Source organism: Eleutherodactylus coqui, chromosome 3 (assembly GCF_035609145.1).
Source record: "Eleutherodactylus coqui strain aEleCoq1 chromosome 3, aEleCoq1.hap1, whole genome shotgun sequence".
NCBI classification, from domain to species: Eukaryota; Metazoa; Chordata; class Amphibia; order Anura; family Eleutherodactylidae; genus Eleutherodactylus; species Eleutherodactylus coqui.
Window position 1 is genome coordinate 283,605,114 of NC_089839.1, and position 102,559 is coordinate 283,707,672.

General features: G+C 44.4%; 1 protein-coding gene across 1 annotated transcript; it reads left to right on the forward strand.

The window, feature by feature from the left end:
* Positions 1-4,926: 4,926 nt before the first annotated feature.
* RAB3B (RAB3B, member RAS oncogene family) lies at positions 4,927-94,338 on the forward strand. Its single transcript, XM_066594763.1, has 5 exons — positions 4,927-5,116; positions 28,331-28,558; positions 72,349-72,467; positions 80,520-80,644; positions 93,727-94,338. The coding sequence occupies exons 2-5, from the start codon at positions 28,331-28,333 to the stop codon at positions 93,912-93,914; spliced, it is 660 nt and encodes a 219-aa protein (XP_066450860.1). The 5' UTR covers positions 4,927-5,116; the 3' UTR covers positions 93,915-94,338.
* Positions 94,339-102,559: the final 8,221 nt, after the last annotated feature.

Sequence of the window (102,559 nt, forward strand, 5' to 3'; positions counted from 1 at the left end):
CCTTCCCCAAAAATGTCACTTTTTGTAATTGCTAATTTTGAATTTATGCCTCATTTAAATATATTTGATGCAGAACTCAGTTGCCTTAAATATGTTTTTAACCCCTTAATGACATAACTAATTTTAGCCTTAAGAACCAGTAAATTATTTCCACTTTTGTAGAGACGAGCGAACCTACTCGGCCACGCCCCTTCGCCCCTTGTTCGCCTGAGCACCGCGATTTTCGAGTACTTCCGTACTCGGGCGAAAAGATTCGGGGGGCACCGTGGGTGAGTGGGGGGTTGCAGTGAGGAGTGGGGGGAGAGGGAGAGAGAGAGGGCTCCCCCCTGTTCCCCGCTGCTACCCCCGCTCCACCACGCCTCCCCCGCCCCACCAGCGCCCCCCGAATCTTTTCACCCATGTACGGAAGTACTCAAAAATCGCGGTGCTCCTCACAAAACCAATAAACATGGATTTATAAAAAAAAAAATCGCGGTGCTCGATCGAGTAATTACTCGAAACGAGTAGGTTCGCTCATCTCTACACTTTTGTATTCCAGCGGTCATAACTCTTTTATTTTTCATCAGTGTGGCCGTATGAAATCTTGTACTTTGCACGATGAGTTCTAGTTTTTCAACTAATTGGGGCTCATATAATGTATTAAAAAGCTTTTACTAATTTTTTAATGCAGGGCAATGTAAAAAAAACTACTTCCCCATTGTTTTTTGAGATTTATTCTTATGACGTTCATCATGTGGTATAAATATTGGCCTTGTTTTGTGTGGCACTGCATTCCAGGAACCGAGCATTTTTAATTTTCCATGAGCTTAATATGGGCTTGAATTTTGTGGGACAACTTTAGTTTTTATTGGTACCATTTTGAGGTTTATATGACTTTTTTATTACTTTTTATTCCTGTTTTGCTGAAGCGAGATGAACAGAAAAAGATTATTTTGGCCCTTTTTTCTAATATTTTAAGCCTTGTGTAAGGCAGTAAAAATATTGCGATCAGCAATATCTGCAGGTTTAAATGGTGTAGAGGAGTGATTAGATGGGCAAGGCCGCCTGCAGACAGCTGGGTCGGATCCTGCACAGCGGGATGCGGTCCCGTGCTCCTACAGAGACCTGCGGCTCACCCACTCCCGGCGTCTCTTCTCTGCGCTGTGTGCCGGTTGCCGGCCCGGCACTACTGACATTTCTGTGCGGGCCTCTGCGAGACCTGCACAGAAATAGAACATGCCGCGATTTGTTTTCCACGTGTGTTTTCACGCAGACAAATCGCAGCCGTCTGCATAGGATTGCGTTTTGCAATGCAATCCTATGCAGGCAGGCACGGGTGGAAATTCTGCGGGAAATCCCGCTGCAGAATTTCCGCTCGTGTGCAGGGGGCTTAGTCCTCATCTTTTTAGACTCATTTTATTGAGAATATCAGAACATATCAAATTCTATTACTCAGTGACAAACCTGAGTGTAACATGGTTCAAGCCTACAAATCAGTTACAATTACTTAAAACAATATACACTGTATAACATAGCGTATGTGAAAAGATAGTTCACGGAGTTCATTATTATCTTAATACCTGTGAAGGGATAAATGGCATCTGGATGGGTCAAAAATCTCATTTGGTCCACATTTTCTGAAATGCGTTTTGCGTGTGGGTTGTGGTTGATGAGCCACACCAAATTCTCCAGATTTTACAGAATTTATCTTGGCACTTTCTATTTTTGTATACTATTTTTTCATATGGTAGTCTAGAATTGACTAGATTACACCATTAGGGGAGCGTCAGGGGTTTCCTATCCATCCAGCACAATGCTATAGCCTTACGGGCCAGAAACAACACCTCACCAACAAAAATGCGGATATGAAATTGCCACTGTTCTTTATCCAGTATACCTAGCAGAAATTCAGTGGGGTTTGGTGGAAGTGGCACCACCAATTGTTGTCCCAGGAAGCAAGTCTTCATTTTGCACTCCTTTTCTGTAAAAAACCCCCACATGTGACAATCAGAGATAAAATATGCTCTCTGATTGATTAGGGGTGGTGATAATATGGACAAAAATTCATGTCACCCCTCCCCTGAGACAGGGATAGGGACTGATACAGGAGCATCACAGAGTGACTTCTGCTATCCCCCCCCTATCCCCCCTGCACTGCACTGCACTGCACACTACAAAATGATAGCCATTTCAAATGGTTGTAGCTCCGGTTCTAGAAGAGCGACCAACATGTTTCTAGCATTAAAGGGGTTGTCCCGCGGCAGCAAGTGGGTCTATACACTTCTGTATGGCCATATTAATGCACTTTGTAATGTACATTGTGCATTAATTATGAGCCATACAGAAGTTATCAGAAGTTATTCACTTACCTGTTCCGTTGCTAGCGTCCTCGTCTCCATGGTGCCGTCTAATTTTCAGCGTCTAATCGCCGGATTAGACGCGCTTGCGCAGTCCTGTCTTCTTCTTTTCTGAATGGGGCCGCTCGTACCGGAGAGCGGCTCCTTGTAGCTCCGCCCCGTCACGTGCCGATTCCAGCCAATCAGGAGGCTGGAATCGGCAATGGACCGCACAGAAGCCCTGCGGTCCACCGAGGGAGAAGATCCCGGCGGCCATCTTCACCAGGTAAGTAAGAAGTCACCGGAGCGCGGGGATTCAGGTAAGCACTATCCCGTTTTCTTTTTTAACCCCTGCATCGGGTTTGTCTCGCGCCGAACGGGGGGGCTATTGAAAAAAAAACAAAACCCGTTTCGGCGCGGGACAACCCCTTTAAGCATCTGGTGCCAATAATATTAGCTTTTAAAATGACACCAAAAGCAGATTTGCAGGTCTGACAGAACCGGAGCTACAGCCGTTTGAAGTAGAGCAAGCTTAGTTTATCCAAAACTGTAATGTACTTTTCCTGCAGAACCAACTGAGCTCGTCCTAAAGTGTCGGGGGGTTAGAGGGGAGACAGCTTGTAGACTTTACATAAAATAAAAACACACAAATAACTTCAGTTCTCCGTAGTGAAGAGAAGAGAGATCATCAATAGAAAAATTCCAAAAAGTCATATTTAGGGGCTCCTCTAAGGCTAATTTCACGCAGGCGAGTGCGATATCGGGCCATGAAACTCAGCCAGATATTGCGCTCGCTAATGTGCATTTTCCCTGTGGATGCAAGGCGTTTTTGTGTCAAAAACGCCTCACTTTACTCCAGGGAAGCAGCGATCCGCTGGATCGGCAAGTGTGTCCCATTGTTTTTAATGGGAAACCTCGCATTGCACTCGCAGGCACCTTGCATGCTGTGCAAAGCTTTTGTCAGCCTTATTGAAAACAATGGAGGATGTTTTCCGAAGGAATGCCTAAAGACAGGACATGCTGCTATTTTTTCCAGCACCACGTTGCAGGGAAAAAAAAAATAAAAAAAATCGCTTATATATATGACTCCATTCAAAAAAATGGCCTTGAGATTTTGTCGGCTGCGTGTAAATGGCCTTAAGAATTAAAAGGTTGCTATGGCAAAGGATTGTAAGATGCACTGAAATTTTTACCAAATTTCAACATAGCAGAACTGAGCATGCTTAGTGGAATACTGATTTACTGATGCATGGTAAATAAAAAGTAATTTCATGCTGCACCACAGGAGAGTGTAACAGTGTAACAGGGACTGTAAGTGAGCAGGAGGTGCTGCAGGAGCACCATCAGGAAGAGACACGACAGCCTACAGAGGGGCTTCAGACTGTGAGGCAGAGGAAAAGCAGCAGGAATAGTGTGCCATCCTGTGAGAGAGTTGCTTCGGTGCCATCCAAGAGGGACCTGGTGTGCCATCTGCCAGGAGTCCAAGAGGAGAAAATGGTTTTGCTATTACCTGAATCCAATAAGACATCTAGACTGCGATCAGAAGCAAAGCGAAAGATGTGGTGGAGTTGCACTCCTGACCTAAGGCACCCTGAGTCAGTGGAAGCGGTGATTCCTAAACAACACAACTGTAAGTGAGGATGGCCTCAATTTCAATACTAGGTGTGCACACTATAGGGACATAGAAGGAACAGGGACATAGTATGCCAAAGGAACTGCACTTTTTAACAAGCGCATTGCTCACGGTTATAGTGATACAGGAGTGCGAGCCTATATAATAAACTCTAAAGGCAAACTGTTCATTATGTTATGTTAAAGAGGTATGCCATTTATAGGATGCTCTTTCAAGTTTTCACTCATCCACTGGACTAGTGACTTCATTCCCCACTACACTACAGAAATGGGAGCCTGCATCTTCAACTGTGAAATAACGGGGACATGGATCCCCCATTCTCAGGATCAGTGAGAGTCAGACCCCCACGATCTATCAGAGTTCACCCATCCAGTGGATAAATGAAAATTTTAAAAAAAAAATCCTACCACCGGAATATCCCTTTAAGTAATTCTATTGTAAAATGTAAATTGCTTACTTGCCATTATACCATTATTCACTTGCATTACTTTGTCCTTAAACAAACATTGTATATTTTTGGCACTCCTTCTGCTGCATCACATCCTGAATCTGCATGGCGATACCAACACCTGCAACAGAAGCCCTTCAACTGGAAATCATCAGCAGACTGTAATAGTCAGGACCAGAGACCAACAAAAATCTGATTTATAATAACTGTAAACATAGACACACATTTATCTGCAGCATTAGCCATATAGATGCATCTATAGCTATTTTAAGGGAAGGAACTGATGATATTAAAAATATATGCTCATGTTATAAAAGAATTCTCTTCCCCTCCCTTTTACTTTCCTTCAGTCTCCTGCACTGCCTTCTACCAGCACTAAGCCATCACAGCAAGATTTACTGTACTTGCTAACTAAGGGGTTAATGCATACTCTCCCCCTGGGATGCAGAATTGGTGCTTGGACACACCCTTCTGACGTCATGACAGCTGGGCACTCCCACAAGTGCTTGGTCCTTTTAAACCTGAGCTGATTACTTGTAGGGGATTTAAACAGAGAGAATGGAAAGTTGTATACAAGACATGGCAAGGGCTGATAGCTGAGGCAGGGACAAGCAGGACTGGGAGCTGAAACCATAAGGAGGGCAGACCAAAGGGGCATTCAAGAGTTAACTGGAACTCCAGGGTAATCAGGATCCTGAAGGTGCCTCACGAGAGACAGAGGTAAGGAAGTTCTAAGTGGTCGTCTATTCTTCATCTTCAACTTGTAGCTGTCTAAATGTGGTGGAACCTTAAGTCTCAGCATATTATGACTTGGCTAAGACTGTTGAGACTTGAGATGACCTGCAGCCTCATTTATGCAGTAGATTTAAGTGTATTATTGATTATTCTAGTTTTAGCTCCCAGATTTCCTACATATACAGTATATATAATTAGACTTGGTGCTGTTGTTTCCTATGTTTATTCCCCCTTCCTCCTCCCTTATGTCTCAGATCAGCTTGTATGTAACCTCCTGAGGAAATTGCCTCATGTTGACTCTTGCTACTACCTGGGTCCTGAAAATGCTGCTCACTCTCTGTCTCCAGGGCTACAGAGGGTTAATAATCACCTGTTCTTTAATGAGAATTGACCTATTGTCTGATGGTAGCTATGACATTCATGGGGGTTGAAATCCTCCCTTAGACTTGTCATATACTACTTGATACAGTGTAACAGATTTATTTAGTTTTCAGTCTGGTATGAAGGATATTATGTATCCTTTTGTAGCCAATCATTTGTCATTGACCAAAAGGGGACTAAGTTCTGATCTGCGCTGTCTTAAGAGTCGGCAGCTGCTCAATTCGTTGCTATACAACAGTAATAAAGTAGTCGCTCAGGATTACGTCCTATGCAAGTACAGAAGAGCAAGGTATGCCCAAGATTGCCGATACTGAGCAGCTAATGCAAGTGAGTGCAGTATTTTATACTGCATTTGTATGCAGCAGAAACAATCTAAAATCCACAGAATATTCATTATTTCTACAGATTCTATATGCAAAAGCTGTGGATTAGCCCCATTGAATGACAATCCGGCTAATCCGTGTGCGGATCCGCTGGCACATCTATGGCGGAAATCTGAGCTCCAGACACGTCGCATGTAGTATAGGAAAATGTAACGTAAATTCAGCCTTAACACTATTGTCTGGCTGCAATAGTGTTTATATTAAAGGGATTTTGTCACAATGTTCATGAAGTTTGATGCTGATCTCCGAGTTGTGGAGGTGGGCTATGCTGCCTCCTCCCAACTTGCCTCATACAGACTGACCGCTCTCTCCCTTTTTGTGTATAGGGAGAGAGCTGTCACTGTGCATACTGTGGGTGGGGAGAAGCCAGCATGGCCCGCCTCTGTGACTCAGAGTCAAACTTACCTGGTGACAGAATCCCTTTAACAATGAGTCCAAATCAGTGACAACTTTTGGTACTTGCACATCCTCAGCAATCCAGCATTGCAGCCCTGTGGTCCACCACCTGCAACACGAGCCCTTTAAGTGGAAATTATCAGCAGACTGTAATGGTCAGGACCAGAGACCAAGAAAGATCTTTCAGAACAGAAACAACCTGACCACAGCAGTTAGGTACCATTCTGTTGGCGTCACCGCTTAGATGTTGGGAGCCATTATGTCAGGAGAACGGCACCTGACCGCTGCAGCTTCTGATGGGCTGCAGTAGTCAGATAGTGTTTGTCTGGGAACCGAAACCAGGGGCTGCAGCGCTGGATCACTAGGGATATGGATGGGTAAGTACCGCTAGTTTAACTGTTTTCTCTGATTTGGATCTGTGATTAGGAACTAAAAACTGTATCCCATCCAGACACCCCCTTTAATGAGACCCCACCCCCACCCCCTCCTTATGGTGCTGATCTGCTAGTTTCTGGGGCCCCTCTGCAGACTTCAAAGATGGCGGTGTCGATTCCTAGATTACTGCTCTCTCCTGGTTCTCTTCCTACCTCTCTGACCGCTCTTTCAGTGTTTCCTTTGCTGGTTCTATCTCTGCTCCACTTCCTCTCGCTGTCGGGGTACCCCAGGGCTCGGTCCTTGGTCCCCTTCTTTTCTCTATCTATACTGCCCCAATTGGACAAACCATCCACAGATTTGGCCTCCAATACCATCTCTACGCTGACGACACCCAACTATACACCTCCTCTCGTGAGATCTCTGGAACATTCCTCCAAAATATCACCGACTGTCTGTCCGCTGTCTCTAACACTATGTCCTCCCTTTTTCTCAAACTAAGCCTCTCTAAAACTGACCTCCTTGTCTTTCCACCTTCTAACCGACCTCCCCTCAACATCTCCATTCCAGTGTCTGGGACCATTATAACCCCCAGACGGCATGCCCGATGCCTTGGGGTCACACTGGACTCTGACCTCTCCTTTGCCCCCCATATCCAATCTCTGGCCCAAACAAGCCACATGCACCTCAGAAATATTGCTAAAATACGTCCGTTCCTAACCACGGACACGCTAAAGACGCTCGTGGTTGCACTCATCCACTCCCGGCTTGACTACTGCAACTCACTACTCATTGGCCTTCCCCGCACTAGGCTCGCTCCACTCCAATCCATACTAAATGCAGCAGCTAGGCTCATTTTTCTATCCAGTCGTTATTCAGACGCCTCTGCATTATGCCAGTCGCTGCATTGGCTGCCCATCCACTGCAGAACTAAATTTAAGCTCCTCTACCTCACTCACAAAGCTCTGCATGGCGCTGCGCCACCATACATCGCCTCCCTACTGTCAGTATACCACCCAGCGCGCTCACTCCGATCGGATAACACCCTCAGACTAAACACCCCTGTAATACGAACCTCTCATGCTCGCCTACAGGACTTCACCAGAGCAGCACCCATCCTCTGGAACGCTCTACCCTAAGGCATCTGGACAATTCCCGATGCAGGAAATTTCAGACCTGCCTTAAAAACGCACCTCTTCAGGGAAGCATACCAAATCTCCTGACCTAGTCCCTCGCCCCTCCCTATGGTGCTCCACCCTGTTTGCCTTCTGATAAATGATCTGTACATAAAATTTCCTATTGCCTGTGTTCCCCACCCCCTGCACCTCCTGTACCACCCTCAACCCATTTGTGTCTAACCCAATGTACCTCACATTGTAATTGTTGTATTGTTTTGCATTTATCCATGCCTGAAAGCGCTGCGGAATAAGTTGGCGCTATACAAATAAAGATTATTATTATTATATTATTATTACTTGATGCACACTGAGCACTGGTGGTGCATTAGTAGCCCTAAGATACTGCATACTGCTCTGATTGGCCTGCGCTGAACAATCCAAAAGTAGCATGTGCCGTCTGACTACTGAGTAGTGAGAAGCGCCATTGTCATCTTGGAAGGCCATAGAGGCCCCAGAGACAGGCGGATCGGTGGCAGAAATTCTAGAAAAGAGGGCAGCAAGTAATATACCTCTCTCTAGTTCCTGGACAAAGCTTGTTTCCAGGATCAGAGGGTCTCTGTGTATTCCCATCTTGGTAAAGGTGCCCGTACACATTAAGGAAAAGTCACCCAGAACTTGCCAACTACTGTATTTGTGTGAGGCTCTCCTGAGGACCCTCTCGCACATGCGCTTTTTACTGCTATTATCATAGAGTTTTGAACACCACGCCAATCGTGGTACAACGCTCCCATTGATTTCAATGGGGTCTCGCAGACCTGCGCTTAAACTCTGCGCATTTTGCATGCTGTCTGCTCTATCTTGGTGCGTTTACACGTTTTTAATGCACCTCACCACCCTTTAAAATAATGGGGGTGCGTTAAACACTGTTGAATGCGGATAGAAAATTGAGGTGTTTTACTGACCCTCTGTATGAGAGTGGCCTGACCCTCCCATTAGATGATATCTGGGAAGGATGAGGTGGTGGTGGTGGGGGCTTACCTTTGTTCACTGTGGAGATAAGCTGCCACCAGAGCTGTCTGATCGCAGCTTACTCCAGTCTGCCCATTGAAACCACATGAATGCTCAGCTGACCCGAGCATTCATGTGTATGGGGAAGGGGACCTGCGGATTTTGGTGCAGATTTATAATTAAAAAAAAAAAGAGAAATTATAAAAATGATATGGAAATATATTTTATCATTGTTGCTATATTTGCACCATATATCACCCACATACAATAATTGAAGATGAGCTTCATACTACCGTATTATTGAAAATGACACTCTACATGGTATACAAGATCCAAACAATACCACTAGATACTGACCAAACATTACCATACAGTAACTGAATACAAACACACTTAATGCATAGTATGTAAGGCCAAAAAAAGACATATGTCTATCCAGTTCAGCCTATTTTACCCACCCCCAGTGATGATGTAGGGGAAGGCAAAAGAACCTAATGAGGTAGAAGCCAATTTTCCCCATTTAAGGGGAAAAAATTCCTTTGTGACTCCAATCTGGCAATTTGAGTAAAACCCGGATCACCGACCCTTCTGAAGTTATTAATGATTATAACCTATAACATTGTATCGCTCAAGAAAGGCATCCAGGCCCCTCTTGAACTCCATCTTTTTTTTCAAATCGGATTTGCCATCACCACGTCCTCAGGCAGAGTTACCAAGATGGTGAGCGGTCTGCAAATCATGTACTATGAGGAACGGTTAAAGGATCTGGGAATGTTTAGCTTGCAGAAGAGAAGGCTGAGAGGAAACTTAATAGCGGTCTACAAATATCTGAAGGGCTGTCACAGTGCAGAGGGATCAGCCCTATTCTCAACTGCACTGCACTGCAAGAAAGGCTAGAAGCAATGGGATGAAACTGAAAGGGAAGAGACACACATTAGATATTAGTGAGGTTGATCAATGAGTAGAACCGGTTACCACAGGAGGTGGGGAGTTCTTCAATGGAAGTGTTCAAACAAAGGCTGGACAAATATCTGTCTGGGATGATTTAGTGATCCTGCATTGAGCAGGGGGTTGGACCCGACGACCCTGGAGGTCCCTTCCAACTCCACCATTCTACGAGAGTTCCATAGTCTCACTGCTCTTACAGTAAAGACCCCCTTCTATGTTGATGTAGAAACCTTTTTTCCTCTAGACGTAAAGAGCACCCCCTTGTTACAGTCACAGTCCTGGGTATAAATAAATGTTCGGAGAGATCCCTGTATTGTCCGCTGATATATTTATACATTGTTATTAAATCGCCTCTCAGCCGTCTTTTTTTTTTTTTTTTTTTCTAAACAAAATAATCCCAGTTTTGATAACCCCTCTGGGTTTTGTAGACCACGCATTCCATTTATTACTTTAGTTGCCCGTCTTTGTACCCACTCAAGCTCTGATATGTCCTTGAGTACCGATGCCCAAAACAGTCCACAATATTCCATGTGTGGTCTGACCAGTGACTTTTAAAGGGGAAGAACAATGTTCTCGTCATGTGCCCCTAGACCTCTTTTGATGCACCCCATGATCCTATTTGCCTTGGCTGCAGCTTCCTGACACTGGTTGCTCCAGTTAAGCTTACAGATAACTAACATCCCCAACTCCTTTTCCATGCCAGTGTTCCCAGTGGTTTTCCATTTAGTGTGTAATGGTGACATGTATTTCCTCTGCCCGTGTGCAGAACCTTACATTTATCAGTGTTAAACCTCATTTACCACTTTTCTGCTCCCAACTTATCCAGATCCTCTTGAAACTGCCTTGTGTTAATTTCTTTACATAGTTTTGTATCCTCTGCAAATATTGATATCTTACTATACAATTCTTCTACCAGGTCATAATAAATATATAAAGAAAATAGGACCCAATACTACCCTCTGTGGTTTCCCACTAGTAACGGTGACCCAATGAGAGTCTGTACCATTTATAACCACCCTCTGCTTTCTATCACTGACTAGTTATGTACCCACTTACACACATTCTCACCCAGACCAAGCATTCTCATTTTATATACCAACCTTTTATACCGCATAGTATCAAACACTTTGGAAAAGTCCAGATACACAAGATCCAATGACTCTCCCCGATCCAGTCTAGAACTTACCTCCTCATAGAGGCTGATCAGATTGATTTGACAGGAGCGATCTCTCATAAACCCATGTTAATATGGAGTTATACAGCTATTTCCTTCAAATCCTCCAGGATAGCATCTCTTAGAAGTAAGACTTACCAGCCTGTAGTTTACAGGTTCGCTTTTTGACGCTTTTTGAATATCGGCTATGCGCCAATCCAGTGGAACAGACCCCCAACACTACTGAGTCCTTAAATATAAGAAATAAGGGTCTGTTTGTAGCATTACTTAATCCTCTTAGAACCCGAGGGTATAATACACTTTACAAAGACTAATAATATTACTATACAAGGCCCATGACCACTACATAATGGCTGAATAACATTACCATACTGTTAATAAATAAAATCCACTGTAGATATCGGCTGTACACAGGCATGTTGTCCTGTGTCCCCTCTGAGACTTCCCAGAAAGTAATTATGTCTCTCTATGGCTACCATTAAATGGCCATAATGCTAGTGCGTCCCACTCTGCATCTCTGCCAGCCCCCTGAAACTTTGTGAAGCTCTAGTGATGAGATTTCTTTAAATGTAGGGAGATGGGCGGTCTCAAGTGTGCCTAGGGGTTTGGCCCTCCTGCCACAGTAACCTGTAGCGTATCTGGCACTAGGTTGGAGCCACGGGTTTAGTAGCCATGCAGGTCCAGAGAGTAGTCAGGGGAGAGCCAGCAGTCGGCAACAGGTGGTCTCCGGTTACAGTACAAAGGAGGAGGCAGGTAGCATTGTCAGCAGGAAATCCAGAGTTCTATAATGGGAGGTCTCAAGTCACAGTACAAAGGAGGAGGCAGATAACATTGTCAGGAGGAAAGCCAGACATTGATAACGAAAGGTCTCAAGTCACTTGTAGAAGAGGAGGTTGGGGGTGAAGCTTGACTAAGGCCGTGGAGCACAATAATCACATGTTGAAGAAGTGGCAGGGCCAGGCTTTTATAGTGAGCCTAATCAAGAACAGAGACGAGGTTAGGACAGGGGAACAGACCAGTAACTACATTATCATTGCTAAGAGGAGCTGTTTAAAGGCTGGATAGCTCAGCGGAAAGAGCTGCTGACTAGAGTGCAGGAGGTCCCTGACATAACCCTTATACAAGCTTCCGCAAAGTCCACATTGCTGTGGTGCACTCTGTTGGGCTACAACAGCTGTGAGTGACTGACTAGCTGTTGCTTGCTGGGCAGGTAAAAAGTTTGGGGTAATGCACTTAGAACATAAATGCCTATTGACACCCCTGCCTAGAAGTGTAGTGGCATACTTTTCATGAAAGCACTGCTGTAAGGCCCATGCTTAGAGGGTGCCCAGTAATGAACATCCTGCCACTTCCCTTCCACAATCGCTTAGTGAATGAATAAAAACTTTTTTACCTCCAGCTGACACTAGCAAGAATTCACTGCATACATATTGGGGTGCTGCCTTAGTTGCAGGGTTTGTTCATCTTTTTGGTACAACCTTTGAAGCCAAAATCGGCTGTGGATCAGAAGAAAAAAAGAACATATAAAGGACATATACTACTACTCCTGGTTTTGGTTTCAAAAACTGCATTGCAAAATGTGCACTTGTTGCACCATACCCTTAGAGTGGTTTCACATCTGTCCGTCACTCAGTATTTGTTTTCTACTGCAGTTGTTTTTTATTTAAAAAAAAAATAAATAAACTGGATCCATATAGAGAAATCCTTTTTTTTTTTTTTTTTTGCTCTGTTTGGATTCAATTTGACTCTGTTCCATTCGCTTTCGGTTTTTCTGAGTGACCTTAGAGGGAAGGGGAGGGAGAAGCCCAGCCACCACCCACCAGCCAAGAGCGTGTATTGTGTGCATTTTTTCTGGCTTGGAGGAATAGCTCTGGCAGACATCCCGGGGTGAAACTTGTGGAGTGTGCAAGGACCTGCATATCCAATAACACTGGTCAACAAATTTTTACAAAAGTCATGTTGCTGAAATAAAATTAGTCATTTTTTTTTGTGCTCAACACGAATATGACAGTGAAAATGCAAAATTAGCTCTTTTTTTTTTTTGTAGTCTGCAAGAATTGTTTACATCACGAAATGCATGCTAATAGTAATAGGCCTATGGTTAATATCCTCAAAATGAAAGCCAATAAAAACTTTTCGTTGTCGTATTTGTGTTCAGCAGTAGTTACTCTACCCCAAAAAAGGTATTTGCATGCATGAGTTCTGCTTCAGTTTGTAATTGGTCCACATTCCGTTAAAAACTGTTCAGTTTTAAAAGAACTCCATTATCTTAGGTGTGGGAACCCTCACTGAAAAAAATCTTAGGATGGGTGGAAGGTATTCTCAAACCATTGGTGAGGAACACAATCAGCTACTTGCAGGACACCACGGACCTGCTGAACAATCTATCAACCATAGGTCCCCTCCCTGATGACACCATCCTGGCCACCATGGATGTGGAGTCCCTATACTCCAACATCCCACATGAAGATGGACTGTCCACCTGCAAGGCACAACTTGAGGCCAATGGGGTTGCCTCTAAATCCGTGTTACAACTCACAAGGTTCACCCTCACACACAATCATTTCTGCTTTGGCAAAGAGAGATTCCTGCAACTAACTGGAACCGCCATGGGCAGTAAAATGGCACCATAATATGCCAACCTTTTCATGGCAAAACTGGAGAGTGATTTTCTGGCCTCCTGCCCCAGCAAACCATTGGCCAACTTCCGCTACATTGATGACATCATAATCATCTGGACCAACACTGAACAAGAACTAACAAAATTCCATGAGAGATTCAATGGGTTCCACCCACCATAAACCTGACATTAAGCTACTCGTATACTGAAATCAACTTTTTTGGACACCACCATAAAAATTTCGAACAACTCAATACAGGCATCCCTATACTGAAAACCAATTGATCGACCCACATACCTCAGAAAGGACAGTTATCATCCTAAGCACATCAAAAAGGCCATTGTCCACAGCCAGGACATCAGATTCAACCAGATCTACTCCAACCCAGCAGAGAGAGAGTAACATCTATACCAGTGGTGGCGAACCTATTAGAGACCAAGTGCCCAAACTGCAACCCAAAACCCACTTATTTACTGCAATGTGACAGCAGGTCAGGGGGTGGGGCTTATCACAATGTACGATTTTTTTTTTTTGTTGTTTTTTTATTTTTTTTTTATTTTTTTTTTGGACAGGGCCACTTCAAAAAATAGACAGCGTGCAGATTTTGACTGCTTTTTGGATGCGGAAATACTGCAGAATGTACTTGGCGGAAATTTCTGTTGAAAATTCTGCAGCATTTCCGCATCCAAAAAGCTGTCAAAATCTGCACGCTGTCTATTGTGAAATAGCCGTGCCCATTTCTGCCACATGTAAACATACCACAGCGATTAATAGTGAAACCCCCACCCAGCAGCCCACAGTGGCCCCCAGTAGTAATGGTGACACCCCACAGCAGCCCCCAGTAGTAAGTGACATCCCACAGCGGCCCCCTATTCCCCCGAGACCCACATACTTGCCCCCTCCCCCTTATAGAAGCGTCGCTTCTCCTCTGCCCGGCGCGCCCTCCAGCAGAACTGATCGCAGGTGCACACTGACGTCAGTGTGCTGTCAGACGCCTCCTCCCCCCTGCTCCCGCAGAACCAAGTAGGAGACGTTGGGGGAGGGGAATCCCGGCTGCATACTGATGTCACACTGTGTGCCGGGATCAGCACAGATAGCAGTGTTGCTGAGTTAATACCAGCAGGGAAGCCACGGCCCCTGCCAGCATCCACTATCGTGGTGAGCGGCCGATGGCGACGCGTGCCAGCAGGAAGGGCTCTGCATGCCACCTCTGGCATGCATGCCATAGGTTCGCCACCACTGATCTATACCATCTTAAAAGGACGTTTTTTTTAAAAAATCAGGGCTACCATCACACCTCAATTGATGACCAAATCACCCGAGCCAACAGGATACCCAGAAATCCACTACTCCAATACAAGGGGAAAGGGAAAAAAATGGACGTGTTTCTCTAATGGTGATCTACAACTCACAGCTGGAGGTACTAAGGAAGACTGCAAAGAAACTCTATCATACCCAACATAAGGATGACCGTCTAAGAACCATATTCCTGGACCCGCTCATCCTATGTTACAGGCAACCTCCTAATTTGAGGAACTTTATAATCGGGAGTGCATTACCCTTGGACACACAAAAAGGAACTTATCCCTGTAATGTGAAGAACTGCAAGACCTGCTCACATATACTGACCGTGGACAGGATACGGATCCCAACACACAGGACTATAAGATCCCTGGGACATTCACATGTTCTACGTCTGGTGTTGTGTACCTGATCCGGTGCAGTAAGTGTCCTGTTGGGGAGGCTTTACGTCAGCGAAACAGGACAAAAACTGAGAGCCAGGATGAGATCTCATCGCCACTCAATTGGAGAGGAAAAAACTAAATTACCTGTGGCAAAACATTTTTGCGGTCAAGGACACGGCATAGAGCAGATGAGGGTTATCATACTGAAGGTCAACTTCAAGTCACAGCGTCACATAAGAATTTGGGAGTATGAGTTTATGGCCATGTTTGACACCCCTCAAGAATGGAATGAACCTCAGCCCGGGATTCCTACATAAGTGGAGAATATGAAGAAGGTCAAGATGGGTGTCCTCTTCCCAATCCTTTTTTATTTTTCTCATAAAAAATTAAGAAATTTTAATGTAAGAATATTTCTATCCCATAGGTGGTGCTGCTGAGGTAGTATTTCTATTTTCCTATGTGTTCATTATTGATAAGAGCCATCATAAAACTGTCGCACTCCTCAGCTCAGTGGACTGATTTAGTGTTTTGTCTCTCTGCTCAGACTGTCTCGTGTTGTTTCAAGTCTCAAATTTCTGTGTGTGAACATTTATTTAGATCTAGAGGAATGTGCCCCCCCCCCCTATACATTTGTATGTTATTATTTTGTGTCATCTACACTAGTTTCTTTCATTAGCCTGACAAAGGGGGCTTGCTGTAACATCATGTATTTTTGTTAGCCATTAAAAGGTATCATATCTACAAGATTGCTTGGTTTCTCCTACAATCACAAAAAAACTCCAAAGCAGGTGTTTAACCCCCCTTTACAGCTCTCAGTCAGTTGAAGCTGTATACATTCATATGCATTCAATGCCGCGTAGTGGTAGCTACAGGCAGCCTGACTTTTTATTATTACTTATTTAAAGGACTTTGCCAATGATATTATGTTACCATTATGATCGGCTGGGGTCCAACCTCTGGGAGCACAGTTGGTTCAGAATCCGAAAAGGGACTGCGTTGTCCTCCAGCACAGCAGCTCTCCCGGCTACCTACCTTCGGGGAGCGGCAACATGGCACCGTTATTACGTATGGCACTGTATTGTAGTTGTCTGCACAGCGAGTAGCCGGAAGCATCATTGAGCAGGGTAACTGAGTGCTGCTACAACTGCTACTCCTTTATTCTAAGGACATGTTCACACATAGCGGATTTTACCTAGCAGAAACTCCACACCAGTTAGTGCAGATTTCACTCCTTTTTGAAGAAGTGGAATCTGCACTGAAAATACTGCAGATGTTAAAACTCCACTACTTGTTAATTCTGCTGTGAATTTTGTACAGAATTTTTCCATTTAAAATTTTTAAATATCTTGTTCTGTAAATGTCACTGAAATCTGCAGCATTTTCTAGCCATGTAAATGTACCCATAGGCTGGGTTCACATGGGACAGATTTGCCGCAGAAATTCTGTGCTGAATTTCTGTGCAGCAAATCCGCCCGCGGCTCTAATCCCGGGATTAGCCAGCCATGTGGAGGAGATTTTGCAAAAATCTCATCCACATGGCGCAGCAAAGCTGGGAGGAACCGGCGATGCGGCGCGGAAATGACTGCCGCAGCATGTCAATTCTTCTCTTTTTTTTTTCCCGTTGCGGCCTCCCTCCTCTCTATGGGGAGAGAAAACTGCAACGGAATGCTGTTCGCTCCAAAACCTGCAGTGAAATGCCGTGGGCTTTGAAGCTGCCGCTCTCTCCCGCGGAAATCTTGTGACTTTTCGGTGCGGCCAAGCCGTGGGATTTCCATCCCGTGGGAACCCAGCCTTAGGCTTCATTTTATACGGCACAGTCTGGGCTATAAAGAATGCTGATCAACAAGATTGTTGGGGGAAAGAACAGCAATGTTAGATTTCAACATGGCTAATGCGTTCCTCCTGTGGAAGAAAGGCTAGTGCCAGAAGAGGCCGGTAGCAGCTTATTCCCTTCTCCTCATTGCCATAAACATGCACACTTAGCCGAACATGCATGGTTTTTGTGGAGTAGGGAGACAAAGCTCTCAGCCAAGCCAAGCTTCAATGACTCAAAGCACTGGAACCGTATTGTAATCTTTCTGCAGGGGACCCAGGTGTTGGCTCTGTATACAAATTATTAATTTTATTAATCTAGTCTATAGAAAAAATTAATTAGTATATTGATAGGTGTGTAAGGCTCTTTTTATATGAAAAGCCACAAATCTGTGCTGGATCCTCATACAAGGAGTTCCAATGCCGAAAGACACTGAAGGGGTGAATGGACGGTTGTAAGAAAAGGTAACCCATTGGAATTACATGGATTTATGTATTGATTACTGATAAAAGGTGATGTGATTGTGTTTATCTATAATTGCGACTACTTTGGATAAATATCTAAGGCATCCTGCACACAGGCGGGTCGGACCCCGCATGCAGGATTCCCGCAGTGGAGTTGGACCCGGTGACCCCTGCGTACCTGTCCGGTGTTTTCTACTCAGCACTGCGGATGTGCAAGCCGGCACTCCATCACGCAGTAGGCACCAGCACTCTGCGATGACGCGGATCCCGCGATACTTCCACAGTGCTCCCTACGTAAGTGACATATGGCTTCCATTGACTTCAATGGAAACCGGCTGCGCATAACAATCGCTTTTCGCTTGTGGAGATGAAATGGCGTTTTGCCATTGCATGCTATGGGGCGGTATTTGCTGCGGAGTCCGGAGGTGGCCGGCTGCCGCGGACTTTGCAAATCCTATCCGCCCATGTGCAGGAGGCCTTACCTACAAACAGTAGGACGAGTCATGTCTTTCATTGAATAAACATTCATAGTGTAGGGGGAAAAAAGGTAAGTGAACCCTTAAATTCAATAACTTGCCCACCTTTCATAGCAATCCTCTCCACCAAAATTTCCTGCAGCTCGCAATGCTGAGGAGGAATTTTGGTCTATCGGTATTTCTGGGATGCCTTGAAGACCTCTTCTGTTTATGCCACAGCATTTCCATAGGGTTAAGATGAGGACTCTGAATTAGTGAGTGCGAAACAAAAATGGTCTTTCTCACCCATTCTTCAGTTGATCTACTTGTGTACTTTGGGTCATCTTGTTGCATCACCCTACTTTTCTTCAGCTTGAGATCATGAATAGCTGCCCTTACATTGTCTGTCTTGTGGAATGTTTTCACACACCTTTTAGGGTTCTTTTAAACAGGACGATCTGTTGGGTGGAGATGCCTGACAGGTTGTCCCATTGATGATCGTTCCTGTGCTTCTACACAGGAACAATCATCACTGACTGAATGAAGGCGGAGCGGACCGGGGGTCATTCCGGCCCATCTGCCTTGATTTACAGTAAGTGAAAGACTGCCTGCTTACATGGGCTAATCCGTCATTTATTTCTCTGCATGCTCCGACTAATCGAATGAGAAGCAAACTAATTCGGGACATGCGTCTACACTGAACGATTTATCAGCCCGTATGAGAGGATACTTAGACTTGATTGTTCTTTTCATGATAAGTGTGCGGGCCCTGAGGGAGCAAAGCAGCCCTAAACCGTGATGCTCACTCTAACATGCTCCATAATTTCGAGGGTGTTGGTGTGAAGTGTTTTTTTTCCCCACAGAGCATTGTGCATTTGTGCTAAAAAAGTTGCAACTATAAGGCCGCCTGCACATGGGCAGATGTGCATTGTGAAATCCGGAGCGGGCGTCCACCTCTAGATTCCGCAGCAAATACTGCCTGTAGCATGCTATGGCAAAACGCGATTTCCTCTACACGAGCAGAAGTTGATTGCAAATTTTTTCTTTTTTTTTTTGGAAAGGTCACGGGATCTGCGTCATCGTCTGCTGCAAATTGAACCCTGTGTGGACCTAGCCTGACCACTATTTCTTGAAAAGACCAGATAGTCAGTAACCAGGCTTTGTGTGCATTTCTGTAATGAGCAAAGCACCTGTGAAATTTGCACTTCCAATCTCATCTCTTTAAGGCTGCATCCGCACTGGCTACAAAACATTGCTTATGTGAAAGAACACATTGGAAACCATGGGCTTCCCATTGTAGCGATGATTTTGTAGCCCAGGTGGATGTAGCCTAATTAAAACCCTTTTTTGACAAGTGTCTTTTGGAGAAGTCATTAAAGGGGTTCTGTCATTAGGAAAAAAATGCATATTTGCCTATTCCTTCCCTGACAGATGTCTTACCAGATCTTCTACTCACTGATCTTCTGCTTGCTCCTCCAGTCCCCCAGATCACCTTATCTCCAGCCAGCCAGACCCTCTTCTTCCTGTGACGTTGCGTACATTCTCGGCATTCTGCTTCCTGCAGGCCAATGTACGTTATGTCACTAGCGATGTAGTGTTCACTGCCTAGCAGGGCATGCCGAATCCTATGACTGGTTATTGCCAAGACTTGCGCATGCGCACTGTCTCGCTGCGAGTGTTCATATACTATTGCCGCAAGACAGTGCGCATCGCAGTTGCAGTAATAGCCCATCATGGGATTCAGCATTCTCTGCTAGGCAGTGAACACTACGTCACTAGTGATGTAGCATACATTGACATGGAGGAAGCAGGCTGCCTCTAAATGTACGTTACATAACAGGAAGAAGAGGATCTGGCCGGCTGGAGGTGAGGTGACCAGGGGGTCTAGGGAAGATCAGTGAGGAGAAGATGCGATAAGAAGACTGATGGACGAGGAATAGGTCCTTTTTTTTCTTTTTATTTCTCTTTTTCTAATGAAAGAACCCCTTTAAAGGAAATCTGTCACCTCCCATAAGCAACATAAACTAAGTTATAGGACAGGGAATGTGGAGCCTGGGGGTGCATTTTATAGGACTCCCCGATCTCTAAAATATATAAATTTTCATGTGTGTCCAGGTAATTCCAAAGGGTTAACTTACTTTTTTTGGTCAGTGCTTTCAGAGATAACAGTATTTTAGGAATTCAAAAGAATTAAAGGGATTTTCCATGACTAAACTATTGACCCATCCCCAGGATAGATAATCAATAGTTGATCTTTAGGGATCTGCCGCTTGGGATTCCTGCTGATCAACTGATTAAAGCGAGTGCCATTGTCACTTCAGTCTATACCAGGCACAGTGCTGTACATGTATAGTGGCTGTGCTTGGTATAGCAGCTCGATCACTTTCACTTAAATGGGACAGAGCTGGTCTCACATCATGTAACCAATTAACCTGACATCACAAGCCTGAGAAGAGGCCGTAGCGCTCATGCAAGCACCAAAGCCTCTTCAATCAACTCGTTGTCTGTGATCCCGAGCAGCAGACCTCATCCTGAGAATAGGTCATCAATGGTCTAGTTCTATAAAACCTCTGTTCTTTTAGGGGTATTCCTATAAATAATGGACTCCACTGATATGGAGCAAATACGAGACCCAGATAAGTGTGTGATTATGGCTTGCATTTACATCCAAGTTCTAGTCTAGTCCTACTACACTTGCACACAATTATGTTCATTTACTTACCGCGGTGATTAGCTGGCATTTCAGCTCCCCATCTGGTGTCTGTAGAACTGGATTTACTTCTAGTCTGCTGCTAGGTAAGCGGTTAATATCTAGGTTTATCTTGCAGGCCTCGTCATTACCCGGGCCAACTGGTCATCAGGCCGTGGCATAACTCTTATTAAAGAGGGGGTAAGAAAGAAAAAGCAACGTATCTAGTGAAGGACAACGCAGTCAATGAGAAAAAACAGCCTGTGTGCTTTTAGGGATGTATTGCGCATTTGTACCGAACATGAATGGCCGCCATGTAATGCCGTCTGCGGCTTTCCTGGCAAAATCGGCTATTTGATGGGACCAGGACCTGCTGCAATGGGCTAATTACCACAGTGCTTGCATTTTGAAAGGGATTGCTTATAAGACAACCCCAACCCCCTATAAGGGGTTGAATATGTGGGATCAAAGTAATTAATTTAGCAAAAAGGGTTTAACCCTTACCAATCCACTGTCTGACGACCTTCTGATTGAAGGCTGTACAGCTCCGATGTCGGAAGACGTCTGGCAGGGTATTCTTACTGTATATTACTGGCCGCTCTGTTGTTGGGGGGCCTCTCCAGCATGTCCCTTACCTCAGTACTGGCTCTAGCCAGCAGATGGCGCCATTGTATAATGGCAGAAAGAGAAATCCCTCTAGGAAAACCGTGAATCCAAAATTGGATTGCAAAGGGTTAAAGCAGCATTCAGATTTAACAATCCTCGTAATTTTACTTGAACTTTTCTTATACAAAAACTTCACCATGGAGAGTTTTTCTATATGTAACCACTTTAAAGGTACATTCACAAAAAGCATTTGGTTCAGATTTCGCACTTTCAATTGAAGGAGTGAACTCTGCTGTGAATCCACCTCAAAATCTGAATCAATATCACCATGTGTGAACACATCCTAAGGGTGCATTTAGACGACCGTATATTGGCCGGGTATTCACGCCGGCCGATATACGGCATCACTCTCTGCAGGGGGAGGAGGCTGGAAGAGCTGGGAGCAGTGCTCTGAGCTCCCGCCCCCTCTCTGCCTCCTCTCCACCCTCTGCAATGAGGAGAGGTGGGATGGGGGCGGAGCTAATTCCTGGAACTTAGCCCCGCCTCTGTCCCACTTCCTCTAATTGCAAATAGTGCATAGGGGTGGAGAGGAGGCAGAGAGGGGGCGGGAGCTCAGAGCACTGCTCCCGGCTCTTCCAGCCTCCTCCCCCTGCATAGAGAGACGCCATATATCGTCCGGCGTGAATACCTGGCTGATATACGGTCATCTGAATGCACCCTAAGACTAGTTTGCAAATTTGTTCCTGCTTTTTTTTCCCCCTTTAACGTGAAAGTCAGTAGGAAGTTCTAATGTTAAAATCGCATTGCATCGCTTCGCTTGTCTATTGCGATGCGATAAAAAGTGGCTTCCATAGAGAAATATGGGAGATTAAAAAAAATCACACATTGCAGAAAGATGGGGTGTTTTTTTTAATTATTTTTTTAATTTTTTTTTTTTAATGTTCTCTCAACATCGCATCAGTGAAAACATCGCAGGTGGGAAGGAAACCATTGTAAATCATTGGTTTCCTAATCTGCTTTTTTTTTTACTGACTACCGCATCAGGCAAAAATCGCACCATTTTCGCACCTGCATGAAGCCACCCCAAGGCCTCTTCCACATGGGTAACAGCAATATCGCTGCTACAAAATTGCTGCTACAAAATTGCTGCAATATCGTAGGTTTGTACACGCGATTTCTGTAGTGACAGTGATGCTTTTTTCTTGTAAAAAATGTTGCATCACGTCGCTGCTACCTCGCGATTTTCTTGCGAGACAAAATTGAGCGTTTTTTTTTGTTTTTTTTTTTTAAATCACAAGAAAGTTAATAGGAGTTTCTAATTTCAAAATGTACAGTATCGCATAGCACGAAAAATCCCAAGCGCGGTTAGCCGGTAGAACTGCTATGATAATAATGGGGCTGCTTGAACCTGGCTATCTCTTGCAGTCCCATAAAATGAATGCAATGGTGGCGCATATGTGCGGTCGCCACTCCATTTAAAACAAAAACTTTTCCGGTGATCGGTAGGAATATCAGTGGTTAGACCCCTACCGATCAGATAGCAGTTATCCCATGTCCACAGGATAGAGAATAACTATTTGTGGGACCGTATTTTGGGTCTGTTTGGCTAGTTTCACACAAGCGTATTCTGGCACGACTGCGCAGTTTACTGACTGTATCATGGTATCTATTCAGGCCAGTAAACCCTTGGAATTGGATACGTGCTTGCGTGAAACTGGCGTTTAAGCGAGATGCCGTACTCTCTACTGTTCTGCAGCGTTGCAGGAGCTCTTCTGCTTTTACTAGTAAGACCCTACAGATTATTGCCCTACTTTCCTATGTGTCAGATCTAAAGCAGAGCAACGATTCCTGATTATGACTTTTTATGCCTTCCAGTCCATGAGCAAGAAAAATGCCCATGTGTAAAATGTATACATCTTGGCATTATTCAAGAGGAGGAGAGCCCGCCCAGCACAGTAGAAGGCAAGAGGCATCATAGATCACTTGTAAAGTCACTTCTGGTTTGTCAGGCTTGCACCCCAAGATGTTTCCTCTGAGCTAATACTGCCCTTTGTAGTAAACTACATCTTACTGTCATTTTAAGATGAGCGCACGTGATCATTGGGTCATGTACACTGTGCTGTTTGTTAAGGCATATAGAAAACCCATGTAGATTTCCATTGCATGGCAGCATCAGTTGCAGAATATATGATTGCTTAATAGGAATTCCCCTGAATAATGATATTGCACTTGCACCTCCTATTTAAAGGGGTAATCCCATTTTTAAGTATTGATGGGATGGGTCATCAATAGCGGATCGATGTAGGTCTGCCGCCCAGGATCCCCAATGATCAGCTGTTCATCCAGACCAGTGTCTTACCTTATAGAGCTTTTTTGTCGGAAGCAGACAGTTCTGTATGTTTTGCGGTGGCCAATATTGGTATTGTAGGATGACTCCCACTCCCTTCAGTGGTGTCATAAACACCAGGTCTAACGGCACTTGACACGGATTGACCTAATCCTACTCTCTCAATCCTGCACTCTCTGCAAGATGGAGCATAGGCTAGGTCACACCCCGATACAGTCCTGCATGTCCAATACTCGCTACCACCACTGGCTGGTTTACTGCAAGGCAAGTCAGCCACCTTTCAGGGCTCCATGTTCGACGGAAGCCATGATGCTAATGTGAATGTCTAAATGGGATTGGTCAACAAATAGATGATTTGTTGGCCAATCCTATGTAGTTTTATAAGACTTTTGCATATCTATTTGACATTTTAGATTTTTGCAGCTTTTTTTTTTTTTTGCAAAAAATTTGGAAAATTTTGAAAATCTAATAAAGTTTTGGGGAAAATTTATTTATATATAATTTTATTTTTTTCCTTTACAAAACTTGATTGGATTTTCAAAATTTTCTGCAAAAATCTAAATGTCAAATAGATACTTTGCGTAAAGGGGAATGGTAGGTCTATGGCTGGATCTTTTACTTAAAGGGGTATTCCCATCTGAGAGTTTTATCTGGCATTTCTGCAGGATATGTTGTAAAAGTCTGATAGGGTCGGGTCCCAGATAAGGGACTGTCATCTATCTCAAGATTCGACCTCTTGGCTGACCTCTATGTGGTCCCTAGGACTTACAGGAACATCATAAAACAGCGCATTTGGCTGTTTTTGAAATAATTGACCACCGGCTCGTATGGTGGAGTATTACCATTGCAACCTTGATTGGTCAAAATGGGAATATCCCTTTAGAAAACTATATTCACAAGATGTAAACTTCATACCGCAACATTTCCTATAGTAAAGAGGAACACTGCGTGCTTGTGAATACATGTACATTGTATACTTGTGCAATATACAGCAGCAGAAGCAGATATACAGTCAACACTTGCTTTTATAGCATGAAGTATGCCATAGAAACAGAAGCATGTTGTGAAATTGCATCATAAGCAGTCTATTTAGCAATTCAGTCTCCTCTTATTTCTCAAGTTACCGATCCCAAGACTTGTGCAAAATACATGGAGGTTAAAGTGGTTTATCATTTGCTAAAAGTTCACAAAATGTATTTGTCCACTCTACATATGCGAGATACATGAGTGAGGGGTCTGCTGCCACCGGTTACATTCATTATGGATCTGGAAGTGTCAGATGATAAAACCGAGGACAACAGCAGGCAAGACAACTGGAACGGATAGACTCATTTCTGTCTAGATGAGTGACCTTTAAATGGTGACGTGAAAGGAGCGAAAACACAAAAATAGAGGCAATGTACTTGTTTCCAGCTGAAATGTTCATTTTTAATGCGCATCGTTGACCTTATGTGAGATGCTGATCACAGAATTGATTTTAAAGCTTTGTTCCGTACACTTTGGTCTCATTCAGTGGATGAATTAATGGGCTCTTAGCTGCTAGAAATCACTTTTGGGTGGAAGGTTCTCCTAAAAATAAGCTGATCACTTGGGAACTCGGCACCAAGTGTTCATTTCTGGTGCAGTGCCTCCACAGGAAAAATAAAGCACTACAAGGGAAATGAGAGAGATGCTCTTTGTAGCCGTTCTTCGATCTGATTAACTGATGAAGGTTCTGTATGAGAAACTGTAGCAATTTCAGGTGCTAGGATGGAGCCTCAGGTGTAGCAGCCGCAGGTCTAGAGAGTAGTCAGGGAAGGTCCAGGAGTCTGCAGCAGGAGGTCTCGGTTTGCAGTACACATGAATGAGGCAGGAAAAGTAGTCAGAAGGGAAGCCAGAAGTCAGCAACGGGAGGTCTTGTAGTAATAGAGGAGTGGCAAAAGTGGAGCTCGACCAAAAGCTGTGAAGAATAATCACACAAGAGGGATCGGGACCAGGTTTATATAGCAAGCCCAATCAGAGACAGAGGTAAGAACTGGATAACCAGGATCATGGAACAAAGCTGAGTCATGCAGGGGAACTGTCCACAGGCTGGATAGCTCAACAGGGAGAGCCGCTGGCTGGCGCACAGGAGCTACTGGGTTCAATTCCTGACAGGAACCCTCCTCTCTGACCTCAGAATGCCTAATAGAATATGGGTTTCTGAAACCAGACCATACTTGTTCTAAATATAATTTTGCTTGTATCTTTGTTTATCCTATATGGATATTTTTAAAACTACCGTCCAGTCTCGGAACAAAAGGCTGTTACGGGACCGGAAAGGACGGGGGACATATTACCCCTTTCCAATCCACTGTCTGACCTCTGAAGACATTATGATTTAAGGCTGTACGGCTCCGATGTTGGAAGACGTCCATCAGGGTTCTCTTACTGTATATCGCCAGCCTCTCTGCTGTCGGAGTCTATCCAACGTGTCACCTCATGCAGTACTGGCTTTAGGCAGCATATAGCGCCATTGTATAACGGCAGAAAAAGAGTAAGCCCCCTAGGAAAACCAGGATACAAATTGAAGATTGGAAAGGGTTAACTGTACTTATTCTGATCTGTTTGTTCAGGTCCAGGTTTTCGGTCCTACTAGATGGTCGCCCTAACTTTCTGTCTAGCTAATGCATGTTCTGAGCAGAAATGACCAAAGCGCGATCAGAGAATAGGTATAGTGCATTTAGTTTAACACTGCAGGAATTAAGTAGTCTAACTTTTTTGGCGCCCATCTGGGATGGCCAAAAATGAAGCTTAGGCCTGGTGGATTGGACGGACAGCAGAGAAGAACTGCGGGCAGTATACCCTCTTCCCTCAGTCTTGGGAAAGAATTTTGTCCTGAAACTGGAAGGTCACGTTAAATATATACAGAGTAATGTAATTAAGGCTTGAGCTCCGTGGTAACATTTGTCCTATAGGTGAGCCACCATAAAATCAGCTTCAGTATTTGTGCGTATGTGAAAAAGTTGCACGCATGCGTTGCAGGAGGGCTCTAGTCTACGGGCACACAGTTATGAAATCCGGAAAAAAGACATGATATTGCTACAATTTATGTAGGATTGTCAGGAATAGCGTTCTTCTGTGTAAATTGTGGTAAGTTTGCTGCAGTTTTGCGAAAACCACAAATTTAAAATTTTTCCCCAAGGTCCATTAAAGGGTTTACTGACTCACCAGCGGGTAGTCAGAGTATGGCTGTGTAAATGAGCCCTTACATTGTAGGTGTCCGTCCTCCATCTGAATCATGTAGTTTTGACTGATATTTGTCTGTGTTAGTCAAGTGTAAATTATGTCTTACAGCCTCCTCTAACGAGTGAAAGTGCAAAAGATTTAAAGTGAACCTTCCCATTCCCGCAACAAAATTCTACCCTGTATTGGATGGGAGGGTGGGTATCATATTATCCGCTAGTGTTATTCTCTGTTGATGTCCCTCCGATCCCCCGGTACCAGATCCTGTTCTCTACTTGTCCAAGATGGTTGCCACAATTTTCTTGACTCTTTAATGAACACTGTGCACTGCTCTGACTGGTCAGTGATTAGTGCTGGCCAATCAGAATGTAGGTATAGTGCTTTGGTAGTCTAAGGGCGCCCACCCACTGGCGTTTGCGATTTTCGTGCGTGAAAAACGCAGCGTTTTCGTCGCGGTTTCCGCGCTTTTTTCGCGGCGTTTTCGCGGCTTTTTGCGTTAATTTACATTGAGATTCATGGGTGCATTAAGAGAAAAATAAGGACACATATGCAACTGACAGTTCCTATGTTAAAAATTGCAACGGACTGAAACAAAAAACGCCAGTGGACAGGAGTACATTCAAAACTAATTGCTCTTGAGAAAAAACGCAAAACGCAAAGGAAAAAAAATCGCCAGTGGGTGGGCGCCCTAACACTGCAAATATACTGTAGGTATTAGATGGTTTGAAGATTGCATTGGCCATCTTGCACGGTCAAAAAACGGGGTCCAGAACCAGTGGATCAGAGGGGCATTGGCACAGAAGACAAACAGCAGGTAGTAGTATTGCCCCCTCTCTTCCTAGGACAACATTTTGTCCTGTAACCAGATGGTCCCTTTAAATTGTGATTTGCTCCTATAATCATTCTGCATGTGGATCTTGGACTGCAAGAAACGGTTAACTGATGTCTTCATTATCAACTCCTGTAAATTAGATGTTGATTAGGGCCGGAAGCTTCCCGGAGCTCATGAATATTATTAGATGGATGATCATGAATTTGAGAAGATCATTAGAATGTATTTATTTGTGATGCAGCTGAATTACTTTAACACTTGATTTATCACCTGAAAGTCACATTCTGGTGATCATATTAATGTTCTCTGTTGTTGGGAAATGTAGAATTAAAGCAGATCCTATTGCGGTGAAAGCCACCTGTATAGAGGACAATAGAAAGCCATGCCTTCGGGAAAAATGGCCACTTGTTGTGTAGGACAGTAGTGTGCAATCTATGACACTCCAGCTGATGGGTAACTACAGGTGCCAGCATTCCCTGGTAGTCTTCAGGTTTTATGGTATGTTGGGCTTTGTAGACTCACCGTAGGTTAAAGAGTGTTGGCTATATTCCTCTCACTCGTGTGAAGCTGCACCCGGTTTCAGGAATGTCTTGGCATGTCCTACTAATTTTCTTAACCCACCACTCATCAAACTCCTTTGGAGTTAACTATTGCCGGGTCCCACTCTGTCCCTCATCTTTTGTCCACCTTTTTTATGTTGCAGATGGCGTCTGCCAACGATCCAAGATACGGACATCGAGATGCTTCAGACCAGAATTTTGACTATATGTTCAAACTACTGATTATTGGGAATAGCAGCGTGGGGAAAACGTCTTTTCTGTTCCGGTATGCGGATGATACTTTCACGTCTGCTTTCGTCAGCACTGTGGGAATTGACTTCAAGGTGAAGACGGTGTATCGTAATGATAAGAGAGTGAAGCTACAGATCTGGGTGAGTAAAGTATTTTTCAGCAGTTTTGTTCAATGCAATGGCATTGAAGAGGTTAAAGTGAGGCTCCACCTCTACAGTATAATAGGATATCGCCTAACGATCAATTCCATACTGTAGTGTACTTATTATCTTTGTAGATTTAGGAGGACTCCTTTTTTTATGGTGGACTGTATGGTCCGTGTAATGCTCAGATGTCCGTAACCAGCTATAGTCTTCTGATATTGCCATTATAGGCATTTCCCAGGCATTTATTATTGATGTCTTTGGGGTAAGTCATCAATAGTTGAACAGCGGGGATCTTCTGCTTGGGATCCCTGTCAATTAGCTGATCCTCTGGTCAGTACAGCAGGGCTGGATGTTACCATCTGGGTTGGAATCGGAAGTGTGATAGGAACTCATCGTTCTAGGAGTTAAATCTTTTTATTTTTTTTTAATTTTTTTTTATTACACTTCCTTCTCCAACCCTGATGATGGCGGCCAGCCCTGCTGCATTAACGGAGCAAGACAATCCGCTGATCAACGTTGATCATGAGCAGCGGATCCTTGACGATCAACTATTGGTAAACTGTCCCGAGGATGCATCCTCAATAGCAAATGCCTAGAAAAAACCCTTTTGAGACAACTGTGGGGTGAATTTCCCTCTACTACACAAATATCAAACCCCTTTTTGGTTGTAAATAGAGATGAGTGAGTATACTCGCTAAGGCACATTACTCGAGTGAGTAGTGCCTTAGCCGAGTATCTCCCCGCTCGTCTCTAAAGATTCGGGGGCCGGTGGGGAGCGGGGAGTGGCGGGGGAGAGCGGGGAAGAATGGAGGGGAGATCTCTCTCTCTCCCTCTCTCCCCCTCACTCCCCGCCACAACTCACCTGTCACCCGCGCCGGCCCCGACTCTTTAGAGACGAGCGGGGAGATACTCGGCTAAGGCACTACTCGCTCGAGTAATGTGCCTTAGCGAGTATACTCGCTCATCTCTAGTTGTAAAGTGAAAAATCTTGTTGACAACCTTATATTCATAAATTGCTAATACAGTTCTCAGGCAAGAGGAAGCATAATTGAAATTAGGGCATGCTCTTATTTGACCAATATTGCGGATTTGTCTCGGATTTCTAAAATTCTTTTTCTACTCTGTAAAGCAAAGGGTGAAATCTGCAGCAAATTCTGCATAAAAAAATTACATGCGAACATCAGCACGGATTTCACTTGAAAATCACAAAGGTCAAAAGTGAGCAGCATGTGGATCCCACTTCAGATCTTTTTCCAGTACTTTGTATCAAGATTTGTAATCCAATGCCAAGACTGGGTCCAAAATGCAGAAGAGATGCAAATCTTTTTTTTACAGTTTCTCTATGTTCCACTCTTAGTTTTGACTTCCAAATAGTGGGGGCACCAGGCCTCTGAACTAATGTCAATTTAGAGACCATAAAACTCTCGCACTCGGTCTGTGGACTAATTAAAGATTTACACTTTTTCCACGGCGCGATTATCATACGAATAATCATAGATGTAAATTTGCAGAGACTGAACTGATTGGATCTTTCATTTGGACCTAAAAATCATTGATTCAAATCTTTTCGTGTAAACGGGTGTCTGGCCTCTGCGTTTTTTCGCACGATTTGCGCATGCGATCCGCGTATATATAGACCCAATGCATCCCAATGAGAGCGAGCACATGTCTATTTTTTTTATGCGGATGTGCGATAAATTATAGGACATAACAAATCGCAGAACATGCCTATCTGCGTTCTGCGAATCGTTGTGTTCCATATATGCGCTCAATGGGGCCGGCGGCAGCAGCGCCGACCCCATTGAAAACATATACTAAGATTGTTCTCCTCTGCCACAGCTGTGCCACAACTGTGGCAGAGAAGAACAATGTTCTCCCATTGAAGTCAATGGAGCCGGCAATACAGCCGGCAATGGGCTGCCGGCAAGCGCTGGATGAATTTTCGGGGAAGGGCTTAAAATATAAGCCCTTCCCTGAAAATCATCCTAAAATGTGTAAAAAAATTTTTAAAAAAGTATACTCACCTTTTTCCTGCAGCCGGAGTTCAGCCGCGTCCGTCCGGCAGTTCTCCTGAACTGCCCTCTGTAGTATTCAGCAGGCGGGGATTTAAAATACATGAATGGGTGAGTGAGTGCTGCCTCTGATTGGTCCCTGCGCTCAGCCAATCAGAGGCAGCTCTCAGCTATGTATTTTTACACATTTGCAGGATAGTTTTCAGGGAAGGGCTTATATTTTAAGCCCTTCCCCGAAAATTCATCCAGCTCTTGCCGGCAGCCCATTGGTTTCAATGCAGCCAGCTGTATTGCCGGCTCCATTGAATTCAATGGGCGAACATCGTTCTTCTCTGCCACAGCTGTGGCAGAGGATAGCGGGCAGCGCTGGGCCGTTTTGCTGAAAACACTGCTAGGTGCAGATTTTTCAGCGAACCGTCAGCCCCGGTCACGCAATTTGCGGATGTGCATCCGTTATGCGATCCGCAAATCGCGCAAAAAAACGCCCGTGTGACTAAGGCCTCTTAACGATTTGCTGAATAGAAAGCAGTGCAGAAGGGGTGACTAGAGGCATTATGTTCGAATGAGTGATTAAAGCTACCCAGTTGTTCAGTGTAAATGCATGTGAAGCGAACGATCTACATTCACTTCATCACTGTTGGTTGCTTGCTCCTTCCAGTTTATCTTGCTGTGTAAAAGGGCCTTTACTCTTCGCCGCATCCTGTTCTGCTAGGTGTAAACTAATCAACATGTCTGTTCTTTTGAGCTTCTTCAGATCTATTTAGTTAGACGTGTCTGATGAAGAGTTCTAAGTAGCCTTGAAAGTTTGCACCTTGTAGATCCTCATTTTGTTAGTCATTAAAGGCATCCTATGTATCAATTATTTTCCTTTTCCTACTGAGTAACTTTCAGTTACTTTGTAACTTTATGACTTGATGCAAAAAGACTGACTGGAATACTGTAGTCCAAGAGACGCCTTAGAGTGGGGGTTAATGTTAGAAGTTTTCTAGTAGAACGTTTTTAAGGCTCTGTTTTATCTCTAACCATGACATGTTGTTTCAGCAGAGACCAGGATTGTACATGGATACCTTTTTATATAGCCGAAATTTCTACTTGTGATTTAAAGAACATCATCCTCTTATAAGAAAGAAATCACAACCTGAAACTTAAAGGCTATTGAGACCTTTTTTAGGGTTCCATTTAAAAAAAAAATTATTTGAATGCATTTATTTTGAGCTGACAATCATATTTGCAATAGGAATTACTAACAAAATGTAGCAATGTTTGCCTTCTGCAGCTTCTACATATCACTGTATGTAGAAACTGCAGTCTAAGGCCAGTGTCACACAGGCCTAAGAGCATTTGTGCTGTGTATTTGCACATTGGGTGTTGGGTATTCACATGTGCATCGTTTACTGTATTTTTTTTTTTTTTGTGTGCACCCATTTATTGAACTGGGCAGTTTAAGTTTATTAGTTCAGTATGTGCTATTTTCATTCGCAAATGCGCATGAATATAGAGCATGCTGCATTTGTTTTTGCACAAACAAAATTCGTGCACGTTAACGAACCCTTTGAAATCAATAGGTTCTATTCACTGCATATTGCGCGTGCAAATATGCTTGTGCGACACAGGCTTACATCTCAACAGGAGATGCGTCAGTGAAGCTGGACTGATGGGAGCTGCACCTGCAATACCAGCCCAGCCTGCTGCGCTATGGTCAGTGCTTTCCGTAGTTATGGCGTCGTCGTGAATCAGCTGATCAGCGAGGATTTCCAGAGGTCAACCCCACTGCTCATCTGTTCCTCTGTCTTGAGGATCGTGCATCAATAGAAAAAAAGTGCGAAAACCCCTTTAATGCAAGGCTCTCTGCATATGGTTTGGTCTTGATGCGTTGATAAATACCCAGTTAGACCTCATACACACGAGCAGACATGATTTGCGGAATCCGCAATCGGCACCCGCCTGGAAGATCCAATGTTCATGTAACCCATACGAAAGCATGGAGCGTCCTCCGCTCGACGCACACTTGCAGATTTGATTTGTGGATTCCGCGAGCGGGAAATAAATCGCAGCATGCTCCATTTTAGCGCAGAGTCCGTGCGGACAGCTCCATTGATTTCTTTGAATACATTCCATGCCCAATCCATCTGCAATTCTATGGCAGATTTGTAGGCAGAGTATCCTCCATATATCTGCGTGGAAAAACCATTGAATCTGCGATCTCCTGCAAGCGTTTAAAGTTAATTTATGCAATGACTTGCAGGTCATTCGCAGCAGAAATCCGCATGTGGAAGCCAGACGTGCCGTGTGAATGAGGCCTTAAAGAAATTATTGGATTTTTTTTGTGTCCTAAAATAGCTTGAATAATCTAATTTTGCCCTTTTTAGGCCCTAATTAGCATCTATTAATTCATGCACATAATAAGCATTTGAATTAATCCTGAGGTCACCTTGACACTCGCCTCTGGCCATTAGTATGTGGGGGGGGGGGGGTTGTGCTATTACACATTCATAATAACCATTTTTCTAGACCTAATTAGCTGCCGCTTGTGAGATGATCTCCAGCAATGTAGAGCTGTTGGCGGCAATTACAAGTTCATCACTCTGTACATTTAGCGATCTGCAGCCTTTTTGACTCATGAACTTTGAGTTTTGACAGAATGGCTTGCTATGTTCAGTAGCTGACCACAGGGGCCATATGCCAGATTTGTTTTTCAAGAGGATGGGGTTCCCTGCTGGCATTGTTCCACGACTTTCAGCTTAATCTACTTGGTGACTCTGTAGAGCATAAAACAAGTAGTGGGGGACTACAGGTACTTGAGGGAGGTGGGTGACTGGTTAGGCCAGAGGTTGGCAGAGGTATTAGAAAAAAAGGTATGGTCAGGTTGGCAGCTATAGATATGTGGTACTTAGATGTTATAGGGCAGAATGGCAGAAAGAAAGGAGTTGGTTGGCGTTGTCTAGTTGGTTCAGGTAATTGGCACAGTTTTTTAAAGGGGGTGTGGCATGCAGATTGACCATAGGGCAGGTACAGAGGTGTAACTTGAAGCTCCTGAGCCCCAATGCAAAACCTGTAACAGGGCCCCCAACTATAATGCTTTATTCATAGTACTGGACTCCCTATATGGAGAAGAGAGGCCTTATGGGCCCCCTAAAGGCTCCTGGGCCCAGGTGCAAGCGCATCCCCTATAGTCACGCCAGTGGGCAGGTAGTTGGCAGGGGGCATCTAAAACATTGTCTGGTGTACAAGGAAGGGTATATATGAGCAATAATAATCAGCTCTGATGATATCAAGTGTGAGCTCACATTTTTTGGGTGATCCTTTTGTGGTCTGATCTGGACCCCCTATGTCCCTGAGCTGAACCCAGGGCAGAAGTACCTTGCAACAACTCCTCTGCATCATGTCCCATGAAGGCTCTCTAGGCAGCTGAGACCTGCTGACAAGTTCTCAGCACTGACTTGGCATTAACCTCCTGGGACTGACAGTGGCACCAGAAGGACAGGAAGGGAGTAATCTGCTGTAGCCTTTACAACCGCCGCCAAAAAAAGGGCAAGGAGTGCTTTTTTTTCTGAGTAACTGTCCCATTGTGTGTGCCCCTGGCTGCCACCATTAGGGGAAACTTTCTATATAAACTTCCCAGCTCTGTAAACTTATTTGCAGTTAGCTCCCCCTACTGGAGGCTGCATACAGCCAGAATTCTATCAGTTATTAAAACGGTATCCTGAGATTTTTACTACAGATGACCTATCCTCAGGGTAGATCATCAATTGATCCGAGGGGGTCTACCGCTCGGGATCCCCGCTGATCCTCTAGTTTGCAATCAATGCATCAACTATTGCGGACGTTGCATTAACTATTGATGACCTTTCCTGAGGCTAGGTAAGCAATAATAAATGCCTGGTACACCCCTTTACCTTCATAAGATACTTGCATATGGGTGCAGTGTTTCTGAGTTAAACGGTACAGGATTTTGGACCTAAAAGTTGGATGAATATGGTCCTTATTTTTAATTAACTCTTCAATAACTTTTTATTAACATTTTTTAGACCAAATTACATTTTTAAAACAAACTATATAATTTTCTGCTAATATTGCATAGTAATGACGACGTCCCCTAATAAACATCTCATCATGGTCTTACCTTCCTATGATCTCTCAGGAGTAATACCCAATATTTTGTTTGTCTATTGAAATAACGTTGCCTATTAATTATTAACACTTGCTGGGACCTCTAACTGTAATTGAATGCTCCTTCTATTTAATCTAGCCGAGGTTCATACCATAAAGCCACTCTTGGGTGAATTTAGTTTTTAACATGTATGACCTTGCTATTAAAATTCCCTGAAGAAGGGCTCATATATTTGCAGTACGACTAGAAGTATGTTTATTCATTTGTATCCACTATGATGACCTATATCCAACAGGAAAATTAAGTGCTTCCTAATCATCCCATTTCTGCTTTCATGTCATGTTTAGAGTGCAGCTATTAGTGTTCTTTTTTTTGACGTTCATTGCTTGTTATGCTGTCTATAAAGCGACCCGATGGATGAAAGAAAAGACGTCTTAGCATGCAAGGATGTTTGGTGGCACCAGAAGCCTTTTCACATTTGTTAAGCAAATCCTATGTTTATATATCTCCAATTTAGCAAAAAGCAAAAATATTTTAAAGTTTGGACTGTAGTTTGCCTATGGACAGGCAGGTAAGCTTATGGTATTCTGCATGCAGCATGCAGAATCCGGCCCTGGGAGCAGCGGCGTATGTGTGTACCTGCTTTTTCTACTTTTTATCTGTACTTGACATCTTTCGCACGCCTCACCGTCTGACATGCGCAGTATGGATTTTTTTTTTTAATTCCTACTTTTTCCCGCGTCATTTCCTAGCGATTACATGGAATCCGCGTCCTTACCGAAATGTCAATTGTGAAAAATGCAGATCAGCCAGCTTCAATGGAAGCTGTACATGCGAAATTCGCGGAAAATGGAGTATGCTGCAATGTTTGCCATTATTACAAGCAGAGGAAAAAAAAACCTAAGATTGATCTCCTCAAGTGTGCAGAAAGAATCGATTTCCCATAGAACACTATGGGCGGTATTTGCTGCAGATCCGTAGTGCGGGTGCCCGCCGCAGATTCCGCAGCAAATACCCTGTTTCCCTGAAAATAAGACATACCCTGAAAATAAGACATAGCATGATTTTCCAGAATTTTTGAGGATGCAAAATGATTTTTCAGGCTTTTTGAGGATGCTTGAAATATAAGCCCTACTCCAAAATTAAGCCCTGCTAACAGTTAATTAAAAAGGTCAATTTAAATAGTGTCCAGGCAGCTATACATGTAAAAAAGTTAAACCTTTCTGAACAAAAATTAATATGACACTGTCTTATTTTTGGGGAAACATGGTATCTGCCCGTGAGCAGGAGGCCTTAGACCGCCTGTCCACGGGTGTTGCGGTATCCCACGGTGGATCTCCGCCGCAGGAGCCGCAGACGGTTCTCCGCAGGTCAGTCTAATCTGATAGATAGGCTGACTGCGGAGAATCGGGGACCGCAATGATTCTCCGCTCGTGGATAGGGGGCCGGCTTCAGACGTCGTGATTCGCCGGCGGTTTCACGCCCGTGGACAGGCACCCTTAGAGTTTGCTTTTTTTCAGTTTTTTTCTACCTGGGTCATTTTGAGTATTTTGGAAAGTGTAAAAAATGTTTAAAGGACATCTGTCATCATCCATGTAGCTACTAATTCAGTAGCATATCAAGGCCGCTGACATGGGGGACAGGCAACACATACCCCCTTGCTGACCCCCTTGAAATCCGCTTTTGATATCATATATGTAAATAAGACTAGAACTGATGGCCGGTTCATGACTAGTGAAGAGCCAGAGGAAGAGGTTAAATGCAGAAAGCTCAGGACCTGTCTAGTAATGCACCGCCCATTGGACCATTCAGACTCATTTACATTTGGTGTACCGCCAGATCAAAAGTGGCTTTTGGGATTCCTGATGAAGTATGAGCAGTGGGGTAGGTATTTTTAACCTGTACCCCATGTTTGTGTCCCTGCCATGCTGGTGACTTAGTAGCCACAATGATACTGAGATATCCTTTTATAGTAGATTTCCCACTTCTAGCAATTAATGTTCTGTCCTCAGGTTACTAGAGGCAGATTGCTGCAAGTGTTAAGGTGCATTTACACACACAGATGATCGCTCAAAATTCATCGGAAACTGACAGTTTTGAGCGATCATTTTGCATAGCTACTAATGGGATAATCAGCGCTTTGGTACTTCATGTGCATGTATTTATAGAACAGCAGGGGGGTAGGTTCCCTAAATACATCACTATTGTTCTCCAGCAGGACAGCAGCTGTTATCAGCGCTGCCCACGGAGAACTTAACGTGCGGTCCCTCTATCTCATCATCCTGATGGGTGAGGATTTCATGCGGACTTCAAGTCAGCGATGGACAAAAAGTGCAGGTAAGTGCATGATGGGCGCACATTTACACGCAACGATTATCACTCAAAAGATGGTTTTTGAGTGAATTGGGGCTTTAGTCATGATCCTGATATTTGTGTATAATCAGCAAGGCAGGATATTGTTTCTTAGACCGGTTTTGTCTCTTGTGTTACATTCACTCACACTACATTGAGACTCTGATCTTTTTAATTATTTGCTACTCTAATATATTACATATCAATAAAAGTTACTTGTTAAGGGGACCCAACTGAGGGGTTTCAGCTTATGGCAAAGGGTGCGGTGGGGTTGATTACAATTTAATCGTAGTGGGCCCTTGAGCCACCTAAATTTTCATTACCAATAGCAGATTGACAGGAGTCCTCTTTTCAGAACCCCCCCCACCCCACCCCTGGTGATCAGCGGTTCCCCTGGATCAGTGTTTTTGTGTACATAGATATGGCTTCATACATTCTGTAGTGGCTCAGGTTGGTACTGCAGACTGAGTCCCATTGAAGTGAATGAACTCTGCCTGCAATACCAAATCGGGCCACTGTGTAATGTACAGCACTGTCTGCTACCTGTAGCCAAAGATCTGTGAGCACAAAGACACTGACCCAGGATAACAGCTGATCGCCAGAGGGTCCCAGGTGGCAGAACCCCACTGATTTTTGTTATTGCTAACCTATCCTGAAGATACTTAGTAGTGGGACAATCCCTTTTTATTATTCATCTCTCTGAACCAAAAATACACTTCAGAGTTTGTGCCTCATATAGCTTTAGTCAATTAGGTTATTAAAAGCAGTTGTTTTAGTAATTGTTGCACCTACAATGACAAAATATAGGAATCCAAATCTCTACTACTGGCCTTGCATCGTATCTTGGAGGAGCCTATAGATGACTTGTCTCCATTCATGGCTGCCTAAAGCTGAACCTCAAACCGTACCACACCTGCTCCACTGCATTGCAGTGCCTGGAGCTGAGCTGCTATATCACTCATGGCCTGGAAGTGTGTGGTGCAGTCACACATGGGAACTAGTGAAAAGTTGCAGGCCCCTGTTACACATTGTGCATTAGGGCCCAGGAAATTAGAATACACCCTTACTTGTGGAGCGCCTATTCTGTCACAGGTCCTCTAGAAATGTAGAGCTGCCTGACTACTTTTACACTACAGTCAATACAAAGCCTTATCTGTGGCCTCCTGGGAGGAAAAAGCCAGAAGAATCAGGTAAAAATCTAGTTTGGGGGCGAGTGAAGGTAGAGGGAGCCATCCCCCTATGGAACCATAAAGAAAGAGGATTGGGTATTCCATCTGTCTTGGAACAAGACAGATAAAACTAGAAAGCTGTAGGTTGTCCGCTCTAGAGTAGGAGCTGGGTAATGCTTTTTTAATGGGGGTATCCTTTTATGTACAGGACAACATGCATTTTTCCTCGGCAGGTAACTGTTGCAGAGACTTAAAGGGCTAGTCTAGTATAGAAAGTCGTGTGTTTTTTATTTTTTATTTTTTTGGGGGGGTCTCCTTTTTTCAGAAGTGGCGCTACTACCACTCAATCTTGTGCAGCCGCATGATCTAATGCCTGACTAAGGGCCCTGACAGTTGAGCAACTAACCCATTATACTCTTAGAGAAGGTGGCAGGGTGCCGGGTGCTATATTCGTACTCGCCCACTTTCTAGCTCCCCTGGGACTATCCTCCCAAGTCAGTGCAAATGGTCAAAAAGAGTCAGATTTTTGGGCTATGTGCAGACTTCACAGATGGGAACCAGGAAGCTGGTGAATATGAAAAATACAGCGTCCGGGTCCCTGTCTCCTCGCCTAACAGCACCATAAGGCTACTTGCTAATTACAAAGTTGCACCAAAGATCATCTGTGTGCATGTACCCTCTGGTAGTTTATGGTGCTTTAGGCAGGTGATGGGTTTCCTTTTAAGTACGGCAGAGATTCTGCTACGGTCTGGGGATGTTTTACGTGGCATGGTCTCGGTCTGTTGTAGTGGCAAGAATCATAAACATGTCATTCTATACAATAATGTGCTGCCGACTATGTGGCAATACCCTGGGAATTGTCGGCCATACTTCCAACACAACCCACCTTGTCGCAAATCCAACTCTGTTTTACGTTGGATTGAGGATATGGATGTTCCATTATTGGACTGACTGCACAGAGTCCTGAACTGAGCCCTACGGGGATGAACTGCGATGTTGGCTCAGGAAATGGGAACAGTGTCCATCTTCTTTGAGAGAACTTGCTAGACATTTGCAGGATGAATTGAGGGAAATACCAGCTGAAGTGTATCAGAAGATGGCAGAAAGTGTACCACAGAGTATCTGATGTCATTAGGGCCAAAGGAGCCCCACTAAGTCTTAACATATGGAAATAAATACTACTACCGATTTTTACTCAGGTGTCCAATTACTTTTGGTATGATTAGTGTATGATAAATATCCAGCTTTTTTTCCCCCCCGTTCAATAATTTATAAGAACGCGTGTTTTTTTTTTTTATGACATTGAGTCTTGCACTCAGTCAGTGACACAGAGCCGTATTTATGACTTTGATGCAGTTTATACATCAGAGAAATGTCCCCTGAGATTTCAAAGGAAGGTTTATCTTTGTAATACACCGTATGAGTCACTTTTTAATGCCTGCTTGTTCATCCTCCATTAGTTTTCCGTATCTCGCAGGATACAACATTAAAAGACAAACAAACACCTGAAAACCTGCTCTGCGCCAGTCAAAAATGTAAATTAAAGGTATCCTACACCATAGCGGGAAATGTGGATTGTCTGCAAAGGGCAATTTTCAACGAATTCCTTATCAAAACCATGCGCCATTGATTCAGACTTTTGATGCAGATCTGCAGCAGGCTTCACCCTTTTTTTAACGTGAGCCCTTTCAATGCTAATTCACAACAAATGATGCAAAGACAGACGTGGAGTTTCTGCCAAAATTTGCAGCATCTTGATTTATGCTGTGGTTTTTCACTTTTTTTAAATGAGCGGGGTTGAACTGCAGCATCCCATAGGTAGACTCCGGACACCTGACATGCATGGGGAGCTGAGAGGGCATAGTGCTGACTTGTCACGGTGGCACTTACCAAGCTCCTTCCCAGAGGGACAAACGCAACTAAGGCCAGAGTATCGCTGCAAGCCATCTGGGACACCCTTGGGAATGTCCCACTAAACAAGGGAACGGGTTGTAGTTGTCATGTGTGACGCCACCGTTCCTATATACATTGGTATGACCCTCTGCGGAGAATAAATTCAGCCACAGACAGTTCTGAGTTCCACGGGTCTGTAGGAACAGTTAGAGCCCAGCATAAACATTACTTGAAACTTGCAGACAATACAAGGCAGTTAAATTGTAGACTTCACAGTGCAGGAAAACATGACTAAACTTCAGAACTTAGTACCTCCACACCGACTTCGAAATGCGTGGGTATGACAAAGGGTGTACCTCTACGCGGTGATCCAGATTTCAGATGGCCACGTAGGAAAATTAGAAGTGCTCTCTTTCTCTCTCTTGGGGCTTACTCCATTTACATCCAATTCACGAGCAGAACAGGAAATCTCCTTCTCTTCCATGTTTCAGTACATGAGGACTGATGGTGCCCCCATGTACCCAGACCTCCTCAATAGCAACACTCTTGAAGACATGGACTCTCCTTCCCGCTCTCGATCACTCAGTTTTATAATCTCCTCTCATACATGACTTGACAGACTCGATACATTTACATGCAGGCTTTGGATTTTATTAAACATTTAACCCTTCTAGCACTGCACCTGTGCAACACACATACTAGAAATAACAAGACCACTTTGCACAGTGCATTAACATGGGACAAACATGTATGACATTTACGGAGGGGACCAGGATGATGTACTCGGTCTTTACAGAACTACAGTGTAACACATGCATAATTTGCACCAAATGCATCACAAAGTTTTCATTGTGGAATATACATCCATGTGAATGGAACTGAAGGGTACATTCCCACGTAGACTTACTGCAGAAAACTGCACTATTCGGTGTGGATGTTGTTACAGATCAGCTACAGAATTCAGTTGAAGAGGTGACATTTGTGGTGGATCTACACCAGATGGTACAGATTTTTCCACTAGAGGGAGCTCAGCGCAGACAGATGTTGACAGCTCCCATCAAATTCACGAAATGCAGGGAGCTCCCCCTAGTGGTGACAAAGTAGGCTACCATTTAAACCAGTATTTAGAATAGTTGGAAAGGAGCGTTTCCACGTACCAAGCCTTTTATCCTACAGAGAATGTAGAAACAGCAATTTTTCGAAGGCGTTGGGGCCACAGAAAAGTTACACTGCAACATCCGTATAAATGTATTTCTGACCATTAAAAACATACAAAACTTGCCTTGTACTGTTCATGGCATTGTACAAGCTTTGAAAGGAAAAGAGAGATATATTTGTTAACCGATAATGGGGAAACTACCAATTTGTGACTACCCTTCCAGATATGAAGAGGTTAAGGCTTTTTCTGTGCATGAAAATTGCGCCCAGCACCACTTTACGTGTTACAGCACAGACTATGCTCTTATCTCGCACATGTAAACATCTTTTCCGGGAACATTCAATTATCTAGGGCCATAATTGTAGCGATGGATTGAAAGCAGAACCTGCGACACACGAATAATAATGAATGGTTCACTTCATAAATTGACACGAGCAGAAGGTGCTCATTTTCTGCTTAAATTGATGGCTTCCGCCTTAATTAAGCCAGGATATTAGTGATAGAATTATCTGGACTTTATGGGTTTCGTTTTGTTTCCCCCCCCCCCCCCCCGATGGAGAGCAGCTTTCTGCAACATATATTATTAGGACTTCCTCCCACCATGTTTAGATGGCATTAATTTGATCTGCTATGGGTAACAGGGCCAGTGATAAATGAGACCCAATTAACTCTGTGCAAATCATGAAATATATTGTACGTCTGATTTGACCTCTGTGCACTTTATTTTCAGTTATTACCACATTGTTATATTGCTACAGTTTCAATTCGCTCAATTGAGCAAAGTTAATTAGACAATGGGAAGCTGTGCTGAAACTGGGGCATGCATAGCAAAAACTAAATGGGGATGGGGCACGGTTATATGGTGTGCAGTAGTAGCACCCAGTGCCTAAGGGTGGCCCAAAAACCCCTCTGCTGTATATAGGGTACCTGTATAACAAATGGCTCATGATAGGAGGGAGAGCGAATTACAGACTTTGTATTGGGTTGCAGGAACTTCAAATTGCACCTCTGAAGAACTGTCTTGGTTGATGCCTACTGACCTGCTCCTTTCTTGGTTACTAATATAATAATTTATTGCCTGTGGAGGAAAAAGCATGCATGAACAGAAAAGAAGAGGCCAACTTAAGCTGGGAGCTCCATCTATTCCCCATCAGGAACCCCATAGTGGCTGCCAACTGCAACTACTATGGTCTGTGTTCAAGAAAAGACGGAAGAGTGAAGGTGAAAAAGGTTTACCCGGATCAAAACTATTGGTGATCTTTCCTTGGGATAGGTCTCCAGTAGTTGACTGGCGGGGGTCCACCGATCATCTAAGAAGCTGTTACAGATGGACGGAATTGTTAAAGTGTGGTCTGTGTCCCAATTTCGTATTGTAGCTCTTTCCCATTGAGGTTAATGGGAGACAGCTGCAATATCAAATGAAGTCACTGCTCTACAAATGGTATTTTGACAGTTCTAGTAGTCAGTGCCAGCTTCTTATCAGCAATTTTCAAGATGTGACAATTTCTGCTTGTAATACAGCTACTCCTACCACACAAAATAGTTAATAAGTAACTTTTACTATATGGCCAGGTTATTTTGGCCCTTTTTTTTTTTTACTCCCCCCCCCCCCCCCCCCCCCCGACATTACAAAACTTATAAATGTAGCAGCAATCTTTCAAATTTGGAAGAATATTCCCAAACTTCATATCTATTTTTTTTTTTTCATAGCCATCACATGCTTGGAGACCATGCTGATTGTTCTCCAGGCAAAGCCCTGTAATCTCAGCTGTCATCAGACATGAAGATAACAGAGCTCCTGCACAGTAGAGGGGGGGGGGGGGGGATCTATGGGGATTCTCTGCAAGGATATTTGTCCTTTTACAGAAGTAGCTAAGGACTGCCTGGATGTTTTAGTCTATATCTTTTGCCCTCTATTCTGAACCTTCAAACGAAAAAGAAGTTGGCCATCATTAAACACGATGGAACACCATGTCATACAGTTAAGTTAACCAATGCCTGGTTGGCTCAAAATTGGATCCCCCATACTTCTCTGGTTTGCAAGCAGCCCTGACTTGTCGCCCATTGAGTCCTTCTGGGGTAAGATTAAGCAGGAGCTGTGTAAAATCCATGGTGCACTAAAGACGAGTTGAAGACGAGGATTTGGAAAACTTGGGATTCAACTACCCCTGAAGAGTGCTAAGTGCTAGTAAACTCTATTCAGGAAGTCTTTACTTCGCACCTGGAAGTGAAGCAGGTATCAGTGGCCGCAGATCAGCAGGGGTTGGAGAGGTGACTATAGTATTTGTTAGGTTTCCACAGTGTTTTGGGCTGCTCAGTAAAAGAATACACTATTTCCAGATAACCCCCTTTTTAAAAAGAAACACCAAAAAGTCTTTAAAAAATGTTTAGCTTCAAAAACTTTAATGTTTGACTTATTGTATAAATAAACATTCACTTTAATATTGCTATTTCTAAGGAAGGGTACACGTGAAAAATGAACTTTACTACGGTAGATGCATTAATGGAAACTGCCATCTTGCTCCCGTCTCCTGCCAGCAGCCTATAGTTCTACATTGCTGCAAAAAAGTCTAATATAACATGTTAAATGCTACCAGGAGTGGAGAAGGAGGGGGATGCAGTTGTGGACTCTTTACCCCTTGGGGTGTTGAGGTGGAGGAACTCTGGAAAAATAGATTGGAACATGCCCAATTCTTTGTGGGGGGTAATCAGATACAGTTGGAATACCCCTTGGCACATTCGACTTTATATCATGTACTGGCTGGAATTTAAAGGGTCCAACATCGTGGATTACTTTTTTTTCAGTGTTTGCAGTCCTATTTCAACTGCAAGACCCCTAGCCTGTGACATTGGGTTCAGTACTGCTTTGGACATGGTCTGAATGTCACTTACTGCAGTGGGGTGGGGGGGTCCTCATTTTGGGGTTGACATTCAGTGGGATGATGGGAGTGATGGTAAATATCATGGCAGCAAGTCCTGCATTGCTTGCTGTTTGTGTGAACCTTTTATAATCCCTCAGTTCTCTGCGGCTGTTTATTATAGTTGTGTCCCTATGCTTAGCCCTGTCCCTTACCGAGCATTCCCAAGACGCTGGTTACTAAGTGACAAATTGCAGATTTATATCTGTGCAGCATCCATCACTACCACTTTTATGTGTAATCCTGTCTGTCCTTCCTGTTTTTTTTTGTTTTTTTTCCTTTTTAGATTTTTACTTTGTACTTTCTTTCATTTTGGAAATGCCAAGAACAAGACGTTCCATTGCTCAGAATGCTCTTTCCAGTCAATATATGTAACAGGCTCTTTCTATATAGGTTTTTTTTTTTTAATTGGTTCTTTACTGTACTTCTTGATGCACCCCAGCACCTTGGCTTCCATTCATGACTGTTAGGTTGGATCCAGTTGCAAATGCTTCCCAACAAAGTCCGACAGATCTCATTGATTTACAACGGGACCCATTGGGTTTCCATTGGAGTTCTACTAGCCTTGCTACCATAAACCTCTACAACACATAATGTAAATGTGAACAGAGCCTTTTTATATTTGTTCTACCCTTCTTTGCATCGTCTGTATATGTGCACAGATGCCTATGTATGAAGCCTATATAGGCAAATGCCCCTCGCTACCACTTGTAGTTGGGTGGATCATCATAAGCATAAATACGAAATCCTAGTTGGATCAGCTATTCTTGGCAACATTGCAGTTGCTAAATGTTGCATTAATAGGAGAAATGGTGAAAATGATGCAACGGGAAAGTGTCGCAGTTGCTAATCAACAGGAATCTGATTTATTACTATAGGCAACAGCTCCGCTTTTTAATTGGCACCAGCGTTTCTGAGGTATCCTAGGGGCTTGTTTGTCCCGGTATTATGGATTCAATGTTCCTGTTCAGTTATAGGAGCAGGAAAACTGAATCCCTGGCCCGAACGGATCCGTCCTATGACAGAACTGAACAAACCCCATTGGCTTCAATGAGGTCCATCCTGCTTCCATTAAGGAAACCATACAGCGACTATGGAGCCCTTGGAAGGACTTGGCCTGGCCCTCTTTGTAACTATCCCCTTTTATGGGTAAAGAGAACATGCATATCATTTCCCCCCCTCCCCCCATCTTGCATTGTTGGCAATCAAGGAGATAAGGAATTGGCGTCAGGGACGTGGAAAGGATATGGAGTGGGAAATTCGCAAAATCCTTCTGTCCTGGGTGCCCAAACTTCACAACATAATGGCATAATAAGGGGAAGCATGCTCTATGGTCTATGTATGAGTTTTTTGTTAAAATTGTTTTTCATTGCATTCAGTTGTATCCTCACCTAGACATTGTTTAGTCATCTTTACAAAGCTGATTGGGCATGGATTAACGAACCGGTAAGATCCTTAAAGCATAACTGCACTTTAGATGACTTTTCAGAATAAGCTGCTGTCTGTGTGTACATGAGGAATAACACTATATTTTTACCATTATATGACTTACATGCTATATAACCAGTTTTCCCCTCTGCAGGCTGTATATCTAATTTTCAGCTGTCCCTAAGCTGCTGGGTAAAGACTAGCTGATACAATGACTTTTATACCATGCACATGGGGAAAAAGGTAGATTTTTTTTTTTTTTGCTCCCTAACTTATTGTAGAACACACAGAAAAATATCAGCATCATGGAGCATGTTATACAGCAGTATTGAGCAACCGCCATATCTGTGAGTCTTTCTCCCCCTGTTGTAGTTCTTCCTCCCCTCTGCTCACTATTCTCTTCCTGCTCTCCATCTTTGTACATCCTTTTTTCTTTTTTTCTTAACTGAAGATGGGCATCACTTGACATAGAAAGCAAGTTCGAAGTAAGGGAGACCCTCTAGTGCTAATAGGTAGGTGTGTGTGTGTGTGTGTGTGTAATATATAATAATTCCCCCTCCCCTTCCCAGCGCGAAGATTGCTACCAAAACTGCAAGTCACTTTATCACATTGGACATCCTATTAATGCTTGTTGTTTAAAAGTGACCATTTGAGTGTAGAATAACCGCAGTAGTGGTGTGTCACTTGTGGTGCTTTTTACATGGGTCAATAGTCGCCCAAGTAATCACTCAAAATGGGTATTTTGGGCAGCTGTCATCCCATGTAAACACAAGACCGGAGATAACTCTGGTAGTGACTTATCTCCCAGGGTACAAAAGGATCAGGCATTTGATATTAAACGCACTGATCATCCTTTAGGGTATATGCACATGGCTTTTTCCTGTCCAATTCTCTGACTGAAAAATCAGATGGAAATGGTGCCCACTCACCTCACGGGCGGCAGCAGCAACCGACAAATGTAAAATAAAGTCTAAGTATGGCATTTTGGGCTACTGTCAGTCGGGCAGGATATATGTGTATGAATTGTTGTCAAGTTCATGATGCCAGCCTGCATACAGGCCGAAACCTGTTTCAGGCAAAATAATTAAAAATGGTAAAAATAAATAAAATGGTGGTTATAGTCCTTTTCCCTGAAGTGTAGTGTGGTACGCTTCAGTGCAGATGGTGGGTTGGTGAGAAGGGAACACTAGGAGTCAGGATCAATGTGAAAACAGTAATATAATTTATTTGCATCTATGGACCTTCAATACTTCATACATTGAAAATTGATTTCACTCTGAGGTTGATGGCTTCATGTAAGTACATGAACATATATCTGTATGCTTTAAAGAGTTTAGTACATGGACTACATCTGTACATTTTGGGCTCTGTGAGGAGTACAGGAACCACATCTGTACTCTATGCGTTGCCATTTTTTTTCTCTCTTCCACTTATACATTTAAATATAAATGTCCTTTCTTCTTCTATTGTTACTGTTCCCCAAATTGTTTCTTTTTAATGTTCTTTCTTCTTCTATTGTTATATAAACTTAGTCTTTTTTCCTTTTCTCTGTCTATCTCTGATGTAACCCACTTTTCTGTGTACTCGCACTTCTTCGTTCTCACTGCACTGACGTTTCTCTCTCCTGGTCTTGCTTCTTCTCTCTTCAAAAGCGCAACTCCAACTCTCAACTGACTTGCTGTTAGGAGGGCGTATCCTCTAGTCACATAGTAACATAGTATATTAGGCTGAATGAAGACTAATGTCCATCTCGTTCAGCCTGTTTCAACCCCCCACCCTCCTTGTTGGTCCAGAGGAAGGCAAAAAAAAATTCCTTTCTGACTCCATATTGGCAGCCACAGTAATCCCTGAGTCAACATTTGAGATCATCAACCCCACTGGTCACCTAATATCTATATCCTAACGTTCTAGAAAGATATCTAGTCCTCTCTTAAATTCCTGTATGGATTTTGCCATCAACATGTCCTCGGGCAAAGAGTTCCACAGTCTCACCACTCTTACAGTAAAGAATCCTTTTCTGTGCTGGTGATGAAACCGGCTTTCTTCTAGATGTAGCAGATGCCCTCTTGTTACCGTCGCAGTCCTGGGTATAAACCGATCCTGGAAGAGATCCTTGTATTGTCCCCTCATGTATTTATACATAGTTATTTCATCGCCCCTTAGCCGTCTTTTTTCTAGGGTGAATAATCCCAATTCGGATAACCCCTCTGGATATTCCAGTCCCTTCATTGCATGTATTAACTTAGTTGCCCTTCTTTGAACCCCCTCAAGCGCTGCAACATTTTTTTCTGAGCACCGTTGTCCAGAACTGTACACCGTATTCCATGTGGGGCCTGACAAGTGCCTTATATAGTGGTAGAATAATGTTCTCGTCCCTCGCCCCTATACCTCTTTTAATGCACCCCAAGACTTTATTTGCTTTTGCAACAGCTGACTGGCATTGATTGCTCAAGTTAAATTTACAGTGCACTAGTACCCTCGGGTCTTTTTCCATATCACTTTTCCCTAGTAGTACCCCCTTTAGTGTATATTGGTGACATCCGTTTCTCCTGCCCATGTGCATAACCTTACATTTATCAACATTGAACTTCATTTGCCCTTTTTCTGCCCAAGCCACCAGCCTATCTAGGTCCTTTTCTAGCCGCACATTGTCCTCCGTTGTATTAATTGTCTTGTATAATTTTATGTCATCTGCAAATATTGATATTTTACTGTGCAGTCCCTCTATCACAGGACAGCTAGCTCTTTGCTACTTTACTAGCCCATAGGGTGCAGAGTGAATTACCATTAGAGCTTAAGTACAAACAAGCATTTAACATTCTTAAAGTAGTGCACACATATATTTTGAAAAAAGCAACTGCATAACCTTCAGTAGTGCCCAACTCTGGGACATTACAATGGTGTGGAGTGTGGGGTTTTTTTGGTTGTTTTTGTTTTTTTCAAGAGTAAAAAAAATTGCAGCGTGTTCAATTTTTTTTTTCTCGATTATCAGACAAAAATAGTACACCCATGTGCTGTCTGATCCGAATTGAACCTGAGAAACTTGGGTGCAACATTTTAACCGTTTGTGTGCATGTACCCTTACCTGGACATCTATTGGGGGAAATCTTGAGCACATATTATACATATTTTAGTCATTTAGCCCCACTGAAATTGTCGGGTTTAGATAACTAAAGACCTTCTGCTGCCAAACAGTCCAGCAGCCAGGAGGATGTTTTGATGGCCCCCAGGTATGTAAGTGTAGGCCATGTGTAATATGACAGCTGAGCATGAAGAACAATATTTGCAGATGTTATCTGGAAAAATATTTGGCAGGAAACTGCATAATCTAAATAAAGAAGACGAAATGGCTAATGAACATGTAGAGTGAGGGGGAAAGTGTTGTGCCAAGGAGGCAGGATATTAATGCGGAGATAATCATATCTTGTGTAAAGCTCTCTGTAACACACAGCCGTGATAAGTGGACAAGATCCTTTATTTTCCTGCTTGCTTCCTTCAATTAATTAAACCTCAGGAAAAGTGTTTTCTAGTTCAAAGATAAAGTTGTCGATTTATGATTCACGCATTATTTCTCGCCTCAATTGGTGGAGAAAGGTGGCAACATATCCACATTACCACAGTTTGGGGGATAGAAATGCAGCGCCAGAAGCAAGCTCGGGGGACAGAGGGATATAGGTGCAGTGCTAGGAGCAAGCTCGGGGGACAGAGGGATATAGGTGCAGTGCCAGAAGCAAGCTCTGGGGACAGAGGGATATAGGTGCAGCACCAGAAGCAAGCTCGGGGGACAGAGGGATATAGGTGCAGTGCCAGAAGCAAGCTCTGGGGACAGAGGGATATAGGTGCAGTGCCAGAAGCAAGCTCTGGGGACAGAGGGATATAGGTGCAGTGCCAGAAGCAAGCTCTGGGGACAGAGGGATATAGGTGCAGTGCTAGGAGCAAGCTCGGAGGACAGAGGGATATAGGTGCAGTGCCAGGAGCAAGCTCGGGGGACAGAGGGATATAGGTGCAGTGCCAGGAGCAAGCTCGGGGGACAGAGGGATATAGGTGCAGTGCCAGAAGCAAGCTCGGGGGACAGAGGGATATAGGTGCAGTGCCAGAAGCAAGCTCTGGGGACAGAGGGATATAGGTGCAGTGCCAGAAGCAAGCTCGGGGGACAGAGGGATATAGGTGCAGTGCTAGGAGCAAGCTCGGGGGACAGAGGGATATAGGTGCAGTGCCAGGAGCAAGCTCGGGGGACAGAGGGATATAGGTGCAGTGCCAGGAGCAAGCTCGGGGGACAGAGGGATATAGGTGCAGTGCCAGAAGCAAGCTCTGGGGACAGAGGGATATAGGTGCAGTGCCAGAAGCAAGCTCTGGGGACAGAGGGATATAGGTGCAGTGCCAGAAGCAAGCTCTGGGGACAGAGGGATATAGGTGCAGTGCCAGAAGCAAGCTCTGGGGACAGAGGGATATAGGTGCAGTGCCAGGAGCAAGCTCGGGGGACAGAGGTATATATAGGTGCAGTGCCAGAAGCAAGCTCGGGGGACAGAGGGATATAGGTGCAGTGCCAGAAGCAAGCTTGGGGGACAGAGGGATATAGGTGCAGTGCCAGGAGCAAGCTCGGGGGACAGAGGTATATATAGATGCAGTGCCAGAAGCAAGCTCGGGGGACAGAGGGATATAGGTGCAGTGCCAGAAGCAAGCTTGGGGGACAGAGGGATATAGGTGCAGTGCCAGAAGCAAGCTCTGAGGAAGGAGTGAGGGGGGGGGGGAGGGAGACAACGACAGAAATGCAACTTCAGAAGCAAGCTCTGGGAAAGGAGTGCAGGGGGCGGGAATAGAAATGCAGCGCCAGAAGCAAGCTCTGGGGAAAGGGTGCGGAGAGGGGGGGGGGGGGAATAGAAATGCAGCGCCAGAAGCAAGCTCGGGCGACAGACGGATATCGGTGCAGCGCCAGAAGCAAGCTCTGGGGAAGGGGTGCAGGGGACGGGAATAGAAATGCAGCGCCAGAAGCAAGCTCAGGGTGGAGGAATAGAAATGCAGCGCCAAAAGCAAACTCGGAGGACAGAGGGATCTAGGTGCAGCGCCAGAAGCAAGCTTGGGGGCAGCGGGGGGGGGGGGGGGGGGGCGGGGAGTACATATGCCTCTTGTGACTGTCTCTAAACCCTCTATGGCTGCAGTCCTGGATAGCCTACTAGAAAATTACATAACTATTATTATTCTCGGCAGAGGACATATAACTGTTGGATACGCCAGGATCTTGTCGAGTAGTTGTCAAACAGTAATTGTAAATTTAGTTTAAGCTGGCCAAACGCATGGTATGTTTTACCGCATTCACCGCACGCAGAAAAAAAGCACCTGCGTATTTGTGCACAAAGGGCTTCATAGAAGTCTATGGGTGGTCCACAAATTCGCACACAATATGCATGCAATTGCCCAATACGCTGCACAATTCTGTGAAAAAAAAGAACAGATCTGGACCTGCGTGCATAAAAAGTACAGTACTATGTGCAGATATGTGCACAAATCTACCCCATTAAACCTCGTTCACTGCGCAAATATTTCCCTGAAGCATGCTCAATTGAGAATATGGTCGTCTGAAAAACGCCTTAGGCCTTAGTCACATGGGCGTTTTTTCACGCGATTTGCGCATCGCATGACGGATGCGCATGCGCAAATCGCGTGACCGGCGCCGAAAAATCGGCCCAAAATTCGCCCGAAAATCTGCTCCTAGCCGCGTTTCATTAGAAACGGGCCGGAGCTGTCCAGCGCATTGCATTCAATGCTGTATTGCCGGCTCCATTGAAAGCAATGCGCTGCGGGCGAGTGTGGGATGAATTGGGCCAATCAGAGGCAGATCTCACACCCATTCATGAATGGGTGTGAGTGGGACCTGCCTCTGATTGGCTCAGGCTGAGCCAATCAGGAGCAAGTCTGAGTCACACCCCCTTCACACCCACTGCAGGACGGCCGCCCGGATCTCCGGCTGCCAGGAGCAGGTGAGTGTGTATATATATATATATATTTTTTATTTTAACACTTTTCTGGATGAATTGCAGGGAAGGGCTTATATATTTAAGCCCTTCCCGACAATTCATCCAGCGCTGTCCGGCAGCCCATTGCTTTCAATGGAGTCGGCTGTATTGCCGGCTCCATTGAATTCAATGGGCAAACATCGTTCTCTGTTACAGCTGTGGCAGAGAAGAATGATTTGTCTTCTATATGTTCTCAATGGGGTCGGCGCTGCTGCCGCCGGCCCCATTGAGCGCATATACAGAAGAGAACAGGAATCGCAGATCGCAGATAGGTGCGATCTGCGATTTCTGTTCTATAATTTATCGGACGAGCGCATAAAAAGCGCTCGTGTCCGATACCATTGCAAAACAATGGTTTTATAAAATCGCCGGACGCATGCGCATGCGCAAATCGCGGCTAAAAATGCCCGTGTGACTAAGGCCTTAGATTGTATTTACATGGCTGATTTTATCGCGCGAGTTTTGTGCACTGAGACGCGCAAATAATGGGTTCTATTTTCGTGCATGTTTTATAATGGGTCTATTTAGATGGGCGATTTTTCCGCTTGCAGCGACGCTGTAAGACAGAAGAATCATAGCATGCCAGCTTTTTTTTTTTTGGAGATCTCACCCATTATTGCCTATGAGAGTAAAAAAAATCTACTTGCATGTTGATGTGATTTTCATGCATGTTTAAATTTTTCCTATAAAAATAAAATATGATTTTTTTTTTTTCACGCGCGTTTGTAAGTGCGATATTGGTCAGAGTTTCTATATCCCGCTCGCCCATGTAAATGCAGCCTTAGAAGGTTGGCTATATCTTATACGTCATGAGAAGATTCTCCATTAATTGGACATTCTGACACTGCTGAAAACGAATAATGCAGAATGAATGTGTATCTATCCATAAACTAGAAACCACTAATGACTCGGATCAATTGCTTCAAATATGCAAAGTTTTAATTAAGAGGTTCAACACTGAGAAAATGAACCGCATACCGAGATATAAGGCACAGCGCTGATGGCCTCTGTAATACTTCCAGCAGGGAAAGGTTTAATGGATGCATTTCCACCCCCAATGTGGTTCACGGTCAGTGACCTGCATCCATATCACACCTGTCTGGCTGAGACCTCGGCTGACGTGATATCCAGCTCGGCCAAGTGGAACTTTTAATTTCATTTCAGTTTCCAGAAGGCGCTGCCTGGAAACCTGAGAGGGATAACGAGTCGTTTGTCGGTTCAATGCACTTTTTTTTTTTTTTTCTTTTTGTCTTTTGTATGTCTTCATCTTCACTTCCCTACTAAACTTTGCTAAGAAACTTGGAGAACTTTTCCGTACAATGGACATGGTTACTCTCATAATTTTTCACTGCATTTAATGCATTATGGGAAGACCGTTTAATATGTGAACCTAGGGCCAGAATGTTTTTGGGGTCAAGGGAGTATATGCCATATGGGACCAGGTTCTAGTGGATTCCATCTGCTTTGCAACTAGGTGGCAAGAAATTGTGTCAAAAAGGTGTTTTTTCTAGGTGAGTGCATCCGTAAATGGAGTTATTTTGAGCCTCGCCAGATGCTCCCAGCTCGCAGAGACCTGTGTGGATGAGCCGCAGGATTAGCTGTGACTCAAAGCCCATACATCATATTAAGTGATAGATGGGACCCTGATAGGAACACGCTGCTGTCACAATCACCAGGTTGACGTCAAAGCTTCTTATCGACAGCATACAATCAGGAACTGCTCCTGAGCAATCAGATCCAGCTCCAATCCGGCCGGCCGGCTGGTAATAACACCTACGGCTTCTTGGATACAATAACTAAGTGCACAGAATAAGCTGCAAATTGCACAAATGCTACGCTGAGGCATTAATGTTAGATATAGAGATTAATGTCCTATAGCAGATGGCGTAAACCTAGTGCCAGGTGGGCACCTACCATAGAGCCAACCTGGCCACCTGCTATGGAGCCCACAGAAGACCTCTTTCTGGTTAGGACCACTCTTCTCTTTTCTTAAAGGGGTCTTATTTTATTTATTTTTTTGTCCTAAATGGTGTCAATAGTGTCCGTTCATGGGTTGTTTCTGTTATCGTAATTCTGCACTCATATGACTGGGCTGAGCAGCAATACCTGATACTATCCGTGGACTAGAGTGTGGCAGCGTACAGGAAAATTGCAGTTTTAAAATTTTTATTTATTTATATATATTTTTTTTTTTGGACACAACCACTTTTATGTTTCAAAAATAATTTTATTTTCTAGTTATGTTACAAATGCCATAGTTCACTGGAACAATCAAACTGTCCGGTTCCCGCACGGACTGCTTCAATTGAAGTCAATGGAAGCCGTCCAACCCGCAGACAATCCACATTTGACATTGCGGGCGGGCCACGGATTCAGCAGGAAGAGCAGAAGATAAAAAAAAAAATCTGTACTGGGCATGTGCGCCGGCGCGACAGCCAGTACGTCTGCACACATCCATAGTACAGAAGAAAGAAGACATGGACAGGCGCGCAGGGCCGCCGGCAGATTCCATGCAGCATTCTCCATGCGGAATTCGCGTGTGATGTGGACATGAGGCCTAGTGCAGAGTGCTAAGTAGTACCCAAAAAATCCAGTCTTATTCTAGTCAATGACGTATAAACAAAGTGGTGCATTAATTCTGAGCCTTGTCTCTCGCCAAGGGGGACAAGGACCAAATAAAGTAACAGACCTACCAAGAGGTAGGAGGTTATTAGGAGAGAAAAAAAAACTAAGACAAAACCAGAAAAAGTATAAAGGTTAGAAGAGGATAGTTATTCCAAGGGATGATAAGGGAGGTGGAGGAAGGGGAGGGGGGGGGGGGGGGAGTTACCCAGTGTGAACCCATCACCGAACTTCAATCTTAGATGATTTTTTGAATCCAAGACTGCCAGCTATTAAGATACAAGGACAACCACTTTTAGGGCGGTTTTCCATCTTCTCCCAGGATTCTGCTTTCCTGCTGCGTTCAGGGAGCAGCAAAGGGAAATCCCCATGCCAAGCGGCTCAGGACGGAACCAAGTGACCGTCTCATTGACTATAATGGGGTCTGTTCGGTTTCCACCCAGTTGCTTGGCTTTTAGCCGAAATAAAAGGCACTGCATGCAGCGCTTTTTCTTGCTGTACTTTGAGTCTGATCTGTGATGCAACCTCCGACCCTGAGGTTTTTACGTAGATGTGAAATCCTCCTAAGGGACAGGGGGAGGGAGTCTTGCACAAACTAATTTTAATTTTAGTTTTCGCGATCTCCATCCAAGGTAAAACACAGGCATTGAAAGGCATGTATGTTCGAATTAGCTTCACACTTGCGGGTAAGTATTGTGTATTCCGTGAGCGGAAGAAAAATCACAGCATGCTGTATTTTGATGCTGATTCCATGCAGGCTACCTCAATAGAGATCTATGGATGGGAGCGATCCGCAGGACATACGCAACTAACATTGCGGAAGAGCGGCTTAACGGTCGCAACTTCATAGTAAATAGAAAAGCTGGAATGCCAGCTGGAGGGGAGAGTGATATTTTCTCCTGCGCAGACGATACGCTGTGCATACGCGTACATCCGCTCGTAAAACCGCTCACATCCACTATCATTCACAATTTATTTTCTGCAAATGGAATTCGACCCGTTCGTGTGAGCCCGGCCTTACTCTGATGTTGCAGTTTTAGCAAACAATGGAGGGGAAACGAGCATGATTGTCATGTCGTCTTTTTCTTGCACAGGTAGATGGAACAATGCCTCTGCAGCGCCATCTATTGCACGACAGCATTTCTGCAAGTCAAGACCTTTTAACAAGCCTTGTAGCAATGACTGGGAATTGTGAGCCAAAACCAGAGTCTTCTCCAGGAGGAAAGGATAACCATGTACAGACAGACTGTTTTGGGCTAATTACCCCGCATCAGTGTGCAGTAGGTTTCTGGCTTGGCTAGTGAAAGGCCTATAGGTGGTGAAGAAGGGCTGCGGATCACTCACATCCATAGATATCTATTGAGGCTGTCTGCGTGGAATCCGCGTTAAAATACAGCATAGAATCCTAGAATGGTAGAGTTGGAAGGGACCTCCAGGGTCATCGGGTCCAACCCCCTGCTCAGTGCAGGATTTACTAAATTATCCCAGACAGATATTTGTCCAGCCTCTGTTTGAACACTTCCTTTTGAAGGAGAACTCACCACCTCACCACCTCCCATGGCAACCTGTTTTACTCACTGATTACCCTCACTGTCAGAAAGTTTTTGCTAATATCTAATCTGTGTCTCCTCCCTCTCAGTTTCATCCTATTGCTTCTAGTCTTTCCTTGTACAAATGTGAATAGGGCTGATCCCTCTGCACTGTGACAGCCCTTCAGATATTTGTAGACCGCTATTAAGTCTCCTCTCAGCCTTCTCTTTTGCAAGCTAAACATTCCCAGATCCTTTAACCGTTCCTCATAGGACACGATTTGCAGACCGCTCACCATCTTGGTAACTCTTCAATGAACTTGCTCCAGTTTGTCTATGTCTTTTTTAAAGTGTGGTGCCCAGAACTGGACACAGTATTCCAGATGAGGTCTGACTAAGGAAGAGTAGAGGGGGATTATTATCTCACGTGATCTAGACTCTATGCTTCTCTTAATACATCCCAGAATTGTGTTTGCCTTTTTGGCTGCTGCATTTTTGACTCATGTTCAGTCTATGATCTGTTAGTATACCCAAGTGTTTTTCACATGTGCTGCTGCTTATCCCAATTCCTCCCATTCTGTATGTGCTTTCTTCATTTTTCTTGCCCAGATGTAGGACTTCTCCTTGTTAAATACCATACTGTTAGTCGATGCCCACTGTGCAAGTTTTTCTAGATCTTTTTGAATCCTCTCTCTCTTCCCTAGTATTAGCTATCCCTCCTAGCTTTGTGTCGTTGGCAAATTTGATCAGTTTCCCATCAATTCCTTCCTCCAGATCATTTATAAAAATGTTGAACAACACTGGGCCCAGGACAGAGCCTTGATCACATGCTGCGATCTTTCTTCCGCTCACGGAATACACAATACGTACCCGCTTGTGTGAAGCTAAATTCAAAAATACAGTACATGCCTTTCAATGCCTGCATTTTACCTTGGATGGAGATCGCGGAGTCCGCAATTAAAATCAGTTCATTTTTCCTTATGGAGAGCACCTAGGTGTGTGAGGAGACTTATAAGGCCAACTATGCTCCTCTGGGAAATATGCAAATGAGACAGAGGATGCAGTTCTATGACACACTGGTCACGCCTGTCCTAGGATAAGGGCAGGAAGTGCCATTTAACTGGCATGAAAAAGGGACCTTATTTTCACTTCCGCTATGTGTACATCACTGCATAGTGCTAACATTAAGTACTGCTCAGTAGCACCCATAGTTTACAGTCCAATATCTATAGGGCAGTGACATGGCTCCACTGGAAGCTGAACATGCAGCTGCTATCCTGCCTGTAGTGCAAATTAAGTTGACACTTATTCTTTATTTTGTTAATTCCACAAGCTGTGGGGCTATGGTCTATTTAAGGAGATAGCAGAGCGTGGATGGAACAATTTCAGTTTTGTGAGAGAACTCTATCCCAGAACTGCAGCCGAAGCCCGCCAACTTCCTGTTATGTAGACTAGGACCAGAGGGAGGAATGCTGTTGGTGTAAGCTGCAAGAAAATGCAGTCTGTAAATCAGGCCTATGCCTATAGTGGGACGCAGCAGAGATGGTGGTTGATGCCAAGTTGATTCGGCTATGCGGACTAAGAACTTCACACCAAGAGTTCGGAGTGGTCACCAGCGAGACATCTCTTCGCCTCTGCTCTACACATAAGTTTGGACTGTTTCAGTTAAAATAAAAATTTTGTTTTTGAAGCCTCAAGTCAGCAGTGTAATGTGGTCCTGACTGGTGTGCCCTAGTATGACCCCTTTCCATATGTTGGGTGAGCCTTGGAGAGAATGTTCCCTCCAGAGTCCATGGGACTATATGCGCATCCAGAGAGATGCTGTCTGCATTACCATCTCTGTCCGACTGACCCACATTTCTTTCTATTTCATATGATTACGAGCAAGAAAGGAAGACCATAGCCAGATTGCCATAAGACTCAACTAGCCAATAAACTGAGCTATTTGCTCTCTGCATATTGGCCAGCTGAATCTTCTGGCCAACTTCAGTCAGCTCTTGAGTCTTGACTGTGTTCCAGTGAGGCTTCCAGTGCCTCCCAGTTTGGTTCCCATTCCTATCATTTAAATCCAGTGACCAGTCATGACCTGCAGCATTTGTGTGGCTCCATGCCTGTGGTCTGTGGGATTTGACCCCGAGAAGCTGTCTACTGGAGTGAAGCTGGCCTCCGAGGCAAGTGTACTAGCTGCATATTGCAGTCTGAAACTTTGCAGATGGTGAGTCTGGCCTTCGTAAGGCATATGAGGACAAGGCTAAGCAAGGGTATATCTAAAAATCATACTTTCTTAGGCTTTCAAGAAATCTGGGGGGGGTGTCTCGGAAAACCTCTCCTACCTGGCCTTGCTGTTGGTTTTCACTATAATATACTGGCTTGATGTTCTCATTATCAAAAAATAATGACCCTTTTAGTCTGAAATGAATTATTTGTTGAATACTGCAGCTCTTCTTTCTCAGATTGACTGCTGTGTCTATGCACAAGCCCACCACATGCTCTTTAGAATCAGTGCATGACGGGCTAATTCTTCATTCTAGAAAGCGCAGCTAATTCATTTTTTTTTTTCTAGTCTTTTTGCCCATCGTGGGCCAATTTCCTCTGTCAGGAGTTATTCTGGAAATTTTATTTAGAATGATTAAGAATGTCCATAAAGGACCTGAGATGACTGACTTGTTTAATAGGAGTCCTTTTCTGAAATTTGCAGGTATTCCAACGCCTGACTATATAAACCATCATTTGAAGCCCTGCTGTGTAAACACTTGCTCTTCTCTCTCTCTCTGCACATTGACTTCATTAGTATTCTATGAGATTTCCACTCGGCTCTCGTACATCCCATTCCCAGGGGTTCTGTCATTTTGCGTTTATTTCTATCTGAAAGTTTAGAGACGGTAGGAGGATCTGCATCGGTTCTTGATTTCATTTGACAAGATCACAGCAGACGTGTATTAAGCCGTCAGATATCTGAAGCTTATTGTCAGGAATCCTCAGATTGGTGCAGGTCAACAGACGCCAAGACAAATGCCAACATTAGAAATTCAGATTCCTGTAACCCCTTACGTAGTAGATCTACCTGAAGAAGGACCATCATGACTTCTAGAATGTCATACACTTTTTTTTTTTTGTGAGGCGTCTGAAACCCTCAACGGAAAGTATTATTTCAATACTGTTGTCTTTGACATGGTGCAGAGGGGTCTTTGGTCCTACTTGGGTACTAGGCTTCAGGTGTTGCTACAATCACTACAACATGCCAGCACTTTGGTGGGATGCAAACTCTAGGGCCCCTACTGCTTCTGCAAACAAAGGGTTGGTATGTTGGTTTAGTGCCATAATGCCTTCTGAGATATCACTGCACAGCAGTGCTCTGACATCGCTATGGCGGGGATCTGCAGCTGGCACCATTTGCTGGAAAGGTCAGATATGGCATGCAATATTTAGGCTTTTATCAGCCGCATTTCTGCATCCGTAATGCCTGACCACTAGATTTACTGACTCGAACTCTGAGAATCATAGATCTTTTTTTTTTATGATGCTTCGTTTTCGGGTCATAAACTCCACAGTCTGGCCGGAAAAGAGGTCCGTATTACAGATATAGAAATGTGTCCATAATATGCTTGTCCGGAATTGGCCTTAGGGGTAGGTTCATACATGGCTGAACTGCTGCGTACTTTCCATTTGCATTTTCAGACATTAAAATGGAATACAGTAGTGTCAAAGCTTCGGGACAAAATTCTGTTCCATGATCAGAGCTTGGCAGAGGTATACTAAATGTAATTGATTTAGTTGGCCATCGTTTGTTTCCACTGATTCGGGGTCTCGTTTAGGCAGTGACAACCACTTTATCTGCCCCAAATCAGTCATAGTGCATTGGTAGTGTTAATACAACTAATGCAGTATACTTGTTTATACTTGCTCTGTGATTTGACCAGCACTGCTCACCAGAGACGTAACTTGAAGCTCCTGGGCCCCAATGCAGAACCTGTAACGGGGCCCCCAACTATAATGCTTTATTAATAGTACTGGGCTCCCTATATGGAGAAGAGAGGCCTTATGGGCCCCCTAAGGCTCCTGGGCCCGGGTGCAACCGCATCCCCTGCATCCTCTATAGTTACGCCCATGCTGCTCACGTAATCAGCGCTGACTAATTACCGAGCAGTGCATAGTGTTAGAAAATTGCTTTGGCCATCTTGGGTGCCCAAAAAAATGGTGCTTGGAATTAAAAGATAACCGACAAAAAAAAAAAATTATATATATAAAATTTATTTTTGTACTTTTTATGGAAGTGGTCGGTCCTCGTGTGCATTGATCCGCTGATGTTATTGTAAGCATTTTTCAATCCTCTAGGAAACACAGCTGTTCAAACATCAGATCATTTGTCATGATGGCGTTGTTTGTCAGATCTCACTGCCGGTCTCTTTGTACATAGCTATCACATGTTCAGCAGCTGGTCTCTGCTGTGAATGCCCACTTCTCACCAGGTGACAATATACCCATAGACTCCTTGCTAAAAGGGTTGTCCAGGTAAATAAGACGTCAAGTGTAGCTGGAAGAAATTGTAAGTGAGCCCTTTGTAGAAATTCAGGTAATTCCACTGATTAATAATTAAAATGTTGTTCCGTTCATGTAGTGTTTTGTTTTTTTTTGAGCAAACCACCACAGTACAGGAAAAAAGTAACCTTTTAATTTAATAACTTGTAGATTCCCCTTTAGCAGCAATCGCTTTTAGCAAATTTAGCTACAACTAAGATTTGCACGATCTTGAGGAATAATTTTGGATCCGTCCTACCTGCAAATCTGTTTCAGTTCATCAATATTTCTGGGATGCCTTATATATGTGTGTATAGCCCTCTCTAGGTTATGCCATGGTATTTGGACAAGGTTAAATTACAAATCTTCTAGTTGCTGTGATGCTTATAGTGACATCAGATTATGTATGGGTTATATTACTATGCACATGGTTAGCAATATAGAATGTATTGTTTGTGTATAGAATACCTTTTTTTTTTTTTTTTATTTTTTTTTTTTTTAAAGGCATTAAGCTGGAGGTTGGACCCAATGACCTTGGAGGTTTCTTCCAACTCTACCATTCTAGGAACATGTCGTATACTGTGCCTGTACATACAAACATGCACAGTCACCTGTTGGGGCATATCTCTGGCATGTAGAGGTCACCCTTTCCCTTGTACAGTGCCGCAATAATATTTAATTTGAGATTGGACAGGATAATTACCAAAATCAAATAGTTATTTATTTCCATCTTGATGTATAGGTATATTTAGGTGCCTTTTTAAAGGGGTTTTCCGATATATAACATTGGCAGTGGACGATAAAATATAATAAAAAATACTGCCACCCTGCTGTCTCCATTTCCCAGTGCTTTGTTTATTTGGTCTGCAACAGTTATGTAGATTTATCGAAGTGACAGCTACAGCCAATTGAAGGCCTGATAGGATCATCATCCGTCACGTTTCATAAACCTGCCAGGGCTTCTACATTGAAGGCCTAAATGACAGGTTTATGGGAATGAGCATATTGGATGAGCATGTTACAGCCACATTTATATTGTGCTCCTCTGAAACAAACCTTTTGGGTAACTTCATGTGTGTCGGATTGGTTGTGGATTCTCTGCACGATGCAGATTTACTACGAATTTCTTCCCCCGTATTGGAAGGGATAAAAATTGACGCACTATGGATTTTCTTTGCACCATGTAGATTGTATTTTGCAACAAATTCCGCAACACTCCTACAATGTGTCAACACATCCTTAGGCCTCGGTCAGACGACTGGTTTTTTTGCCGCAATTTGCGGATAGCATGACGGATGCGCATCCGCAAATTGCGTGACCGGGCCCGAAAAATCTGCAGCTAGCAGCGTTTTCGGCGAAACGGGCAGACACGAGGAATCGCAGATCGCGCCTATCTGCGATTCCTTGTGTTTTATATATGCGCTCAATGGGGCCGGCGGCAGCAGCGCCAACCCCATTGGGAACATATACTACAAAGATCATTCTCCTCTGCCACAGCTGTAACAGCTGTGGCAGAGAAGAATGATGTTCGCCCATTGAATTCAATGGAGCCAGCAATACAGCCGGCTCCATTGAAAGCAATGGGCTGCCGGCGAGCGCGGGAAAATTTTCGGGAAGGGCTTAAAAATATAATGGCTTCCCTAAAATTATCATAAAATATGTAAAAATAAATAAAAAAAATATATACTCACCTTGTCCCTGCAGCCGGAGTGCAGCCGTGGCCGGCAGTTCTCCTGAACTGCTCTGTGTAGTATTCAGCAGCCGGGGATTTAAAATCCCCGCCTGCTGAATGGGCTGCCTCTGATTGGTCACAGCCCTCACCAATCAGAGGCAACTCTCACTCACCCATTCATGAATGGGTGAGTGAGTGCTGCCTCTGATTGGCTGAGCGCAGGGACCAATCAGGGGCAGCTCTCATCTGTCATTCAATAGCTGAGAGCTGCCGCTGATTGGTCCTTGCGCAGGAGAATGATCTTTGTAGTATATGTTCTCAATGGGGTCGGCGCTGCTGCCGCCGGCCCCATTGAGCGCATATATAAACCACAAGGAATCGCAGATAGGTGCGACTGCGATTCCTCGTGTCCTATAATTTATCGGACATCCGCATAAAAAGCGGCCATGTGACCGATTTCATTGCGAAGCAATGGTTCTAAATATGCGCAAATCGCACGAAAAAACGCCCGTCTGACCGAGGCCTTAAAGGGGACCTGTCAGCTTGAAAATTCTGTCCAGACTACCGATGGCATGTTATAGGGCAGGAGGAGCTGAGCAGTCTGCTATATAGTTTTATAGGAAAGATTCAGTATAACTTGTCATATTCCTTTAAATCTCTGCTTATTCTGGGCTTAGAGGTCCAGTGGGCGGTCCTATAAGTGACAGCTACTTGCCAATCACTTGTAGGACCACCTGCTGGACCTTTAAGCCCAGAATAAGCAGAGATTTAAATGACAAGTGATTATTGAATATTTTCCTATAAAAACTATATATCAAACTGGTCAGCTCTCCTGCTTTGAAAATACAGTCCATTCTGCAGGCAACATTGTAATTTGACAGGTTCCCTTTAAACAGTTGCTGTTGAATACTACATCAGTAGAAACTGCACTGGCGTTTTTCTTGCAGTGCCTTAGGCTACAGTCAAGAAGTAAATCACACTTGGGCTTTCTTGGATCTGTCTTCTGGACAGCTTAAAATAAGACATGTCCTTGTTTGCACTGTGAATAGATTATTCATCAGCACTTACATGGCTTTTTAAACCGCCAAAATAAGAGCAAAGGTAGTTTGTCCTCAAGGACTAAATCCGCTGATGGAATAAAAGACTTTCATCTCATGCACATGGCCATATGGTTCTCTGTACTAATGCGCAGATTGCACCCTGGAAGGTCTGCGTGGTACCTGCCTTTTTTTTGTTCTCTATGAGGCACATAGAAAATTTGTGTTCAGCCTTTGTGCAAATAGGGCATTACATGGAGGTGTAGAAAGGCCCATAGCATGATGGGACCAGCCGAAAGGGCTACAAGCATGTATGATCTCCTTTTCTGGAGTGGGAAGGGGAAGCCCCATTCTCCCAAAAGGTGGGAATTTTTTTTTTTAGTTCCACCTTCCAAGGGCCACAACTTTTTAAAATATTTTTCCATCTACCTAATCGTTTCTGCCGGACAAGTTGTACTTTTTAAAGTTAACATTTTAATATACCTGTCAAGCAGGCAGATGTGGATCTACCTTGCCAAATACTGGCTTAGCCGTGGGCTATCTGAGGTGGCAACATTTTGGGAAACCCCGGGTTTCACGCTTAAACCCCACCACCACCAGCAGGAAACTGGATTCACTGTGGTGCCCCCAGGCCTTTGCACTCTGCCCCAGTTGTGTGGCGGCTGACGTGGTACCTGAAGGTCTGAACTGGTGCATAGTAGTAAAAAGCTTAAGTCAGGGCTGGCAGCACAGGTACATAAACTAGGTCCAGGCTGTGGGCCGGGGCAGGCAGCTAGGATTCTAGGGAGCTGGGTACAAATTTAAATGAAGGCATCTTGAGACTTATGTTCCTCGAAGATAACCAGACTTGATCCACTGGAGGCTATTTTGGAGGAGCTTTCCTCTTCATCAGCAGCCGCCTTCATTAGCAGCATGTCATAGAGAGCACTTAGTCTGGTCCCAAATTTCCAAAAATTCCTGGTAACAGTGGCTCGCAGAAGGCATATCTGTGGAGGAAGAGATGGGTAAAGGCACACGGGGATGCTGAGTGTATACTATGGACAATGGTGCAGACTTTGAAGATTGATTAACGTGGTTATTATGGGAGAACTCTGCCCAAGGAAGAATAGGTGCCCGGTTGGCGTATATAACCCCTTTACTCCTACAGGTAATAATATTGGATAAGACTATGTATACGATCCCATTGGAGGTTGCATCGTTTGTCCCTGCTATATGCCATTTAAGTTTTCATTGTACCCCTTACTTTTCCCTGATGACTTCTAGGTTGTGGTTTAGGTCAGGACTCCTATTGCTGCTCTGTATATACATGTGGCTGACGTTCAATCCCTCCATTTTCTAGCATAATAGGAGTCAGCTTGGTGACCTTCCACTTTCTATACCATTACGACATTATCTATGATCCATGAATACTTTAGTCTATTGGAGCTGCAAGGATCTAAGCGTTTTTTAATATTTTCAGAGTTTTTTTTTTAAAGTTTTGCTTCTATAGTAAAAGGTTAGATTTGTATTCTTCTGTGTGGGTCATAGCCAACAGGTTTTTGGTTGCCCTGTGGCAACCTTGTCTATCAGTTGAATAGCCTGGTATGACTTTAGGTAATTCTTGCATTATTGGTTTCAACACTCCTATTACTACAGTAGCTCCAGGTTTATAAAGGCTTCAACCTGGCAAATGTGCAGATGTCATAATGATGCTGCTCTGAATGTTATTTTCATACAGTAGATCTACCTAGGAAGGATAAGTCCCCCGCTATTCCTTATCGAATCACTCTCTATATACCAAAGTGATGAGGAGGAGGATTTTATTTAATTTTATCCACAGCTGAATATACTTGGATATTGAAATCTGCTTCAGAAGTTCTAACTTATTTGCATTTCAAATAGACATGAAGCCAAAGGTTGGCAGGTGGAAGACCGTATGACTGCGGAATCGGCCCACACAAGTTTCTCTTGTTTATAACTGTGACAGTGGGAAATGTTTAGCCAAACTTTTTTGGCAAAATTGCTTAAATTCTCAATTTTGGATACATTGGGGCAATAAGTTGGTTGAGATGATGGGCCTTCAAAAGGTTTTTTCCTTCTTGGACAAACGTGGCCGCAATGGGAATATCCCTCTGTGGCAGGAGGACGCACACATTCAGTCGCAACTGTTGTATGCTGTCTCTGTAACTCCTATAAAAGTGAATGTGAGCTATGGAAATGGCGCAGCACAGCAAGCTACACTTTCTGAAGCTCACCACTTAAGGAAACGGCACAGTGAGCTTATGTGGTTTCCAAAATTTGGGACTGCCAGAGATGGTAAAAAGTACATGCACAGCATTTCCTGCAACCCCACTAAAATGAATGAAGCGACAATATGCATGCTTAGCCATCACTCCTTTCAAGCTCCTCCTCGCTGTCGGCGGACATGGGGACCTCTGTCTTTAGGATCAATGGGGGTATTCTAAACACATTACATACCAGCATAGACCAGCTGCAGCCCTTACTGCGGCTGCTCAGATCTATGTTCCAGAGTGTCCTTGCTTTGTCTTGTAGGCGCTTGCATACAATAGGGAAGCAGCGCTATAGTTGTAGTGGACCGTAACACATATATCTGGCCCCTCTATAATTGTCAAACATGTCATGTCTTTTATGTGGATGCACTGTGTCTTGTCTTCGGTTATGTGTATTGCACCGCTGCAGCATGTAAGAGGTTAATGTCTGCAAATGGCTGGGATATGTCTGGAAAATGTAACAAGTTTGTCTAGTCAGTGGTGTCACATGGTTATAAATGAGTGATTGAGGGTTAGGCCGGCAGTCCACGGGCGTTGCGAAGTCCCGCGGCAGTTCTCCACTGCGGGAGCCGCCACCCGGGAGCGGGAGCTGTCGCTGAATCTCCACCGGTCAGCCCTATCTAATAGATGGGCTGGCCGTGGAGAATCGGGTCAATCCGCAGCATGCTGCGAATTGCCCACCGTGAGCGGAGAATTGCATGATTCTCCACTCGTGGACAGGTGCCGGCGCTTTCCATAGCAATGCCATCAATGCTATGGAAAGCGTCGGCCAGCGTGATTACATGTCCATGGACAGGGGGCACTAGGTGGGGTCTTGGGTCTTTGGTTCTGTCTACTTCAACGGCTGTGAGAGGAGTGAGAGTGCCAGCCACATGGGGGTACCTTCAACCCTCGTGTGGTGAAGGGATGGAAGCAGAAGAGAGGTATCCTGAGTTCTCCAATTCCAGGAACCGTGTGTGAAAAAGTGAGAGAGCGAAGAAAGGAGTCTGCTGTGCAGTGTTCACAACAGGGTACAAATGAGTGCCAGTGAAGTGTCCCCTTCCCTCATCCTCCTCCGGAGTGTTCCCTTTCCAGGAGCGGAACCTTACAGATAACGTGGCCTGGAGGTCCGATGTCATCCTGTGTTCTCCTCCCTGACCTTACCTAACTGTCATTCCTGCACTGACGTGTGAAGTTCTCTTAGACAAACAGTAAAGTTCCAGTCATTGCCCGTTCCCAGTGATTGAGGTATTCAAGCGTAACAGTGTGGAGAATAAACCGTGTGAAGGAACGGTGGCGTCACGCGTGACCCCTTCTACAGTCCACTACACAACCCTATACAGGTAACCACAGTCCCAGCGTTGCCTGGAAAAGGCCTAGCGGTGCCTTGGCCAAGGTTGCATGCATCCCTCCGGGGAGGAGTCTGGTAGAGCCTCCGTGACAAATGTCATCTCTACCCCGCCGCCTCCTCAGCATCGGCCTTGTGTCTCGGTTGCTGTGGGAAGTTACATAGAATCGCATTGCATCCTACAGCACTGTCTCCTCTACTGGATCTAATAGCTTAGGAGTCAGATCAGGAGAAGGTTTCCTAGTGCATCTATATACTTGCAGAATGGACCTCAGAACTGTCAGCAGGGGCCATGCTATAGGAGGTGCATAGGTGCCCAAAGACCCCTATGTGACATAAGACACCAATTATTAGAAATAGTAGGTAATTTAGTAATTAGGGGGAACTTGTTACAGACTCCGCATTGGAGTTCAGGAGATTCAAGTTATGCCCCTGACTGTTGGATAATAGATATTGGTATTGCTTACTGATTATTGTCTATCGCATAGTAGACCTAAAGGAAGCCTGTCAGCAGTTTTGACACTGCTAACCTCTCTATGTAGGGGTCGGGGAGTAGTTCTACAGTATGCCGTCAGTATTGCCAGCTTGTCGGAACATAGGTTTTGTCCGCCACGCCACTGCCTCTGCAAGGACCACGAGGGTAGCAGTTCTCTCTGAGGTTCCCTCAGCACTCTCCATTGAGATGCTCCGATCTGACAGCTATTGCAGTCCCCTCTTTTTGGATGCTATGGCTGCTAATCAAAGCTTTGCAGCTGTTCCACGGAGAGTGCCAAGGGCATTTCAGAGATAAGGCTCATTCTCATGGCACTTGTGGAAGTGGCAGCGCGGACTAGAAAACTTACAGCTTGTAAGAAAATGGCATGCATACAGTTGTGCTGTAGAACTGCTCTAAGCCCTAGAACTATCAGCAGTTTTGCAGTGCTAAATGGCAGCACTATCCCTATAATACTGGCAGAGAAGTCAGGAAAAGGTGGCATGGGTGATTATACGACTGCGCAAAAAACACAATTGCTTATTTGTTTGCTATTCAGGGTGTATGGACAGCTGGGTGCCCCCAATAATCACTGTAATAACTAATTGCATCTTGCACACTTAAAGGGGTTGTAAACTATTCATTAATAGTAGATCAGGAGGGGTCTGGAACGCTAATGCACTGGGCAGATTTCTGTAGGAAGCAGACGGCTCCATTCCCACTGTAGTGGCCAGACATGGTATTATAGGCAAAGGTCTCATTGAAATGAATGGGAGTAATGCCAAGCCACTGCAGTGAGAACAGAGTTGTCTGCTTCCGCCAAGCAATTTCCGCCCGTGTGCATTTACCCTATGGTAAAGATAAAAAAACACTTTCTTCCTATTCTATACCTTTCAGACATGTTTTCATTTCATTGTATACTTTCAAATTGATGAGTTGTGAAAATTTCCAATTAAGACGATCAACTTTTAGTAAAAGTGGACATTCCTCATTCTCTCCTACAGCCCTTCATTTACCAGAAATGTAGACCCTGTACAAATCTATCACTCACAGTCCGATCTCCCAGGCCCTAAAATAGTTTATATGCACATTTTTTTTTTCCCTGAAAACTGTCTATTTCCATATCCGGCTTTACCATTCATTTGAATAGAAGCTTGGGTTATTTGTTGCTGGCTGTGAATGGCTCATCAGTACACACAGCATGGGGAAGTCAGCATCTCCGCAAAGTGTGTGTCTGGGAGATAAGAATTATGTCTGGCTAGTTATTATAAGCGGAGCTTGTCGGAGGAGACTTTTTATATTTCCTCTATCTTCAATGGAGCAGCAGCGGTGTGGACCACAGGCGCTGACACGTGTCTGTCCGCAGAAACAAAGGGGCTTCATTATGATGCTTATTGTTAAAATACCTTCTGGTAACAAAGACATTCTACAGACTGTATATATGGCTACAGTAGATGTACAATCTGCTACAAAAGTATGGATCCCCCCTGTCTAATGTACATGTTCTGTTTAATGTTGTTCTCAGTAAGGTCGGCTCGTACGAATGTATGCCGTGCGCGGGCATGATATGCGTAGTTGCTGCATGCTGCCAATACCATACACTACCTTGGCTACACTACCTTGGCGTGTATGCGAGCGTAATATGTGCCAAGATGGTGAATGATGCAATTTTTTTTGTGCAAGTAATACGCACGTGAAAAAGCAGGTGTGAGTGGCTCAATACAAATCAATGGGCTGTTGGCATAGCAAGTGACGCACAAAGACGATACACCCACTTGAAACCTAAATATATAATGCAGATATACCTCTTCAATGGCTAACAAAAATAAAAAAAATTGTTAAACATTTTTATTTTTGTTACCTATGAAAAGTTTTTGGATGTGCAAGTTAACCCTTTCCAATCCAATTTGTATCCTGGTTTTCCTAGGGGGCTTACTCTTTTTCTGCCATTATATAACAGCGCTATATGCTGGCTAAAGCTAGTACTGCATGAGGTGACACGTTGGATAGGCTCGGACAGCAGAGAGGCTCGCAATATACAATAAGAGAAACCCAAACGGATGTCTTCCAACATCGGAGATGAACAGCCTTAAAGGGGTTGTCCCGCGGCAGCAAGTGGGGTATACACTTCTGTATGGCCATATTAATGCACTTTGTAATATACATCGTGCATTAAATATGAGCCATACAGAAGTTATTCACTTACCTGCTCCGTTGCTGGCGTCCCCGTCGCCATGGATCCGTCTAATTTCTGTGTCTTCTGGCTGCTTTAGACGCGCTTGCGCTGTGCGGTCTTCTGCCTGGTGAATGGGGCCGCTCCGGCGTGCTCGCGCCGGAGAGCTGGTCTGCGCGTCGTCATCGTAGCTCCGCCTCCGTCACGTGGTGCCGATCAGCCAATGAGGTGGCTGTATCGGCAGTGGAACGCAAGAGAGGAGAAGAAAATCCACGGTGCACCATGGGAGAAGACCCGCGGTGCACCGTGGGAGAAGACCAGCGGCGCCATCTTTAAAAGAAGAAAAGAAAAAGCTGCAGAACGGGGATGCAGGTAAGCGAAATATTATTTTTAAAAATTAACAAATGCATTCTTTTTAACAGGGCATAATGCAGGGGTCTATTGAAAAAAAATTTTTTCGATTTCGCCGCGGGACAACCCCTTTAAATCATAATGTCTTCAGAGGTCAGACAGTGGATTGAAAAGGGTTAATGTTTTCAGCAAAAGGAAAAAAAACTTTTTTTTTTTTTCCCTACTGGCTAACATTCTGCCAAACTTTATACCGTATATATTTTATATTACATTTATTTTGTATGTAGTGAAATACACTTAAAGGGATATTCCCATATGAGAGTTGCATATCCTATACAGATCTTTTATTGCATATCCTGTGGATAGATCATAAGAGTTTGATAGATTTGTGTGTCACCTTCTGAAACCAAACCTGCATCTATCTCTACTTCTGGCCGCAATGTTACTGGCCCCGCTTTACAGTGGTTGGAATCGCGTAAAAAAGTCTAACGAGCTGTATTTATGGAGCTCTACAGGGAAATGACTATTTATGACCTATGTTCAGGATAGGTCATCAATAGTTTAATGCATGGTCCACGGGCCTTGTGTTTGACGTGTGTACTAATGCGTTGCAGGGAACAGAGCCAAACGTATAGATACCATAGTATGCATTAAACCTTAAGACCCCCTGTCCATGAATGTGTATTCGCCGGTAATAAACCGCTGGCAAATCACGCTAGCCGACGCTTTCCATAGCATTGCTATGGAAAGCGCCGGCCCCTGTCCACGAGCAGAGAATCATTGCGATTGCAGCATGCTGTGAATTGCCCTGATTCTCCGCGGCCAGCCTATCTATTAGATAGGGCTGACCGGTGGAGATTCGGCGGCGGCGATCTGCCGCAGGACTTCGCAACACCCGTGGACAGCCGGCCTTAGGCTGGGTTCACGTGGGAAGGAAATCCCGCGGCTTGGCCGCACCGAAAAGCCACGGGAGAGCTGCCGCAGACCTCTCCTGACCACTGACTTCTGCATTGGGGTGAGAGGTCAGCAGTCAGACTCTGCAGTGGCTGCCTGGAATTTGTGCTTTTTTTTTTTTCTACTACTCTACAACCTTGATGAGGACTCATTGTACTGGAAGTGATTTGATGTCAATCAGTTACTGTGTAACCATAAATGTAGAGCATCCCAGTATTCATTCATGAGTCCTGGCGCTCCCACCATCGTGTAGACTCATTATGATGCCATGGAAAACTTTGAAAAGTGTCTGTAACCTTCCGTCAGAGAGAGCTCATTTTACTGAGGCTGCTAATTGCTGCGCATAATTACAGGATCTGTATGAATCACTCTGCTTAACTTCTCACAAATGTATCAGGTCATTAGCTCAAATGACTTTTCATCAAAGATTGACTTGACCCATCCAGCAATTCGGAGGGACCTTTACAGCTTCTGAAAGCAGATTGGTACTTGGGGAAATTGAAGCTTTTTGTCATGGAGATTTATAGCTTTGATTGCTAGTTACACTGGCTGCCGACAACTATGATTTTTTTGATGTATTATGAAACATGAGATCAGGCAATTAACGAGTTTGTTCGTTTGATTGGTGATCGGCAGCACCTTCCTACAGCCCGAAGATCTGGCAAACTAACATTATTGCTCAGTTGGCCCACTAGTAAGAAAGACTAGTTTGCCGCCTCAGAAATTTGCTGCCCCAGGCTCTTGCTCTGCAGTGCACAGGTGGTTTTGCTGGAGGAAACTAGCAACCAGCCAGGCATTTCTTCAGTAGACATGTACAGGATGGCTAGTGCAAAGTAGCCCGACAACACACTCTTATGAAAGCTGTCTAAGAGAAAATCTGCCTTTGTTGCCCAAACAACCAATCACAGCGCAGCTTTCATTTTACTTCCAAAATATACAAAATGAAAGCAGTGCTGTGATTGGTTGCTATGGGTGACAGATTTTCTTTTAGACTGCTCATAAGAGTGTGGTGGTGAGCTTACTTTCCATGGCCCACCCTGTAGTATTACACAGCAATTCAGTCAAATGGCCCACGATGGAATCATGGACGCCTGAAGACTGCCAGAATGTGCACAGTTATTATGCATGGGATGATGCCAAGTGGCAAAAGCCCTTTCCCCCGCTACCACCCCTTTAAGACCTAATGGGATCATATGGACAGAGATTGTCTTCATAAGGAAACTCCTTTAATAGGGTGCAAGTCTGGAGATCTGCTTTAAGTTAGTAACAATGGAAGAAGTTTACTAAGCTTGGCATTTCCGACAACAGTCTTCGCGGTACACAGTGCTCTTAATACAAGGAGAGGCCTCCTTCTGTTTTAGGCTCATCCCCAGCACCTCCATGCGCCTCATTAGAAATTTACACCAGGTCTGACCTCCCATACAGTTATGGTATAAATCCCGCCAGTTTCTGGCCTGGGACAGCCATGCTTCTTCCCAACAATCTCAGACTACATTTTGAAAAAGTGGCAGGGCCGGTGCAGAATGAAGTTGCAAGTGAAGCATTTAGTCTTATCTGGTAAAATATTGGGATATGTAAATTTACAAATCTGTTTCTGGGATGCAAAAAAATAAAATGGGAAAAAAAAAAATGAAAAAAAAAAAATAAAAAAAAAAAAATATATATATATATATATATATATATATATATATATATATATATATAATATATTTTTTTTTTTATATATCCAGTTATAACTGTACAGTGGTATTTGAGAAACCTATAACTGAATATCTGACTCGTCTGTTTTTTTTTGTTTCTCAGGATACAGCTGGACAGGAAAGATACCGGACCATCACCACTGCCTATTACCGAGGGGCAATGGGGTTCATACTGATGTATGACATTACCAATGAGGAGTCGTATAATGCTGTGCAGGACTGGTATGTCGCCTTGTTATAGTGTTTCTACCGTTTTTTTCCCCCACTTTTATTTAATTAGCTGTGGAATGCAGTATGTTTTTAGGGGCTTCCGTAAGAGCACTTATCACTAGACCAATAAAAACCTGTTTTTATAATGGCCATTATGTTATGTGATATTTGTGCAATGTCCCTCCATATGAATCTTTCTCAGCGGGATGATGTCTACAAAATGTAACTGTGGTAGCCAATCACTTGAGTATATGGCAAATCCCACAGCACCAATGACATAAGAATGACGTGGGGAAACAGGAGCCAGTTGGTGGGAGTTAGGGCCCATTCACATCTGCATTGAGGATTCCATTTTCCTGCTCCTTTATGAATCCCCTGGCTGAACCGTTCTATTTTATGATAGAAATGCCAGACAGGTTGACAAGAACCGAATAGACCCCATTATAGTTAATGGGGTCCATTTGGTGATAATTGGTTTCTTCATAAAGCGGAACGGTTCAGTCAGGGAATTCCATTTTTCCCCTCATCATCATGACCGCATGAAGGTTGTCCTCTGGACTCCTATAGGGCACCTGATCACCAGTGTCTTCCTGTCTGGCCTCCCCGGGGAAGGGAGACCTACCCTCCCCGGCCTGTGCCTGTTTCAGCGTGGTCAGGGACCCAAGGAAGGGTTCCTTGTCTGCAGCCCGGCCTCCCCAGGAGGTGAATAGCCTACCTGGGCTTCGCCGGTGTCTGCGCAGGCCGAGGCTCAAGGAAGCGTCCTTCGGCTTGCAGCGGACGCTATCCTGGAGGCGGCTGACTCATGAGTCTTATCAGCGTCAAGCTTTTTCTGGGTTCTGATGCCGGAGTGATGTCAGACGCCCTCTGCACGCGGTGTAGCTCCAGGCGCAGCCCTACAGAGGGGGCCTGGCCTAGTGGGAATCCCACGAAATAAAAAAAGACAGCTGCCTCAGTATGCTAACCTTACAAGTCAAATCTAGAAGGCCGAGCAGAGGAAGAACTCTGAATCCTCCGGGGTTCTCTAAGGCCCTGCTGGATCTGCCGATGAAATGTCCATCCGAGAGGACTCTGAGAACCCACAAACAGTGAGTGGTCCGGTGGGCCGACTAATGCACACTGCCACCATGTCACACACTATAATATCGGTCCATGTCTTGTGTGCGGCATGTACCGCAAAAATTTTGCAAGGGGAAAAAACCTCTGAAAGCGGATATCCGTGCTATCATACGCGAGGAAGTCCAACCCTATGTCCAGCCTCCATCAGCCAATCACCGCTACATCTGCTAGAAGGCTAAGGCTCGCGGCTCTGGGTTCAGGGTCCGAGTTAGGTGACAACCTCTCAGTGGGGTAAGTGAAGGAAGAAATGCAGCATCCTCGTTCCATACAGGATGAGATGTTTGCAGGTCTTATACCTTGGCGTAAACCCATGTTTCCGGTAAATGCGACCCTGAAATGCCTAATTCAAAAAGAATGGCAATACACAGAGCATAGTCCTTTCTTATCAAAGGACTTTAAAGATAGACTCCTATTTTTGGAGGAGGATATAGCAGTCTTCAGAAATATTCCCAGAGTTGATACATCCATTTCTAAAATAGAAAGTCCGCCTTACTCTTTGAGGATGTCTCCCACTTACGGGAGCCCATGGATAATAAGGTGGATAGTGTGATGTGGTAAGCTTGGGCTACATCTGCCCTAACAATTAAATCTAACATCGCGGCCACGTCTGTGGCTAGATCGATGTCAGTATGGCTGGATGAACTCCCTACGCTAATTCACCAAAAAGCCACAAGGGAGGAAATCTCTAATTGCCTCACTCTTTTGCAAATGGCCATGGGGTTCCTGGCAGACGTCTCTATAAAATCAGTCCACTTTGGGACCCGTACTGCGGTTCTCACTAATACTGCCAGAAGAGCGGATGGGTTAAGGCCTGGTCCGGGGATAGCTCACCAAAGAGCAGACTCTGCACCCTGGTGTTCCAAGGCCACCACATAATTGGCCTGGCCTTGGAACGCCTGCTGGTGAAAGTAGCCAATAAAAGCCAGGGACTACCGGTCGACGCACAACCCCCTAAAGGATACAAGGAGAAGGGGAAAACTGGATGATCGTCTTAGCCTAAAGGACGAAGGAATAAGATTCCATCCAAAAATCCCTGTAGTCTTTCCACTCAACGAGTGGGGGGGAGACTGTCCTATTTTCATAGCGCATGGGAGAACATTACATCTGACAAGTGAATTTTGTGACTAATTACCTCGTTACCTCCTAGGAGATTCGTGGAAATCTCTCAACAGTCACCCTCCCTTTAACAGGCCTTATGTTTAGGGATTCAGAATCTGTTGGCACTAGGGGCCATCATTCCTGTTCCCAAACAGGACTACCAGAAAGGGTTTTATTCCCCGCTATTTCTGCTAAAGAAACCAGACTGTTCTTATCGAACCATAATAAACTTTAAAAATCCTAAATAAATTTATTGTTTACAAAATATTTAAGATGGAAATCATTAAAACAACGACCCCCTTGATTTACGTAGACAGTGTCATGTCCACTATAGTTTTAAAAGATTCCTTTTATCACATCCCCATCCATCCTAACTCTCAGAAATATATGAGTTTCGCATTGCAAATAGAGGGTTCGTTCCGCCAATTCCAGTTTGTTTGTTTGCCCTTTGGGATCTCCTCTGCCACTCATATTTTCTCTACAGTGGTTTTGTAGATGGTGGCACACTTGCGCAGACTAGGTATAATCATTATTCCTTATCTAGATTATTTCCTTCTTATCACAGAATCCCCAGCAAGTCTACATTCACATTTAGAATTAACACTCGCTGTATAACGAAAATTGGGCTGGTTTTTTAACACACAGAAATCTAGCCTAGAACCTGAGCGCAAAAAGGTTTTTGGGGACCGTAGTGGATTCCCACCTCCAGTGCTCCTCCCAGCCCCCCTCTAAAAGGCAACATGTGTTGGAAGCCTGTGTAGCCCTTTACAGGGTTCCACGGGTATCCAGTAGAGGGGCCATAAGAGTCTTGAGCCTAATGACATCCTGCATTGGTAATTGTGCCTGGGGCCCAATTCCATAGTGGAGGACTGCAATCCTTCATCCTTAAAAACTGGGACAGGACTCAGTTTTCACTACATTGAGTGGTCTCCATTTCACCTAGGGTCAAGGATTTTCTTTGTTGGTGGATATTTGTAGATAATATTGCTAAAACTACCGAGTGGAATCAAGATCTTTCAGTCGTCCTTTCGTCCGATGCCAGCTCCACTGGCTGGGGGGGCCCACCTATATGGGAAGAATATACAGGGGACTTGGAGTTCTCACAAAGTAACTCAAACCTCAAATTTCAAAGAATTAAGTGAACTCTGGAAATCCCTACGCAACTTTAAAACAGAGATAAGAGGGAAACCTGTTAAAATCTTTTCAGATAATGTAACTGCTGTATCACTTATTCGCCACCAGGGATCTACCAGGAATCCTCCTCTTCAGCAGAGATCCTACTCTGGGCAGAACTGACCTGGTCACTGTCAGTTTTTCACGTACAGGGATCATGTCACGGCTAACTACCTCAGCAGGAGGGAAGTGGATCCCGGAGAATGAACGCTGCATCCTCAAGTGTTCAAAATGCTCACCGTGGAATGGGTAAACCCATAAATAGACTTATTTGCGTCCAGGGAAAACGCCAAATGTCCCCTATTCTTCTCCCAGGTGCGTATGCTTGGGCTGTAGGAACGGATGCCCTTTCACATATATGGGACTGGGACCTAGCTTACGCCTTTCCTCCCCTGCCTCTAATTTCTCTGGTGCTAGAAAAAAAAGGTCCAGAGATACCGTGATGATGATAGCTCCCCTTTGGCCCAAGAGGCCCTGGTTCCCACTACTAAACTTCCTTTCGGTCAGGGATCCCATTCACCTACTGATGAGGCTGGGCCTTCTATTCCAGGGACCACTAGAGTACCCGGAGATTTAGAGGTTCAAGCTAATCGCCTGGATTCTGAGAAGATAAAATTCTTAGATCTAGGCCTATCCAATAAAGTCGTATCAACCCTCCACGAAAGCCTTAAATCTTAAAGGAAAATTTACTCAAAAGTTTGGGGGAAATTTTCCGAGTGGATGGGTCAGCATATCCAAGAATTGCCTCAGCCAGAGATCCCCAAAATCCTTAACTTCTTACAGGCAGGATTAGATAAGGGTTTAAGCCCAAACACTCAAAGTGCAGGTTGTGGCCTTGGAGGTTTTTTTTAACTTTCCCTGGCAGAACACAGGTGGGTCAAGAAATTCCTTAAGGGAGCTAGCTGGCTTCACCCCTTTATCAGTAATACTACCCCTCCTTGGGATGAAACCCTAGTTCTGCAATCTTTTTGTGAGCCTCCCTTTGAACCTATAGTGAATTTGCCTACTTCTACTCTCACGTATAAAGTAGCTTTGTTAGTAGCAATTACATCAGCTAGATGGGTGGGAGAGATACAGGTCCTCTCATAAGGCTCCTATATGTTGATCCATCCGGACAAAATAGTATTTAAGCTAGATCCCTTTTTTTTCCCCCCAACCCAAAGTCCTAATGGACTTTCATAGGGGGCAATCAATAACTCTTCTTTCCTTCTACCAGGACCCCTGGAACGAGAAGAAACGGAAGTGCCACAATTTAGATGTCAGGAGGGCACTACTAGCTTACCTAGAGCCAATATATTCATTCAGAAATGTTAATAACCTCTTTATTCAATTTCAGGTTCCGGCCAGGGAAAAGGCAGCTTCTAAGGATACGATTGCCTAATGGGTCAGAGGAGTGATTCAGGAGGCCTACAAATCTCAGGGCGTTTTTCCCCTGAAGGATTGATAGCCTACTCCACCAGGGCCATAGCTTGCTCCTGGGCAGAAAAAGCTCACGCCTCCACAGATCAAATTTGCAGAGCCTTCAGGTGGTCTAACAACCACACCTTTGTTAAACATTATAAGTGGAGGCCAGTTGAGATAAGGCCTTCTGAAGGAAAGTGTTACAGGCAGTAGTCCCGCCCTAAGCCTTCCTTTTGATCTAGTATTCCTCCATTGTATGCTGTCATGATGAAGAGGGAAACCTAGGAATTAATCCTACCATTAATTCCCTTTCTTGAAGTCCTCATGACAGCATACAGGCTTTTTCCCTCCCTTCCCACATGAGATTAACATGTCTGTTTATTTTCTGCTTAAAGGTGTTTGAGCACAATAAGGAACACCTTCTGGTGAAGGACGTAGTCACTGTTGTTTATTTGGGACGCACTGGTGATCAGGTAGGGGAGAGGGGGGTACTCTTCTGCTTCCTGTCCCTACAGGAGTCCAGAGGACAACCTCCATGTGTTAACGGTAGAATAAATTCCTATGTTTTTCTGATCTTATAACTGAGTAGAAAAATGTAATCTTCCCCCAGATCAGGTATGAATGGCTCCTCATCCTGTATGGCATTTCATGCTGGATCTCGGAATGGAGCCTTTGGTGCACAAGTGTACTAGCCATTATTATTTTTATTCTTTAACTTTGTTTGCAACATGTTAAATAAAACAAAGTACAATTCCAAAAATATTGCTAGAGTAGCACTAGTAGTAGCTTTACTTGGTATTAGTGTATCTTGACACCACCAGGAAGTCCTGGTGGAGTCAAGTGTGATAGGGGGGAGACACGCCCCTCTCTACCTCATTGGCTGCAGACAACTGTCCCCTGCAGGTTCTGGCTGCCCAATATTCTGGTGCTGTTGCTTCTGCCGATGGAAGTGTCCCTGCAGCTGCTCTAATTATCCTTGGGCCTTCCCCGCTGCTGTTCCCGGTGTGAGTTGCTGCCAGGCCACTGTATTTCTGCAGTATGGGCTCCCTTCTGTCCCGGATCCCGACCCTCAAGGAAGCTCCCCCCTGCTGCTCATGTGACTGTGCATGACCTCCCAGCGGCCGCTGTGTCCTCCTGCATTCAGGTCCTTGGCCAGCCGTGTGCCGCTGAAGGCTCTCTGCTTCTGACGGCGCTGAGCGTTTGGGGGCGTGAGCAGGGGTAGGGTTCGTCTGGTGGCGGGGAAGGCTCTTCACGTGGCTGTCTCCTTCGTTGTGCCGACACCCCTCTGCTGTGAAAGACAGCGGGGGGGGGGCTCTTCTGGGGTGGCTGCAGGGAAGGCGCTTTCAGCAGTGGGGTGTGTTGCAGCGGGCCCCGCTGTGTGCAACACAAGGAATGGAGGCCCGATGTACTCAGACAATATTTGTGCAGGTGCCTTGCAGTGTTCTTGGGATAATGACGCCAGACGGCTGGCTGGAGGAGCGAGGTCGTGGGAAATTCATAGTACTGGGGGATTCGAGCCTCCAGGGCAGTTAACCTAATCAGACTGCCAAGCAAGCTCCTAGCAACGTCCATTGCCTGCATACACGCTGCTAGGACCTTCCATACTTGCGCCAATAGGGAGCTAGGGGTGTGAGAGGCGTTCCCCCTGTCAAACCTCTAGCTGTTGGTGGCGTCAAGATACACTAATATCGCTTTACTTTTTGGCTAGGAACGTAGGAAAAGGTTAACGTTAGGGATTTTACCCATACTACATAGACGATAAGCTCTTATTTTTAGTGGTTGGAAGCCCTCTTCAATCTCTGGCTGAGAATAGGGATTTGGGGACCATATTTTTGGCAACATTGGGCTTCCCAGAAGTCCATTTTGCTACCAAAGAATCAGTTCACACCTCCTTTTTTAATTGGTTTTAGCATAAGCTTCCACTACATATGCCAAACGTATCTATAGGGCCCCATTTATTAAGCATATACCATAAATGACCTTTTTTGCATAAGTTTTGTATATTTTGTTTTCACTGTTTAGTCCACAGAGTTTTCCTGTAAAAGGGCCTAGAGCAACAAAAGTTATCAAAAACTTTTTTTTATATTTGGGCCCTATGGGTGATGTAAGTGACTATGACTATACAGCGAGATAAGTGACAGCCTTCCATATAGCCTGTATACTGTGTTGTGGCGCTGACAGCAGGTGCCCGAAAAGCTGATTTGCGGAGATCAGCGGATCAAGTATTGATGACCTATCCTGATGATGGGTAATCAATAATATTTCCCTGGAAAACACATTGAACCCCTTAATGACACAGGAATGCACAGTTATGTCCTGAGCGCTTGGGGTCAATCCAGCTCTATACATGGTGGGTGCTGGCTGTTTCTTATAGGTGTCACCTGCCAGCAACAGCTGCAATCAGCACTCATGCTGATTGCGGCTGTTAACCATTTAAATGCCCCAATTGGAATACGTGGGTCCTGAACTGCCCCCGTAATGAGATTGTGGGGTGTCATTCGGTTGCTGTGACAGCGCTGGGGGCCTTCTGAAAGCACCTAGGGCTGCCATTGCAGATTGCCTGTCAGATCGCGGCATAATGTAATACTATGGTATTACAACAAACTGCAGGAGCGATCCAATCATTGCAAGTTCATGTCCCCCTATGTGAACTATAAAATGAGGAAAAAATAAATTTAAAAAAACCCTAAAAACTTTTGGTATCGCTGTGTCTGTAAACATCCAATCTATCAAAGGAACCCATTATTTACCCCCTATGGTGAACGTTGAAGTGCAATTCTGATATGTTTTTTTCTGTCAGTTTCTATCAGTAACTTGAAGCTCCTGGGCCCCAATAGAATATCTGTAACAGGGCCCCCAACTCTAATGCTTTATTCATAGTACTGGGCTCCCTATATGGAGAAGAGAGGCCTTATGGCCCCCTAAGGCTCCTGGGCCCGGGTGCAACCGCATCCCCTGCATCCTCTATAGTTACACCAGTGCTTATAGCCCAACATAAGTCATAGAGTTTCATGATAGCTACTGGCCTACTGAGATTCCAGATGATCTTGCAATCCTCTGCCATTAATATAAAAACCTGACTCTGATGCAAACGTTACTTTATGTATGCCTTTAGTTACGTTATGTATGCCTTTAGTTACTTTATGCCTTTAGTTACTTTATGTATGCCTTTAGTTACGTTATGTATGCCTTTAGTCACTTTGTGTGTGCCTTTAGTCACAGGTGCAGTTTTTCCACCATTTAACACATTACCTTTTTTTTTCTTTGTCTTATTAGGGCTACCCAAATCAAGACGTATTCTTGGGATAACGCACAAGTCATTTTGGTGGGAAATAAATGTGATATGGAGGATGATCGAGTGATAGCGCATGACAAAGGGAAGCATCTCGCGGATCAACTCGGTATGTTCTATGCTGCAGTGCTCCCTGCAGGCTATAAGATGTACTGCATTTTATTATTTGCCAAAGATACTTGGGAATCAGATATGAGTCATAGATTGAAAGCACGGTTATGTATAATTAACAATGTATGATTGCAAATTAAAGGGTAAATATCCATATTTATAAAGCACCATCAACTACATTCCTCCTTGTGTTTGTGGGACTCTGTCTAGAGACACAACTGGGGCAATGTTCATAGAAGATGTAATAAACTTTGTGGAAGATTATCTAAATCTTTAAGAAAACTGCTGAGCATCTTGTCCTGCCATATAATGTATATACTATAGTAAAGATGGCTACATAGCTACACTGGGGCAGAGTTACAAATACTGTGTAATAGACAGTGCAAACTTACATCTAGTGCATTTGAAGACTGCCTAGTCTATCACAGTGACTCTGCTGAATGATAAATCTGTTGGAGCTTTAGACCGTCTAGTCTAACTTTATACCACCCGTTGCCACAGTTTCGACCAGTGGCCATATATAGGTCGTTAGTCAGTAGGAAGTGCCACTATATAAGGTGAAATAATCATTACTACATATTCTATTGGTAGAATAATGCTACCACACTGTTTGGGAAACAAAAACCTACAAAGACCAGCATCACCATTATTCATACGAAGACCAAATAATATCCCTAATTTGTGACCACATAGTACCACCATATTGTTACTAGAAGAAAGAAAAACTATGCAAAGAGCAATATTACTCCCATATACAGTGACCAAAGAGTGGTATCTACCAGCTCTACACAGGTGCTCTGCAGACCGTATAAGTTATTTTATATCCAGTGATCATAGGTGATGTCCCCTTTGACTTGATTCATTAACTTTTCCTTTTCTTCTCCATTTGGCTCAAACCACCATGACTACTTATCCCACCCAAAATTGGTCTCTGCAGAATTTGACATGCAGAACAAACTATACTTTTTGCTGTGTTTTTTTACTATACTTTTTCTGTGCAAGACATGTACATTTACGCGCGGCAAAAAGAAAACCTGCACTGATATGAAATGGCTAATTATTCAAATGAGTTTCTAATGTATTCTTTTTCTGCACATTCCCATTAACTTTTATGGGGAATTTTGGTGCAAATGTGCAAGAAAGTAGAGTATATATGTATGTATGTATGTATATAAAATTTTATAATTATAATTTTTTTTTTTTTGCGCTACCTTGCCTTGACTCCCTGCTCTTGCAGCAGTCTCTCCCTTTTTTTTATGCTTTTACACCTCTCCCTATCAATAGTGCCTCAGATAGTTATCAGGCCGCACACAATAAGTTCCTGACTTCTGTTGTGATCAGTATTAATGCCCCCACTCAGTAAAAATGCTTCCATCAGTATAAATGCTCCTCCCATCCCTTTATACTGTAAAATAAAAAATATACTCTCCTCCTACACTTTTTTTTCAAGTTGCTCGCTGAGGCCATGTGACCACTGTGGCCAGTTTATGACCTCACACACTGAGGCCAAGGATTGCCCATAGTAGTCACGTACAAAAGCAGGTGATGGTGCAACCAGAAGCCATTCAGGACCGAACTGAAAAAAAGCAACGGAGACCAAGAAGGAGGGGAGTACATTGTTTTATATTAGTCACCCCCATTTAGTAACTGCAATCTCTGGGAATCCCGTCAGCCCACTCCCTAATGATGTGGGCACTGTAGCAGCTGCTTCAGTGGTAATAGACCTCAGCTGGACCCCTAAAATTTCTCCTGGTCAAGTCCATGGTCAATCCATCCCTGATGGCCACTACGGAAGCCATATTGTAATACCTGTTGATATTCCCTTTCCACACATATAGGAATGATTACAGTGCGTTACATGAAGCTTCTGGGCCCCAAAGCAAAATCTGTATTAAGCCCCGCACCCTCCCTGTGCTATTTATAATATTGATGCCCATTTATGTGGCAGAGAAGCCTGTGGACCCCTTTAAGCACCAGAGTTGGGGTCCAACTGCTAACTCTGCACTCCTTATAGTTGTTCCAAAATGACTGGGAGAAAAAAGCTTCTCAAACTCCAATAGCAGACTTAACCTTCCTAGGAGATGCTTGCATGCAAAATGTTCATATTTGCAAATGCAGATAGTAATCCCCCCCCCTCCCCCCCATCTGCCATTATTTAAGCTATACGTACTTTATTTGCTCTGATACAGTAGAGTTTCGTCACATTTGAATTCTCTCTGCTGCACCCTGCAAAACTTTCATTGGAAAAGTTTCTGGTCATCACATTCAAGAGGGAAGACGGGCTCATTCAGGCACCACAGAAGTTAGTTTTTCTGTGATTAGTTTCCTTTCAGAGTGATTATTCCAGGGATGACACGGAGTGTCCCTGCCTCATGTCCCCACAATCTCTCCCCATCATTCTGCCGCTCGGATCAGCAATTGAGGACAATGGCAGCTGATAGCTTTGTAAAGAAGTTACAAGTACAGAGTCAGCTGAAACCTCGGCCCTTCATTGTTGCCATTCCAGCTGATTGTGTGCATTGTGCCTCCGCTCTATAGAAGATCACTAGTCATCAATCTACATTGTAACGCTCGCTATACAGCAGGACCCCCCCCCCACCAGGTTGAACACCATGGAGCCCAGTATCACATATTGACAACTCATATTAAACATCCAAATGTAGACATTAATGTTCTTTATGCTCTTCTTTTATGGAGGAGTTGGCTTTCGAAGAGCATTGGTACCTTTTTAAAGGGGCTGTCCACTTTGGACAGTCCAATTTTTTTTTTGTTGGCAAGACCAACTTAGGAGACCCTTTTAAGGAGACCTCCATGATCAGCTATAAACTGCAGGGGAACCCAGCAAGTGGTGTTGGGAAAGAGATGGCACCATGATGTTCTATGGGAAAGAGACAAGCCATTAGAGGCAGTGTGATGCTGGGAAGCCTTGGCTCCTAGAATTAATGTACAGGAGACATGTACCACCTGGCTAAACATTGTACAGACCAAGTACTCCCCCCTCCTTCATGGCAGCGGAATTCCCTAATGACAGTGCCCTCTTTCAGCAGGATTATATGCCCTGCCACATGCAAAAATAGTCCAAGAATGGTTTGAGGAGCATGACGAGGAGTTCAAGGTGTTGACTTGCCTTCTGAGTTATCCAGATCTTAATCTGATCGAGCATTTGTGGGATGTGCTGGAAAAATGTAGATTAATCAATGGAGGCTGCACCTCACATCTTAAGGTGAATTTACACTACAAAGATGATCGCTTAAAAATAGCTTTTGAGCGATCATTTTGCATAAACTACTAATTGGTACTAATGCCTATTAGTACCAATTAGTAGCCTGTGAGCTGCCTAGAGCTGTATTCAGGGAACAGAACACCCGCTGTTCCCTGAGTACACTCCCGTTGTTCTACCGCGTGGCTGACAGCTGAGACAATGTAATGAGGTGTAATCAGCCCTTACTGGGCAGAACACAGCGTGCAGTCCTGCTTATCAGCTGTTCTGTGAACTATGGATTTCATGCAGAACTGAAAAGTGAAAGATGGGCACATGTATACACAACAATTATCGCTCAAAAGATGGCTTTTGAGCGATAATCGTTGTGTCTAAATAGGCCTTTAAGCTGCTGTTACACAAGCGCCATTAACTCTTGCGTAATAGCGCTAACTGCCAGGCCACATCTGTACTTACAAGTGTAGTCTGGCAATTGTCAGGAAAATGCGAGCGTTAACGGCCGCTGCTAGTGCTTATGTATTAGTAGCCTCATAGGGTTTAAATGATCTGTTGTTAACATCTAGGTGTTAAATAGCATAGAACGCCTTCAGAGGCTTTGGGAGGTCCATGCCTCGACTGTTCAGAGTTGGACCATTTTAGCGGCATAAATGGGACCTGCATAATATTAAGCAGATTGTTTTAGAGGGGTTGTACGTAAATTTAACTTTTATTGCCTATTGATAGGTAAAAGTCTGGTCACTGCTAAGACCCCCTCAGATACTGAGAATCGAGGACCCATGTCTCCCTTTTCTCATCACTGCAGGAATACGTCACCCACCCGCATTGACGTCACATTGAATTCAGCGATGTCTGTGCATGCCACTCAGCTGCCACTCCAATCCTTTCAATGGGGCTGACGGAAATAGCCGAGTGCTTCTACTTGGCTTACTCCGGTAGCCCCATTGGAAATGAATAGAGTAGCACTGTGCAACGCTCCATTCTATCTCCTCCTCACTGCAGGGAAAGCCGTAAGCCCACAGTGAGGAAGAGGGGGTGGGATCCAGAATTGTCCTTCTCGGGACTGGTGAAGTCTCAGCATTGAGACCCCCACCAATCAGCAAGTTATCCCCTCTCCTGTAGCTAGGTAATAGAAGTTAATTCTGGTGAAAACCCCTTTTTAGTGTTATACAATACTGTGCCAAAGTTTTAGGCAGGTGAGGGGAAAAAATGCTAAAAATGAAGAATGCTTTAAAAAAATAGAAGTGTTAATAGTTTGCCAATTAAAATGCAAAGTGAATGAACAAAAGAGAAATCTTGTGTGCCCGCCCTTTGTCTTCAAAACATCATCAGTTTTTCTAGGTATGCTTGCACACAGTTTTTGAAGGCACTTGGTAGGTAGGTTGTTCCAGACATCTTGCAGAGTTGACCACAGATCTTCTGTGGATGTAGGCTTGCTCAAATTCTTGTCTCTTCATGTAACCCAAGACAGACTCGCCGATGTTGAGATTAGGACTCCATGGGTCCATATCATCACTTCCAGGACTCCTTGTTCTTCTTAATGCCGAAGATAGTTCTTAATGACATGGGCTAGATGTTGGGGGTTGTTGTCCTGCTGAAGAATAAATTTGGAGCCAATCAGACGCCTTCTATTTTTAAGAGAAACTCTTATTTCGCAGCACTTTTTCCACACTTTCCTAAAACTTTTGCACAGCACTGTAACTAATTACCATATGCATAAATGCATCATAAAAAGGTCCCCTTCCAGTAACCTACATGGAGGACACGGGACCTGCTGTTTTATCCAGCCCAGTCATTCCATATTAACCACTCGTATTACATCAGTATATGTTCAGCTAACTGCAGGGGGTCCGATCCTCCCTCTTCCATAACTCGAAATGACTCAGACTGTCGGTAGGAAATGGTTTAAATTGGTCTTAGTAATGGGATCCTGTTACCTGGATATAGGCAGAAGTGAGTCATATGATATGCACTGGCTGTAATTAATAACCTAATCCATCCAATATATCATTAACCGTGGCATTTTACAGCCCTGTCATTTATAAGTCTACCATACATCTCTGTAGACATGAATGTGCTTAGTCGCTGGACGGAGGAATACATTTTTGGCACTAATGACTTGAAGCATCAATGACAGTTTAATTACAAGTTGGAAAGTGGTTTGCCTGCAGCTGTACATCGATGGGATGAGACTTTAATTTCAGAAAATGAATATACTTATTCTTGTAATTAAAATCCTGATCTTTTCCCGCTCTCTCAGCTGAAGGGCTCTTTCACACGAGCGTATATTGGCCACCATTTTCACGGCCGGCCAATATACGCTACTATCTGAGGAGTAAATACTTGTTTGTGTACCTGTTCAGACAGCATAGACCCCGGCACATGGACCCCGAGGCCACCATCCCGTTGCCCGTTCCCCTCGTTGGCTCACCTCCTCTCTCCTCTTCTCTGGCTGTTTGTAATGGGAGGGGGAGGAGCTAAGCTTCCGCCCCTTGTCAGCAGCCAAAAATGGGATGAGGCGGGACGGGGCGGTGCCCTGTATCCATTGCAATCAGCCGGAGGAGAGAAGAGTGAGGTAGTTTAGCAGTCATGCTGCTAAACTTCCTTCCATCTCCCTTCTGCAGCTGCTGTCATTGGCTCCCATTGGAGCCCATTCAGCGGCCGACGTATTCCGGCCCGGCGCTGTATTCTCGCCCGGCGCTATATTGGTTGCAGGAATACAGACGTGATCTGATGCAATGGAATCCAATGCATCATATCATAGCATATATCGGCCGACCGTGAAAACAGCGACCGATATACGCTCGTGCGAAAGAGCCCGAAAATAGTGGATTTGGTTTATTTAGTGCTTTTAAGATGTCCATTTTATGAGCGGGTGCAATCCAGGTTCTCCTATAACTTAACATTAGTAGTGTCTTTCTATCCCTAACCCAGTGTGCCATACTAGTAGTGAAAAACACAACTTTTTTTTTATCCATTTTTGTCTTGGCACCTTTATCTTGTTTCTGCTTCAGATCCACAAGAATATTCCCGAATGGGTCCATCCCTGGAACACTCTCGCATGCAGGGTGTCCCAAAAATGTACACATACTTTATAATCAAAGTCGGTGTTTTATTAATGTACACGTCATTCATACAGAAATACAGAAATCTTTTTGTCAATTTTTTGAATTTATTTTTTTCAATGCCCATTTTCCAACTGTTCATTCTGGTTCTGGCACTAAAAATAAAGTGAAGCAATGGAATCTCAAACATCAAGAATCCTTTCACATTAGTATTTATGCATGGTTTTGTTCAATGGCTGCTCTCAATTTGTTGGCTATTGCTCTTTTTAGTGCCGTAAACTTTTAGATAACTATATAACAAAGTCTAGTGGCATTAGATCCGGTGGACGCAGGGGGTATTCGACTGAACCTCTTTATCCAAGCTATCTGTTTGGCAGGTTGTCATCAAGGTAGACCCTTACATGATGATGGGTAGTGTAGGGGTGCTCCATCTTGTTGGGAGCAAAACTCATTATCCAAGTCCTCTTGAATGCGTGGCGTGACAGATCAAGTCAAGTTAACTGCGCCAGTCACAGTAGCGTCAAAAACGAATGGTCCAATTAATCTCTTCGTTGATGAGTTGCACCACATTGTAATATGTGGATTCTCAGGTCCCCATTAGGTGCAATTGTAGAAGTGTTAAAGTAATCACTAAATTTAGGTGATACTCAAGGGGTATCGGAGCCTTATCAATGAGGTATGCCTAATATTCAATGCATCGGAGAGGAGTACAATGAGAAACATTCAGATGATGATTCCAAGCTCTTCTGTTTTATTGTTGCAATGCAAGAGGTTCTATACGGTGGCATCCCACTCAAAGTCAACAATTCAGTCAAGTCCACAGCATGTGTGATACTTTACTCTAAGTAAAACATTACAAAGGTTAATTATGATAAAGCTGCATGCTCAGCATCTGGTACCCTGTTAGTAAAATTTCACAGCAATTTTTTTTTTTTTTGCACACCTATTTCTTGCTATGCACATGGCATAAATGTTATGTACATGAGACTACATCTGTGAAAGTATTGAATTATATTTTATGTATTAAATTGAGCCATTTAATTTAAATGTAGCTCATGGCTGCAAATAATCTTTCTTGAAAATCGTGTATCCTCTACGCATCTTGCCAAGTGCTACTCGCATAACTGCCCTCCCCAGTCTGAATCCTCGTCATTGAGAGCATAGACTATTCTTAGACTGTAGCTTTTCTAATGACACTGCTTTTGAAAGTCCTGTCTCATGACCCATTTGCCGCACAGACTTTTTTGGACTCTGAAGATACTTTTCAATCAACCCTTCTTGCTTTCTGAGGCTCGTTGTTGCCCACTGTCTTCTGAAACGTTTCTTCTGGATGTTCTCAGCAGTTCCATCTGCTTCAAACTTATCTATACTTTGAGTGATAATGAGGCGCGTAGGTGGATGTTTGTAACGCGGTCCAACTTCAACTGCATTTTTTTACTTTCAGTAGCACTTAAGGATTACTTTTCCAGCTTGTACCCCATTTACACTGAAAGATGATCGCTCAAAAATCGCTCAAACGACAGTGAGTGACCGTTTTGAGCGATCTTCTTTGCATAGCCTATAGTAGCTAATTAGCTACTAAAGAGCTATTCAGGCGGAACGGGACACTTCCGTTATCACTCGGCGAGCAATACAGCTATTTTTCATAAGCAAAGAGCTGCATTGTTCTCTGCTAGAGATGAGCAAGTATACTCGCTATGGCACATTACTCGAGTGAGTAGTGCCTTAGCCGAGTATCTCCCCGCTCATCTCTAAAGATTCGGGGGCGGGCGGTGAGCGGCCGGGGAGAGGGGGGAGGAACGGAGGGGAGATCTCTCCCTCGCTCCCTCCCCGCTACTCATCTGTCACCCGCGCCGGCCCCGAATCTTTAGAGACGAGCGGGTAGATACTCGGCTAAGGCACTACTCGCTCGAGTAATGTGCCTTAGCGAGTATACTCGCTCATCTCTATTCTCTGCGCTTACAGCTCGCGTCCCACTGTGAACTACCAGCGGGACACGAGCTGAAAGAATCTTATCAGCGTTGCTGACTGTGATAAGAGTTCATTGCTCAATTCTAGAAAACTAGAATTGAGCGAGGAACGAATTGTGCACAAAGTGCACAATGTCCGTGCCTTTAGATGCAACAGTTATCGCTCAAAAAATGGCTTTGAGCGAGAATTGTTGGGTCTAAATGGGTCTTTAGTCTGGTTTCACCCATTATTTTTTAATCAGTTAAGCCTGAAAAGGAGTGAAAATTTAAATGGGAGAGAGAAAGACTGGTGCAAAGTAAATCTGGCTTAGTTGCCCCAAATAATCAATTCGGTCTCTGCTTTCATTTTACAGAGATGAAATCTGAATTGTTATGGGGAACCCAGTGAGTTTCATAAGATGTTAATCTGTACATACATTTTTTGAGGTACCCTGCATATGGTGCACGGTCATCTTCAAATTATGACCTCCATTGCTGGTACATATATATTGCCCAGAAATGGTCTCTGGGGGATCCCAGGGACTTTCCTGATGAAGACTGAGCCATTCTTTTGAGTATTAGTTTCCTGCATGGAGATACTGGAAGGCAGTGTGCATTCATGCAAGTGTCTTGTGGCAGATGCCGGCACAAAGGCAGCAGGGGAGCATGGCAATGAAACCATGTTTGTTGCTAATAAGCAGACAATGCAGTCAGTCTGATTGTAAATAAGGGCCCTTTTACATGGGATGATCTGTCGGGCAACAGATGACCAACAAGTCGTCCCAGCGATGGTTGTTCCTGTGCTTTTACATGGAACTGAGCTTCAATAATGAATGGATGCGGAGTGGGTTAAGGATCTGCCTGGCCTGCCCTCCTCAATCCACAGTAAACAGGCAGTTGTTCATAAGTGAACTGCCTGTTCACACAGAATGATACATCGTTCAATTTTCTGCATGCAGAAACTGGACCATGAATGAGAAGTGAACAACTTTTCGTTTGTCATTTAGTCCTTGTACACCGAACTAATCGTTCAGATTCTCGCTGGATCGCAGGAATCTGATGATCGTTCCGTGTAAAAGCACTTTTTTTTTTTTTTAAGTCTATAAGAGAAACCTAAGGAACGAATTCATCCGGGAGGAGATGTGCTATAGAGTCTTCAATTTCTAATATGTTTATTAGTAATGGGGATGTTTTTAGCAGGGGTTTCTGATGAACATTATCCTGAAACTCCCAGTAGCGAAAGGGTTAAATTGGTATTGCAGCTTGAGCAAATAAGGACCTGCTTACATCAGTCGGAAGTTTCGTTCAGCCCCCCCCTCCCGCCGCTACATTCTGCTATAATACAGGATAAAATAACGCTACATGCAGTGCTATTTTGTCCTGTAAAATGCTGGATGAACTGCCAAAAACCAAAAAGACCCCTATATAGTCAGTGGGGTCAGTTTTGCACAGTTTGGTTTTGTCACATGACTGAGCAGGAAAACTGCACCTCTAATGCTAGTGTGAATGAGCCCTAAAATTGTTTTGGGTGTGTTTTTTTTTTCACATTGTATAATGAAAAGTTATGTAACTAAAAAAAAACAAAATTCTAACTTATTGTCACTTTTTTCCCCAAGATCTCAGCGGGTGATCATTCATCATGATGCTTTATTATTTAGTTCCAGTGGATACACAGCTGGATACTGACAAATGTATGTTCTCTTATGCTCGTGTCCACGGGCGGGTCTGATTCCGTGGGCAGGAGCCTGCAGCGTAATCCCACCCTGCCCACGGCAAGAGCACATTACTTGCCCGTCCGGATCCTCTGCATGGCTGTGCAGATCTTCCATCTTCTTCTTCTCTGTGGATGTGGGCGGGTGTGCCAGCCGGCATGCCGCAGAACATGCGCAGTGGAGTTTTTTTTTTTTTAAATCTCTTCTGCTTTCCCGCGAGATCTGCGGCACGTTTGCAGTGATTGGATTGAATCTCACGGATTGGACGGCTTCCATTGACTTTAATGGAAGCCATCCAAGCGGAATCTGCAGCATAATAGAGCATGCTGCGATTTGTTTTCCGGATTCTTTAATTAAGCTGAGGACGCCCATGTCTCCCTATGGGCAGCTTGAACTGCGGATCATCCGCACGGGTATCCTGTGCGGATTAGGCAATTCAAACCCGCCTGTAGGCATGAGGCCTTAGCCATCCGGGTGTGATGATCACATGACCACGACAAATTCATTGGAAGTAAATAATGAAGGACTCCTGTATAGCTTATCATTAAAGTGGAGAAAGGAACTATTTATGTAAACTGCAATAAAAATGTAACCCTTTTGCTGCTGGGGATTTCAGGGTAGGTTTGCTGGTGAAAAGGATATTGAAACCTCAGCAGCAAAAGGGTTAAAGTGGTATTCCAGTTTAAAAAGAGGATTTGCTACAATGTGATACAATCTTTCTAATCTATTTTCTGTATGAACTCCTTGTCGTTCTGAAGATCTCTGCTTTGCCGTCATTGAATAGGAATATTTCATGGCTTCGTTCCAGTGAGTAAATACCCGTCCTGTTAGGCCTTAGTCACACGGGCGTTTTTTCACGCGATTTGCGCATCGCATGACGGATGCGCATGCGCAAATCGCGTGACCGGCGCCGAAAAATCGGCCCAAAAATCGCCCGAAAATCTGCTCCTAGCCACGTTTCATTAGAAACGGGCCGGAGCTGTCCAGCGCATTGCATTCAATGGAGCCGGCAATACAGCGGCTCCATTGAATGCAAGCGCTGCGGGCGAGTGTGGGATGAATTGTCGGCAAGGGGTTAAATATATAACCCCTTACCTGCAATGCATCCTTAAATGTGAAAAAATTAAAAAAAAGGATGTACTCACCAGCTCCCGGCAGCTGGAGATTCCGGCGGTCGGCCTGCAGTGGGTGTGAAGGAGGTGTGACTCAGGCTTGCCCCTGATTGGCTCAGCGCTGAGCCAATCAGAAGCAAGTCTCAGTCACACCCATTCATGAATTCATGAATGGGTGTGACTGAGATCAGCCTCTGATTGGCTCAGGCTGAGCCAATCAGGGGCAAGCCTGAGTCACACCTCCTTCACACCCACTGCAGGCCGACCGCCGGGATCTCCAGCTGCCGGGAGCTGGTGAGTACATCCTTTTTTTTTATTTTTTCACATTTAAGGATGCATTGCAGGTAAGGGGTTATATATTTAACCCCTTGCCGACAATTCATCCCGCGCACGCCGGCAGCCCATTGCTTTCAATGGAGTCGGCTGTATTGCCGCTCCATTGAATTTAATGGGCAAACATTGTTCTTCTCTGCCACAGCTGTTCCAGCTGGGGAAGAGAAGAATGATTTGTCTTCTGTATGTTCTCAATGGGGTCGGCGCTGCTGCCGCCGGCCCCATTGAGCGCATATAGAGAAGAGAACAGGAATCGCAGATCGCAGATAGGTGCGATCTGCGATTTCTGTTCTCTAATTTATCGGACGAGCGCATAAAAAGCGCTCATGTGTCCGATACCATTGCAAAGCAATGGTTTTAAAAAGTCGCCGGACGCATGCGCATGCGCAAATCGCGGCAATAAACGCCCGTGTGACTAAGCCCTTAGTGTGATGATCAGAGGCAGAACCTACTGTTGTCAGTATCCACCTATGTGTTCATCACACGGCCAGAAAGAATTTACGAATGAAGGATCTTATTGAATGACAGCAAGCAGAGATGTTGAAAAATATGAAAATGAATACAGACAGTAGATTAGGAAACTATATAACGTTATTCCGCAAGGAATAATGTAGCTCCTGAGTTGGTGTACCCCTTTATTGAGATTATATGCTCTGCTTCTACCCTGAACCAACAGAGGGCAGCAGAGAGATAAGAGGGCAAACCACAGCCCAAACCGGAAGCAACCATTTATTTGAAAGCGGCTCTGGATGTTACTAGAGTACCAAATAGAGTATTGCCTAAAATAAGTTAAAAGGGTGCTCTAGGGCTGATTAAAAAAAAAAATCCTACAGGCGTTAAACTGTAAAATGAAGATAAAAAAGAATACTTGACTACTCCAGCGGCTCCCCATCCAGCGCCGGAGCCCTGGTGCCCATTGCTCGCAATCTAGAAGAATCAGCAGATGGTCATGTGACGGCTCAGCCAATCACAGGCTTCAGTGGCCAAAGAAGAATCATTACTGAAGCCTCTGATTGGCAGAGAGATTGTGTACACCATGAATGGCACATGACCACTCACCACTACTTCTGGGTTTCAAGCGGTGGGCATCGTGGCTCCAGCACTGAATAAGGGGCTGCTGGAGTATTTTTTATTTTTTTGAAAAAAAATAAAAACTGTCAAAGTGTTGGAAAATACCTTTTTGAGAGTGCATTCACACAGGTGAGTGCCGATATCGGTCCAGGAAGCTGGGACGGATATTGCACAATTAAATTTGCAATTTTGGCCTGTAAGTGCGATGCATTTTGTGAGAAAATCTCATCGCTGCACATGTGCTTTTTCATGTTTTTTTTTTTTCTTTTTTCCACTGAAAATTGCATGTTGTTCCAATAGTAAAAAACAGAAAATCACATCGCACTCGTATGAAACTCACATTTATATGCGAGTGCATTTTTAAAAAATGTTTCTTTGCCATAGGGAATAATAAGTGATTTCTTTTTAAGAAATAAGATATGCAGCAATTTTTCGGTGTAAGCAAAAAAAAAAACGCTTATGTAAATTAACCCATTGAAATCAATGGGCTGTTTGTTTTTTTCTGTGCGAGTTCCATCCAGATCACAATTGGACAGAACTCGCACGAGAAAACTGGTTGTGTGAATGTGTCATTAGTCAAAGTATTCCCATAAACTGCATGTTTGTCTTATCTTTTCATAGGCTTTGAGTTTTTTGAAGCCAGCGCCAAGGAGAACATCCAGGTGAAGCAGGTCTTCGAGCGCCTTGTAGATATAATCTGTGACAAGATGTCGGAGAGTCTGGACAACGAGCATTCAGCAGCCAGCGGTGGGAAAAACATACGCTTTACAGACTCTGCTGCCCCCGTACAGCAAAAATGCTCATGTTAATCCATTGCTCTTCTCTCCCGGAGCGACCGGAGCAGCTCGAACTCTACATTGTCTTACCGTTTCTGTCCACTTGTTGGTAAACAATTGCCAATCTGTGCCGGGGATCAGATTTGAACCGCTACTCAAACCGTTATTACCCACCTTGTGTTGATGTCCCTGGATATAATGGCTGGAGTCTGATTCCACAAATCAGAATATCCGCCTTGGAATACAGTAACTGACCTAGAAGTAGTAACAAGGGGCGAGTCTGTCAATGCGTAATTGTATGGAAAAGTGACTACTGTCCTGTGTGTGGTGTAATTTTGTGACCTGGGATTAGTTTTCGGAAATACATGTGTGCTTTTATTGCCCATGTCTACAATGGTGTGAAGTTTTTTTTAAATGTCATAGAAATGTAAATATAAAAATATATTTCCATCTTAAATCCAACGACAATGGTGATTTTTGTTTAGTAAATTAAAAATTGAGCTTATATTAATGAAAATATAAATAAAGTCTAGAAAGTCAAATATTTAAATATTCCGTTCACCACCACTAGAGGGAGCTGACTGCAAACTCTACATTTTGAAGTCCATAATAAATTCTTTTACAGTGAGCTCCCTCTAGTGGTAGCTGAAGGTAGTCAGGATTTTATCATTTTACTATATGTCCATGAAGAGTAAACTGAACTCTGACAAATAAAGATGTATAAAGAGATGAAACAAATCAAATGTTCAATTTAGCTTGCAAAAAAAAAAAAGATTATGATCAGAGCAGACAACGATCTAATATTGAATCAATTTTACTAACGTTACTAAATATTCCAACTGAACAGTTTTAGGGCTTATTTAGACGACCGTATATCGGCTCGGTTTTCACGCCGAGCCGATATACGGTATCTTTGTCTGCAGGGGGGGGGGGAGGATGGAAGAGCCAGGAGCAGGAACTGAGCTCCCGCCCCCTGTCACTATTTGCAATAGGAGGGGGCGAGAAGGGGCAGAGCTAAGTCTCGCCACTTAGCTCCGCCCCCGCCCCTCTCATTGCAAATAGTGGCGAGGGGCGGGAGCTCAGTTCCTGCTCCTGGCTCTTCCACCACCACCACCCCCCCCCCCCTGCAGACAAGGACACTGTATATCGGCTCGGCGTGAAAACCAAGCCGATATATGGTCGTCCAAATAAGCCCTCAAGGAGGTTATAATAAGATGCGCTATCCGACCATAAGTGATTGGACAGCTGAGCAAGAATCAGTAGTAGTATTTATTACCATATGTTACTACTTAGTGGGGCTTCTTTGGCCTCAATGACAGTGGATACTCTCCTTGGTATACTTTCTATTAACGTCTGACACATCAGCTGGTATTTCCCTCCATTCCTCCTGCAAACTTCTGGTGAGTTCTCTAAAAGAAGATGGACGCTATTCGTATTTTTTGACTTGACATACCAGTTTGTCACAAAGATGTTCAGTAGGTTCAGGTCGGGACTCTGTGCAGTTGGTCCAATCGTGGAACATCCATATCATCAATCCAATGTAAAGAAGCCTTGGATTTGTAACAAGGTGTGTTCTCTTCTTGGAAGTATGGCCGACCATTCCCAGAGTATTACCACATTGACATTCTAGACCATAATGTGCTGCTGACAAGGTACACCTCCGTATTAATGGTTCTTGTCACTACAGCGAACGGACTGAGATCATGATACATCCCTACACTATAACAAAACCTCCGCCATACTTAACTGTTGGTACAGCTAACTCGGGCGAAAGGTGTTCCCATCATCCTCCACACCCAGGTACATCCATGTGATGTGAAGATGGAATAGTGTGATTCATCACTCCATGGAACGTTCTTCCATTGCTCAACTATTCAACAACGAGGCTTCTTGCACCATTGTAAATGGGCCGAAACATTGCGCTTCATGATGGATGGCTTGTATGTAGGGCCATATCCCGTATATCCAATAGCGTGCAGTTCTCATCACAACCTCTGGCTGACACCTCCAAGTGTCTGCATCTTATGTAGCATGTTTTAGGGACACGTGACATGCTAATAAGGCACAATCCATTCTACTGATAATGGTACTAAAAAGTATTTGGATACTCCTATCAACTTATCTCCTATACAGGATAGGAAATGTTTGTTTATTGGTGTCTGACTGCTGGGTGGGACCCCCACTGGTCACAAGAACAGGGGGCCTTGCTCACCCCCACAGGAACAGAGCAGTGATTGAGCAGGTGTGCTGCCACACCATTCATCTCTATGGGAACGTGGAAAAGAAGCGGGGGGGGGGGGGGGTATGGCAGTCCCACAAAGAAATTTTAGGGGCAACATGCGTGCTCAACTGCCACTGCATTCATGTTGGGATGGAGGACAAGGAGTCCCAGTGGTTGGACGCCCAGTAAACTCCTATCAACCTATCCATAGGATAGAGGTTATCCTGGCATAGGTTTTTTTTTACTTTTAAAGGCGTAATCCCATCTTGGCCGAACATGTCCAATAAGAATACCAGCCTATTTGCCTTGGTCAGAGGTGGCTGGGATTATGGAAACAGCCAAACTGGCTGCTCTTCTCCACTTCTGTAACTGCCATACAGAATAGGAGTTACGGAAACAGTGTAACACGACAAGCAACATTGCTTTCCGTAACCGCAAGCCACTTCTATGTAATCCCGGCCACCAGTGGCCACCGTAATAGGATGGGATTGAGTCGTCCCCCTCTCCCCCAATTTTAGTGATGGGTATGGGCCCTAGAGGTGAGATGTATTTATAGGTATAGGACATATATAGCGTATCCTGTGGATATTCCATAAAGGTCTGAGATGGGAATACAGACTACCATTAAAGTAATTGTGCCAAGTTATACAGTTATGCCCTGGCCACAGAATAAGGGACAACTTTATAATTCCTGGGATACTCACTGCTGGGATCTCTACAGATTCTGAGAACGAGGGTCCGGTCCCTGAGTGAATAGAGTCGGGGTTGTGCAAGCATGCCCTCACTCCAATGCCCGCATCTGAGATTAGATTTCGAAAGGTTTGGCAATCTCCATAACTGGCATTGAAATTAATGGAGCAGCAGTGTGTTTGCAAGACCTTTGCTCCATTCAGCTGGACACCAACTGGACCCCTGTTTTTGGGATCAGTGGGGGTCTGGCAGTCCTAGTTATTGCCTACCCTGTGCATAGAGGAATACCTTTATAACTTGGCACAGCCCCGTTACATAACCTTCTAATAACTGTATGTCATTGATTGGGATGCTGGAGTTATGATGAACTAATTTAATCCTATCACACTAATCAACTCCATTTCATAGATGCAGTGGAATGCTGCAAGTTCTGCTTTATTTGGGGCAATTAGTGGGTGTCCCAAATCACACACCCTAACTGGACATGTCTCGATGAAAGGCTAATTACCGGATGGATGGATGGACTACAGAACTCTCTTCTCGTTCTTTTTCATAGTGTCTCAAGTTCTTACTGAATCAAAGCTGATTAAACTAATCAGTGCTTTATATCTGGCGGACTGCTAATCTCACCTCTGCCAGGAGCCCTGCCTCTATTACTTGTAAGGACATGGAGGACCGACCAGCTTGATATATTCTACAGATTGATGTGCTTTAGTAAAGAGGAGCTAAACATTATATAGCGCCAGCATATTCCACAGTGCTTACAAAGCAAAAACAAAAGGTACAAAAACCAAGGATACATGTAGTAATCAGTTGATGGAAACCGTAGGGCTGAGGGTCCTGCTCCAACAAGCTTACATACTACAGATAATGGGGTGATACCGAAGGTAAAGGGGCTGGAGCGCGTGGGATGCTAGACACACAGACAATGGTTAGACTTTGGCCGTATAGTGGCCGAATCTGTGTGACTGCAGGGGGCGGTTGGTCGCGGCTAGCAGGAATTGCAGTCGGTAGGACAGGGAGCATGTTATCAGGTGGAGAACAGAGGGGTTGGTTTAGGAGCTGTGGTATGTCCTCTCTGAAGAGGCGCGTTTTTAGAGCATCTTGAAGGTTAGTGTGTCAGTGATTGCACAGATAATTTTGGGTAGCGCGTTCTAGAGGACTGGTGCTACTCTGGAGAAATCTTGGAACATTAGACCGGGGGTCCTCAACTCCAGTCCTCAGGGACCACCAACAGGTCATGTTTTCAGGATATCCTATGGTAAGAACACCTGTGGCAATGTCTGAGGCAGTGTCAATAATTACATCACCTGTGCAACACTAAGGAAATCCTGAAAACATGACTTGTTGGCGGTCCCTGAGGACTGGAGTTGGGGAACACTGCATTAGACAACTGTTAGGGCCCATTCACACAGGCGTATCTTCTGTCCATGTTCAGTCTGAATTTTTTTACTGACTGAATATAGACCCCTTGCATTAAACTGGTGTATTCAGACGTGTTTTTGACGCATGTTAAAAAAAAAAATAAAAAAAAAAGGAAGCATGTCCTATTTTGGTCCGTATCCTAAACCAAAATAGCAAATTAGACTCTATGGAAATGTGAAAACTGATGTTACACTTGATGATTTACTGCATTTTTTTACATGTTAAAAAACAAGCATAAGCACCAAAAATGCACGCAGTGAAAAGTGTGGGTTTTTTTCTACGGATCACAATTGCATACGCCGGTGTGGATGAGGCCTTAAAGGGTTGTACCAAGATCACAAGATAGGGGATAACTTGCTGATCATGGGGATCTCACTGCTGAACCTTTCCACTGATCGTAAGAACAGGGGTCCAGGGCTCCCACTGTCACTGCAAGATCCCCCGCAGACATCCGCATGAATGGAATGCTGGCCGAGCATGCACAGCCACCACTCCATTCATTTCAATGGGACTGCCAGAAATACCGGAGCACTTGCCGCTTGGCTATCTCTGGTAGTCCCACTGAAAATAAATGGCACTTCATTCAGTCTCCTCCTTACTGTGGGGGGTGCAGTAAGCTCATAGGGAGGAAGACTGGTTATAGTACAATTCCAGTTAAAAAAATTTGCAGTGTTTTTTGTTTTTATGAAATTTGCATGTGAAGAGGATTTGCTTTAATCTCATTCACTTGGATAGTAAACTTTTCTGCAACATCTAAACCCATCCTAAACTATTGTGTGGCTGCCATCTGCCTCCTGGGATCCCCGCGATCAACTATTTGCTGCACTAGTGACCAGAGCTCAGTACACTGCAGGCAAAGTTCCCAACGGGTCATTAGAAGTTTTCCGAGGTCTTCAAAAAGGACGCTCTCAGCAGAATTTTCTATGCCTTCACCTTATTTTCCTGGAAAACCGAATTCCTATAAGAGGATGTGATAACGGTCAAGCTCACCAAGCAGATTATGACCGAGAACTTAAAAGACGTTTTATGCGGGCAGATGATTGTGTCCATTCGCTCTACCGACCATGTGCCCGGGTGAAGGCGCCGCTGCTCACCTGACAATTGCAAATACTCCTCCTTGGCTGATCAAATCCATCACGCTGCCCCAATAACGTCGCCGGCAGCACATCTCAATGTATAAATGTGGGATGTGCTGCTGACAGCAATGTGACTGAACATCCATGAATGACCGGTTGTTCCCCATACAGTCATTGTGATGACCAATTAAACAAGTGGTAATCTCAGTGATCAGCACCCGTCATCGGGATGATATTCATGTATGTAAAAGGACTCACTGGAGCGGATGACATCAATCCTTACTTAGGGGTGTAGTAAAAATCTGTAATCAGGTGACTACACAGGCATAAAGCCATTCACACTCAATAACTGTCGGCGGAACAATGGTTTGGTCAACCCCCTATGTGAAGCCGCTGCTAGACTCCTCTGGCAGTGGCTTATCTCTCAAGAAGAAGAGGACTGGGCAGGCTGAAATCCAACTACCCAATCCTTACCTGCCCGACACCTGCTATCGGAGGTGGGAAATCGGGAGACCCTCATACATAGATGATCAGCTGGTATCGGCAGATTTAGCCGACGTCCGTCTAATGCCTACTGTCATCTGAACATGCCGACTTTGGCAGGACCGGACGACTCTTATGTGTATGGGGTCTTCCAGCGGATGATGTTGGGGCAAAAGCGGATGGGACATATTGAATTTCAAAGCCCGATTCTTTGTTCCCGCCCAACCACCGCCGCAGATAAGATGCTTCCAGGGGTGTCTGTTTTCTCAGCTGTGCCCATGATAAATATATGACTACTTGTCCGAACCGGAGATTCATGTCAATGGGGGAACCGAGAGAAATAACTGATACTAAAGGTGTATATTAGGTACCCTTCGGTCTCATTGAAATGTCCGTATTTTTCATTATTTTTAATTTTTTTAAGCCAAGACCAGCCGTGAATTCTAAATACAGAAAAAAGTAAAATGGACACATTTCTACTTCCCTGATCTTCACTTAAAAGTGGGTGAAAAAAACTAACCAAATGCCGATGTTTGAAGTAGTCCTAAAGCCGAATGCAAGATCTCGCAGTGGAATCAGACCCTGCGCCTCGGCGGTGGCTCCCGGCTTACCTGTCCGGCGTCTTCTACCTGCACTGTGGATGTGCCGGCTGCCGTGCCACTGCACATGCGCAGTGCAGAGTGGTCGCGCTGGTGATGACGCGGATCTGCGACTATTCGCCGCAGGATGGACAGCTTGCATTGTCTGCAATGGAGGCAATCCGTGCGAGGCTCGCACAAGAATGGCACATGCTGCGACCCCCCCCCCCCCGCACGAGCGGAAAATCGCAGTTGAATTCTGCTCGTGGGCAGGAGAAAGCGTTTTACTTAGCATGTCCTGTGGGCAGTATTTGCTGCGGGATCCAGAGGCGAATGTGTACTCCGGGTCCCGCAATGCAAATACGCCCATGTGCATTGGGGCTAAGGCCGGCTTCACACGGGTGTATTTACGTGCGCAATATTTGTGCAAAAAAAAAATTAAAACGTGCTCTATTTTTCGGAGCATTTGCGCACCGGAGGGGAATCAATGAGGGGGTGCACAAATGTGCGTGAAACAGCGTAACTGCGCAGGAAAAAGAACACATCCGGACCTAATTAGCCATTTCAATCGGTGCATCTTTGTTTGCTGCATGCAAATGAGCGTAAGCCTTGTGGCATAATTCATTCCACAAATACACAACGCTTAGGCATGGGCAAATATGCTTATGCCCATGTGACGCCGGCCGCAGGGCGCTTTCCCACGTACTAAAGTTGTCTGCAGTGAAACCCCGCAGTCCTGTATTATCCTATTTGCATGATTTTGAATACACAGTAGAAAAAGTTACCGTTGTGCTGTTCATTAGTCTTAGGCCCAACGCACACGGGCGTCCGCCTCCGCTGCGAATACTGCCCATAAACATGCTATTAAAAAAAAAAATCGCTTTTCCATATTCAGGAGCGGAAATCAATTGCGATTTTCCGTTCGCGGAGGGAAAAATCGCAGCATGTTAAATTTCAGCGCAGATGGCTTCCCACGGGATCCGCGTCATTGCCTAACGATGGCGCGGCACAATCTGCACTGCGCATGTGCGCCAGCCAGCATATCCACATACAGTTAAGAAAAAGAACAGACCGGTATGCAGGGGGTCACAGTCCGGGCGCAGGGTCGGATTCTGCTGCGGGCTCCGACCTAGTCGTGTACAGGAGCCCTTAGGCGAATTCTGCATGTGGAATCCATCTCTGTCAGCAGTGGCGTCCGCGCATACCAGGCCTCTCGCCGGGTAATCTGTACTGAGGATGGACCCGACTGCTCGCCATCGCACATGTGCAGTACAGATTTTATAATTCACATTTTTTTCCCGTGCCGTTGCTAGGCGATGACGCAGAATCCACGACCTGTCTACAATGTTCATGGTGGACGGGCTGCGGATCGGACGGCTTCCATTGGAGGACGAATTGATTTCCCATAGCATGCTACGGGAGCTATTTGCTGCGGATCTGCGCTGCGGATAATTCCGATATGTGTGAAAGCACCCTGAGGCCGCCTGCAGACGAGCGGGTCGGATCCAGCGGCGAGAATTCTCGCCGCGGGACCCGACCCGAGCGCCTGCAGAGAGCAGCGCGTACTCACCCGCGCCCGGCGACCCCGGCTCTTTCATGTGCCGGCTGACGGACAGCCGGCGCATGCGCAGACCGGAGCCGGCGGCCGGGTGGATGACGTTTCTGTACGAGGCTCTGCGAGCCCCGCACAAAAATAGGACATGCCGCGGTTTGTTTGCCGCGCGACATTTCACGCGGCCGCCTGCATAGGAGTGCGTATTGTAATGCACTCCTATGCAGGCTTTGAGCGGCGGAAATATTTCCGCCCGTGTGGAGGCGGCCTTAGGCCAGATTCACTCAGGCGTATTTGCATGTGCGATATGCAGTGAATGGAACGTATTTAATTCACTGGGTTTGTTCGCATCCGCGTATTTTTTCTGTGCATTTCAGTGGCGTAAAAAAATACGCAGTCTGCTCTAATTTCCTGGTCATTTGTGCACCAAAAATCCCAATAGAATTCGATGGGAATGCGCAAATGCGCACACAATACGCTAGGAAATGCGTGACACAATTGTGTAATTGCGCAGGAAAAAGAACACCTCTGGGACGCATTCGACTAATTATTTCAATCACCGCGTAGTTTTTGTGTGCATTTGCACACGGAAAAAAGCGCGGTAAAATATCCGGATGCGTGCAAAAAAAAAAAAAAGCATTGTTATTCCACAA

Excerpts from the sequence above, each read along its gene's own strand:
- RAB3B (XM_066594763.1), top strand. The coding sequence starts at position 28,331 with ATGGCGTCTGCCAACGATCCAAGATACGGACATCGAGATGCTTCAGAC. Across the intron at positions 28,559-72,348 it reads GAGTGAAGCTACAGATCTGG|GATACAGCTGGACAGGAAAG; the intron begins GTGAGTAAAGTA and ends TTTGTTTCTCAG. Across the intron at positions 72,468-80,519 it reads TATAATGCTGTGCAGGACTG|GGCTACCCAAATCAAGACGT; the intron begins GTATGTCGCCTT and ends TTGTCTTATTAG.